The sequence below is a fragment of the Zingiber officinale genome, chromosome 1B (assembly GCF_018446385.1).
Source record: "Zingiber officinale cultivar Zhangliang chromosome 1B, Zo_v1.1, whole genome shotgun sequence".
NCBI lineage: Eukaryota > Viridiplantae > Streptophyta > Magnoliopsida > Zingiberales > Zingiberaceae > Zingiber > Zingiber officinale.
In genome coordinates this window covers 133,813,561-133,957,739 of record NC_055986.1, presented here as the reverse complement: position 1 = coordinate 133,957,739, position 144,179 = coordinate 133,813,561, and the positions used below count along the sequence as shown (strand labels likewise).

Here is a 144,179-nt window from a genome sequence, read left to right as displayed (position 1 = left end):
TCCGAGCGTAAGACCGTCGAGCTCCGACGTTAAAAATCGAGAGTCGAGCCGGCGACTATAAACCCTCCGAGCGGAAGACCGTCGAGCTCCGACGTTAAAAATCGAGAGTCGAGCCGGCGACTATAAACCCTCCGAGCGGAAGACCGTCGAGCTCCGACGTTAAAAATCGAGAGTCGAGCCGGCGACTATAAACCCTCCGAGCGGAAGACCGTCGAGCTCCGACGTTAAAAATCGAGAGTCGAGCCGGCGACTATAAACCCTCCGAGCGGAAGACCATCGAGGTCCGATGTTAAAAATCGAGAGTCGAGCCGGCGACTATAAACCCTCCGAGCGGAAGACCGTCGAGCTCCGACGTTAAAAATCGAGAGTCGAGCCGGCGACTATAAACCGTCCGAGCGGAAGACCGTCGAGCTCCGACGTTAAAAATCGAGAGTCGAGCCGGCGACTATAAACCCTTCGAGCGGAACACCGTCGAGCTCCGACGTTAAAAATCGAGAGTCGAGTCGGCGACTATAAACCCCCCAGCCGGAAGAAGATAATAAAGGAGGACTTTGATATATTCGGTCGAGCGGACTAGCTATACAAAATACTTCGTGAGAAATCCCTTGCAAAACGCAAGAGAGGTGGGATGAGAGGCGATTAACGAGGAGAAGCGGAGGATGGTTTCTTGGATGCGCCGCTCGGCACTATGGGCGTCTAGTCAGTCGGACTATGCGCCTCCTTCGACTAGAGTTGAAGGGGAGGCATGTGATCTGGTGATAAGGACGGGGGACCCTCATGGGCGGAGGGTCGAAGACACGTGGAGTTCAACCCCAAGTTCGCGCCGGACGAAGGAGGCCGGGCCAAACGGAAGCATGCCGGACCGAACGGAAGCATGCCGGGCCGAACGGAAGGATGACGGGCCAAACGGAAGGATGACGGACCAAACGGAAGGATGCCGGGCCGATCTGACATTCGGCCAGGAGCTTCCCGGGCCGGACAGAAGACAACCCGACCATAGTCGGGGTTCCGACGCTCATGGTGAACAAGGTCGCTAGGACGAGCAGGTGGCCCGCTCGCCTGAGACAGAAAGCAGCAATCTGAAGGAATAGTCTCAGCCGAGCACACGACCAGGAATATCCCGAGCGGACCAGTAACTGCGTCCGGACGGACGTGAGGGGACTGTCGAGCGGCTGGACGCTCGGCGTGGGGAGAGAAGAGACAAAAGGACAAAGGAACATTCTCTGACAACAGACATGTTCAACAACCAGGCCATACGCAGAATCGTACAATGGAAGGCTCTTCTGTCCCATCAAGGAGGTGCTCAGACTGTAGCAGCATGGCGTTAGGCATGTTCTTCTGACAAACTCATACTGAGGTATGGTGCAGAACACGTGTCCACCTCGATATGTGTGCATCAGCCTCCTCACAGCTCTATATAAGGGTTCTCATACTTCGCCGAAGGTACACACGACACAATCTTCGATCCTTGGAGCCACCTTCTTGTTTTCCCCTTTTCCTGACTTGAGCGTCGGAGGGTCGTCGCCGGGAACCCCTTCCCGGCTCGACTTCTTTGCAGGTTCACCGGAGCTCCATACGGTTAGTCAGAGAGTCACGTCATCGGTTGGGAGAGTGTCACGTGCCCAGCGTCCGTTGATTCAGCGTTCGGACAGGATCAATTTTACGCACGACACAATCTTTGATCCTTGGAGCCACCTTCTTGTTTTCCCCTTTTCCTGACTTGAGCGTCGGAGGGTCGTCGCCAGGAACCCCTTCCCGGCTCGACTTCTTTGCAGGTTCGCCGGAGCTCCATAGGGTTAGTCAGAGAACCACGTCATCGGTTGGAAGAGTGTCACGTGCCCAGCGTCCGTTGATTCAGCATTCGGACAGGATCATATATATATATATATATATAGTATCAAGTAGGATATGAGTAGAATTTTACTATATTTACTTTCATACCTAAATTTGAAAATACTCATACTTAAAACCCTAATTATAATTAGGTATAAAAATTTTCTCCGTATCCTTTTTCATTTGGATCAGATTCAGAGAAAATTATTATACCTAAGGGTAAACCCGTCCGTGAATGATGTAGCTGCTATAGATTCTTTAAGTACATAATTAGACTTTACTTATCTCCATATAAGTTGGCATTAAAAGATTGTTTAAATTAGTAGATCTATTTTTTTTAAAAAAATAGTTAATTAGACATTTAAGAGTCAATATCAGTTGCAGTGTATTTAAAAAAATAATCCTAAGGTTGCTGCCTGTTTAGATAAATTTTTGTAAGTATTTTTTAATTTATTTTGATATGAAAAATTAGAATGGACGTCTAAAATTAATTGAAAAATTAAATACATGGATTACTTAAAAAGAGGAATGACACGTAATCAATGATAAAGTTATTATGATGCCATCGGAAGTAATCGACCCTGATATCAGAGAAACAATCCACTTGAATGAATTGTCGGACAAGAAATCTACATGTGGCGTCAAATCTATGTGTTTACAAATGCATGAAACATATGACATGCAAAGACTCCACTTAAATAAAAATAAAAAAACAATTCCAAATTAAGACCCAATCATCAATGATGTGGTGATAACGAAGGATCTCATCTTATTATCATGATAGAGATCAAAGAAGTTCAAAATTAAGATGGTCAATAGATGGGTCGGTGTTGGCCAGTCGAGAGAATCATACTCCGACCAGGGATTAAGCACCGACCCATCGTCTTCGAAACAAGAAGTAATCAAACCGACGCTTAAGGGACACGCAGAAGCCGAGCCGAGCGGTTCCTCCGCTTGGCCGAGTAGTAGACTCAACATCAGCCGAGTAGCAGACTCAACATTAGCCGAGCATGCGGACAATGGACTTTCGACCGAACGACTATCCCATTCAATCCAACAATAGATCACGAGGACAGTGGACTTCCAGCCGAGCGGCTATCCCGCTTGGCCCGGTGACGAACAGCATGTAGACAACAGAATTTCGGCCGAGTAGCTACTCCGCTCGGCCAAGCAACAGACACAGCAAGATTGTTGGAGCAATATGGTTACTCTAGGTTTTGATGTTTGGGCAAATGTTTAACTTAGGTTTATTGTTGTATTTGATATGCATTGTGAGTGTGTAGGATACAGGTACAACAAGGAAAGTCCAAGGGTAATCTTGGCAAAGGAGAAAAGTCCAAGGATGAGTCTTGGCGCTGTAAGTCCAAGCATGTAGTCTTGGCAACGTAAGTCCAAGTGTGACTTGAAAATAGATGAAGTCCCGGAGGCGCGACCTCTTGGCAAAGGAAGACCCGACAACAATGACAAGGTTGATGAAAGCTCTAGAAGGTAAGACGTGAAGGATGGGGAGACATCCGAGGGACACAAGGTTGATGGAGGAGGCTAGAAGGCTAGGTCTAGGTTGGTTGGGCGAGGACGAGTGCTGAATGAATGTACTCGGGGGGTTAAATCCTAAGATTAGGGGGGTTACTGTAGCGTTACTGTAGCAATCGTCGAGTGTTTTCATTAGTTGACTGGTGCTGTCGACCGGGCAGTCGACTGGGAGCGAACAGAATGCTTCTATTCGTTCGGTTAGTATGGAACAGTCGACTGATGGAAGTATCAGTCGATTGGTATCGAGCCGTTGGGTTGTAACGGTCAAATCTCCACAGAGGGAAGTCGACTGGTAGGCGGGGTTTTCCTACTCGTGGCCTATATAACCAAGCATTGGAAGCTTAGTTAAGGTTGACAAAAATAGAGGTGGTTAATCCCTATTAGAGTCTCCAAGCTCTTCTTAAGTGATCAAGAGTTTATGCGAGTTTGTGGCAAGGTTTCTCCACCCACAAGAAGCTACTCGAGCTAGCCGGAAGTTTTTTGGGAAGTCATCCACTAACGAATCGGGATCGTCTACCTTACAGATAGCCATGGAGTAAGAGTAAGTGATCTCCGAACCTCGTTACATAAACGTGTTAGAGGTTTGATTATCTTGGTTATTGCCTCTAGGTTTAGCTTTCTATTTGTTAGATTTGTTTTGTATTTCCGTTGTGCACTAACAAGCGTAGGAAGCGACGATTTGGGTGAGACGCTATTCAACCCCCCCCCCTCCCTCTAGCGGACGTCAAGGTCCCAACAAGGATATCTTTTGATATCCTTTTGGGAGCTAGTGCCGCTGACAGGCGACATGGTCAGATAAAAGATCATACGATGGAAGCTTCCACTATCACATCGGAGATATGATCGGCCCGTTAAGATACTGTGTCAGGGACACTTTACTAACACGTCTTTTCAGAGAAAGCTTTGAGATGCGTGCTCACCTTAGAAAACGTGTATGCGCGCTTCCGGAGCTCTATATAAAGGGGATCCAAGCATCGACGGAGGTATGCATTACATGCGATATTTACTGTTGCACTACAATTCTCGTTGCTCCTTCCTCTTCTTGTTTTACCAGACACTGACTTGAGCATCGGAGGGCCATCGACGAGGACCCCTTCCTTGGCTCAGCACTGCCGCTGCTTGTGTTGCAGGTCGGAGCGACGTCCACTGAAGGTCAATCGGAGCGTCACATCCCCAGCATCCATCTCCCCGACTTTCGGACAAGATCATATTTGGCGTCGTTTGTAGGAACGTCACCTACATTCGAGCCGAGAAGATGGAAGACGATGGACGACTAACCACCATGATGCTTACTCAGGAGGAGCTGGAGATGCTCGTGCAAGTACGAGCAGCGAAAATGATCGAGCACAAACAACAACAAGCACTAGTCGATCGGCTAGTGCCATAGCCTGCAACATTGGTGGCCGACGGACGAGTAGGGCAAGAAGATCGAGCGGAGCATCTCTCTGTATGGGGGCAAAACCGAAGGCCTACCGGCACCTAGGGGGAAGCGCCGCCCGCGCCGATCCCCTTCCATCGAGCTCTGTTCCAAACCCCCTCGGAGATAGCCCAAGCGCATTAGGAACGAGGATCATCTTCAGACGATGCTTCCGTTCGGGACGCACGGAAAGGCAAAGCGCCCCGAAGCAACACGTCTCCCGAATGGATCAACAGACAGTTCTTAGAAGAGATCTTACAAGCCCCTTTACCCCGACACTACACCCCCTTGGCAATCGGGGCGTACAACAGGTCGACCGACCCAGATGATCATCTAGATCAGTTCGATAACAAAGTCACGCTGCACTAATACACGGACGGAGTGAAGTGTCGTGTCTTCCTCACGACTCTCTCCGGGTTGGCGCAGCGATGGTTCAAAAGGCTGTCGGACGACTCGATACTAAGCTTCAAAGATTTTCGAGCTGCGTTCCAGCACCACTTCACCAGCAGCCGACGCTACCAGAAGACAAGCATCAGCCTCTTCGCCCTAAAGCAAGGGCACAAGGAAGCGCTCCGAGCATACATTCAGCGCTTTAATCAAGTGGCTATGGACATCCCCTTGGTCTCGTCTGAGACCATGATGAACGCCTTCACCCAGGGGCTCGCCGAGGGAGATTTCTTCCGGTCACTCATCAGGAAATCACCCAAGGACTTCGACTACATGCTCAAGAAGGGAAACAAATACATCAACGTGAAAGAAGCCCAGGTGGCCAGGAGAAAGGAGGCGTCGATCGAGCATTCGGCGCCAATCGAGTGTTGACCGTCAAGCAGCCATCAACCACCCAAAGGGTCAAGAGCTGAAGGAACACGGTCGCACCAAGACACTAGGGCACACGCCATGCAGCATGTGGCATCCAGACGGCCTAAGGCATCGAAAGGCAAGGTATAGGCGCCTATGTTTTGTTCATTCCACCATTCGGTGATGCACAACATGCAGGACTACCAAGAACTCACACCGATCGTCAGTCGAACGACCCCAAGAGGATACCATCGTCGATCTCCCTCTCCCAATCGACAACAAAGGCATCGATTGACCGGTCGACAAGAGGAAGAAAGAAGGGAGCCCGGGCACTATCACCATCAACGAAGGGAGGAAACCGATCCCTCAAGGATCCCAACCGAGTGAAATAGGCATCCGCTCAGGAATAAGAAAATAGGAACAATGCTTCCGGGGGAGAGATAGGCATGATCGCTAGAGGGTCGACCGAAGGGGACTCCAACCAAGCCCGAAAGTCCTATGCTCGGTGGTTAGAGATCCACGCCATGGGATGCAGCAAGGAGAAGGCTGACGACCCCCGGATCAACTTCGGCCCTAGCGATTTGGAGGGTGTAGAGATCCCATATGATGATGCTTTGATCATCCGAGAAGTGATCGTCAACTACACCATTCACCGGACCTTCATTGACACGGGGAGTTCAGTGAACATCATTTTCAAGAAAGCGTTCGATCAGCTGCAGATTGATTGAAGCGAGCTGCTGCCCATGGCAACTCCACTTTACGGATTCATAGGCAATGAAGTTTTGCCGATCGGCCAAGCAAGGTTGGTCATCTCATTGGGAGAAGAGTCGTTGAGGAGGACCCGGACCACCAACTTCATAGTGGTGGACGCACCATCGGCCTCCAACATCATTTTGGGCCGACCGACCCTCAACGAGTTCCGGGCGATAGTGTCAACTTACTACCAGAAAATAAAGTTCTCAGTGGATGACCATGTGGGCGAGGTCAAGGGCGACCAACTGGTCGCTTAGCGTTACTATGTGGAGATGGTCAAGACCGAGGCAAAGGCCGCTCGGAAGACTCCACGGCTAGAGGTAAATGTTATCACTAAGAAGCCTCCTACTCTGGTATATGAGGAAAAGGAGGAGGTCCAGATCCACCTAAGCCGGTAGGATGCCACGACCTTCATCGCCGTTGATCTAGAGGAGAAGAAGAAGGTAGAGCTGATCACTTGCCTCAAATAGAATCACGATGTGTTGCCTGGTCGACACATGAGCTGCCCGACATCTCCCCGAGCGTGGCTTAGCATGAGCTTCACGTCCGACCGAACGCTCGGCCGGTAAAACAAAGGAAAAGGGATTTTAGCGCAGAGTAGAATGTAATCATCCGGGCGGAGATAGAGAAGCTACTGGAGGCCGGCTATATCAGGGAAGTCCAATTCCCGAGCTAGCTAGCTAATGTTGTGCTAGTCTCCAAGCCGAGCAACAAATGGTGGGTCTGCATCGACTTTCGCGATCTTAACAAGGCTTGCCCAACGAACTTCTATCCCCTACCCAGGATAGATTAGATGGTGGACTCGACGGTGGGTTGCGAGCTCATCTGCATGCTCGACGCATATCAGGGCTACCACCAAGTGTCGCTCGCCCGAGAAGATCAAGAGAACATCAGCTTCATTACAGTCGATGGGACATATTGCTACAATATCATATCGTTCGAACTCAAGAACGTTGGAGTCACCTACCAAAGACTGACAAACAAGGTGTTCCGACGGTAGATCGACCGTAATATGGAGGTATATATCCACGATATATTGATTAAATCCCTTCAAGCTGCTGACCTATGCGCAAATATCAACGAGACTTGCCGGACGCTGAGGACATATGGAATAAAGTTGAACCCAAGCAAGCGTTTGTTCGGCGCAAAGAGTGGTTGCTTCCTGGGCTACATAGTCATCGAGCGGGGCATCCAAACGAATCCGAACCTGGTCCAAGTTTTACAAGACATGTCTCCGCCTCGGAACTTGAAGGAAGCTCAAAGGCTGACCGGTCAGATCACTGCGCTATCGAAGTTCATATCCAAGTCGTCCGATTGGAGACTATCATTCTTCAAGATACTGTGCCGAGCTACAAAAGTCCAATGGGACGCCGAGTGCAACTGAGCGCTGGAGGAGCTGAAGGAGTATCTGAACTCACTGTCTGTGTTAGCCAAGCCGATTGTGGGTGACTCGCTTTAGATCTACTTGTCATCCAATGAGCATGCGTTCGGGTCAGCTCTAGTTAGGTAGAATGGCTAAGAGCAGCAGCCTGTGTATTTTTTTGACCCATATATTTAAAGATGTCGAGTCCCGCTACACTGGTCTCGAAAAGTTGGCTTATACTTTAGTACTCACCGCGCGGAGACTTCACCCGTACTTCCTGGCGCACTCAATAATTGTGATGACTAACGGCGCTTTGGAAAGAGTCCTCCTCAATTCGGAGGCATCCAGAAGGCTGATTAAGTGGATGACGAAACTTAGTGAGTTTGACATTCAATATCAACCCCGAGCGACGATCAAGGCTCAAGCCTTGGCAGATTTCAACATAGAGTCTAGAGTGACAAGACATCAGCAACATGGAAGATATATGTGGGCGACTCATCCACTCAGCAAGGTAGCGGGATTGGCATATTGCTTATCTCACTACGGGAGGACCGGATGCAGCTATCCATTCAGCTGGACTACCAAGCCACTAATAACGAAGCAGAGTGTGAGGCGCTGATAGCTGACCTACAAGCAGCTCGGTACGTGGGAGCGATTAAAGTCTTCATCCACTCGGACTCCCAGCTCTCCACCCAGCAACTATCTGGGACCTTCGAGATAAGCAACACATGGCTAAGGCTCTATGTAGAGGCTTTCAAGAAGCTGAAAACCAACTTCCAGGAGGTTGTTATCAGAAGATCCCCCGATCGGAGAACCATGCGGTGGATGAGTTAGCGAAACTAGCCAGTTCATTAATGTCGATCGTCATAGGTTAGCCGATCGAGCAAGTCTCACTTGTGGTGTACATTGATTGAATGAAGGGAATAATATTCCTACATGACTGGAGGACGGTCCTAACGGAGTTATTGTAGTCGAGGGCTGCACCTATCGATCCGTAAGAAGCTCGCTTGCTGAAGAAGATGGTCGGACGGTTCACCTTGATGGTCGATCAACTCTACAAGAGAGCCTTCTCCAGACCCCTCCTCAAGTGCGTCGGATCGGAAGATATCGAGTACATCTTGAAGGAGGTGCACCAAGGCTCTTACAGAGGTCACCCGGGCGGCCGAGCGCTAGCCCGCAAGATAATCCTGGCTGGGTATTTCTGGCCGACCCTTCAGGAGGATGCTACTCGGATGGTGGCCACCTGCCTGTCCTGCCAAAAGTATCACAACATACCGCACCGACCGACCAAGGAAATGAAAGCATCCACGGTATCATGCTCATTCGACCAATGGGGCATGGACATCGTCGGGCCTTTCCCTATGGGGACTGGTCAGCGTAAATTTCTGCTCGTTACGGTGGACTACTTCTCAAAATGGATAGAAGCTGAGCTGCTTTCAAGAATCACCGAGTAGATGGTAACCAAATTTATTTGGCAAAATATTATTTGCCGGTTCAGAATCCCATGCCGACTCGTGTCCGACAATAGAAGACAGTTCGCCGGACCAAAGCTTAGAGAATGGTGTGAAGGTTATGACATCCAACAAGCATTCACCTCGGTGGCCTACCCTTAGGGCAATGGGCAAGCCGAAGTTGCCAATTGGGAGATTCTCAAAGTCTTACGTGCTCGGCTTAACCACATGGGAGGCAGCTGGGTCGACGAGCTCCTCAGTGTGTTATGGGCTCTCTGCACGACATCCGAGTGAGGCGACCGACGTAACCCTATTCTAGTTGGTATACGGTAGCGAAGCAGTTGTCCCCGTGGAGATCGGAATGGAATTCGATCGGGTGTAGCTCTACGATGAAGGGAACATCGAACGGAGGTTGATGGAGCTGGACTTGGTGGATGAGACGCTAGCAAAAGCAGCAGTTCAGCTAGTGGTGTACCGGTAGCGAATGAAACAAAACTACAACCGGTGAGTGATCCCGAGGTCCTTTTAGGTCGGCGATCTTGTCTGGAAGAAAGTAAAACCGGTCGACGACGTTGCTAAGCTCGAGGCACCATGGGCAGGATCGTTCAAGGTCGTACAGAAGCTCTGTTCGGGCACCTACTATCTAGAGGATGAAGAGGAAGGCAGCTCGAGAGGCCATAGAGCGCGAACAATCTTCAACCCTACATGGCTGGATGAGAGGTGCGCGAGTGAATATTATGTACTGTATTTCTTGTATGTCTCTCGAGTGTAGGGCAAAATTTGAATAACAAAGAAGAAGCCTCTTGAAGTACATCTTTCTCAACGGTCGAGTGACGACCTTAAACTCGAGTATGCATCAAATCGTCGAGCGGCGACGTTAAACCCTCATCTCCACCGATAGTCAAGCGGCGACCTTAAACCCTTGTCTCCATCGACGGTCGAATGATGACCTTAAACGCATGTCTACGATTGATGTCAACATCAAATCATCGAGCGGCGATGTTAAACTCTTGTCTCCACCAACGGTCGAGCAGCGACCTTAAATCCGGGATCATATCAATCCGTCAAGCGGCGACGTTAAACGCGAGTCTCCATCAAATTGTCGAGCGGCGACGTTAAACTCTTGTCTCCATCAGCGGTCGAGCGGCGACCTTAAACGCATGTCTTCATTAGCGGTTGAGCGGTGACCTTAAAATCGAGTCTACATCTAATCATCAAGCGGTGACATTAAATGTGGGTCTACATCAAATCGTCGAGCGGCGACGTTAAACGCAGGTCTACGTCAAATCGTTGAGCGGCGACATTAAACGTGGGTCTACATCAACGGTTGAGCGACGACCTTAAATTCAAGTCTTCGCGAATTCTTCAACAGGGATCGAGCGGCGACCTTAAATCCAAGTCTTCATCAACAGCCGAGTGGCGACTATAAACCCTTGAGTCAGAGACTCCCATGTCGATCAGTCGACTTGAGTCGTAATTGAGCCACGGACTCAGCATTAGAAACTCTCGAGCTGACCAGTCAAGGTCAAACGGTATTGGTCCCAGACCAGTATATCGGGCCTTCTATCTCCCCCGTTCAGGATCGAGTGGAGTGATCTTCACTGGTCTCGAACCAGCTAGAGGATTTCCTTATCTCGCTCGTTCGGGGTTGAACGGTCTTCATGGCTACTCAAAAGCTAAAGTATGCGGAATATACCGACCGTTTGGTGCTATTCTTTAAAACACTCCCAAGGTCGAGTGGGAGATCATGAAATCATGGGCTCTGAGTACTAAAGGGGTCGATCAGCTGATAGAATAATTATAAATAAGGCCAAAAGCTCTGGTAAATGATCAAAAGGACTCGAAAAAATATGCAAGGAGGTAAAGCTCGTCCGAACGAACAAGCATGTATTTCAACTTCAAAATTTTTTACAGGACCGCTCAGACTCACTCAGGAATGCTCGGCCTCACTCGAGATAATCCAGGGCATTGTCGGGCAGCACGGCTGTAAGCTTGTCCCGATTGATGACGTTGTTGGTCAGAGCAGCTGGTAAGTGGCCTCCTTCTTGGAGCTGGCTAATCGTCCCATCAATCTCCAGGTCAAATAGCTGAAGGGCCCGTTCGGCGACTTTGTCGTAGAATGTGTTCGAGCGGATGTAGGCTTGCTTCCTGGTTTCAAACCTACTCGACTCGGCGTCCTAGTAAATCTTCAGAGCCACTCGGGAGCCCTCCAGTTCATCCTTACCAGTGGCCAGCTCCTTGTCTTTATCGACGAGTTGGCCCCGAAGAGCAGCTTCTTTGGCAGATCGACTGCTCCACTCGACCACCAAGAAGTCTTCGGCCTCCTTCAGTTTCTGGGTGAGAGCTCGAGCTTCTTTATTCTTCTCGTAAGGTCAGCAATGCCCCGGTTCTTTCGCACGTTCGCTGACACGATATTATTATCGAAGGTGGTAACTTATTTATTGAGTCGCTCCAGCATGGTAGCCTACCCGATGCTCTTGGCCCGTTCGACCTCAAGCAATTTGTCGCTCTTCTCCAGAGCGGCTTGAAGTCTAGCCACCTTGCCGGTCATTTGTTCCTGAGCGATGGAGGGTTGGCCACTTGACGCCTTCAGCTGCTTCACCTCCTCTTCTAAAAATATGAGCCTGTATCATATGGCCAGACTCTCCACCCAGTACCACAGACAACAAAAAAACATAAGTTCCAATTGGGAATGAAGTATGAAGATGTAGATGAAGCGTACCCCAGTGGACATCTGGGTGTGACTGTTGGTGAGAGCACCCAGAGGCATCATCGCTGCGCGGGCTCGAGCGTCCTCCCAGATTTTGGCGAGCGGCCCCTGTATGATAATCTGGTGCTCGGGGCCTCGAGATCTGGCGCTCAGCTCGCTGTACTCTTCGGTGGCTAGGTGGAGGATCGCTGTGATATGGCACTGGCCGCTCGAAGTCGATTGTGCTGAAGTCGCCCAGCCGGATGGTCAGTAGACGGATGCTGGACGGATGTCAGACTTTTTTTACCTTCGATGGCTTCGAAGGCGGTGGCATGAAAGCCACTGGCAGTGCGGCAAGAGTCCCTTACGGCAGCTCGGCTAAAGAAGGTGTCCGATCAGACGATGTAGCCACCGCAGTCTCTGGGAGGGGAGTAGGGGTCGAGGTCTTGACTCGCTCGACAGACCGAGCCCCCGAAGTGGCAGAGCGTGGTGAGGGCTTTGCTCGGTGCCTCTTGTGCATGTTCAATGGCATGTCAGAGGAGGGCGAGCCCCGATGGCTCAATTGGGATGATCGGGCGTCGCTCGGATGGAGGCTGAGATCCCGTGGCTGCTTCTCTGCTCGGCGCACAGCTGTCCTTGCCTCTGATCACCAAGATGGGAGTCGCGTCGCTCTCATCCTGGGGCTCTTCATGTGGGCCGACTGGCTGCAGGTCGCGGCTCACTAGTTCTTCAACAGCTACCGCATTGATCATGGCATCCTTGAGCTTCGCCTTGCTGGCCATACGTGCTCGCATCATGACTTCGACTACAAAAGAGAAGGAAAAATCAGTTAGCATCAAAGGAGGAATTAAAGAAGCTTCATACCTAGGCTGGTCGATAGCCGAGTGCGAATCAGACTCAGGCCGAAGATATACAAGACGCCCTCCAGCAACAACTTATGGATATCGTATTTATGACCAGCTAGCATGGAGGCTGCGTTCAAGTAGTCCGATCGGCTCTTGTAGCTCTTCAGGGGAGGCTGAGACACCACTTCAAGTTGCCAGCTGGTCGGGAAGTCTGGTCACTCGAGAAAACGCATAAAGAAAAAAAAAACTCTTTCTAGTGCTTCTTGGAGGTCGGCATTTTGTAGAAGAATACCAAACCGACTCGAGACTGGAAGAGGAAGGTCCCCGGATCGGACAGTTTAGGGTAATAAAAATAATGAAAGATCTGGGGGTAAGAGAAATGTCGTGCAGACGGAATAGGATGATGACTCCCCACAATAGCTGAAAGGAGTTCGACACAGGTTGAGGAAAGGAATGTGAAAATATTTACAAACTACTGAAATAAAAGGATGAAGGGGAAATCGTAGACCGGCGATAAATTGGTCTCGGAAGAAACAAAGGCAGCCGACCGACGGGGAATTGGGCCGATCGAACGAAGAAGGCGGAATGATCTGATGATTAGAAGGAATTTCAAAAGCATCGCGCATGCTCTCAGCGTCACCCCCATCAAACTTAGACTCCATGGATGTGTACCAGAGTTCAGGGACAGGAGCAAGCGGCTGAGAAGAGCTTGCCATCGCAAAAATAGACGAAAAGGGGAAGAAATGCGATTGAAAAGGAAGAAAAATGTCGCTGGAATGTTGCCGAAACAAAAGGAAATGCCGAAAAAAGATCGGAGGCAGACGCGATGGGGAGAAGGATTACGGGAGAAAGGTTATCGGAAAAGCCGAGAGTGCCGGAGAAGAAGCACGGAAGATCGCCGGAGAACGAAGGAAACAGGAACTCGAACTCCGGGGAACTCGCACGCTAAGTGTGCGAAGGAAGCGACGCGGCGGGATTATAAGGCTCGGGCTTGGCCGACCGGAGCCGTCCGATCTAGGCGGCGGAAACCCAGGCCAAGGTCTCACTGTTGAATTCAAACCGTCAAACGTCACATCACATCTGTCACGTCAAGCGTGTAGCGACAGCGGCCATGACACGTGGCGCACCACCATGGGTCGACAATTAATGAAGGCGTGGGAGCGTGCTCAACCTTAATGAGAGAGGATTTACACGATTCCAAAGAAATCTAGGTGACGTCAGCCTAGCTCGCGCTCGCCCGAGACAACTCAAGGAGAATTTTTACAAGTGCAAACCTTCGTCATGTCGATCAGATCGAGGGAGCGTACTTATAGCCGAGCGACAAACTTCAACAGGCTGATCAGCGAGAATCGGGCCTATCCCGATCGTAGGCCACATAGTGACGAAGGCCGGTCTGGAGGGAATCTGCTCACACAATTGTCCGGTCAGTCGGACTACAGTCTCCTTCTAGTAGACTTGAAGGGGAGGCTTGTGATGCAGTGATGATGAGGAGCCCCACTCCGCTGCCACGGTGGAGGTCAAAGTCAAGACTATCAACGGGTGGGTCGGTGTTGGCCGGTCGAGTGAATCATACTCCGACTGGGGATTAAGTATCGACCCACCGTCTTCGACACAAGGAGTAATCAAACCGACACTTAAGGGATGTGCAGAAGCCGAGCCGAGCGGCTCCTCCGCTCGGCTGAGCAGTAAACTCAACATCAGCCGAGCAGCAGACTCAACATCAGCTGAGCAGCACACTCAACATCAGCCGAGCATGCAGACAGTGGACTTCCGGCCGAGCGCCATTCCGTTCGGCCCAATAATAAATCACGAGAATAGTGGACTTCCGACCGAGCGGCTATCCCGCTCGGCTCGACGACGGACAACACGTAGACAGCAGAACTCCGACCGAGCGGCTATTCCGCTTGACTAAGCAACAGACACAGCAGGATATCTTTTGACATCCTTTTGGAAGCTAGTGTCACTGACATGCGGCATGGTCAGACAAAAAATTGTACGTCGGAAGCTTCCACTGTCATTTCAGAGATATGCTCGACCCGTTAAGGTACTGTGTCAGGGACACTTTACTGACACGTCTTTTCAAGGAATGCTTTGAGATGCGTGCTCACCTTGGGAAGCATGCACGTGCGCTTCCGGAGCTCTATATAAAGGGGGTCCAAGTATCGACGGAGGTATGCGTTACATGCAATATTTACTGTTGCGCTACATTTCTCATTGCTCTTTTTTCTTCTCGCTTCGCTGGAGACTGACTTGAGCGTCGGAGGGCGATCACCAGGGACTTCTTCCCTGGCTCAATACTAGCGATGCTTGTGTTGCAGGTCGGAGCGATGTCCATCGGAGATCAATCAGAGCGTCACATCCTAACATCTATCTCCTCGATTTTTGGACAGATCAATCAATTAAAAAGATTAATTAAAATTTTGAATTACAGTAGGAATGAATATTACTTTTCAATAAGTATAAATTGTGCTTCGAATATATAAAAACAAAATTAAGCATTTGTATTGTGTGGCAATCCTCCTTGAGCAAATATAGTGGACATTTTCCTCTATATTTATTAGGGCTGGCCCTTGGGTAGGCCACCACTGCCTTCTAATTTAACTTGCCCATAAAGTTGACGTAAATAGAATAGAAATTATTCGATTCATATTTCTATGGTTGTTGGTCTTATGTGGATCTTCATTATCACTCATTAATCACCCTTCAAGTCCATCACAAATATATATTGAAGTAGCAATTAGATCGATATTTATTCGCACTTTTTATTTTTCAAGAAAAGGTACGATGAATGAGGATGAATGAATGAATGCCTCAGCCACATGGTTGCATTGATTTGTTCATTTGACCTAGATGCAATTTCGTCTTCCATTTGTTTCCTTGCAATAATGCAATGTCGCTTTCGTATTAATTTCGCCAAATTATTTTGAATCACTTGCATACGCATATATGAAAGCATGGTTGAATGACACAGAGAGATGAACATGCTAGGGAAGCATATATGTATGTGGTTTAAAAAGCTCTATTCTAGAGGTCGACTTCTAAAGGTACATAAATTATGCTACAAATACACACTGTAGTCTACCTCCAAAATTAATTGGACAAAGTCTAGATGTCGCCAAATAAATAAATAGATTGAAATGTTGTTCGATTCTTCGAGTTAACCAATTGAACCTTAAAGTGTGGGTATATATATTAAGCATCACAAAGCTAAGGAAAGAACTTTTAGATTCCCTACAATAAAAAAGAGCATATATATGCAACTCAAATGATTAGTGGCTGTTGACCTAAGCCAACTTTACACTTTAATTACTTCATCTTTTCCCTTGCTTCTTTTAGTAAACTAATTAAACTAATCAGCGCCGTTAATTAGTTGTTTCTAACAAATTAATTAACTCTTAAGGCTCGAACTAATCAACAATTGATTGGACAAAAAGAAAATCATTAGGAGGTAAAAGTATTGGAAATTAAGATAAGAGCAGCAAGACTTATAAGTCTTGCTGAATAATTAATTTATTGATTGCTGAGAGTAGGAAGCACGAAAGAGAAAAGGGATGTTTGTTAGTCTTCTATTTGTGGAGTTAACTTGACAGAGAAGCAAATGAGAAGTGTGGTTACCAGAAGAAGTGACAAAACCAAATAGTAGTATCAGTTGTTGCCCCGAAAAATAAAATATATTGAATTAGGTTCATTTAGAATTCCATAAACCAATAGTATATGCATAAACGATAGGCATAAGTTTGAGGATTAAGCTGAGTTTAGGTACTAGATTTCTTTCGTGTTAGATTTAACTCGATTGCAAAGCAAAAGCAATAAGAGGTTGCCGGGTTTGGCGGACCTAAAATTTCAGTTAACTTGTACTCTTGTTTGATGCATATAAAAGCATTTTAATTTTATCTAGTCCAAGTCAAGTATTGCATTGACATACCTTTCAGTCATTGAATGTTCTATCAAATGACACACTTAAAATTGTGGAATTCTTAAATGTGCCTGATGCGGCAATAGGAGGAGGTTCATCTGACATGAGGTCAACTATCAGGGTGAAGATCAAAATTAAGATGGTCAACGTCCAACTGTCAAAGGGTTGAACGGAGGATGTAACGGCCGCTCGGGATAGGTAGGTCTCAATCGGCGGGAGATAGGTTCGAGCGGACAATCCTTCCGACTCGGGAGGATACCATAGGCAGGAGCTCAAGTCATTATCAAGACGCTGAGGGAGGTCGGATATGTGGTCCGAACAGAGGAAGGAAGGTTACTACATAGACTTCACAGAAGGGCAACTAGAGTTAGCAAAGCGGAGTCCTCTAGACCAAGCGGCTACCCGCTCAGCCAAGCAGCGGGATTTGACCATGGACAGAGAGTAGTCCTGGCTGAGCAGCTGATTCGCTCGGCCAAGCAGCAGGATTGTGGTCCTCGCAACATCCTTTCATAGGACATAGTGGAGGACATGACCCCAAACATGTTGGAGAATGTGACCACGATCGTGTTGGAGAATGTGGCCACGAATATATTGGAGAACGTGCCCACTCCTCGAGAAACGTGTATGCCGCTCACCAGGGCTCTATATAAAGAGGGATCCATCACTGCGGAGGTACGTGTGATTTACTGTTTGTGCATAATTTTACTATTGTTCCACTTCTTCTCCACATTTCGATGACTGACTTGAGCGTCGGAGGGCTAACGCCGAGGACCCTTTCCTCGGCTCGGCACTAACGTAGTTTGTTTTGCAGTGAAGCGGAATCCACCTCTGGTCAGCGAAACCACCACCTTCCTAGCTTTCCACTCACTCACTTTCGGACAGGATCATTTTGGCGTCGTCTGTGGGAACGTAGCCTGCATCCGAAACGAGGAGATGGAAGATGCTAGACAACCCCACACGGTGACGCTGACGCTGACGCAAGAAGAGCTCGACGTGCTGATACAAGCCCGAGCAGCTAAGATAGTGGAGCAACAACAAAAACAAGCGCTGGTCAAGCGCCAAGCACCAGAGCCTGCGACCTCAGCTGTAGGCCGATCGGCCAAACGAGTAGAGCAAGCGGGCCAAATAGCCTCTCGGGAGCAAACCAAGAAGCCAACCGGCACCTATGGGGAAGCCCCTCATGCGTCGATCTCATTCCATCGAGCACTATTCCAGACTCCATTAGAAGAGGGGTTGGGTGGATAGAGATCGGGGATCTTCTTCAGATGAGGCGCCCGTTCAGAATGCACGAAAAAGTAAAGCGCCAAAGGAAGATGATTCACCCGAGCGGATCAATCAACAGTTCTCGCAGGGGATTCTGAACGACCCTCTGTCGAAGCATTACACCCCACTGACGATTAGGGAATATAATGGAGCAACCGACCCGGATTATCATTTGGCCAAGTTTGATAATGCTGCCATGCTTCATCAATACACGGATGGAGTGAAGTGTCGGGTCTTTCTCATCACGCTATTTGGATTGACTCAATGTTGGTTCAAGCGATTGTCGAATGGCTCGATCCACAACTTCAAGGACTTCAGAGTGGCCTTCCTGCATCACTTCTCCAACAGTCGCCGCCACCATAAGATGAGTGTCAACTTGTTTGCCCTTAAGCAAGGGCCCCGGGAAGCGTTGAGGTCCTACATCCAGTGCTTCAATCAAGTAGCGATGGACATCCCGACGGTCTCCTCGGACGTGTTGGTGAACGCCTTCACCCAAGGACTCATTGAAGGGGAGTTCTTCAGATCACTCATTCGGAGGCTACCACGAGATTTTGAGCATCTTCAGAAGAAGGTCACGGAGTAAATCAACGTGGAAGAAGCCCAAGCGGCAAGAAAAAGGGAAATGCCCGCCGAACCAGCAATCACATCAGAACGGAGATCGCCGAGCAGCCATCAACCCCCGAAGGGGCCTTGATCGGGTGGAGCCCAATCCCACTAGGACCCAAAGACACATGTCGTACAACATATGGCGGCTGGTCATCCGAGGGTTGTAAAAGGTAAGGTATGGATGCCACTCTTCTACTCCTTCCACTAGTCGACGATTAACGCTGAGCAAAATATAGATTATTCTGGGACGTGAAGTTACAGAGGGATTAAGAAGAAACAAGAGAGAAATAACGAAATAAGAAGTAGCTCAAGATAGGTTTTAAAAAAATAACTTCTTGAGAAAATAAGAGCGGAAAATAAAAAATAAAAGAGATGTAGTCGTAACGTGGCTTAAGCGAAACCAATTGATTCAATATCAAAATAACTTATTCCCAAACATCATCTAAGCATAGGTTTATATAGCTCTCAAAATCCTCAAAACAATTTAAATAGAAAAATAACCAACTAGACTTATTTCCTAAGATTTAGGATAAATTAACTATCAAGGTTCGGTTCCTAAGATTTAGGACAAAATTAAATATAAAAAAGAAACTAAACTTAATTAATGGATAATTACTTAAAAAAAATCCAATTTTGGATTCTCTCCTGCATCAGCCACCTGGAGTTGAAGGGAACTTGTCCTCGAGTTTAGGGTGGGTGTATCCGGCTCCAGAGCACAATGACTTAGGTGTTTTACATTAAAAATATCAGAAGTTTTTAAATGGCTAGGAAGTCGCAATCTGAAGGCATTATCATTAATCTTTTCTAGCATCTCACAAGGTCCAATCTTTTGATCTTTGAGCTTGTTGTATTCACCAATAGGGAAACAGTCATGAGTTAATACAGCTCAAACCATATCACCAATGTCAAAAAGAACTTGACGTCGATGCCGATCTACTATGATTTTGTATTCGATGTTGCTTTCTTGAATAGCTTGCTTAACCTACTCATGAATAACTCAAAGAGGCTCGGTCATCTTCTCAGCCTTGGGGTTAGTTTGTCCAGGACGCGGAATAGGGACTAAATCCAGTACCCCAGATGGATTTCGTCCATAAACAACTTTGAAAGGACTCAAACCAGTGGTCCTGTTCTTTGATCTATTGTATGCAAATTCTGCTTGAGGTAAAACTAGATCACATTGCTTTGGTTTGATTCCTATGAGACATCTCAGAAGATTTCCTAAGCTCCGATTCACTACCTCGGTCTGACCATCTATCTAAGGGTGATAGGTATTGCTGAAGTTTAGCTTTGCCCCTAGCTTTTCCCACAAAGTCTTCCAAAATTGACTGACAAATTTAGTATCACGATCCGAAGTAATAGTTTGAGGAATATCGTGTAAACACACAATCTCTTTGAAGAAGATGGTGGCAATCTGAACAGCATCTATGATTTTTTTTGCATGCCACAAAGTGAGCCATCTTGGAGAATCGGTCCACCACTACTAGAATAGAGTCTGCGGTTCATTGGGTGCGGGGTAAACCCAATACGAAATCCATTCTAACCTCATACCGAGGGGCTTCGGGAATTTGTAAGGGAGTATACAAACCAGCATTGGTGAGGGTTCCCTTAGATTATTGACAAATAAAGCAACGATCCACGAAATGAGCTATGTCACTAGTTAGCTTGGGCCAGTAGAAGTCGGAAGTGTCCTTCGTTATACAATTCACTGATAATGTGTTGTCTTAAGGAACAATCTAGAATGCATAATCATAGTCCACAAAATAGATAACTATTGTGTAAAATAAAGTCCTTGTGAAGTCCATTAGTTACCTCCTGAAATATCTTGCCAAAGGAGGGATCATCAACATACATATCTGAGAATGATCCAAAGCCAGTAACCATAATACTCATGGTAGTAAGTAGGGAAGAGAGATGACTTAGAGCATCTGCAACACGATTGAGACTCCCGGATTGATGCTTCAGCGTGAAGGTGAACTCCTACAAGTAGTTTACCCACTTGGCATATCGACTACTCAGCTTGTGTTGGCCAAAGGAAGGTAGGTTACTACACAGACCTCACGGAAGGGAAACTAGAGTTAGTAGAGCATGTTGGTGCGGGAAGCATCCGACGATCGAACTCGTGTTTTGATAACGGCAAAGAATTCAAAGTTAAGATGTTTGTTAGTCTAACAAGTCTACTTGAGGATTTCAGGAAAGTCCTAGCTGCGGTTAGGCAAAGGGAAAACCCTAGGGGGCGGTAACCCTAGGTCATAGGGGGTGGTAACCCTATGCGGAAAGTCTTGGCAGGTCGAGGGCTTCAGGCAAAAGTCCTAGGGGGTGGTAACCCTAGGTGAAAAGTCCTGGTGTCGCGAACCAGGTGAAAGACTGGACTAGCTGGGGAAGCGGATGTCCAGCAGAAAGTCCGGAAGCATCGGATGTTGAGCAAAAGTCCAGTCGATCTGGAGGATCGGCTGGCAACAGGTAAATCTCCTGAGTGGAGTGGGTGAGGACGCGTTCCCCGCAGAGGGAACAGTAGGCGTCGGGTCGACCTAGGGTTTCCGGCTGGAAATCCAAAGTCAGACTCGGACAGTCCGAAGACTGTCGTTTATTCCTTACTATGTTTTATCATATTCTAACACTGTCTTGCAGGGTATTTTGCTCGGACTAACCTTTGTTTGCAGGTGAGGAACCTGCTGGAAAAAGAGTGTCCGGACCAAGTTTTATCTCTGCGCGACTTCGCCACGTGGAGCATCCTGGTTGGTTGGCCACGTCACACTCCAGGCGCCTGGAAGGGATCCAGGCGCCCGGAACCACATATAAAAGGAGGGTTGAGGTGCAGCTTCAAGTATAACTTTTAAAAGCGATCTTCTGCAACGTGCTGCGAATACGACCATCCTGAAGTGCTGCAAGTACACCCCGACGACCCGGAGCTCAGTCTTTTCGATTCTACATTGTTGTTGGTATATTTTATTAGTTATTGTACTTGCAATCTGTAACTATTTAACGGATTTATAGTTGTTGCCTGTTATGCTCAGCAAGTGTACGGAAATGTCGCAAGTAATATAAAAGATTATCGTATCCACAGGGACTGGAATAAGCACTAGAAATGTCTCAATGCGAATTAGCTAAACAACTATCCAATCGTTTCAAAAGCAAAGTAAAGGTAAACAAATCTAATATTAGAGATCAACAAACAAGAGTTTAGTGTTTTGAGTTATGATAAAGGGAGATTCTAGGAGTTTCGGTTTCTTTGTAAGATTTCTTGAAAGTAAATGGTTCACCAATTCTTATTCCTCAATTTCCAAACATGTAGAAAGTTGCCGGTTCCCTCTTGCAATAGACAACCGACTAAGGACTGAGAAATGTATCTAAATAGGATTAATTAGTCATGAACCTACGTTGTCCTTACACAGAAGCGCACCTATTACTATGCCTTCCTCGGATATCAACATAGAAGCCCACAACTTATTAATCTATAAAGATACAAGAAGCTAATCATAGAATCCATCCTACTCTCTTGAATATTCCTATTTCCTCTTCAAGATTATCTCTCAAACGTCCTTACACGGGCTTGAACCTGTCACGTGGATCCCTCGGATGATCGAGTGAGAGTTTATCCTTACCAAGTCCATAAGAAATCCAAACAATCAATCAAGAATGAGAATTAAGCATAAACCACCATCAATCATTCAAGATCTAATTGATACAAGCAAGATAATGTCATTGAAGCAAGAAGATGGCAAATCCATAAGAGATTACATCAATCCATCATACAAATACTCCCTTAATCCTAGAATACAAGATCTACTCCATGAATCGAGGAAGAAAACCCGAAAGAATAGAGATTACAAGCATTCCTTGAATCCCCAATCCAAGAAAACAAGACGAGGGGAAAAGAGAAAACTTATCTACAAAGAAGCTTCGTCTTTGGATCCAATCCACGCTCCGGAGTCGAAATCGTCGAGATCTCCCTTAGAATTGCCCAGAAATCCTCCCAAGGATGGGAGGAAACCACCAAATCTTGCTTTCTCCCAAAGGGGGAGAGATCTCCTTTCAATTCATGAAGAAGGGTTTAAATAGATGAGGGAATCGGGCGCCACACGGCCCCGTGACACGGCCGTGTGAGATTCACACGGCCATGTCCAGTTCCCTCTCTGCGTGACTCCACACGGCCAGAACCCTTCTGCTCTCTGAAATGATACACGGCCGGGTGGTGCACACGGCCACAGCCTGCTTGGTCTCTGGAAATCTCACACGACCGTGTAGATCCACACGGCCATGTAAGGCTTCTGCTCTGGTTGGCTTCAAATCTTGACACGGCCGTGCGAGGTTCACACGGCCATGTCATCTTCCTCTTCTGTTGGTGCCAAACTCCACACGGCCCGAGCTCCATACCAGTGCAGGGCCGTGTGAGGTACACGGCCCGGTGCTTTCTCCCTTTGCTTCCTCCAATGCATGCCCAAAGATGTAGATTCTTCACCAAATCGACTCCTGTGTACAGAAAATGCACAAAAAGCAGATCTCCGAACCAAAAGAGTAAATATGCTAAAAGGAAAGCTGGAAGTATAAAAATGCATAGATCAAGCATGCTCAAAGTATGTAAATGTGCGTAAAAACATGCATAAAAGAGTATATAATCTACGCACATCACAGACAAACTATACTTGTCTTGCAGTCTAAATTCATATGTTCTACAACACATTCATAAAACCCAGTGCACTTTCCTAATTCTATCAAAAAGCTTCATTAACAAGCATGATCATGGAAACAAGTAAAGTATGGTTCAAGCATAAGAATCTTGTGCGCAGTGTAAAAGTAACTCAACACCCTTCAAGTTTCAATCCATGTCCTAGTCAAGTCGTCATCAAATTTGAATTCCTAATGTTTCCAGTGAAAGACAAGTAACCAGTGATAGGCACTTACTTACCATTCACTTGGTTCATATTTCTCAACTAACCCAAGGTTTCAAAGGTGTGCTCAATCTCAAGAGAAGCTAAACATCTAACTCGGTCTCAAAGGGGTGACTTGCTAGATTCCACTCATGACAACTATTTTTTATATCCCTTATTGTGTTTTTTTTTTTTTTTTTATAAGTGTTTGCATTGTGCAAAACTTATTCACAAATGTACTTTTAGCATACATGTTGGGATATTTTGATTTTTCCAAATGAGCTTTAATGATTTGAGCCTCATCCAGTAACCAAAATGAAAGTTGAGAAATCACCATGGAAACCAAGTACTAAGCAAACAAGATGAATAATGACTATTTCAATGACATCAACTATTCAAGCATCAAGCACAAGTGTAGTGAAGATAAAATCCTTAAGGTTGAACCAAAACTAAAACTCATCACCATAAGATTCTTAGCTTGTTTCATGCTACCCAAGATAGAAAAAAGAACTACACAAAGTTTACTAGTAGCATCATGCGAACATCATGAATCGAGACAATAATCGTGCTAACATTTCGCTTGAATCCAAGAAAGCATATAAGTGAAGATTTGATGTTCTCAAAAATTTTTTTGCCATGATTATTTCAAAAACAAGCAATGAAAATAAGAACCAACCTGAAAAACTAATCAAAAACTAAAAAAAAAACTGAAAACCAAACTAAACAATACATGACACCCCCCCAGACTTAAACTTTTCATCGTCCCGATGAAATCAGTATGGTGGAGGAGGTGGAGGTGGACGAGGGAAAGGAGGTCTACGACGTGGTTGGCCAATAGGAAAACTAGGAAAACCTGGAATCTCACCCAAAGATCTATGATACTCATATAAAGCATAAACTTGTTGGCTAGTAAGCGTCATACTCTGCATAAAATCTCTCATCCTAGCCTGATCAGTATCATAATCCTGCACAAACTCAGCCACTTGACCTTGAAAATTCCTCGTAAACTGAAAATGATTTTGTACCTCCCTAAACTGATCATCAGATAAAGAGAAGCGCCCCTCCAACATTTTTCGTTGGGAATCTTGCTTCTCATGAAGTGATTCTAGATACGTACGAAAATCTGAAAAATCAAACCTAGAAGATCCCGTGCCATATGCAAAAGAATGCCTAGCAGGCTCCATAAAACTAGAAGGCTGCGTATGTCCAGACGACAAGGGTTCATTATGTGGCTCAGTGTCTCCAGGTATAAAAGGGTTATCCTCAAAATCTAACTCAGAAATTACCCAATTAGCCCGGTTACGAATAGTAGTTCGTTCAGGAAAAGGAAGGGGTAAAGGATAACCACTCCTCCTAGGAAACGCGAAACCATTCTCATCCCGAACGATCATTTTCATAGCAAGACATGTATCAATGTCAATCATGTCATTACCATGAATTATTTCCAACCCATCAACATCAAGATTTAAATTACAAGCTATTCGGGTAATCAAACCACCAAAAACAATTGATCCCGATGATGCCCTAGCTGATCTCAATAAGGTTTGAACAAAATGAAAACCAGAGTCAAATTCAACCTTATAAAGCATAGCCCATAAAGCATAAAGCTCTATCTTCTTAACCACCCCATCACTCTCTCCCCTACCAAAAATAGTTTTACTCATGACTCTATGTAGATACCTAAAGATGGGGTTTTGCATATGGGAGGCCTTAGCTCTTGAAGGCTCATAAGGTTGATCTAACCCAGTTATTGCATTCCAAAAATGATTCCAATTAAACCTTGGATCAAACCTACGAGGGCTACCGGTGGTTATTCCAAAACAAGAATTAAAGTCACTAAATGCCCATAGAAATTCTTGATTCATTAATCTAAAAGAGATTTTTCCATAATAATCATCTTCATTAGTAAAATGGACATCCAATGAACTTAAAAATTCCAAAACAAGACGAGGATATGTAGGCAAGTGTGTGTACATAATATCACTCCAATCCAAAAACCCAATCATCAAATCTACATCTTCCCTAATTCCAAGCATATCAAGAACAGTTGGGTCCATATATCTAGTACACACTATCCTTCTATTGACAAGAATTGCAAATCTAGTTACTTGATCATCATTTCTGAACACAATATTGAATTCATTGTCATTACCTTCGTCGCGTGAAGTCCTTTTGCCTTTGCCCTTCACTGGTTGTTTTCCTTTGTCTCTTGATGGCTCCTTCTCTTTGTCTCCACTAGATCCACCACCTCCTTTGCGAAATCTCTTCAAAATATTGGACATCTTGATGAGTTTAGATAGGGGAAGAATTATCTAGAGTTGTGGAACTCAAAGAACGAAACTTCAAAGAACAAAAGATCTTAGGTTAAGAGAACAAAAGTCCAAGTCTTAGAGAGGAGGAGAATCGGATCTAAAAGATCTTGAGAGATTAGAGAGGAGTTTTTAAGAAATTGGGAGAGAAAGATATGTTTTAGAGAGTTGGGGGTGTGCGGAACACGGCCAAGATCTGGCCGTGTGAGGTAGGAGGTAGACTTTAGTAGTTCTCCTACACGGGCCGTGTAGATCTACACGGGCCGTGTAGATCTACACGGCCTCCCCATCTTTCCTCTCGGGATTCTTTGCACGGGCCGTGTAGATCCACACGGCCTCCCCCTCTTCCTTCTCTGGATTCCTCGCACGGCCGTGTCTGGGACACGGCCTCTCCATGACACGGCCTATTCCTTTTTCCTCTCGGGAGATCCCACACGGCCGTGTCTGGATGACACGGCCCAAACACTTCCCTTCTCTGCAACCTTTGCCTGGCCGTGTATAGCACACGGCCCGACTCTGTTTTGCACCTAACCTGAAAACAGAATCAAAAGAATGCATCAAACTAAAAGAAATTACAATACAAATCAAAACTAACTAAAAGAACCCTTGGGTTGCCTCCCAAGAAGCGCTTGTTTAAGGTCTTTAGCTCGACCAAACTTAATCATTCGCTCCTTTTCCTCGCCCTTGGAGGACAGATATACTTTTCGTTTCTGTTGGGAGATCTTCTCCCAACATCTTCCACCACATTGTCTCCTTCATTTGGTGGCCTTCCATGAGGATGGAAATTCCATTCCTCAAGTTTATAAATGCTTGTCCTGCTACAAGCATTTAAAAGAGACGAGACATGGTTAGAGATATTAGATAAATCATATTCCAACTTTTCCTTACCAATTACCAAAGAAAGCTTATGATTTTTGACATCAATTATAGCTCCAGCTGTAGAAAGGAAAGGTCTTCCTAATATGATAGGAATCCTAGGGTCCTCTTCCATGTCCAACACGACAAAATCTGTGGGAATAACATTCCCATCCACCTCTACCGGCACATCCTCTATAATACCCAAAGGGTACCTGCAGGAATGATCGGCAAGTTGAAGTGCCATAGTAGTAAGTTTAATGTTTTTGAGACCTAATTTATTACAAATTGAATAGGGAACGAGGCTAACACTCGCCCCCAAATCACAAAAAGCTTTTTCAAAAAATTCTTTTCCTATGTTGCAAGTAATATAAAAGCTCCCTGGGTCCTTCAGTTTTGGAGAAGTGTTCTTCTCAAAAATAGCACTACATTCCTCACTAAGCGCAATGGTCTCGACCTCTCCTCTTCTTCTCTTATTTGACATGAGATCCTTCAGAAATTTGGCAAATCTAGGCATTTGTAGAATAGCATCAATAAGAGGTACCTCAACACAAATTTCCTTAACCTTTTCTAGAAACTTGCCAAATTCTTCATCCTTCTTGAGCATTATAAGTCTCTGAGGAAAAGGGACAGCTTTGCCCTGATGGTTCAGTGGAAGAGTCTCTTCAACCTCAATGGTACTCTCCTCATTAGCTTGAATCTGATTCGGTATAGGAGGAGGGAGCTCTTCTTCTTTTTGTATCCCTTTTGAAACAGTCACTTGGGAGTCTCCCAAGGTCCGTCCACTCCTAAGCTCAATCCTATTGCAATGCTCCATAGGATTCACATCAGTTTTTCCTGGAAGTTGTCCTGGTGCTCTGGATGATGAGGAAGCTAGTTGGGCAATTTGACTATCCTGAATCTTTTGATGCTTTTCAGAATTATCCATTCTCTGGATGAGCTTTGCTATATCTTGCTTCATTTCATTCTGAGTTGAGATAATTTCTTCTAGCATCTTTTCAACATTTGACTTTGGTAAGCCTTGAGAAGATAGATGTTGAAAATTTTGTTGCCCAGCTTGAAAATTTGATCTTGCCCCCATAGATGGTCCTTGATCTTGATTATTTCTGTAAGAAAAATTTGGATGACTCTTCCATCCAGGGTTATAAGTATTTGAGTATGGGTTGTTCTGCCTTTGATTGTAACTCATGATTGCATCACATTGTTCAAGTTGATTGATTTGTGCAGTGATAGCTCCCAATGGACATGAGTCATTTGAATGCTCTGAACTCCCACATACTTCACAAGATGTACTAATAGCATTGACCATATTAGCACTAGTCCCCATATTCTCAAATTTCTTTGTAAGAGCGTCCAATTTTGCAGACAAAAGAGTGACTGCATCTACATCAAACTTCCCTGATGCTTTAATTGTTGGGTTTACGGAGGAATAGCCACCACTTCTTTCATTTGCCCATTGATGATGATTTTGTGCTACACTTTCAATGATTTCTTCGGCTTCATCTAAGCTTTTGTTCATAAGTGCCCCTCCAGCAGCTGAATCAAGGGACACTTTGGTATGATAATTGATACCATTGTAAAAAGTGTGCAACACTAACCATCTTTCCAACCCATGATGTGGGCATTGTCTGAGCATACTATTATATCTATCCCAAGCTTCAAAAAGAGATTCTGAGTCAGTTTGCTTGAAGCTTGCAATTAAATTCCTCATATGAGCTGTTTTGCTTGGTGGATAGAACTTATCAAGAAACTGTTGCTCACACTGCTCCCAAGTGGTGATGCTATTAGGGGCCAAAGAATTCAGCCATTGCTTTACCCTATCTCTTAGAGAAACCCCAAATAATAATAATCTAACTGCATCTGAGGGAACTCCATTCATTTTCATGGTACCACATATTTCATAAAAGACCTCTAAGTGTTGATTAGGGTCCTCATGAGGTCCTCCACCAAATTGGTTCTGCTGCACCATAGATATGATTGCGGGTTTGATCTCAAAGTTATTAGCTTCCACTGAAGGTCTTGAAATACTAGATCGAAAACCTCTCGCATAGGGTGCTGCATAATCCTTAAGTGGTCTATTTGCCATATTCAAATGTTCCTGTTCTTCAATTTGCCTTTGCGGAATTCTTCTTTTATGGAAAGTTCTATCAATCTCAGGGTCAAAAGGAAAGAATTCCCCTACAAAGTTAGATCTTCGCATACACAAGAACAAGATAGCAGATAGCAATTCGACACAAAAAGGAAAATAGAAGAATAAAAAATGCAGAATTGAGTTTGTACAAAAAGAATTAACAAGAAGTGAAAGTTATACAAGAAAGTAAAAAAAATAGAAATCTAATGATTAGTTACAACTATGCAATATGAAAGGAAAACAAATGTTATGTTTAGTCTAACTCAATTGATAATTCCTAATGTTATAGCGCAGTCCCCGGCAACGGCGCCAAAAACTTGTTACGCTCCGCAAGTGTACGGAAATGTCGCAAGTAATATAAAAGATTATCGTATCCACAGGGACTGGAATAAGCACTAGAAATGTCTCAATGTGAATTAGATAAACAATTATCCAATCGTTTCAAAAGCAAAGTAAAGGTAAACAAATCTAATATTAGAGATCAACAAACAAGAGTTTAGTGTTTTGGGTTATGATAAAGGGAGATTCTAGGAGTTTCGGTTTCTTTGTAAGATTTCTTGAATGTAAATGGTTCACCAATTCTTATTCCTCAATTTCCAAACATGTAGAAAGTTGCCGGTTCCCTCTTGCAATAGACAACCGGCTAAGGACTGAGAAATGTATCTAAATAGGATTAATTAGTCATGAACCTACGTTGTCCTTACACAGAAGCGCACCTATTACTATGCCTTCCTCGGATATCAACATAGAAGCCCACAACTTATTAATCTATAAAGATACAAGAAGCTAATCATAGAATCCATCCTACTCTCTTGAATATTCCTATTTCCTCTTCAAGATTATCTCTCAAACGTCCTTACACGGGCTTGCACCTGTCACGTGGATCCCTCGGATGATCGAGTGAGAGTTTATCCTTACCAAGTCCATAAGAAATCCAAACAATCAATCAAGAATGAGAATTAAGCATAAACCACCATCAATCATTCAAGATCTAATTGATACAAGCAAGATAATGTCATTGAAGCAAGAAGATGGCAAATCCATAAGAGATTGCATCAATCCATCATACAAATACTCCCTTAATCCTAGAATACAAGATCTACTCCATGAATCGAGGAAGAAAACTCGAAAGAATAGAGATTACAAGCATTCCTTGAATCCCCAATCCAAGAAAACAAGAAGAGGGGAAAAGAGAAAACTTATCTACAAAGAAGCTTCGTCTTCGGATCCAATCCACGCTCCGGAGTTGAAATCGTCGAGATCTCCCTTAGAATTGCCCAGAAATCCTCCCAAGGATGGGAGGAAACCACCAAATCTTGCTTTCTCCCAAAGGGGGAGAGATCTCCTTTCAATTCATGAAGAAGGGTTTAAATAGATGAGGGAATCGGGCGCCACACGGCCCCGTGACACGGCCGTGTGAGATTCACACGGCCATGTCCAGTTCCCTCTCTGCCAAACCTGCACGGCCGTGTGACTCCACACGGCCAGAACCCTTCTGCTCTCTGGAAATGATACACGGCCGTGTGGTGCACACGGCCACAGCCTGCTTGGTCTCTGGAAATGATACACGGCCGTGTGGTGCACACGGCCACAACCTGCTTGGTCTCTGGAAGTCTCACACGGCCGTGTAGATCCACACGGCCATGTAAGGCTTTTGCTCTGGTTGGCTTCAAATCTTGACACGGTCGTGCGAGGTTCACACGGCCATGTCATCTTCCTCTTCTGTTGGTGCCAAACTCCACACGGCCCGAGCTCCATCCCAGTGCATGGCCGTGTGAGGTACACGCCCCGGTGCTTTCTCCCTTCGTTTCCTCCAATGCATGCCCAAAGATGTAGATTCTTCACCAAATCGACTCCTGTGTACAGAAAATGCACAAAAAGCAGATCTCCGAACCAAAAGAGTAAATATGCTAAAAGGAAAGCTGGAAGTATAAAAATGCATAGATCAAGCATGCTCAAAGTATGTAAATGTGCGTAAAAACATGCATAAAAGAGTATATAATCTACGCACATCGATCTTCTGCAACGTGCTGCGAATACGACCATCCTGAAGTGCTGCAAGTACACCCCGACGACCCGGAGCTCAGTCTTTTCGATTCTACATTGTTGTTGGTATATTTTATTAGTTATTGTACTTGCAATCTGTAACTATTTAACGGATTTATAGTTATTGCCCACCGAAAGCGATCAAGGATCGCGGGCCTTCGAGTAGGAGTCGCCTTAGGCTCCGAACGAAGTAACTCCTTCGTGTCTGTGTCTCTTAACTTAATTTCCGCTGCATTAACTCTTACGTTTTACGATTCCGATAATCGAACGATTTTAGCCACGAGCGCTATTCACCCCCCCCTCTAGCGCGGTCTCGATCCAACAATTGGTATCAGAGCGGGGTCGTTTTGAATTGGTGCAACCACCTTTCAAAACAAATTTTTTCCGTGGTATTTTTTTTTAAAAAAAAAAGGGGTCAATTAACATTTAGCTTTATAGCTATATTTTAATTCTTTTATCGAATCGTTTTTTGCTCAAAGTTGGTCAATACCACTTGAGCTCGTTTTTCTGCTTCCAGCACTACTAATCCAAGACTCAGTCTTGGAATAGATCTTCATGTTTTTGTACTTTTTCAGATCAAAATGTCTCAACAAGAGGGGTTCAGTACTGTTCGTCCCCCACTATTCTCCGGAGATGATTTCGGTTACTGGAAGGGAAGAATGGAGACGTATCAAGATGATATAAACATGGATGATCATTAAGACATCACTTTACCATGATGAAGACATGAATCCAAGAGCAGATCCCACTGGGATGCCTCTAATCAAAAGGTGGGGCAAGCAACCTATGCACCCTCCAGTGCGGCCTTACCAAGGAAGAGCTCAGCAGGGTCGGCCCATTCACCTCCGCAAAGGAGCTCGGGAAAAGCTAATCGAACTCCACGAAGGCACTGACGACACCAAGGTAAGTAAAAGAGATCTTCTACTTAATAAGTTATATAATCTAAAGATGCAGGAAGGCGAGACGGCGAGTTCTGTACATGCGAGAATCCAAGACATCCTCAACTCTCTTCACGGAATCGGGCAGAAGATAGAGAATCGGGACGTCATAAGGTATGCTTTAAACTCATTTCCAAGGAATACATTGTGGGCATCAATGGTAGATGCCTACAAAGTCTCTAAGGATTTGTCCTCCTTAAAATTAGACGAATTATTTAGTGAGTTTGAACTCCATGAACAAACTAATGCACAGCCATCCGAGAAAGGGATTGCTTTGGTTGCAGGAACGAGTCGAACACGGGAATCAAGAGGACGGCGAAAAGTTAAATCGGAATCAGAAGACGAACCCGATTCAGAAGATTCAGAAGATGAACTGGCCAGCGAATTTGTGAATCTTGTAAAGAAACTCTACAAGAAGAAGAAGGGCTTCAACAAGAAAGATCTAAAGAAGGCAGTTCAATCCAAGGAGGCTCAACAGAACTCAAAGACAAAGTTCGAAGTCACTTGCTACGGGTGCAACCAAAAGGGGCATATAAAAGCCAACTGCCCCAATCAAAAGGAAGCCAAGAAGCAAAGAAGAAGGAAAGTCCTAAAGGCAACCTGGGACGAATCTTCTTCGGAGGACGAAGACGACGAACTCAACCAAACGAGTTTACTTGCATTGATGGCCCGGGACCAGATCAGCGAATCCGAGAGCGAGTCAGAAGCAGACTACGAACAAAGCCACGGATCCGCATCCGTTTCCGAAGGGCCAGACTCCGCTGTAAGTATTCCTAGGCTTAATAATTTAGTCAATTATTTACTTCGCAAATTAGCCAAGTCAAATTTGAAAATTAAGTCACTTTTAAAAGAGGTAACCATTCTTAAAGAAGTAACTAAATCAAAACCTTTAACTGAAGATTCAACTCAAGTACAACAACTTGAGAAAGAAAATTTAAATCTGAAAAATCAGTTAAAAGATTTAAAAATTACTTTAGAAAAATTCTCTCTAGGCTCCAAGAATTTGGATCTAATTCTTGGGACACAAAGAGCCATCTACAATAGAACTGGGATAGGATATAAAAAAAAATATAAATCCTATTTATCCTTAATAAACAAACAAAGTAGTAAATCAGTCCAAGCATGGGTCCCCAAGTCCAAATTGATCAATCAAATTGGACTTGGCCAATACTGGGTTCCGAAGGATCAAATATACTACCTCGACAGACCATATCGAGGCCGTGATCCAGGGAAAGCTAAAATGAAAACGATCTTAATTTAAAAATTCAAAATTAAATTAAAAAAAAAATATTTAAAAATCCAAAATTTAAAAATCCAAAATTAAAAATCAAATTCAAAATTCAAAATTCGAAATTAAATTAAAAATCTAAAATTAAAAATCAAATTCAAAATTCAAAATTCAAAATTCGAAATTAAATTAAAAATCTAAAATTAAAAATCAAATTCAAAATTCAAAATTCGAAATTAAAATTCAAAATTCAAAATTCGAAATTAAATTAAAAATCTAAAATTAAAAATCAAATTCAAAATTCAAAATTCGAAATTAAATCAAAAACCAAATTCAAAATTCAAAGTTCGAAATTAAATCCAAAATTCAAAATTCGAAATTAAATTCAAAATTAAAAAACAAATTCAAAATTCAACAAATCGAAATTGTGAAAAGTAGATAGAGGATCCAAACTAGCTGGCACCTCCAACTGAACTACCCGACAGGGTAACTGAACCTAATTTACCCGGAATGGGTAAAACAAGAGTAGACTACCCGGTAGGGTAATTAAGGATAGATTAAAAAGGGTTAGATTTAACTTGAAAGATAGTACTGGTGAAATTTTTGGATGATAGTACGTTAGGGAAACTTGGGCATCGCATGTCTAGGAAGATATGGCTTCGACCTGGTGCATTTGGCCAAGTGGAACTGACCGAAACTACCTTTAAATGGATCCTAACTAGTTACACCAAGGGTTAGTATTAAGTTCAGTGGGTAGGACTATTTGGGAAACCTCGAAGGCATGGTTACTTTAATGAGTTCCTTGTGACTCACCATAGCCCAGAAGTTTATCCAAAGAATGCCTACTTGTTAAACCCAAAGCTAAACCTGAATCTAACACAAAGTTAAACTAAACCTGTAAATTGAACCTCAATTCATCTCACATCAATTATAGGATTCCCTGATTGACAATGTAAATCGGGTGAGATGACTAAGGAATAAAATTGTCTTTTCAAATAAAATTCAAAATTATTTAAAAATCTTTTCAAAAATCAATTTCAAAATTATTTAAAAATCATTTCAAAATTATTTAAAAATATTTTTAAAAATCATTTCAAAATTGTTTAAAAATCATTTCAAAATTATTTAAAAATCTTTTCAAAAATCAATTTCAAAATTATTTAAAAATCATTTCAAAATTATTTAAAAATCTTTTCAAAAATCATTTCAAAATTATTTAAAAATCTTTTCAAAATGAATTTCAAAATTACTTAAAAATCTTTTCAAAATGAATTATTTAAAAAATCTTTTCAAAAATCATTTCAAAATTACTTAAAAATCCTTTCAAAATTATTAATCTTTTCAAAATGAATTTCAAAATTACTTAAAAATCTTTTCAAAATGAATTTCAAAATTACTTAAAAATCTTTTCAAAATTAATTTCAAAATTATTAATCTTTTCAAAATAAATTTCAAAATTATTTAAAAATATTTTCAAAATTAATTTCAAAATTACTTAAAAATATTTTCAAAATGAATTTCAAAATTACTTAAAAATCTTTTCAAAATTAATTTCAAAATTACTTAAAAATCTTTTCAAAATTAATTTCAAAGTTAAAAATGTTTTCAAAATTTTTTAAATCTTTTCAAAATGAATTTCAAAATTATTTTAAACCCAAATTCCAAATTATTTCAAACTCAATTTCAAAATTTGAATTAATTCTCAATTAAAGATGGTTAAGAATCAAGTTGATTTAAGCATCTTTAATCATACTTGCATTAAGATTAAATTAAAAATTAAAGCATTAATAATAATAATATATACCACGGTCAAAAACCGGGGGCAGACGCCCCCGGTAATCAGACCCCGGGCGCCCGCAACAATCCCGGGCGCCCGGACTCCCTTATATATTGGGGGCAGCAGGCGCCCCCTACCCTCACCCAAGTCTTCCTTAAGCCTCTTCTTGGCTTCCCTACGAAGACTTTCAAAATTAAAATTTTCTTTCCGAGGTTGATACGAAGTCGTGACTCAACCGAGGTCGTCAGTTCTAAAGTTTCTAACAATGGCTCCTCGGTAAAATTTCTATCCCCTCCTAAAATTTATTTTTATAATTTTTCTTTCTTCTTTAGTATAATACTAGTTTCAAATTTAGGAAGCGTACTAATTCTGGTGCTGGGCCCTCTACCCCTAGCATTGACCCTAGGTTTCCCACGGACGAACTTAGGATTAAGTTTATGTCAACAAATTACATGGCCATTAGAACCAAATGTATAGACAGATCGTTCTTTTTACGCTCTTGTATTCCAGTCTCCGAGATTATAAACCACTATAGGCTGCGAAACCTAGTTGAGTGCGCCAGCGCAGTAAACATAAGTTTATGTGCCGAATTTTACAACAACCTAGTGAAAGTAGACGACTACTCCTATACCACTAGGGTAGCTGGCACGGATATCACATTATCTCCCACCACCATTCGTGAGTTTCTAGGGTTACGAGAGTCACCATGCACCTTTTTATGCTACCCTCCTAGGGAGCTACCTTTTGGAGATCCCTACTCACATATTACCCTTGATACTATCTATTCCTCCTTCTTTGAGGACCAGCGTGATCCCACTGAGACCCAGTTTAGGTCACTTAACCTTAGAATTCAGGACTACGCCCTTTATAGGGTTATAGTACTTTGTATTCTACCGCTTACCACTCACGACATTGCAGTGATGCGTCCATTTCACTCCTTCCTGCTCTATGCCCTGTGTCAGAGGTTAGATATAGACATCAGTCTTCACATCTTTTCAACTATCATTTATGCAGCTGGATTCGTGACCAGCAGACGAGTACATATGCCTTATTGTCATATTCTGACAGCTTACATGTCCTCATTACACATTGACGTCACCAGAGGTGACATTCGCTACATGACCGAGTTTGACATCATAGGAGCTAGGAACTTTTGTTGGAGCAATCCCAATGGTCCGCGGGACCATGTGTTTTGGTGTTTGGGCAAAGGGTTTAAGTTAGGTTCACCCTTGTATTTGATATGTGTATTTGAGTTGTGCAGGTTTGCAGGATACACATGTGACTCAGGTTGATGGCTTCGGGTCCGGTGAAGGATGGAGCATCCGAGGGACCGTAGACAAGGCAGCGAGGACAAGGGCCGAGGGAAGCGACTTCGAGGCATACGCGAAGGATGGCATTGGGTACGAGCCGCGGGCTTGAATGCATCCGAGGGACGAGAGCCAAAGGAAGTAGGCTTGAAGGCAAAAGGTCAAAGCTGCAAAGGAAGAATCAAGTGAGTCATAAGGGTGAGGGTACGAGTGCACGAGAGATTGTACTCGGAGTAAAATCCTAGTTTTTAGGGTTTTACTGTAGCAGTACTGTAGCGCCAATGTAGCAGTACTGTAGCAGTCGAGTGCATGTTTTAGCAGTCGATTGGTGCAGTCGACTGGGGCAGTCGACTGACAGCGAACAGAATGCGTGGAATCGACGAATTTCCACAGAGGGCAGTCGACTGGTAGGCGGGGTTTTCCAACCCGTGGCCTATAAAACCAAAGCTTGGGAGCTTGGTTTGAGTTGACGAAATAGAGGTGGTTAATCTCTATTAGTAGTCTACTTGTGCCCTAGCGTCAAAAGAGCTCTTGTGAGGGTTGTGGTGAGGTTTCTCCACCCACAAGGAGGTTTGAGCTAGCCGGAAGTTTTCCGGGGAGTAATCCACCGAAGGATCGGGATCGTCCACCTTACGGACAGCCGTGGAGTAGGAGCAAGTTATCTCCGAACCACGTAAACGAACGTGTTAGCTTGGTTTGCATTTCTTATTCTTGTCTTAAGCTTTCTTTGTATTCATATTTGTAGTTAGTATTAGATTTCCGCTGCGTATACTAACAATAGTGTAGAAAGCGAGTATTTGGGGGTGCCGTCTATCCAACCCCCCCTTCCGATCCCCAACAAGTGGTATCAGAGCGAGGACGCTCTCCGTTGGACTAACCGCCAAGGAAGCACAAGATGACCGGCTTGATAGAACCGCCAAAGTTTGAAGGAGGAAGCCTTGGGGACATCACATTTTGGATGATGAAGATGGAAGTCTTCTTCGACACGGATTGGGATACAATGATGGTGATCAAGTACCCGTTCGAAGTCCCAAGAGACAAGAAGGGAAAGAAGCTCCGAACACGACATTGGACGGAGGAGCAAACCTCACGGTCGGAGGCAAACTCAAAGGTAATAGCAATTTTAATTGATTTATTGCCTCCTAATGTGATAAGTGGTGTAGGTAAATATGAGAACGCCCATGAATTGTGGAGTAAAGTGAAGAAATTTCCATGGGAGGAATTTTTGCCTACACAAGAAGAAGAAGAAAAATCCGAAGAAAGTGATGAAGTGGTCCAAGAGGAGAAGAAGGACCAATCGGATGTGGAGCCCAAGGAGTTGGGTTTAGTAGCTCAAGAAGAGGAGGTGGAGCAAACGGAAGTTGAGTCACACTCAATATCCGAGGAGGAGAAGGAAGATGAGGTATCATCTACATCCTCAAGAATTGAAGAAAATTCCAAGACAAGTGAAGAAGATGAAGTCTTGGAAGTAAACATAGCAAGCACCTCCATCGAAGTGAAGTCAAAGAACAACATAATTTGCTTCGGATGTAATGAGAAGGGACACTACAAGAGTAGGTGTCCAATGAGTAAGAAGAAGGTATCTCCTAAACTCAATTCAATTCCTTTAGAAACTAACAAGGGTTGTAGGAATAAAGAAACCCAAGGAAAAAGGATGCGTATCATATGCTTCACGTGTGGAGAGAAGGGTCACTACCACACCAAATGCCCCAAAAAGGGAGAGTTCAAGAAGTTGGAGCATCTAAAGAAATGGGAGAAGAAGAAGAGGAGCTCAAGTCAAGGGGGAGCTTCAAGGGTAAGGGAGGTATACCCTAATTTGAAGTGTAATTCAAATTCAAATTCTTATCTTCCCATGCATTCTAGGAGAAATAATGATTATCATTATGTAGCAATGAAAATTTTTGGATTTAGATATCATGATAGGAATAGGGTAATTGTAGATCATAACCCTAGGAGACCAATTCATGATAAACCTAGAAATGGTAGACCTAAGGAGACCCAAGGCATTAATCCCAAGAAGGGGAGACATATGCCTAGAAAGGGTAGGTCTAGGAATGTCCAAGGTGGACATGTTGACTCTAGGTTTAGGAACCTAGAAAGGGAGAACCAAGCTTTGAAGGCAAAGCTTGATGGTTTGGAACAATTCCTTAAGAGATTCACTATTGGATCTAAGGGATTAAACATGGTGTTGGGTAGTCAAAAACCCAACAATGATAGATCGGGTTTGGGATACCAATCTAGTCCCTCCAAGGTCAAAAGGAGACCATGTGCTAGGGTGGCACATGATAAGTGCAAGGGAGTGTCGTCCAAGGCCAATGAAAAGAAATATGCTAGGGTTGCATATGATTATGGCAAGGATGATGTGTCTAAGGTCAAGAAGATAAGGAGATCTTCTAAGGGACATCATTGTGGTTTAGCCACAATAGATGAGTCACCTAAGGAGGTGGCTAAGGTTAAGAGCTCTAGGGGGAGCTCCAAGAGTCAATTTGGGACCCATGGCCAATGGATCTCAGGTGGGTTCTACTTGGGGGTCTAGAGGAGCCATGGAGTGTGCCAAGTGGTTTAGAGACGGACTTGAGTCTCAAACCTAGGGAATTGGCACACATGGTTTATGTTTCATGCAAGAAATATGACAATTGGGGTCATATTGCATGATAATTGGTTTTGGAAGTATAGATGCCATATAAACCAATGCTAGGGATGCATTGTGGGTTGGTATGGGCAAATACATCAAGAGGAAGCCAAAACTAGGACTTTAGGTCAAGGTTCAATTGAACTTTTTAGCTAGTTTTGTGTTTTGTGTCAATCTTGGGATTGGTGATAGATATATTTTTATATATATTTTTCCCAAGTAGATATTGATATAATAGACCTCTCCACAAAATTTGGGAATTTTTGGAGGTCTGTGGAATTTCTGGCGTTTTTTTCATGAATAGTGTACCAGTCGACTGATACAGTTACCATCGACTGGTAACACTGTTCACGAGCACAGAATGTCTCTGTAAGCTCATTTTCATGGGGCAGTCGACTGGTACTTCTTGCGGTCGACTGATACCATCTGAAAGTGTTTTCAGCACTAGATTTTGACCGGGTCAGCTCATATAGATGTATGGGATCCATGGGTGATACATACATGAGTTTAGGGTCATTTGGATGACAAGTTTTCAATAATTGAGATATTGTTGGAGAACTTTTTGGATGTTAGGCAAAGGGGAGAAGTAAGGTTTAGTTAGGAAAACCTGAAGTACCTTTGTGTAGGGGGAGCCTTGGGATAGGTTCTTAAAAAGCCTGTTGAAAAATCCTAGCTCAATGGAGAGCTTAGGTGTAGGGGGAGCCTTGGGATAGGTTCTTAAAAACCCTGTGGATTCCTAGCTCATGTGTAGCCTAGGTGTAGAGCCTTGGGTAGGTTCCAATGCATGTGCATTGTTTCGGCGTTGTAAGTCCAAGTGTGTAGCCTTGGCAACGTAAGTCCATTCGGCGTTGTAAGTCCAAGTGTGTAGCCTTGGCATCGTAAGTCCATTCGGGTGTAAGTCCAAGTGTGTAGGCTTGGCAGCGTAAGTCCATTTGTTTTAGCATGTTTATTTGCTATATGTTTTCCCTAACTTAAGCGTATTGCCAAACACCAAAAAGGGGAGATTGTTGGAGCAATCCCAATGGTCCGTGCGACCATGTGTTTTGGTGTTTGGGCAAAAGGTTTAAGTTAGGTTCACCCTTGTATTTGATATGTGTATTTGAGTTGTGCAGGTTTACAGGATACACATGTGACTCAGGTTGATGGCTTCGGGTCCGGTGAAGGATGGAGCATCTGAGGGACCGTGGACAAGGCAGCGAGGACAAGGGCCGAGGGAAGCGACTTGAGGCATACGCGAAGGATGGCATTGGGTACGAGCCGCGGGCTTGAATGCATCCGAGGGATGAGAGCCAAAGGAAGTAGGCTTGAAGGCAAGAGGTCAAAGCTGCAAGTGAGTCGTAAGAGTGAAGGTCTGAGTACTGAGAGATTGTACTCAGGTACCAGTCGACTAGTGATTTCATTAGTCGACTAGTTCAGCCGACTGGGTAGTCGGCGATCGCATGTTTTGGCGATCGGCCGATCGGTGGCGAGCAGAATGTGTGGAATCGAGCCGTTGGGATGTAAGGTCGAATTTCCACAGAGGGCATGTCGACTGGTAGGCGGGGTTTTCTAACCCGTGGCCTATAAAACCAAAGCTTGGGAGCTTGGTTTGAGTTGACGAAATAGAGGTGGTTAATCTCTATTAGTAGTCTACTTGTGCCCTAGCGTCAAAAGAGCTCTTGTGAGGGTTGTGGTGAGGTTTCTCCACCCACAAGGAGGTTTGAGCTAGCCGGAAGTTTTCCGGGGAGTAATCCACCGAAGGATCGGGATCGTCCACCTTACGGACAGCCGTGGAGTAGGAGCAAGTTATCTCCGAACCACGTAAACGAACGTGTTAGCTTGGTTTGCATTTCTTATTCTTGTCTTAAGCTTTCTTTGTATTCATATTTGTAGTTAGTATTAGATTTCCGCTGCGTATACTAACAATAGTGTAGAAAGCGAGTATTTGGGGGTGCCGTCTATCCAACCCCCCCTTCAAGCCGGCCGTCCGATCCCCAACAACTTTTCCCTAGCGAATATCCATATAGACGATGAGGGTACCATGTCCTGGCGTAGGGGGGCACAGCACCAGCAGGCGGAGGAGGCAGAGCATGATGAGTTCATGTTGGCACTATTTCCTGAGGAGGCTGCTCCTGCCCCACCACCTCCTCGAGCACCACACCCAGCTCCCCGCACTCTCGCTGATCGAGTCTCCGGACTAGAGAGGACTATGTCGAGTCTCCGGCACGAGAACTCCGAGTTTCATCAGTCCATGCGACGAGAGGTCTCTGATCTTCGACGAGAGGTTCGACAGGAGGTCTCCGACTTACGACGAGACGTACGACAGGAGCTCTCCAACTTGCGCCGAGATCTACGAGAGGACGACCGAGCTCGTCACACTGAGATCCTGACACTACTCCGGTCGCTGGGTTCCGGACCACCTCCCTCATCATCTCAGTAGCTCCTACTGTTGCTCTATTATGACTCTAGTACAGCTTGTAGCAGCTCTATTATGACTCTTGTTTCTATATCGACTTTTTAGTCTAATGGACAGTTTCACTTCAGGCTTGATTAACTATACCTTAATCTAATAAATTAGTTTTTTAGTCACATTTTTTTATAAATTCTAGGAAAAACAGTTTTCAAAACTCCAATTTTACTAGACTTTCAAAAGTTGGGTTTAGTCTAGGATTTCCCCCTAGATATCATGTTCCCCTAGAATTAAGCCAGAGCATCTCACAAAACACCTAGGTTTACCTTGATTGTGATTGAAAAACATAGAATGGTGTGAGATGCATAGGGTATAGCCTGGACTCAAGAATGCTTATATCTGTGCATCAATATGAGTCTGGGCGTTAAATATGCAATAAACATTAATCAAGTTAAAGTTCTCCAGCTCTAGTCAAGTCTATCTGGACCTAAATAACTTAACTTGACTAACCTAGTAAAAGCTATTGTCCTATAGACAATCAGCAAGTAACTAAAGGTTAGACAGTTGGCAAAAGATACTCAATTTCTTTTTCAAGAATGTTTTGTTCTCTATGGCTCTGATACCTAATATATAAACATGACTTGTGCTTGGACTTAAGGACCAACTGAACTTAAATGAATAATCTGGTCCTAAAAACTTAAATTCCAATTGACCTTAACTTCCAAACTCTGTTGAATATTGCTAACTTTAATCATGTACAACCCCTTACACATTGCCCATTTTTTGAGTTATGGCAAAGGGGGAGAGTAGCAAAAATATAGTAAATATAAAATTCAAGTTAAAAATATAAAATTCAAGTTAAAAATTAAGGGGGAGCAAAAGTTAAGGGAGAGCCAAAACTTAAGGGGGAGTATATAGGGAAAAATTTACTTTAGTTACCTTGTTCATCTATACTTAGCAAATTTTGCCTATGTTTAAAATGACTATCTATTCGCTTGTTTACTTAACTTTGAATTTGTATTGCCATAATCAAAAAGGGGGGGATTGTTGGTGCGGGAAGCATCCGACGATCGAACTCGTGTTTTGATAACGGCAAAGAATTCAAAGTTAAGATGTTTGTTAGTCTAACAAGTCTACTTGAGGATTTCAGGAAAGTCCTAGCTGCGGTTAGGCAAAGGGAAAACCCTAGGGGGCGGTAACCCTAGGTCATAGGGGGTGGTAACCCTATGCGGAAAGTCTTGGCAGGTCGAGGGCTTCAGGCAAAAGTCCTAGGGGGTGGTAACCCTAGGTGAAAAGTCCTGGTGTCGCGAACCAGGTGAAAGACTGGACTAGCCGGGAAGCGGATGTCCAGGGGAAGAATCGGATCTTGAGCAAAAGTCCGGTCGATCCGGAGGATCGGCTGGCAACAGTAAATCTCCGAGTGGAGTAGGTGAGGACGCGTTCCCAGAGGAACAGGAGGCGTCGGGTCGACCTAGGGTTTTATCGAAATCCAAAATTAGACCAGGACAGTCTGTCGTTTATTCCTTACTATGTTTTATCATATTCTAACACTGTCTTGCGGGTATTTTCTCGGACTAACCTTTGTTTGCGGTGAGGAACTGCTGGAAAAAGTGTCCAGGCGCAGAATGGATCAGGCGCCGGGCTGAGTCCGGGCGCCCGGGACCAAAGTTTATCCCCTGCGCGACTTTGCCACGTGGAGCATCCTGGTTGGTTGGCCACGTCACACTCCAGGCGCCTGGAAGGGATCCAGGCGCCTGAAACCACATATAAAAGGAGGGTTGAGGTGCAGCTTCAAGTATAACTTTTAAAAGCGATATTCTGCAACGTGCTGCGAATACGACCATCCTGAAGTGCTGCAAGTACACCCCGACGACTCGGAGCTTAGTCTTTTCGATTCTACATTGTTGTTGGTATATTTTATTAGTTATTGTACTTGCAATCTGTAACTATTTAACGGATTTATAGTTGTTGCCCACCGAAAGCGATCAAGGATCGCGGGCCTTCGAGTAGGAGTCGCCTTAGGCTCCGAACGAAGTAACTCCTTCGTGTCTGTGTCTCTTAACTTAATTTCCGCTGCATTAACTCTTACGTTTTACGATTCCGATAATCGAACGATTTTAGCCACGAGCGCTATTCACCCCCCCTCTAGCGCGGTCTCGATCCAACAGAGCAAAGTCCTCCAGGCCGAGCGGCTACCTGCTCAACCAAACAGTGGGACCTAACCGTGGACAGAGTGCAACCCTGGCTGAGCAGTTGATCCGCTCGGCCAAGCAATAGGACTGTGGTCCTCGCAACATCCTTTCATAGGACATAGTGGAGGGCATGACCCCAAACATGTTGGAGAATGTGACCACGATCATGTTGGAGAGCGTGGCCATGAACATATTGGAGAATGTACCCACTCCTCGAGGAGCATGTATGTCGCTCACCAGGGCTCTATATAAAGGGGAATCCATCACCGGTGGAGGTACGCGTGATTTACTGTTTGGCATAATTTTACTACTGTTCCACTTCTTTTCCTCATTTCGATAACTGACTTGAGCGTCGGAGGGCCAATGCCGAGGACCCCTTCCTCGGCTCGAAACTAACGTCGTTTATTTTGTAGTGAAGAGGAATCCACCTCTGGTCAGCGAAACCTCCACCTACCTAGCTTTCCACTGACTCACTTTCAGACAGGATCATTTTGGCGTCGCCTGTGGGAACATAGCTTGCATCCGAAATAAGGAGATGGAAGACGCTGGAAGACCCCACATGGTGACACTGATGCAAGAAGAGCTTGAAGTGCTGATACAAGCCCGATCAACTAAGATAGTGAAGCAACAACAACAACAACAACAAGCATTGGTGAAGCGCCAAGCACCAGAGCCTGCAGCCTCAGTTGCAGGCCGATCGGTCGAATGAGTAGAGCAAGTGGGCACCTATGGGGAAGCCCCTCATGCGCTGATCCCATTCCATTAAGCACTATTCCGAACTCTATAAGAAGAGAGGGGTCGGGCGGATAGAGATCGGGGATCTTTTTAGATGAGGCACCCATTCGAAATGCATGAAAAAGTAAAGCGCAAAAAGAAGACGATTCGCCCGAGCGGATCAATCAACAATTCTTGCAGGGGATTCTGAATGACCCTTTGTCAAAGTATTACACCCCACTGATGATCAGAGAATATAATGGAGCAACCGACCCGGACGATCATTTGGTCAAGTTTGATAATACTACCACACTTCATCAATACACGGATAGAGTGAAGTGTTGGGTCTTTTTCACCACACTATCTGGATCGACATAATGTTGGTTCAAGTGATTGCCGAACGACTCGATCCACAACTTCAAGGACTTCAGAGCGGCCTTCCTGCATCACTTCGCTAGCAATCGCTGCCATAAAAAAACGACCGTCAACTTGTTCGCCCTTATTCAAGGGCCCCGGGAAGCACTGAGATCCTACATCCAGCGCTTCAATCAAGTAGCGATGGACATCCCGGCGGTCTCCTCGGACGTGTTGGTGAACGCCTTCACCCAGGGACTCACTGAAGGGGAGTTCTTCAGATCACTCATTCAGAGGCCACCAGGAGATTTCGAGCGTCTTCAAAAGAAGGCCACAGAGTATATCAACTTGGAAGAAGCCCAAGCGGCAAGAAAAAGGGAAACGCCTGCCGAGCCAGCAATCGTATCAGAATAGAGACCGCTAAACAACCATCAACCCCCAAAGGGGCCTCGATCGGGTGGAGGTCAATCCCACTAGGAGCCAAACACACATGTCATGCATCATGTGGCGGCTGGTCACCCGAGGGTCGTAAAAGGTAAGGTATGGACGCCACTCTTATGCTCCTTTCACTAGTCGGCGACACAACACGCGAGACTGCTACGATCTGAAGTCGATAGCTAGCAGACCGGCCCCGTGGGGATACCATCATCGATCACCATCTCCTGATCGACGACATCGGGGGCGACCTACAAGGTGAAGGGAAGAGGAGAGGAGGACGGCTGAGCCACGCCATCATCAATCCCTACGAAGGATTGCCTAGGCTTCTACAGAGAGGATCAGACCGTCAAAACGGGATGAGGTGAACCGGAGCAACGCTGCTCGGGGAAAAATAGGAATGATCATCAGTGGGCTAAATAGCAGTGATTCTAACCGAGCCAGGAAGTCACACGCTAAGCGACTCGAGATCCATGCTGTTGGTTGTAGCAAGGAGAGGGCTGAAGGACCTGAGATTAGCTTCGGTCTGAGAGATTTGGAAGGAGTGGAAATCCCTCACGATGATGCACTGATCATCCCAGCGGTAATTGTCAATTATACAATTCATCGGACTTTTGTAGATACAGGGAGCTCAGTGAACATTATATTTCGGAAGGCGTTCGATCAGTTGCAAATCGACCAGAGCGAGCTGCTGTCGATGATAACCATGCTCTATGGTTTCACGGGTAATGAAGTGTTGCCGATCGGCTAGACCAAGCTAGCCATCTCACTCGGAGAGGAGGCCCCTAAAGAGGACAAGGAGCACAAACTTCATTGTGGTAGACGCACCATCGGCTTACAACGTCATATTAGGACGATCGGCCCTCAACAAGTTCTGAGCGGTAGTATCCACCGTCTACCAGAAGATTAAGTTCCCAGTGGACGACAAGGTGGGAGAAGTCAAAGGCGACCAATTGGCCACTCGGTGATGCTACATCGAGATGGTCAGAGCAGAAGCAAAGGTCGCTCGGAAAAATCTGCGCTTAGAAGTGAACGCTATCACGGAGAAACCTCTTGCGCTGGTGTACGAAGATAAGGAGGAGGTATAGATCCACCCGAGACAATCAGAAGCAACCACCTTCATTGCCTCCGATCTAAAGAGCAGACTGGCGAGAGGCCGGTCGAACAAGAAGACAGGCCGAGCAACCAGAGAGGTCGGTCGGACGAAGCAGAAATGCAACCCAAGCGAGAAGTGTTGGTCGATCAAGCTGAGTCAGTCAGGCAAAGTTGCCGAGGGGGCGAGAGGAGAGGTTGACTAGGTAAGGGATCGATCGCGAGAAGTAGACAACCCGAGCGATTGAAGGAGCAGAGGAGCCCGAGCGGGAGAAAATGACCGAGGCCTACAGATAGGTCGAGCGATTGAACATGGTCACGACGAACTGAGTGACACCCGACAGACACTGTCGAACAAGAGTTGCACGACAGAGAATGAAGGAATGAAGGTGAAGAGCAGTGAAACACCCACCGTTTCACTCATTATCACTTGATCGTTTTGATTATGCATTAATGCATCAATGTTGATTGATCATACCTGCACATGAGTTAACATGATTCAGTGCAATCTGAGCCCTGAATTTTCACCCCTGCACACCCATACATGAGAAAAAGTCTCTCCCCATATATTTGTTCACATCCTTAATGCATGTGAATCAATATAAACCAACCAACATGTCATGAAACTCTCAATGTAGGACTAAAATTTCATTTACAATGGAACTTTTATCCTCTTCCACCTCTTCTCCATTCCCACATATTCAACGTCAACGTGCATGGATTACGTAACTAATATGGACAATCAGTGAATGAATTTCTTGGAATAAATGGGCGGAACTAATAGGGGCGATGATGGCGAGCGAGCGGCAGAGCATGCTGAAGCTGGCGCAGAGGATGATCGAAGCCTTCTGCGCTGGCATTTGTGAGTCTCCGGTGCATGAATGGACCAAACTGGAATTGCACAGCATCAGGTTCGACGTGCACGTGATGACGAGGAAGAGCGTGGGTGATCCGGGCGAACAAGTCGGTGTGGTTCTCAACACCGCCACCTCTGTTCCCTTGCCCCTGATCTCGTCTAAGCGCCTCTTCGACTTCCTCTAGGAGGCGGGCCTCCGAAGCAAGTGGGGCATCCTCTCCAACGGCGGCCCCATGTACGAGATGGCTCATGATACGTATATGACTTAATGGCAGGAAAGGAATTATGAGAGGGAGGAGGGGCAATTTTGTCATTGCACTATTTGGGGCTTTATTAAGGGGGAACATTGTAGCATGCAGGGGTGGCGGCTATTTTGGTTTCTTCCTTCTTCTTCATGCTTTCGGCCGAGCCGCCGCCCTCTTGCTCCTTCGCACCCTCCTCGTCGACGCCGGCCTCCGGCCGCTGGCTGCCACCTCTTTACCTCCCTCCTCCTTCTCCTCGCGACGCCATCACCGGACCGATTCGCCACCGCCAGCGTCACTGGTGCCGCTAACTCCCCTCCTCTCTCGCCGCCGTCAGCCAGTCATCACTCTCCCTACTCCTTTGCTCTCTCCTCTCCTCCTCCTTCCTAGCGGCCATCGCGTTCACCGTAGCCACGTTCTCCGATGCCTCCCTCAACTCCTCGCGCACACTGCGCCTCCAGGCCGATGCCGTCGTAGAGCACTGTTGTAGCCCAAAGAGGCCTTCAGCGTCACCGGCAGCGGCCTCCTCCTCCTGAGCTCGCCGGCACGCCAACAGCCTACTGCCCTCATTGTCGTTCATCCGACTGCCTCTGCGGCGGACCGCCTCCTCTCTCCCTTGTAGCTCGCCGGCAGCTCTAGCGAGCAGCCCCGCGCCAGCAGCCCTTTCTCCCCCTCCGCGTCGACGCTGTAGTGTCGCATCTCTCTAGCGTTACAGCCCCTACACCGACCCCCCTCCCTTCCGGTTGCCATCTCCAGTGGTAGCCCTCGACGGGCCCACTATCTTGGTTGACCTGTTATCCCAGCTGACCCACGATCTTCGCCGGCCCACGACCTGGGCCGACCATACAGCGTTACTGTCACTGTCGGCAGTCCACGTGTCGATTTTGTCCTTGTTGCAGCTTTGTGTTGTGGTTGTGTTCCGATCTTCGAGCTGTTGTTATATTCCGGTCTTTGTATCATCCGACCTGTGTGCCCATATTTTACTCCGGCCTGCGTGCCGATCTCGTCTTCCGGTCTACGTACTGGTATCTTATCCTGGTCTGCGTACCGCTATCTTATCCCGGTTTACGTACCGATGTCTTATCCCGGCCTGTGTGCCGGTGTCTTAGCCCGGCCTGCGTGCCGCTATTATCTCCCAACCTGCAGCTCTTCTTCCGGCTCCGTGTCGCATCCTGCTTCGCGTCGTCAGATCCCTCTCTCCAGCCTGATCAGAGTCATCTGCTCTTCCGGGTCACGACAACTTGACTAGCGTCCCATCCGAGGGCGCCCCCTGGGCCAAGGTATGTTATCTGTTCATATTCTATGCATATTTCATTATTTTATGGCTTAGTCTTGTACTCATATATTCGTTGGATTTGCTTTGAGTATCGGGTACCGGGGGTCGGGTCAACCAGGTCGCTGGCTGCAGGTAGCGTTGACTAGAGGACTTTTGAAGACTTGGTCAACACAGAAGCTATCTCAGCACACCCCCCCCTCTGGGACACCTCGACTCGGTCAACATTCCGCCCACCTCGCTTGGCGGTCTGTCTGACTCAGATTCTGGACGGGATCAATTTGGCGTCGTCTGTGGGAATCTCCTTCACTTGTTCTGGAACGTGAAAATGGACGACGTTGGGAGGTTCTCTGCCATTATCAAAGTCTCGGAGGATCCTGACGAACGTATTATCTTCTACACTCACTCCACGGGTATTCGGGAGTCGAGGAATTGAGTTGGAGCATCTGCTGGCCGACAGGTTAGTTTTTCCATTATATTTTTTCCCTGACTCCACGGGTATTTGGGAGTCAAGGGATCGAGACCAACCCTCAACCGGTTGGCGCGACTCCTCGATTAGGTACGCTACAGGCTCTACTCTCTTTCTACGGTTATAGGATCTGCTATACTGCCCTGATAAGAGAGTAAGATCCTAGTTCCTTGATCAAAGACTAGGGTTTTCAATTTTTGATCGGACACTAGGGGCCCAGCTCCCCGCTCTTACACTGGGGACACATCTCCCCGATCATTGACTCGCTGTACGACTTCCCGATCAGGATCTAGGGCCTCGCTCTTTGAGTACAGGCTAGGGGCCTTACTCTCCAATCAGGGACCAGGGGCCCAACTCCCCGATCAGGTGTGCTACAGGCTCTGCACCCTTCACCAGGAGGCTCTGCACCCTTCACCAGGAGGCTCTGCATCCTCTTATTGCTACAGGCTCTGCACCCTTCACCATGAGGGTCTGCATCCTCTTACTACTACATGCTCTGCATCCTTCACCGTGGGGTTTTGCATTCTTTTACTGCTATAAGCACCTCACTCTATTATTACTATATGCTCTGTATTCTCCACTTCTTTTGCGTGCTTTTTACGTCTATAGGCTCTGCTCCCTTATATGGTTATGGGCTTCACTCCCTTTGATGGTCAGGGCTCAGATTATTCTTCTCCCTGACTCCGCGGACATTTGGGAGTCAAGGGATCGACACTATTTCTCTTACTGGCTGTACGGGCATTTGGGATTCGAGCCAGCCGGTTGACATCACTTCGCCATCAGGTATGATAAAGGCTCTGTCCCTTCATATTACTATGGGCTCCGCTTCTATGGGCTTCAAAGCTTATCCCCCCCCGGTCGGGGTCGAGTTATCGCCACTGGTCTCGGACCAGAGTATCACCACCGATCTCAGATCGGAATATCGCTAACGATCTTTCGGTTGAGTTTCCAGACCAATTCTCGGTCGGGCTTCCAGACCAATGCTCGGTCGAGCTTCCAGACCAATTCCTGGTCAGGTCTCCAGATCAAGTCCTGGTCAGACCTCCTGAACATTTCTTGGTTAGGCCTCCAGAGCATTTCTTGGTTAGGCCTCCAGAGCATTTCTTGGTCAGGCTTCCAGATATTTTCTTGGTCAGACCTCCAGATCAACTCCTGGTCAGACCTCCAGATCAACTCCTAGTCAGGCCTCCAGAGCATTTCCTGGTCAGGCCTCCAGAACATTTCCTGGTCAGGCCTCCAGAACACCTCCCGGTCGGGATTCCAGACTCTTGCCTCAGTGCGAGTTATAAGTGAGCATGCTCTCACGCCTCCAGACTCTCGCCTCAGTGCGAGTTATAAGTGAGCATGCTCTCACGCCCAATGACCGGTAGGTCGGGCCCAGACTCTCGCACCAGTGCGAGTTATAAGTGAGCATGCTCTCACGTCTCCAGACTCTCGCCCCAGTGCGAGTTATAAGTGAGCGTGCTCTCACGCCTCCACACTCTTGCCCCAGTGCGAGTTATAAGTGAGCACTGCTCTCACACTCAACGACCTTCTCGGTCGGGTCCCAGACTCTCGCCCCAGTGCGAGTTATAAGTGAGCACTACTCTCACGCCCAACAACCTTCCCGGTCGGGTCCCAGACTCTCACCCTAGTGCGAGTTATAGGTGAGCACTGCTCTCACACCACCAAACTCTCGCCCCAGTGCGAGTTATAAGTGAGCACTGCTCTCACGCCCAACGTCCTTCTTGGTCGAGTCCCAGACTCTCACCCTAGTGTGAGTTATAAGTGCGCACTGCTCTCACGCCCAACAACCTTCCCAGTCGGGTCCCAGACTCTCACCCCAGTGTTAGTTATAAGTGAGCACTGCTCTCACGCCTCCAGACTCTCGCCCCAGTGCGAGTTATAAGTGAGCACTGCTCTCACGCCCAATGACCTTCTCGGTCGGGTCCCAGACTCTCGCCCCAGTGCGAGTTATAAGTGAGCACTGCTCTCACGCCCAACGACCTTCTCGGTCGGGTCCCAGACTCTCGCCCCAGTGCGAGTTATAAGTGAGCACTGCTCTCACGTCCAACGACCTTCTTGGTCGGGTCCCAGACTCTCGCCCCAGTGCGAGTTATAAGTGAGCACTGCTCTCACGACAAACGACCTCCCGATCGGGATTCCAGACTCTCGCCCCAGTGCGAGTTATAAGTGAGCATGCTCTCACGCCCAACGACCTCTCGGTCGACACTCATCACTCACTCGCTGCTCTGTCCATCACTTATCACACTCGCCCCACTTGCTGCTCTGCCCGACACTCATCACATTCGCTTCACGCACTGCGCAGCCCGACACTCATCATCTGCGTTTCGCTCACCACTGTAGCTCGGTCGGCACTCACCGCTCAGTCGTCGCTCTGCTCGACACTCATCGTTCGCATTTCGCTCACCGCTGTAACTCGGTCGGCACTCACTGACTCACTCGTTGCTCTGCCCGACACGCATCACACTTGATTCACTTGCCGTTCTGCTCGGCACTCTCAGCTCACATTTTCGCTCACTGCTGTAACTTGGTCGGCACTCACTGACTCACTCGCCGCTTTGCCCGGCACGCATCACACTTGATTCACTTGTCGTTCTGCTCTGCACTCTCAGCTCACGTTTTCGCTCACTGCTGTTGCTCGGTCGGCACTGACTCACTCTTCGCTCTGCCCGGCATGCATCACACTTGATTCACTTGCCGCTCTGCCCGACACTCTCAGCTCATGTTTTCGCTCACTGCTGTTGCTCGATCCCTCACTGGTACCACTCGGCTACTCGCTTTACGCCGATCGGCCTATCGCTTAAGGGCTTTCTCGGTTGTGCACTAGACATCTCCCACCGGTTCTTATTCTGCTTGATAGGCATTCTCTCTATTTCCGGATTCTCATTTTTCGATTGCCCCGGTCACGATTTATTGTCGCTCGGTCACGCTCATAACTTAGCTCGCACATTATTCTCTTTATTGCCAGGTCGCGATTTACTATTGCTCGGTCGACACCTCCCCGGTCACGCTCACGGCTTCGCTCGTCGATCCGTCTCTCTATTTCCCGGTCGCGATTTATCGTCGCTTAGTCGGTATTTTTTCGGTCACGCTCACGGCTTCACTCGTCGATCCGTCTCTTTATTTCCTAGTCTCTATTTATCGTCGCTTAGTCGGTATTTTTTCGGTCGCGCTCACGGCTTCGCTCGTCGATCCGTCTCTCTATTTCCCGGTTGTGATTTATCGTCGCTCAGTCGGTATTTTTTCGGTCGGCTCACGGCTTAACTCGTCGATCCGTCTCTCTATTTCCCTGTCACTATTTATCGTCGTTCAGTCGATATTTTTTCGGTCGCGCTCACGGCCTGGCTCGTCTATCACTCTCTCTATTTGCCCGGTCATGATTTCTCGTCGCTCGCTCGATTCTATTTGAGTCACTTGCTCGACATTGCCACAGCTACTTGTTCGACGTAATAAGACGAGCTCAGTGATATGATTCCATGTTCGGTAGCGATTCTGTTTAAGGCTTGGTCTAGTCAGTCGGACTTGCGCCTCCTTCGACTAGACTTGAAGGGGAGGTTTGTGATATGTATATGACTTAATGGAAGGAAAGGAATTATGAGAGGGAGGAGGGGCAATTTTGTCATTGCACTATTTAGGGCTTTATTAAGGAGGAACACTGTAGCATGCAGGGGGCGGCGGCGATTTTGGTTTCTTCCTTCTTCTTCGTGTGTTCGGCCGAGCCGCCGCCCTCTTGCTCCTTCGCACCCTCCTCATTGACGCCGGCCTCTGGCCGCTGGCTGCCACCTCTTTACCTCCCTCCTCCTTCTCCTCGCGACCCCATCACCGGACCGATTCGCCACCGCCAGCGTCATTGGTGCCGCTAACTCCCCTCCTCTCTCGCCGCCGTCGACCAGTCATCACTCTCCCTACTCCTTTGCTCTCTCCTCTCCTCCTCCTTCCAAGCGGCCATCGCGTTCAGCGTAGCCCCGTTCTCCGACGCCTCCCTCGACTCCTCGCGCACACTGTGCCTCCAGGCCGATGCCGTCGTAGAGCACTGCTGCAACCCAAAGAGGCCTTCGACGTCACCGGCAGTGGCCTCCTCCTCCTGAGCTTGCTGGCACGCCGACAGCCTACTGCTCTCATCGTCGTTCATCCGACCGCCTCTGCGGCGGACCACCTCCTCTCTCCCTCGTAGCTCGTCGGCAGCTCCAGCGAGCAGCCTCGTGCCGGCAGCCCTTTCTCCCCCTCCGCGTCAACACTGTACTGTCGGCTCTCTCTAGCGTCCTAACCCCTACACCAACCCCCCTCCCTTCCGGTTGCCATCTCCAGTGGCAGCCCTCGACGGGCCCACTATCACTACAAAAAAAAACAATAATTTAGGGATGAAAGTTTGGGACGAAAAATTTTCGTCCCAAAATCGCAACAATTTTGGCGAGAAACACAAAATTTGATCCAAATTAGAAACGAAATCTGCAACAAAATATTTTCGTTGCAAAATTCATCCCAGATTCTGGGACGAATCCAGGATTCGTCCCAAATTCTGGAACGAATCCAGGATTCGTCCCAAATTCTAAAATCGATATTTTTTTTAAGAAAAAGAAAAAATAATCGGGCCAAAATCTGGGATGAATCCAGGATTCGTCCCAGATTTTGGGATGAATCCGGAATTTGTCCCAAATTTAAGAAAAATAAAAAATAAAAGACAAATCATTTGGAAGGCCTAAATATGGACCTAACGATCTCGGAATTTCATGAAACAAGTTTCTATGGGTTCCTAATTTTCTCATGATCTTAAAAATATCCTCATCTATAATTTTAACCTCATATATTTAGTGTGGTGATTTTTTAACCCGAATTTGACCTAATTCGTAATAAAAAATTCACCGCATTTAATATAGTATGTTAAAATTACGGATGAAGATATTTTTAAGATCACGAGAAAATTAGAAACCCATAGAAACTTATTTCATGAAATTCCGAGATCGTTAGGTCCATATTTAGGCCTTACAAATAATTTTTCTTTAATTTTTTATTTTTTATTTTTCTTAAATTTGGAACGAATCCTGGATTCGTCCCAGATTTTGGGAATTTAGAAGGCCTAAATATGGACCTAACGATATCAGAATTTCATGAAACAAGTTTCTATGGGTTTATAATTTTCTCATGATCTTAAAAATATCCTAAATCTAAATTTTAACCTAATATATTGAGTGTGGTGATTTTTTAACATGAATATGACCTAATTTGTAATAAAATATTTACCGCACTCAATATAATATGTTAAAATTATGGATGAAGATATTTTTAAGATCATGAGAAAATTAGGAACTCATAGAAATTTGTTTCATGAAATTCTGAGATCGTTAGGTCAATATTTAGTGAAACATAGATAATTTAGTATTAATTAAGTATGTTAGCGTTTAACGCATGTTTGAATATGTGTTTAAAACTTAAAATATAGAACTAGATGTCAGAATTTCATGAAACAAGAGTCTATGAGCTTCTAATTTTCCCTTAATCATAAATATATCCTCATCCTTAATTTTAAAATAATATATTGAGTTTCATGTTTTTTTACCTGAATTAGGTTAAATTTGGGTTAAAAAACCACCACACTAAATATATGAGGTTAAAATTATGGAAGGGGATATTTTTAAGATCATGAGAAAATTAGAAACCCATAGAAACTTGTTTCATGAAATTTCGAGATCGTTAGGTCCATATTTATGCCTTCCAAATGATTTTTTTATTTTTTATTTTTCTTAAATTTGGGACGAATCCAGGATTCGTCCCAAATTTAAGAAAAATAAAAAATAAAAAAATCATTTGGAAGACATAAATATGGACCTAACGATCTCGAAATTTCATGAAACAAGTTTCTATGGGTTTCTAATTTTCTCATGATCTTAAAAATATCCCCTTCCATAAAAATATCCCCTTCCATGATTTTAAAAAGAAAATCATTCGAAAGACCTAAATATAGACATGACGATCTCAGAATTTCATGAAACAAGTTTTTATGGATTCCTAATTTTCTCATAATCTTAAAAATATCCTCATCCATAATTTTAATCTCATATATTTAGTGTGGCGATTTTTTAACCCGAATTTGACATAATTCATACTAAAAAATTCACTGCACTTAATAATATGTTAAAATTATTGATGAAGATATTTTTAAGATCACAAGAAAATTAGGAACCCATAAAAACTTGCTTCATGAAATTTCGAGATCGTTAGATCCATATTTAGGCCTTCCGAATGATTTTTCTTTTATTTTTTATTTTTCTTAAATTTGGGACGAATCCTAGATTTGTCCCAAAATCTGGGACGAATCTAGGATTCGTCCCAAATTTAAGAAAAATAAAAAATAAAAGAAAAATCATTCGGAAGGTCTAAATATGGACCTAACGATTTCGGAATTTCATGAAACAAGTTTCTATGGGTTCCTAATTTTCTCATGATCTTAAAAATATCCTCATCCATAATTTTAAACTCATATATTTAGTGTGGTGATTTTTTAACCCGAATTTAACCTAATTCATAATAAAAAATTCACCACATTTAATATATTATGTTAAAATTATGGATGAAGATATATTCAAGATTACAAAAAAATTAGGAACCCATAAAAACTTGTTTCATAAAATTCCGAGATCGTTAGGTCCATATTTAGGCCTTCCAAATGATTTTTATTTTCTTTTTTATTTTTCTTAAATTTGGGACAAATCCTGGATTCGTCCCAAATTTAAGAAAAATAAAAAAATAAAAGAAAAATCATTTGGAAGGCCTAAATATGGACCTAATGATTTCAGAATTTCATGAAACAAGTTTCTATGAGTTCCTAATTTTCTCATGGTCTTAAAAATATCCTCATCCATAATTTTAAACTCATATATTTAGTGTGGTGATTTTTTAACCCGAATTTAACCTAATTCATAATAAAAAATTCACCACATTTAATATATTATGTTAAAATTATGGATGAAGATATTTAAGATCACAAGAAAATTAGAAACCCATAGAAACTTGTTTCATGAAATTCTGAGATCGTTAGGTTCATATTTAGGACTTCCAAATGATTTTTCTTTTATTTTTTATTTTTCTTAAATTTGGGACGAATCCTGGATTCGTCCCAAATTCTGGGATGAATCTAGGAATTTGTCCCAAATTTTGGGACGAATCCAGGGTTCGTCCCAGATTTTGGGACGAATCTAGGATTCGTCCCAAATTTAAGAAAAATAAAAAAATAAAAGAAAAATCATTTGGAAGGCCTAAATATAGACCTAACGATTTCAGAATTTCATGAAACAAGTTTCTATGGGTTCCTAATTTTCTCGTGATCTTAAAAATATCCTAAATCTAAATTTTAACCTAATATATTGAGTGTGGTAATTTTTTAACATGAATATGACCTAATTCATAAGAAAAAATTTACCGCACTCAATATAATATGTTAAAATTATGGATGAAGATATTTTTAAGATCATGAGAAAATTAGGAACTTATAGAAACTTGTTTCATGAAATTCCGAGATCGTTAGGTCCATATTTAGTGAAACATAGATAGTTTAGTATTAATTAAGTATGGTAGCGTTTAACGCATGTTTGAATATGTGTTTAAAATTTAAAATATAGATTACAAATTTAAATATTGACCTAGAATTATCGGAATTTCATGAAATAAGTTTTCATGTGTTCGTATCGTTCTCTTAATCATAAAAACATCATTATCGATAATTTTAACATAATGCATAGAGTGTTGTGATTTTTTAACCCGAATTTGGTCAAATTTCATTTAAAAATTCCTAAATATCAATAAATTAGGTCAAAAATATTTTTGAGGTCATTATAACGATCAGGAGAACGATACGAACACATAGAAACTTGTTTTATCAAATTCTGATATTTGTAGGTCCATATTTAATCCTTCTGAATTTTTCCTCTTTTTTTAAAAAAATTCAATTCTGGGACGAATCCTGGATTCGTCCCAGATTTTGGGATGAATCCTGGATTCGTCCCAGATTTTGGGATGAATCCAGGATTCGTCCTAGAATTGGGGGCGAATCTAAAATTTCGTTCCAAATTTAGGACAAAATTGGCAACAAAAAAATTTTAATGCTAAAACCCCTAGATCCAGATTAAATTCAACTCCTCACGCCTCTTTCTTCCCCCATTGCTTTCCTCTCTCCCTCGTTCCCCCTTCCAACCAGCGATTTCCAGGAGGATTTTGGACACATCTCCGACGACGGTGTGATCTCCGGCGATGGAAGCTTTCCGATTGGTAAATCCATCTCCTCTCTACGCTGCTCTCCCATCTCCCTCTCTCGGCGACTGGGCTTTGGCCAAGGGGACGCTGCCAGCCGGCGGTGGTCGTTGTCAGGCGCCAGCCGCCACTTCCAGGCACCGATGGCTGCGGTTGGCCATGGCCTAGCCGAGACTGGTGCATCCAGGCGGGAGTGGTCGCGGCTAGCAGTGGCTTGGCGCAGTCTAGCCACTGCCAGGTGCTGGCTGACCGACTCTGGCCGCCGGCGCAGGCCTAGCGATGTCTGGCCGCCGTCGTGTGTATGGCCAACTCTGGCCCATGTCGCGTTGCTGGCCCGCGTCGCGTCGCTGGCCCGCGTCGCGTCGCTGGCAGTGCCTGGCTTAAGCTGGCAGCATGAGGTTGATACAGCAATGAAATTCTGTTTGTTACACTGTTGGTCAGACTGCTGTAGTTAATTCAACTTGTTTGTATTTATCATTGAAATGCTATTGATTTGCTGATAGGCTGACACCCCTATGATGATGAAATGCAAATACAAAAGATTTATTTCTGAACTTAATCTTCAGGTTGTTCTACTCATGGATTAGATATTATGATGCTCTTGTTATACAGATGATGTATTTTAATTTTCTGAAAAGTAGAATTTGTCCATTGTCTATGCATGATTACATTAACACATTAGCTTATTATTAGCACACAACTATTCTTTAGAATATCAGAAAAATATTTTCATAGCCTTGGATCTCTGATTGACAGATTGAGTTTACCTCATTTGTAGATTTGTTCCCTAAGAATGCCTTTGTTCACTTAACAGGTGGAATACCTTCCTGTTGTCTTTCCAGATGAGAGCAAACAACAAAACATAGTAAAATTTTCAGATAGGGTAAGCATGTCCAATGAATTTTAATTTGTAATATATTTTATATATATATATATATATATATATATATATTAGATTAGATATGTGTATATCTGTGAAGATTTGTATAGATTTGATTGATTTAGTTGTCATCTTTGGTTGATCTCATTCCTTGGTAATAGTTGTCTAAATTAGAAGTTTTATTAGTGCTTAACTAGGTTTGCTAGATATCAAAACAATTGTATATAATCTTATTATTGTGATCAATAATATTTAGGCTAAATAACTTTAAGCCCCCTGTGTTTTCTATGAAGTAGCAGTTTGCCCACTTATTTAAAAAATAACACTTAACCCCTTTTGACCTGAAGTGTTTCATTTTTTATTTAAAATTCGGAAGTTACTGTCTAAATTCATAATGTTGTTTGTGCAGGTCTCAATTTGCCGTGAACTCAATGTAGTTGAAGACAGCCGTATTTGTTCACCTCTTTTCGATATTCCTAAGTTCATTAATATACATTTACTGATCTGTATATAAAGTTAGTTTTAATAATTATGTTATAGTTGATTAATTGTGTTCCTTCATTTTGATAAGGTGCTCTTTGTTGTTTTGTCTTCAATGATAAGATTTATTTATTGTAACTTTTCTAATTTTTATTTTAATTAATATTGATAATTTATTTTTAACAGGGTTGGTGAGGCAAAATATATGTCAGAGAAAAAAGTAAGTATTAAGTAATATGTTAAACTTTTAATTTTATTTATTTATTTTTCTAATTGCATTTTAAAAGTTAAATAAGAGTATCATTCTTTTTATAAATTTATTGAAATTTGCTACTACTGCATTATTAGTTCAAATTCCAAATTATGATTAGAGTTTGTCTAGCAACCAAGTAACCATGAGTACTAAAAGACTAGTATCATCTAATTGATCTTAACTAGTTTGTGTTTTCTTCATTTGAGCTATTTTCATATGTTAGGAATTTTAAGAATGCATTTCATGCTCTCCATGTCAGATGGAAATAGAATATTTGTAGCTATTGTTTCATATGGTGAAATAGGTTGTATCATAACAATTTGATGTGCTAATTAAAATAGGTTGTATCATATTTACGATACTTGTACTTAGCTTCAAGATACTTCTTATAATTTTATTTGTCGTTGCTATGACATGGATGGTTCATATCGTTGGTAAATAGGGCATTTATTTGAATGTTTAAGGAATTTCAGAGTTATGTGTTGTTTCCTATACCAATCTTTCTTGTTACAAATGATCTGGTTTATTTGTTTGTTGTTATGTAGGAAAAGAAGATTTGAGGGGGAAGAAAGCTTTTGTGGCATAAGAAGATGACTTGATGTATCTTAGTTTGTTTAACTTCTTGGATTGATGGACTTGTTTAAGTTTTGGGGTGTTGAACTTGTATAATATTTTCGAGTAGCTTGAAGAAGACAGATCTTGTATAACTTGTTGAGACCTTTATATTTGTTGAATTATGAGTTGAATTCAATTATTAATAGATGTATGTGAAATTAGGATGTGTTGAATGCATATAACGTGCTATTTGAATTTGTTTTTTATGTATGTATGGATTGAATTGCATAAATAAATTGTATCTGGAATTTTTTTTTATATTAGGGACGAATTTGGCGACGAAAATGATTTGTCGCCATTATATCGTACTTAATTTTCGTGACAAAATCATTTTCGTTCCAAATTTCGTCCTAAATTTTGGGACAAATCTGTGAATTGGATTCGTCCCAGAATCTGGGACAAAATTTGGGACGGAAATTTATTTATTGTAAAGTAAATTAGTATTTTTGTTGCCAAATTCGTTGCAAATGTTCATGAAAATTAGCTACGAATTTGGCAACGAAAATATAATTTGTTACCAAATTTTGTTGCCAAATTTGTTGCCAATTTTGCAACAAATTTATTATTCGTTGCAAAATTAGGGACAAACTTGGCAACAAAAAATAATTCGTCACCGAATTCGTTCCCAAATTCGTTGCAAAATTAGGAACAAACTTGGCAACAAAAAAGTAATTCGTCACCGAATTCGTCCCCAAATTCGTTGCAAAATTAGGAACAAACTTGGCAACAAAAAAATAATTCGTCATCGAATTTGTCCCCAAATTCGTTGCAGAATTAGGGACAAACTAGAGTCTGTTGTTGCAAATTTGGCGACGAATTTGGGGACGAAAATTTTATTCATCGCCAATTTCGTCCCCAAATTCGTTGCCAAATTTGCAACAACAAAAAATCGTTCCAAAAGTTGGCATCAAACGGTTTGGGACGAAAATTTTTTCGTCCTTGAATTCGTCCCAAAAAATTTTGCAACGAATTTTTTTTATAAATTCGTTCCCAAATTCGTCCCAGAAAGCACTAACTTTTGTAGTGTATCTTGGCCGACCTGCTGTCCCAGCTGACCCACGGTCTTCACCGGCCCACGACCTGGGCCGACCGTACAGCGTTACTATAACTGTCGACAGTCCACGTGTCGATTTCGTCCTTGTTGCAGCTATGTGTTGTGGTTGTGTTCCGGCCTTCGAGCCGTGGCTATATTCCGGTCTTTGTATCGTCCGACCTGTGTGCCCATATTTTACTCAGGCCTGTGTGTCGATCTCGTCTCCCGGTCTGCGTACCGGCATCTTATCCAGGTCTGCGTACCGCTATCTTATCTCGGTCTGCGTACCAATGTCTTATCCCGGCCTGTGTGTCGGTGTCTTAGCTCGGCCTGCGTGCCTCTATTATCTCCCGACCTGCAGCTCGTCTTCCGGCTCCGTGTCGCATCCTGCTTCGCGTCGTCAGATCCCTCTCTCCAGCCTGATCAGAGTCATCTGCTCTTCCGGGTCACGACAACTCGCGCAACCAGCGTCCCATCCGAGGACGCCCCCTGGGCCAAAGTATGTTATCCGTTCATATTCTATGCATATTTCATTATTTTATGGCTTAGTCTTGTACTCATATATTCGTTGGATCTGCCTCGAGTATCGGGGTACCGAGGGCCGAGTCAACCCGGTCGCTGGCTGCAGGTAGCGTTGATTAGAGGACTTTTGAAGACTTGGTCAACACAGAAGCCATCTCAGCACACCCCCCTCTGGGACACCACGACTCGGTCAACATTCCGCCCACCTTACCCGACGGTCCGTCTGACTCATATTCTGGACAGGATCAGCTCACATCGCCAAAGGACAGGCCGCCGGCGACGCCGTCTCCCTCCTCCGTGCCAGCGTACGCATTCCGTTAATTAATCAAATCACAAGGAAACAACAATTAAATTCGAAATCAAAAATCCCATTTTGTAACATGCAGGCGGTGAGCTCGAACCAACCAAGCATGCTGATATTGCAAGAGACGTGCGCCGACGCGTCGGGCGCGATGGTGGTATACGCGCCGGTGGACCTGCAGGTGATGCATCTGGTCATGAACGGCGGCGACTCGGCCTACGTGGCGCTGCTGCGACGGCGAAGCTGACGGTGGAGTTGGTGGAGACCGTCAACAGCCTCATCTCCTGCACGGTTCAAAAAATCAAAGCCGCAGTGTTCCACTACGGGAACTAATTACAAAGCACCCATCGATGTATCGATCGTATATATAGAAAAGCACGAATCATGGAGATAGATCATCGATCGAATTAAATAGAACAGTAAAAATTACAATGAATGGAGAGATGGATTCAAGAACGAACCGCGCGTACGTGTGGCCTATGGTGGTGGTTCGTGTATTGACTCGGTTTCATGAATGTTATGATATTGTTTCCTTTCTGACCACCAATCGACTCCTGCACGAGGTGAGAGTACTTGAGCGAGCTAGGGAGGGGCATTTGTTTGATCTTGTTGTTCGATTGTGATGGGCTCATATGTGCAATGATCGATCGGATGCAATGAGTAACTGCTGTACGTTTCTTTCGATCTCGATTCAATATGAAGTCGAAGACGAAGAAGTATTTTTTATTGGACATGGATTAATGGTGTGTTTGTTGGGTTGTCCTGATGTATGTATGAATGGACGACGTCTCGCCTCTCTGCCATAGTGCTATGCATAAACGTAGGCAGGCCAGTGCCAGCGGAGCGCATTAATGCCGTCGTCTGCAACTCTGCTCATAAATTAATGCTGCGACCTCGCCTATAGAGATCGATTGATGCTGGGAGATCGATTGCCTGTTTCCTTCGTCTTATCAACCTGGGAGTCCAACCCACCTTTTGCATAACTAGTTGATAATCAGATTTATTTTTCCACTTCCTATCAGAGTTAGAAAGTCTCGTAGATATGTCCCCAGGGCGTAGTACAGCGGGGGGTGCATGGTTTCGTGGCCGAAAGGTCCAGGGTTCGATCCTCGGGGTGTCATTGTCTGGGGTTAACGTCCCGACTATGCGCTTTCAGCTATGTACCTGCATTTACCTCCCTCCATAACTGTGGGATCGGCTCTAGGGGGCCGTTGATATGACGGTTCCACATTTTTTTTAGAAAGTCTCGTAGATATATATATTTATAATTGAATCTTAATTTCGTTGATGATCTAAAATATTTTTAGAACTAAAATGCACAACTAAAAATACAAATAAATTTAATCTATCCGATTTAACGTCAGGAGATGGACTCACTATGTATCCGCATCCGAGCTCTTTCGAAAGGTCGGTTGTCTGTCAAATCAGTTATGCTTGGGTTGATTTATGTTAGGTTGGCTCTTATCAAGTAGTCAAGTCTTATCCGATCAAACGATTGGAAGGTATTGCAATTGTCGGGTCAATAGTTTATCGGGTCAACAGTTGTCAAATCTAGGGTCTATCGAGTTGGTAGTGTTGTCGGACCGAGCAATGCAAGGATAGAGTTATAAACGAGCCAAGCCAAGTAAAGTTTTAGATCTAATGTTCAAACTTACTTGCTAAGGTAACCGAACCGAGTTAAGCCAAACTTAAAATGAATCAAGTCGTTGAAATGATTATTCAAGCTTTACTGAGTTTATTTTTTATAAACTTAGTTTTGTTCAAGCTTGGCTTGAGCTTAATTCATTAGATGTTATCTAGCTCTTGATTCATGTTTGTTGATTATATTGTTTGAACTAGATGGTGTCTCTTTTTTCTTGCTCGGGCTCCTCCTCTCTAGAAAACTAGGTCGCCTTCCCAAATCGTGAGATCTAATAGTGAGGAAATCAAATTCGATCATCGTTAGCTACCTCTCCATTCATTAATCGCTGCGTACTTGTTGGAAGGAAATTTGGGGACCATATTTGACATCACTTCAAGCTTTTCCATTCAGATGATAACACATATCCATTAGTAGGCGAGCATGGGACCAGATCTGACATATACCAATCAGAATTAGTTGGATCATGCTCTGGATGAGAAGTTTCAATGATTAACAAGTCTTTAAATTTAGGTTAATACGTTGGATCTAGCTTGTATTACAAGTTTACAGTATAAGAGAAGTCCAAGAAGGTCGAATACCAGATTCTTGGCAAGAAGGAGTTCTTACAGGTCGAAAGACTGGATGCAAGGTAAGAGAAGTCCAAGAAGATCAAGGGTTGGATTCTTTGCAAGAAGAAGTCCTTGTAAGTCGGAATACTGGAGTCCTTGCAGGTCGGAAGACTGAAGGCAAGGCAAGAAAAGTCTAAGAAGATTGAGGACCTGATTCTTAACAAAAGCTGGGAACCTGAGTAGATCGCGAGATTAGATGCTAGGGTAGATGAAGACCCGGAGATGAAGAAGTTCCAGACACAAAGTCCAATAAATAGGAGATTCATCTGACATAAGATAATTGGATGTGCTTAGTAATGTGCTTGAGGGTTTAGGATTGAAAAAAAATATATCCTATTTTAGGTGTATCAATCGATTGACATAAATTGCTAATCGATTGGTAATCAAACTCAAGCACACAAAATCATTCTAAATCGATCAACTAATTGATTAGGAATTTCCTAATCGATTGGTGTAATCTATAAGGATCTTTCTGTAAGTACCCCAGGTTAGTTTTGATGTGATCATTTGAGTTAAGTTAGGTTCTGTATTATTTTGATATCTTATGTCAAAGTGTGTAGGAACTTAAGAATACACGAAATCCAATGGAAGACATGGCGAGTGAAAAGGATGTCATAGGAAACGAGTCAATGGCTCAGTGCATCCGAGGGATGAAAAGTTATGAAAGAGTACATTGGTAGACCAGAAGGATGCTCGTTGGAGCATATGAGAGATGAGTGTTAGTGCATGAAGCACCAGACGATCGATCCTAAGTTTTGATTATGGCAAAGGGTCCAAAGTTAAGGTTGTTATCTAATAAGGTTGAATAAGTTTGTAAGAAAGTCCTAAGTGTTCTTAAACAAAAGTTTTAGTGGATTCTAGGCAGGTGGAAAGTCCTAGGGGGAGGTAATCCTAGGTCCTAACTACAGTTAGGCAAGATGAAGTCTTGGCGGGTCAAGCACTTTGGGCGAAATCCTAGAGTCGGGGACTCTAGATGAAAATCCTGGTGGTCGCGGAACAGGTGGAAATCTAGACGGGTCGTGGAGCGGATGTTCAGCATAAAAACCTAAAGTCTCGGACGTTGAGTAAAAGTCCAGACGGTCTGGAGGACCGGTCTGGCAAAAAGGTAAACTCTCCTTAAAGGAGTAGGTGAGGACGCGTTCTCTCGAGGAGGGAACAGTAGCCGTCAGTTCGACCTAAAGTTTCAGCGAAACTCAAAGTCAGAACCGAACAGTTAGAAGCTGTCAAATTTATATTTTACATATATTTTATACTGTCTGGACTAACTTTATTTTGTAGAAAAATAAGTTGTTGAAAAAAGTTGATCCAAGCACTCGAAAGGGGTCTGGGCGCCCAGAATGCCAAGACTTAGCTCGTCGCCAGGTTGGAGCGCGCTGATTAGATGGGATGACGGCACGGTCTAGGCGTCCGGAAGGGATCCAAGCGCCCGAAACAGCATATATAAGCAACATTCAACCAAGAGCCAAAACACAACTTACATTTGCGATTGTTTTCTTGCGCACTGCTCTGAAGACGTTCCTACGACTTCACAACGTGACTCCAACGATCGAGTGATGTTATTCCAACGATCGAGCAACATAACTCCGACGACAGAGTGACGCAACTCCAACAACTGAAGCACAACCTTCCAGATCCCCAGAAGTTGTTGGTATACTTTTAATTACTGCACTTAAATTATAAATCCATTGTATTTGTCTTTGTAAAGATTTGCCGAATTGATAGTGAATTGTCCAATGAAAGCAGTTAACGATCGCGGACCTTGGAGTAGGAGTCATCACAGACTTCGAACCAAGTATAAACAAACTGTGTTAGCTGTGCTTGTTTTTCCTTCTGTCTTTCTTTCCGCTGCATTGTCTCTGATTGTGTTTTTAGAAACGAATTAGCCATGAGCGCTATTCACCCCCTCTAACGCAATGATCCTACAATTGGTATCAGAGCAAAGTACATATCAATGGGAGAATGTGTATGATCAATTATTATGGATGATGCACACTTTAAAAGATTATCAATTAGATTATAAAAATTTCAATTGATAACATAAGCTCCATCAACTTAACTAAAAATCCAATCCACCACTCAAGGACTAAACACATAGAAGTAAAACATCATTTTGTAAGAGATCATGTAACTAAGGGTGGCATTGTACTTGACTATATTGAGTTTAAGTCAAACCTAGTAGATATTTTTACAAAACCCTTACCTAAACTTGAGTTCAGTGCACTTAGAAGATAATTAGGTATGTACTTAGTAGAATAGATTTTAATACTTGCCTTTACACTTTGCTCTTTCAAAAGTTATGATTTTTTTTTTCAAAATCAGCTTAGTTTTAAAATTCTAGGAAAAATATTTTCAAAATTCTAACTTTATTAGCATTTTCAAAGGATTGGACTTAGTATAGGTATCTACCCCCTAGAAAGCATGTACCCCTAAGTTTCAGCCAGACCATTTCACAAGCACACTAGGAATACATTACTTGTGTATGACAAACACTTAGAACAGTGTGAGATGCATAGGATACTGCTTGGACTTCAAAATACTTATGTCTGTGCAATAAATATCAAGTTAAGTTATCTATTTTAGTCAAACTAACTGGAACTCTTGCTTAACTTGACTAACCAAGTGAAAGCTACTATCTCATGGTAAACAGTTAGTAGCTAAAGATTAGACATTTGTTTAAAGAAAAGTAGATGTTTGTTTTTGAAGATTTTGTTACTTTAAATACTCATGCTTAGACTATTAAGACCCTAAACTTAGAACACTTAATTTTGGCATTAACCAAGGGGGAGTGACAAGTGCTAAGACATTAAGTTAAATAGTTTCTCAAAGTTAAAAGTTTTTTTTCTACTTTTCAAAATCTCAAATATCCTTTAATTTTTTTTTAAAAAAAATCTTGCAAAAGCTAAGTGTTTGGTTAAATTTTTCAAAAAAAAATCTTGTAAAAGATAAGTGTTTAGTTAATTGTTTTTTTTTTTTTTTGCAAAAGCTAAATGTTTAGTTAAATTTTTTTTTTTTAAAATCTCTCAAAAGTTAAGTGTTTAATGTTTAACTATCTTTGAAAAGCAACTTTAAATGGTTTTCATTAAGTTTTGAAAAAGTATTTAAAGTTTTTTTAATATCTTAAAGAAGTTTTTTCTATAAGTCAAGTCAAGTATTTAGTATTTTTTTTTTTAAAGAAAATCTTTAGAAATTTTCCTAAAGCTAAGTATTTAAATTTTCTTAAGAAATCTTTCATATTTTTAAGTTTTTTTTAAAGACTTAACTAAGTGTTTTAAATTCCTTTCAAAACTAAAATTATTTATTTAAGGGGGAGCTTATTGCCATAAAAGAGATTAAATTTTTTTGTAACTAAATTTTTTTCTCTCACTTAGTATTTTTTGATGTATGTCAAAGGGGGAAAGAAAGGTTAAAGTTAAGTTAAACATATAACCTTGGATTAAGAGAGAGCATAAGGGAATCATATAACTTTTGATTAAGGGGGAGCATAAGAGAATTTTTTTGTCAAATTATTTTACTTATGCATAAGTTTTTTTTTTTTTGCTTAAGTTTTATACTTTATTGTTATATTTTACTTAACTTTGAATCAGGTTATGATAATAAAAAAAGGGGAGATTATTGGTGCAGGGAGTACTATACGATCGAACCTAAGTTTTGATTATGGCAAAGAGACCAAAGTTAAGGTTATTTGTTATCTAATAAGGTTGAATGAGTTTACAGGAAAGTCCTTAGTGTTCTTAGGTAAAAGTCCTAGTGGATTCTAGGCAAGTGGAAAGTCCTAGGGGAGGTAACCCTAGATCCTAACTACGGTTAGGTAAGGCGAAGTCTTGGCAGGTCGAGCACTTTGCGCAAAATCCTAGAGTCGGGGACTCTAGGTGAAAATCGTGATGGTCGCGTACCAGATGGAAGTCTGGACGGGCTGTGGAGCGGATGTTCAGCATGAAGACCTGAAGTCTCGGATGCTAAGCAAAAGTCCAGATGGTCTGGAGGACCGATCTGGTAAAAAGGTAAACTCTCCTGAGAGGAGTATGTGAGGACGCGTTCCCCCGAGGAGGGAACAATAGGCGTTAGTTCGACCTAGAGTTTTAGCAAAACTCAAAGTCAGAACCAGACAGTCAAAGGCTGTCAAATTCATATTTTACATATATTTTATACTGTCTGGACTAGCTTTATTTTTCAAGAAAATAATTAACTGAAAAAGTCGGTCCGGGCGCCCGGAATGCCCAGACTTATCTCGTCGCCAGGTTGGAGCATGTTGCTTGGACGGGTTGACGTCACGGTCTAGGCACCCGGAAGGGATCCAGGTGCCCGAAATAGCCTATATAAGCAGCATTCAACCAAGAGCCAAAACATAACTTGCATTTGCGATTGCTTTCTTGCGCACTACTCCAAAGACATTCCTGCGACTTCACGATGTGACTCCGAAGATCGAGTGGCACTGCTCCGACGACCGAGCAACACAACTCCAACGATAGAGTGATGTGATTCCAACAACTGAAAGCATAACCTTCCAGATCCCTAGAAGTTGTTGGTATACTTTTAATTACTACACTTAAATTATAAATCCATTGTATTCATCTTTGTAAAGATTTGTCGATCTGACAGTGAATTGTCCAACGAAAGTGGTCAATGATTGCGGGCCTTGGAGTATGAGTCATCACAGACTTTGAACCAAGTAAAAACAAATTGTGTTAGCTGTGTTTGTTTTTCCTTCCATTTTTCTTTCCGTTGCATTACCTTTGATCATGTTTTTTGAAAAAAATTAGCCACGAGCGCTATTCAGCCCCCCCTCTAGTGCAACGACCCTACAATGAGAAGCTGGAAGAAAGCTTCTCCAAGAGAATGTAAGAATTGAATTTGGGTGAGCTCAACTCTGGATGACCAGAGCATCACCCATGTGGAGTTGGGTTTGGACAAGTCAACTTTGAAGCTGACTTTGGATCTGCCAGCTGTCGGGATGGAGGCACCTCCAAGGAGCTAGAGGCACCCTCATGCCTCATGGAGGAGGCGCCCTGCTAGAGCTGGAGGCGCCCTTGCGACTCATTAAGGAGGTGCCCTACTAGAGCATTAAGGAGCTCTCGCTCCTCCCTTGGAGATTGCCCTAGATCAACCGAGGTGCCTACCAATGATCAAAGTCGTTGGTTGATTGTTGGAGTTTGGATAAAGTTGTATCCACACTAGAGGCACCTCCAGCTAATCTGAGGCACCTCCAGGCCATATCAGCATAACAGTAACAACTTCCAAGATGCTATAAAAAGCCCTTGGAACTAGGAATTAGACATCAACTCTTGTATTTGTTTCCTAGCTAATTTCTTGAGCTATCAATGTCTGTAAGAGGCTATTCTGTCTTCCACGAAAGAGTTTTTTAGTGAGCTTTTCATTATCTTATATTAACAACTACTTAGGTTGTAACCAAGTAACTCTTTGAGCCTTCTTATCTTTTTAGTTATTTCTTTTATATTAGTTATTTGTTTTTGCTAATATTGTGTCGTTGCTTAGTTTAAATAACAAGAGATTTTTTTAACTTATTTTTAGGGCTATTCACCCCCTTTAGCCAACATTACTTGGGCCTACAAGTGGTGTCAGAGTCAAACCGCTCTAGAAGGACTAATTGCCTGCTAAAGCAATGACACAATGGCAGGACCAAGCATCTACCCAACAAAGTTCGAGGGAGAGTTCATACTCTAGAAACAATGGATTAAAGTATTTTTTTTAAACTGATTTTCTTTTAATAATAAAATATGATTTTTTAGTATCTAAAGATCAACATAGAGAAGAAAAGAAAGAGCATATGTGGAACAAGAAGAAGCAAAATAATTTCATGGTAAATGACAGAGCTGAATTCCACTTGCTGAGTGTTCTTCCACCATAAGAAGTCAATCGGATCAACAACTACGACTCAGTGAAAGAACTCTAGGAGAAGTTTCCAGAGTTGCACCAAGGAAACTTGGAGGCCAATCTCGTAAGACAGGACATGTTTGGGAATCAATTGACGAACCTCTGGCTGAAAGAAGGAGAGTTGGTCACTCAATTGTACATCAAACTGAAGGAGCTCATCATTGGACTCATAAATCTTGTAGAAATAGTCACTATAAGAAAAACCCTCATAGACATCGGTTTTCCACCGCTGTCTATTACAAAATCGACCGATATCTATGAAGGCGATGTAAAAGGTCTGCCATTTTAGACATCGAGTTATAACCGATGTAATATCACTTAACGACACCGGTTTTCGAATCGGTTATGAGCCGGTGTAGTATCACTTAACGACACCGTTTCAGCAACAATAGAAAACCGATGTAATATTAGTATTGTTTAACGACACTAATTCAATTTCCGAAACAGTGAAAAACCAATATTATACAACATTTTAATAGTATAAAATTTAATTAATATTATTATGCATTGGTGTATCTAAACACACCAAGGCAATATTCATGTAACCAACACATAAATATTATTCTTACAACATAAAAAGATAATAGATATTGTATACATCAAATATGTATCCACAAATTACACAAATATTCTTCTTACAACATCAAAAGGTAATAAATATTGTACACATCAAGTCAGTATCCATAAAATACACAAATATTCTTTTTACAACTTCAAAAGGTAATAGATATTGTACACATCAAGGTAGCATCCGTAATTTACATTCCATGCAAATGCATGCATCATCCAAAGTTTTCAAAAATCAAATACTTTTCCTACTCAAATGTAATCTAGCATGCATTCAGCCCACTCGAACCACACTTCATCAATTTCAACTCTGGAGTACTTGAGATTTGTAAATTGTAACAACACATAAAAACAGATATTGCAGCACTTTCATTTTGTGAATTTTAAAAAAAATAAAAGAGACATCATTGAGAAAAATTAAAAAGTAAAAGGTGTTGATTACAAAGAAACTTACTGAGACTTGTAAAATATCTTCACAAGCTAATGCAACATCCAGTAGAAGAAGGCATACACAGAGAGCTATTTGCTGCTCTTCAATTGGCTCGATATTCTGGAACAGCTTTTTGAGAACAGATAATGACTGTGCATACTCATGGATATGGTAGAGAATGATTGCCAGTGAAGAACCAAATTAACAAAAATACTAAACAGAGAGCAATTTATTAACTCATTCACTAATTATGGAAAGAAAAATTTTGACAAAATGCGTTGAACTACATACAATATTCAGCATTGTTATTGAAACATCAAACTCTTGGGCATGGACAACTCTACTGCTATTTATAGCATCACATTGATGAATTGAAGCACTATTAGCTTTAGACCCTAAAACCATATAGCCTAGGCAGCTATTCTCAGAGTCAATCTGATCCATAGAAGTATGCGCAAGCTCTTCACTCTGCTCCTATAACCAATATAGTTATAAATCAAAGAGTGCATGTAAAATATCTTTTCAGTTGCAAGAACAATGCTAGTTTAAGAAATTATAGAATATTGACTGAATGGATAAACATGGATTAAATTATTTTCCAACTTTGAAAAAAAGATAGAGAAAATGGTGAAATTACATGAAATAGATAATAAAATATTAGCAATATTCAAAATGTCATAATTTGGAGAAGACATGATTCCCAAGGAACAGCAGACTTTTCTGCTATAGAAGAATGGATGATTCTAAAGATCATGTTTAACCTTATCATACATGTTAAGTATAATCATGTCATATAATATCATATGTTTAATATGATTATAGCTTTAATGTTTAATAATTTGTTTCCTCAAGAATGTCAGTATGAAGATGAGAAATTATCTTCATAAATTAATTCAAAAAATCAATTACCTGTGATTCAGTCAACTTACTTTAACCTTGTTTAATGCATCAAGGAGATTCCTAGGATCAGTGCAACCATCTCAAAAGTATTCTGCAACAACAATGTTATGAAAAACCTAAAATAAATAGAAAATGATTAAGGTTCACACAAACAAGAACTACACATAGTAAATAAATTTCTCTTCTTTTGTATGCAAGTCAACAACAAATCATCATGTACTTTAAAAATGAGTAAGATATTAGTTAAAATAGAAATAATTAGAGGAAAAAATAGACATGTTTCATATAGATGTCAATTAATACATTTTGACATGGAGAAACAACATCAAACCCTGAGTTGCAACTATTAGAGAGACCTAAAGACAAACAGTGTAAAAACCTTCGCACAAAAAGTAGAAGTGTGGATACCAAACCAGGGGGAAGGTATTCTTCTTCCTCAGAGGAACTAGCTTGCTGTTTGTATTGCATGAAGAAATGGTATGTAAGCATATTCCTTGTTACAACAATCGATGATTTCTAAATGGCTTACTCTTTTTGTCTTCGACACCTTGTGGCAATGCACAGCACAGCTTATGTTGCTTATAAAATTGGATCCTAGACATCCTACCTTTTTTTGTTTAGACATTAATATTTGTTCATGGAAGTGTGTAGATTGTGAAGCTTGGAAACAGGAAATAAAATTAAATGCCTTTTTTAAAAAAGAATAGTTTATCTTTGTTTACAAAAAAAAAAACTATATATTCTTCAGAAAGAAGGCACATGAATGACACAAATTTGCGGAGAATGTCCATACAATATAACCAAGACTGTAACACACCTCATGACAGATTTCACAGGTTGTATCACCCTTCTCATTGCACCAACGTTGGATACATGCCCTATGAGCATACTGCAGCACATTGCAAAATTGTAACTGACTAGGCCAACTAAACAGCAGCAAAGTAAAGAAATACTATAACTGCAGAAAGAATTCATCATGCCATATTATCTATCTCATTAATGTCTCTTCAAGTTAAGACTGAAGAGACAGCTAATCAAATCAGACTGTTGGAAATTTGTTTGCACCAGTTGCTTTAAAAATACAGATAACAAGATATTGATTTTAAAACTCAGGAGATGCAGAAGTTTCAGTGAACAAATGTTAAAAAAATTGGAGCTAGTTTAATAAAATATCAAAGAAACAAGCATTTTTACTATTCACTTTGAAGTTGTACAAACTTGAATCTCCTGAGATGAAAAATCAAGGTGCAAAAGTTAGAAAATAAATACAGACTCCATTCCAATATCCCAAAATAAAATAAAATAAAATAGAAGCAAGGAAACTGCGTTGTCCCTTAAGTAGACTGGCAAAAGCCATTCTATATTATGTTATTGTTTTGATCATCTCACTTAGAAGAATTCTACATCTACCATCGGAGAATCTAAACCTAAAATCTGCTACTGCTTAATTGTGTTCACATGCCCTCCACTCAGAAGCATTGTAATCCATACAATAACAAGGGTGTATACATACTGGAAAACATATATGAGCCTACAAGAATTGAATCACTGCTAAAGTAATGTATCAAGCCTAGACATCATGCCCCATTCTACTAAAGCAAATAATCCAGATTGCAGAGTACAACAACAAATCCATGAGTCCAACTATTCAAGAAACTACATGGATCTTGTCCCACTGTTTAACTCATCATAAGTAACAAGAGCATATCAGGAATCTTGAGCAACAGATCCATGCAATTCATAAGCATATAAATTTTTTAGTAGATCAGAAGGTAATCTATAACTTTATACATTGGAATCCATGCAGTAATGCATGTCTATCAACTCTATCAGGAATCTGACCAATAGAGATGCATGAGCTAGCAGACATTGGAAGTCAACAACACATCATTTGTTTTTCGATGATCAGAAAACAGCATATAATTGGAAAGGCAACACATAAAGCTACCAGTTCACAACGACCCAATAGCCAAGTACTAAACCAGGTCAAGCTTTATCAGAATGTTAATAGACCTCCAGGCTACCAAAAAGGGGGAAAGAGAAAGAGACCTTCAGACTGCCATTGCAAGCGCAAGGGACCTCCAAGTTCTCCACGTGATCCTCCTCTTGGCATATACGGCAGTCCACCGACTGAATCAGTGGCTCCTCTTCATCACCAATCAAGTTTTCCCCTTCCCCGCCCGACCCACTCACTAGGGCGGAAGAAAAGTTAGGGGCAGAATCCTCTCCCCCTCTGACCGTGTAAACCTTTCGAGGCTTCCTCAGCAGATCAAGGCTCAATACTACCTTTCGAGGCTTCCTCACTAGGCGGAGGCGAGCTCCTTGGCGAAAGGCTTGCTGCCACAGCACCGTAGCACATGAGCCTCCGTCCACGAAAAAGACGTGTAAATTTTCGCTAAGTATTGATGGGAAAATTAAATTATTTTATTTTGGTTTATTAACATCACTTTTAACAACGGATTTTTACTATCCGATTTCGTAGATAGAACAAGGAAGCTATCGTAGACACTAGATTTTAAAAATTGCTGTTAAAATCGACGTCTATTAATGAAAAAAAACGCTCATAGGCATCGGCTAAAAAAACCAATGTCTATGAGCGAAAAATCTGTGCTCATAGACATCGGTTTTTGGAAAAACTGGTGTAAAATACTCAAAGACATCGGAATTTGCTTAAAACCTCTGTTGTTCCACCGATGTCTATGAGGATTTTTCTTGTAGTGAGTAACGAACAGAGACAACATAAGGTATGCTCTTAATGTTTTCCCAAGGATCTCGGATTGGACATCAATAATCGACTCCTACTACATCTTTAAGGATCTAGAGGTAAGTACGTTAGAAAACTCATTTTCTACATTAGAACTTCATGAATCTAGATGTGCAGGACTAAGAAAAAGCCAAGTCAGAATATCGGCCTAAACTTAAAAAGGGACGAACCAGACTCTAAAACTTTTCTTGACGAAATTGAAGAAGCTTTTCTGGTAAGAAAGTTTTCAAAATTTTTAAAATCTAACAATTTTGACAAGAAACAAGCAACAAAATCATTTCGAAGTAAAAGGAATGTTCAATACTACAACTGCCAAGACATGTCAAAAATAGTCTTGGCAAAAATAACTATTCGAAGCTAAAAATTAAAGGAATGGACAAAGAGCCAAGCAAATCCAAGCACAAGAACTTAAAAGCAACGTGGAACGAGTTCTCATTTGAGTCCGAGCTAGAAGAATATGCTAGGCTAGCACTAATGGTGGATCACCAAGAAGAAATGAAAGCTCGTCCAAAATGAGCATTGATAAATGAAGAGATACATCGAAAGAAAGCAACGATAAAGAGGAAACACCAGACTATGAGAACAACAAGGTAAGTGAGGTACGTTCCTTATCTCTCAAAAAATTATACGAGTTCATCAAAATTTTCATTGATTCATGACATATTAATTATTATGAATTTATTGCCAAAAATTATATTTTGATAATTAAAAATTATTGAAAAATTATTTTTAAAAAATTTATTTTTTCTGTGGTTGATCATTATATTTCAAATACTCAAAACAAAAATTAATATGATTTTTCGAAGTGTAAAAATATTTTTAACATTAAATTTTCAAAAATATACATTTCTGTCTCTAAATATTTATTTTGATAATAGAAGAGAACAATTTGTTCATGAAACTTTTTATATTAATCTGAAAATTTATCTTTGACTCTGACAATAATTTTTAATGTTTTTCAAAAAAGTTAAAATTATTTTTAAATCATTTTTGAAAAATCTTAGATGTAATTTTTAAAAATTAATTTCTTAGTGTACGATCCCTAGAAATATTTTAAATATTTTTTCTACCTCTGCTTATTTTTCCCCCTTTTTTTTTATTGTAATCAAAGGGGGAGAAAATATTAAATTTAGGGGAGGCTTTAATATCATATTTATTTTGATTAAATCTTTTTAAATGCCATATTTAAATTTTAATTGCATGTCATTGGTTTGTTTAACCCCAATCTTAACTCGAATTGATGCACATCAAAAAGGAGGAGATTGTAAGTAGCCCAGGTTAGTTTTGATGATATCAACTGAGTTAAGTTAAGTCCTGTATTATTTTGATGTCTTGTATCTAAATATGAAATAACTTAGGAACATAAAAAGTCGAGCAGAAGATACGACAAGTGAGAAGGATGTCACAGGAAGCGAGTTGACGGCTCAGTGTATCCTAGGGATGAAAAGATGCAGAAGAGTACACTGGCAAATGAGAAGGACGGGCACCGAAGTGTTGGAGGGATGAGAAGCTTGAAGGAAGCTTGCTCGAGGAAAAGATCAGAGTAGGTTTAGATGAGCTCAACTCTGGATGACCTGAACATCACCCATGCGGAGTTGGGTTCAAGCAAGTCAACTCTGAAGCTAACTTTAGATCTGCCAGCTACCAGGATGGAGTTGCCTCCAAGGAGCTGGAGGTTCCCTGGAGGAGCTGGAGGCGCCCTCATGCCTCATGGAGGAGGCACCCTGTTGTAGCATGGAGGCACCCTCGCACCTCCCTTGGAGGCACCCTGGATGATCTAGGCACCTCCCAACGACCAGAGTCATTGGCTGACTATTGGAGTTTGGATAGAGTTTTATTCATGCTGGATGTGCCTCCAGACCGCATCAGCACAATGGTAACAGCTTCCAAGAGGCTATAAAAAGCCCCCAGAGCTAGGAATTAGATATCAACTCTTGTATTCATTTCCTAGCTAATTTCTTGAGTCGTCAACGTCTATAAGAGTCTACTCCACCTTCCATGAAGCAGATTTTTAGTAAGTATTTTATTATCTTGGATTAACAACCACCTATATTGTAACCAAGTAACTCTTTGAGCCTTTTTACCTTTTTAGTTATTTCTTTTATGTTAGTTATTTGTTTTTGCTAATATTATGTCCTTGCTTAGTTCAAATAACAAGAAATTTTCCTAATTTATTTTTAGGGCTATTTACCCCCCTTTAGCCAGCATTACCTAGAACTACACTTTCTTCATGAATATAGAAGCATTCCAAATCGATCAACTTAATGACTAGGAATTGCCTAATCAATTGGTGCAATCAATTAAGAGTTTTCTTCATGAACACAGAAGCATTCCAAATTGATCAACTTATCGACTAAGAATTGCATAATCGATTGGTGCAATCAATTAGGAGTTTTCTTTGCGAACACAGAAGCATTCCAAATCGATCAACCAATCAATTAAGCAAGTCTTAATTGATTGGTACAATCAATTAAGGGCTTTATTCAAGAACATAGAAGCATTTCAAATCAATTCATTGATCGATTAGTGTAATTGATTGGAAGGTGTTCTTTTAGAGCACAGAAAGCTTCCAAATCGATTGGCTAATCGATTGGATCAATCAATTAGTAGAAGTTTCGTGAGGATATAGAAGGTTGTCAAATAGATTGGTTAATCGATTAAGATGTCTAATCGATTAGTTGGAACTACCAATCGATTAGAGTTTTAAAATGGGATAATCTCAGCCGTTGATCTGGAGTTAGTGATCATTCAACGAATAGTCAAACAATCAATAATCGATTGAGGGTTTTTCCAATTGATTAGTGGCAACAAAAAATCAAAGAAACGACCTGATTTTGAAGTGTTTAAAAAGAGAATTAGGGAACGAGAAGAGACAACTGTTCCATTACTATTCTTCAACTCATCTCAGTGCTAAACTTCCATCTGCAAGATCTTCAAGCAACCAAGAGAAGGAGAGCTAAGCTAAAAACTTGTAATCTTTCTTTTCTTCTCTACTGTTGCTATTTAATTTGAGGAGCTTTGTAATCTCGCTGTAAAAAGGTTTCTCTACCTTTGGTTTTAGTCCGAGAAGGAGGAGCGATAGTCAAAGTAGATAGCTCAAAGTGACCCTTGGATTAGTGGCCTTAAGGAAGTAGATACCAAGTAAAATTGGAGGTGTTGGCGTTGTGTTTTGCTTCAAGTTTTTTGCTGTCAATCAACTTTGAAGAAGAAAAGCTAGCTATTTGCTCCCCCCTCTCCTCTCCCCTAAAGGTCCTAATATTGAATTTAATATCCCTTAAGGTGGGGTCACATGTGATTTAAGAGACTTGCGACACTGAAATCCGTTAAGTGATCTAATTTAAGGATATTGAGTTTTTGGTCATTAGATGTGGGTTTAATGTATATAACCCTTTAGCTCAATCCGTTATTATTTATGGGATGATAAGAAATTGGATTCCTATATAAAGGGGAGGTCCCCAAGGGTTTAGGGTAATTTTGACAGAGCTTTTGATTCCATATTGACCTAGAGCTTTTTGATGCAGCCATCCTCTAAGCCCCTTGGAAGTCCTTCCTTTACACTGCATCTTCTTCCACAAGGATCAAGTTGACGACGCTAAAGATAAGGACACGACTCTTTAACCAAGTTCCTTGTCTATTATGCTTTCTTATGTGTTGTCATGTTTACGACATAACTAGATCTTGATTAGGTTATTGTTTATCTCTTTGGATTTTTTTATTTGTTTTTATAAATCATGAGGTTAAGGAAAACAATTAACTCCATCAATTAGTATCAGAGTCAAGATTCTATTTCATCATTTTCATGGTAGTAAAGGTTGAGTTTTGCGTCGATCTTTATTTTTGTATGCTAGATCAAGTTTTCCTAGTATAACATAATTTTTTTGATCGTCGGAAAATATGTAAGAAAGAACTAGGATAGGGTTGTTTTTCGGATTTCTCGTATTTATGTGAAGAAGACGAAGAGTGGTGGAAGAACTGCTAAACTTAAAATAATTTTTAGGTCAAATTGCGATGGCTTAATCGACCAATCGATTACCAGACCTAAAATTGCGAACAGAATTATTTGGAATCGATCCGTCAATAGATTAAAGCTTCCTTGATTGATTGAGAATTTTTTCCAATCAATTAAAAGCATTGAGTCTGATAAAATCTTGTTGTTAATTAATTAAGAATTTTTTCTAATAGATTAATATGCTGATTGAAATCATGATAGACTCGATTAAAATCGATCAACTAATTGATTGAAATTTAAGATTGAAGTCTAATCGATTAGTAATTTTAAATTTATGACATGTCAATTTTAATTGATTGAGTTGATATTTTAATCGAATTGAAATAGTTTTTTAATTGATTAAGTTTACTTTTAATCAATCGAGATTGCTTTTAATTGATTAGGTTTTCTTTGAATTGATTAAAACTTTTTCTCCGTGAAACAGTACGTACCGTTTCATGCATGAAACAATAAAAAAATAATAATAATTAATATTGCTTCACCATAAAATGGGGAAAGAGGGAAAACTGTTATAAAATTATATAAATAACTACATATGAAAAGAAAATATTATTAATTTTTTTTCTCTTTTTTCTCTCTTATTCTTCATAAAATGAACATATACATATGTATTTATAGGTATACAATCATATTAAACTCCTCATGAATTTATATAATTTAGGAGTTTAAAAGAAAATAGGTTATGTAGATGAGGGAGTTTATGAAGTCATTGGGGGTTATGGACATCCACATACATTATTTTACAACACTCCCCCTTGGATGTCCATAATTAAGGAATCCACCTCATTAAAACCTTACTAGGAAAAACTCAATGGGAAAAAACCTAGTAAGGAAAAAGAGTATGTCATTCCGCAACTGTATCACTATAAATTTACCAGACAACATAATATGGTATAGTGAAAATTTACTCCCCTTATTTGAAATTTCATTTGAGATCTCTGTACTGCCGCATTCCGATACCATGTACTAATTTCTTAAATGTTGTTGTAGGTAATGCTTTAGTAAATAAATCTGCCAAATTATTGCTAGAGCGAATCTGTTGAACTTTAATATCACCATTCTTTTGTAGATCATAAGTGAAGAAGAATTTTGGTGAAATATGTTTAATTCTATCCCCTTTGATGTACCCTTCCTTTAATTGAGCTATACATGCCGCATTGTCTTCCTATAATATTGTTGGAATTTTCTTATTAGTAGTTAAACCACATTTTTCCTTGATATGTTGAATCATTAATCTCAACCAAACACATTCCCGACTGGCTTCATGTATTGCAAGTATTTCAGAATGATTCGATGATGTAGCGGCTATGGTTTGTTTGATAGATCTCCAAGATATGGCTGTTCCACCATATGTAAATAAATAACCAGTCTGAGATCGACCTTTATATGGATCAGATAAATATCCTGCATCCGCATAACCAATTAACTCTGAAGTAGACATATTAGAATAAAATAAGCACAAATCGACGGTACCTTGAAGTGTAACGCCCGAAAATTCTCAAACTTGCATTAGAATTATTCTATGATTTTTCTGGAATTTTTAGATATTTTTTCGGAATTTTTCCGAGTAGCGGAAGTAGCAAAAATAATTAGAACCGCAAAATAGCTTAGGCGGGAATCGAACACGAGACCTATGGTGTAAGGGATAATGCTAGTAACCAGTTGAACCCAGCAGGGCCGTGCTGAAAGAAGAGGGAATCAATTATATTTATAATTGATTTTTGGATGAATTAATTAGTAAATATAAATAAGGATTTAAGTGAGAAGTTTTAGATTATTTCTCACCGTAGTTTTTCCTCACCCGAAACCTAAAACCGCCGCACCTCTCTTCTTCTCCTCTTCCTCACGCACGGCACACCAAGCCAAGGGGCAAGGGAACATCTTCCAGCGATGACTCCAACACGAAAAAGGTTCTTCTCCGTGAGAGGAACGCGAGGAAGTAAGCGGTTCGTCGAACGGAGCAGTTTTCCGGAAAACCTAGTGGATAGAATCGTAAGAAAACCTTGCGATTGAGGTAAGAAACCCCTCACCTGCAGTATAATTGCTCTCGCTTGTTAGTTTCGGCGTTAGTTCAGTAGTTTTATAGTTTTCAGTTATAAGGTGTGCTCTCAGTGCACACCAAGCATTCGGTAGAATGCCCAGTTCAGAAGGATGCACCAGTAGGCGTCCTAACAGCATGTAAAATGTAATAGAAACATTTTATTCAGTTTATTATCAGTTATTACAGCTATATGGATCAGATATCCATTGGGTGGGCTCCCACAGTAGCCTCTAGGTTCAGATAACCTAGAACAGGTTAAAATAAACTATTCAGTATTTTACTTTTATTCAGTTGGCAATGTATTTGGATCAGATATCCATGGGCTGGACTCCCACAGTCGTCCCTAGGTTCAGATAACCTAGTAACCCTGCTGGATTTGGAACTTGCAATCCTGGGTCTCGTAGGGATGCGCACACAGTAAGTACAATTGCCAGGGCCCCAACAACATGTTTAGTATTTTCATCTATTATATGTATAGTTTTCAAATTTGAAACCAGTGATGAGAACACTAATTTAGCTTTCAGTTCAGTTCAGGTCAGGTTCAGTTTACATGATTTGAGTTCATGTACAGATTTAGATATATGCATGACTAATTCAGTTTCATGCTCAGTTTATAAGTATGCCATGTTCAGTTTAAAGCATGTTTAATTTATATGATATGCCATGTTTCAGTTCCAGTTTATGCTTTTATATGCCATGCCATGTTGTCATGCTCAGCTCGGTTTTCAAATAGCATGTTTTAAAAGTCATGAAATGCATCGTTGCATGTTTTTGTGAGGTAGATGGTTTCTTACTAAGCTTAAAGCTTACAGATACTATTTTCCTTATACTGCAGATACAGGAAAAAGGAAAATGGATTAGCAGTGGAGGCTGGAGGTCAATGCAGATGAGGATGTGTGTGGAAGGAACTGGAATAAAAGACCCTCTGGGGATTTAGCATTCACTTTAGCACTTTTCAGTTTATTAGTTTAGTTTCATGTTTTAAGCAATTAGAACTTTTAGAAATTCATACCTTCATGCACTTTAAGTTGTTAAAATGCCATGAACTAGTAAACCTTGCTGTAGCTTAAGTTTAGAATTGTTACTACATGTTGCTAGAATGTTTATTATGCATTAGATAGTGGTAGTGAGAGGTTTTGGCACGAATCGGTCGGAAATCAGAAATTCGATTTCGTTTGATTATCGAGACACTGGATCGGTCGTGACCGATCGATTATCCATCCTTCTCTGGATCGGTCGGTGGACCGATCCGAGATGAATCTGATAGCCTCATGTCTCCACGGATCGATCGAGGCCGATCCGACATCAGCGAAGGTAATCCGGTCTCCGGTGCACGGATCGGTGCGCCGATCCAGACACACTGAATCGATGGCCGGCCGATCCGACCTCTGCTGGATCGGTCCGACCGATCTAGCGAGAACGCAGCGAGCAAGTTTGATCGATCCGTGGATCGAGCAGACTAGCTGGGAAGTTAGATTCGAGTTCTAGCTCAGATGGGAGGTCAAGTATCCTCCTTAGCACATATACCCCAACCGGAAAGGTCTTGAACCCTTCCTTATAACAGCATGGGTGTACCAGTTGTCAGTTTAATAGAGTCAACTAGTGAAATTTTATTTTACCCAGTTTCCGCACAGTAGCATCAGTAGTTAATGTAGTGATCCGGCTCACAGCTTAGTACCTAGGAGTTGGGTCGTTACAGAGTGGTATCAGAGCCAAGTTCCATACTTCCTACACACACATCAGCATTGTGCCTACAGCTTCCAAGTAAGAACATCTCTCACCCAGTTTTGTTTTCAGCTTTCATATCAGTTATATGTGCTTTCATGTTTGCTCTCATGTTGGTAGTTAGTTAATTCATGTTTATAGTGATAGTAGTTAACTATAACATGATAGCCTAGTTATATATATGTGTTCTCTGCTATTTAGAAAATGGTACGATGACGTCCAGCTAAGAAAGCATCAGCGGCTGAGCCCCAGCATGAGGCAGGTAGTTCAGTGCCTCCCCCAGACCTTACAGCACTAGTGGCTCAGCTACAGCAGCAGTTAGCTGAACAGCAGCGGGAGATAGCCTCCTTAAAGGCTAACCAGCAGACTACTCCCCCAGTCACTCCAGTATTGAACCTCACGACTCCAGTAATCACAGAGGTTGTACCAGCTCAGCCTGCAGTACCAGTCCCAGTAGCCCCAGTAGCAGGGGCTAAGAGAGAAGCTTACCTTATCTAGTGGCAGAGAATTAAGCCCGAGAACTTCTCAGGCACCAGCGAACCATGGAATGCTCAGGCATGGTTTAAAACACTGGAAAGCACGATGGAGCTTCTAGACTGGCGAGCAGAAAGGTGAAGTGTGCCTCCTTACATTTAACAGAGGCACGCGCATATGGTGGGGCGGATTAAATCAAAGTGGCGATAAACCGGATGACATGGGCCAACTTGAGAAAGAATTCTTGAGAATTCTTTCACATGCAAATCACGAACCTACACTATAGCGAGTTTGAAATTTCGTCGGGCAACCTATCGATTCGAAGCCGTGAAGAAATTCAACAGTTGGTGTGTCGAGAACTAGTCGGCCGAGAGAAGGCAGTACGGTTGATCTTGAAGATGCTCGGACGGAGATCGCATGATGAATGTGGTGGTGGCGTTCGGCCACAAACCACGGAGGAGCTAGTGGTAGTGCTCGATCACGAGCACTATCAACCGACATCACCCGTGACGAGTTTCCACGAGCCCAAGGACAAGTGGCTCGGATACTCGCAGAAACAACGGGACATAGCTCCATGGAAGGAAGCAAGGCAGCGGTGACCCAAAGGAGGACCGGTGGAAAACATTCCGAGACATCCCAAGTGTGCTACTTGTGGGAAACATCATCCGGGAGTTTGCCGCAAGTGCAGCGAGTTGTTTCGAATGTGGGGGAAGGGCACATGGCTAGCGGTGCCGAACAAAACGATCTTCCTCGGCCTCGGCCGATTATGGAGCTCGGCCGGTAGCACTACACCATATGTCTTGCCTTAGATGGTCCAGGATCGGTCGAGGCGATTAGAAGCCCCCGGCTATCACGAATGCGAGATTTTCTCACCGGAGAGGGCGTAGCAAATGCCTCGGCGGTTGTCACAGTCGATCGATTTCTGACATAATGTAGCTGTCTTATTCGATCTTGGGGCCCACTCTTATGTATCCGGGGCATTTGCGAGAAATTAGTAACACCTCGGAGGTACTCAATAGTCGGTTTCGACAACACTACCCTCGGGAGACATTATGGCATCTACACACTGGCTCTGAGTCGTTATAGCAGACAGAGAACTTTTGGTGATCCGATAGTGCTAGAAATGATGACTACGATGTCATCTTTGGAATGGATTTTCGATCGATACGGCGCTTCTATAGAGTGCCGTAAAGAAGATCATATTCCAACCTGAAGCAGAAGGAAGTTTCTCTCAGCACTGAAAGCACAGCAGCTAATGGATTCAGGATGCATGGGATTTTTAGTAAATGTAGTCAACACTAGCCAGGACAAGAACCAACAGCTATCGAGGTTCGAGTCGTTTGTGACTACCAGCAGTCTTCCTGAAGAGTTACCACCAGACAAGGAGATTGAATTTGAGATAAAACTCATTCCGGCACAAATCCATTTCAAGGCACCGTCTGCATGGATCCAGCTGAAGGAACTTGGGAGCAATTACAAGACTTCTTGACAAGGGTTTCATCGCCCTAGTCACTCACCATAGGGAGCACACTGTGTTGTTCGTGAAGAAGAAGGATGGAAGCATGCGCTATGCATAGACTACCGTGCCTTGAACCAGGTCACAATTAAAAGGTACCCTCTCCCGGGATAGATGACCTGTTTGACCAGCTAAAGGAGCCACGGTGTTCTCTAAAATTGACCTCGGATCAGGATATCACCAGTTAGAGTCAAGAAAGGTGATATACCTAAAACAGCTTTCAGGACCAGATACGGACATTATGAGTTCATAGTCATGCCTTTCGGCGTGACAAATGCTCCAGCTACTTTCATGGACCTCATGAACAGAGTATTCAGAGAATACTTAGACAAGTTTGTCATCGTGTTCATCGATGACATTCTTATCTATTCGGGCACTCAGGAGGACCATGCAGAGCATCTGAAGACAGTTTTGCAGATCCTTCAGCAGAACCAGCTGTACGCCAAATTCACGAAATGTGAATTTTGGCTAGACCAGGTAGCCTTTCTAGGTCACATCATCTCCAAGGATGGTGTTATGGTAGATCCCAGCAAGATAGAAGCAGTAAGTAACTGGAAGAGACCCAGGAACGCTAGTGAAATCAGAAGCTTCCTGGGATTAGCAGGCTACTACAGGAAATTTGTGACTTCTCCGGAATAGCCTCCCCACTGACAGCTCTCACCAGGAAGAACAAGAAATTTCAGTGGACAGAGGACTGCGAGAACAGCTTCAGTGAACTAAAACGGAGATTGACCAGTGCTCCTATTTTAGCTATACCAGAAAACACAGACAGCTTCGACATCTACAGTGACGCCTCTAAATTGGGATTAGGAGCAGTACTGATGCAGCAGGGCAAGGTGATCGCCTATGCCTCCAGACAACTCAAGGATTATGAGAGGAACTATCCTACTCACGACCTTGAGCTTGCAGCAGTGGTGTTCGCTCTCAAGATTTGGAGACATTATTTGTACGGAGCTCAGTGCAGAGTGTATACAGATCATCAAAGTCTGAAGTATTTCTTTACTCAGAAGGATCTGAATATGCGACAGCGCAGATGGTTAGAGCTGGTCAAGGATTATGACATAGATATCCTCTACCATCCAGGGAAAGCTAATAAGGTAGCAGACGCACTCAGCAGGAAGTCCAGTGCTACCTTATTATCTTTAGCAGCTATGTCACCACCCCTAAGGAAGGAGATTACAGCTTTTAGTCTCGAGCTTATAGTCGGGCAGCTTTCCGCTATGTCCTTAGCATCTACCTTGCTTGATGATATCCAGACAGCTCAGGAGCAGGATCCTGAAATCCAGAAAATCAAGCAAGGGTTAGCAGAATCAGAAAGTGGAGAGTTCAGAGTGTCCGCCAGTGGGGTAGTGTACTGTGGTGACAGACTTTGTGTTCCAAATCAAGAGGAACTACGAAAACAGATTCTAGACGAGGCTCACAGGACTCCCTATGCGATGCATCCTGGTTCCACCAAAATGTATCAGGATCTAAAGAAACGATTTTGGTGGCCTGGGATGAAGTGAGATATCGCCAGATACGTCAGCATCTGTCTAACCTTTCAGAGGGTTAAGGCAGAACATCAGCGACCAGGAGGAGTTCTGCAGCCGATCCAGATTCCAGAATGGAAGTGGGAGGATATCTCTATGGACTTCATAGTGGGATTACCCAGAACCACGAATGGTTTCAATGCCATCTGGGTAATAGTCGACAGGTTGACTAAATCAGCCCACTTCTTAGCTATCAGAATATCCTATTCCATGGAGCAGCTAGCTCAATTGTATCTCAAGGAGATTGTCAGGCTGCATGGAGTCCCACGAACCATTATATCAGACAGAGACAGCAGATTTACATCACACTTCTAGAAGTGTGTACAGACAGTTATGGGCACCCAGTTAAAATTCAGCACAACCTTCCATCCTCAGACAGATGGTCAGACGGAGCGAGTAAATAAGGTACTCGAAGATATGCTCCGGGCTTGTGCCCTAGATTTCAAGGGAAGTTGGTGCAAATATCTGAGTCTAGCAGAATTTGTATACAACAACAGTTATCAGGCCACTATCGGCATGACACCTTATGAGGCACTCTATGGGCGGAGGTGCAGATCACCAATCTACTGGTATGAGAGTGGTGAACAGAAGGAACTAGAGCTTCAGACAGATCTAGTAGCAGATACCACAGCAGCCATACAGCAGATTCGCCAGAGGATAGAGACAGCACAGAGCCGTCAGAAGAGCTATGCCGATACACGACGCAGACCCCTAGAGTTTTCAGTTGGGGATACAGTTTTCCTCAAGGTATCTCCCATGAAGGGAGTCATGCGTTTTGGGAAGAAAGGCAAGCTGGCTCCCAGATATGTGGGACCATACCTTATCACGAAGAGAGTGGGCAAGGTAGCATATGAGCTAGAGCTACCTCAGGAGATGTCAGCTGTCCATAACGTATTTCATGTCTCCATGCTGAAGAAGCATATTCTAGACGCCACCCAGGTGATTGAGCCCCAGTTGGTACAGGTCCGTGATGATCTCAGCTATGACAGTCGGCCTATTCAGATAATAGACCGAGCAGTAAAGAAATTACGGAACAAGGAAGTACCATTAGTCAAAGTCAGCTGGCAAAATCACACAGCAGCAGAGGCGACTTGGGAGACAGAGGCCAGCATGAGACAGAAGTACCCAGAATTATTTTAACTTCGGGGACGAACTTAAAATAAGGTATGGGGGATTGTAACGCTCGAAAATTCTCAAACTTGCATTAGAATTATTCTATGATTTTTCTGGAATTTTTAGATATTTTTCCGAAATTTTTCCGAGTAGCGGAAGTAGCAAAAATAATTAGAACCGCAAAATAGCTTAGGCGGGAATCGAACCCGAGACCTATGGTGTAAGGGATAATGCTAGTAACCAGTTGAACCCAGCAGGGCCGTGCTGAAAGAAGAGGAAATCAATTATATTTATAATTGATTTTTGGATGAATTAATTAGTAAATATAAATAAGGATTTAAGTGAGAAGTTTTAGATTATTTCTCACCGTAGTTTTTCCTCACCCGAAACCTAAAACCGCCGCACCTCTCTTCTTCTCCTCTTCCTCACACACGGCACACCAAGCCAAGGGGCAAGGGAACATCTTCCAGCGACGACTCCAACACGAAAAAGGTTCTTCTCCGTGAGAGGAACGCGAGGACGTAAGCGGTTCGTTGAACGGAGCAATTTTCCGGAAAACCTAGCGGATAGAATCGTAAGAAAACCTTGCGATTGAGGTAAGAAACCCCTCACCTGCAGTATAATTGCTCTCGCTTGTTAGTTTCGGCGTTAGTTTAGTAGTTTTACAGTTTTCAGTTATAAGGTGTGCTCTCAGTGCACACCAAGCATTCGGTAGAATGCCCAGTTCAGAAGGATGCACCAGTAGGCGTCCTAACAGCATGTAAAATATAATAGAAACATTTTATTCAGTTTATTATCAGTTATTACAGCTATATGGATCAGATATCCATTGGGTGGGCTCCCACAGTAGCCTCTAGGTTCAGATAACCTAGAACAACGAAGTAAAATAAACAATTATTAGTATTTTACTTTTATTCAGTTGGCAATGTATTTGGATCAGATATCCATGGAATTTGGACTCCACGATCGTCCCTAGGTTCGAGATAACCTAGTAACCTATTTGGTTGGAACTTGCAATCCGGGTCTCGTAGGGATCTTGTGATGATAAAATCTGATTGCGGGGCCCCAACAACATGTTTAGTATTTTCATCTATTATATGTATAGTTTTCAAATTTGAAACCAGTGATGAGAACACTAATTTAGCTTTTAGTTCAGTTCAGGTTCAGTTTACATGATTTGAGTTCATGTACAGATTTAGATATATGCATGACTAATTCAGTTTCATGCTCAGTTTATAAGTATGCCATGTTCAGTTTAAAGCATGTTTAATTTATATGCTATGCCATGTTTCAGTTCCAGTTTACGCTTTTATATGCCATGCCATGTTGTCATGCTCAGCTCGGTTTTCAAATAGCATGTTTTAAAAGTCATGAAATGCATCGTTGCATGTTTTTGTGAGGTAGATGGTTTCTTACTAAGCTTAAAGCTTACAGATACTATTTTCCTTATACTGCAGATACAGGAAAAAGGAAAATGGATTAGCAGTGGAGGCTGGAGGTCAATGCAGATGAGGATGTGTGTGGAAGGAACTGGAATAAAAGACCCTCTGGGGATTTAGCATTCACTTTAGCATTTTTCAGTTTATTAGTTTAGTTTCATGTTTTAAGCAATTAGAACTTTTAGAAATTCGTACCTTCATGCACTTTAAGTTGTTAAAATGCCATGAACTAGTAAACCTTGCTGTAGTTTAAGTTTAGAATTATTACTACATGTTGCTAGAATGTTTATTATGCATTAGATAGTGGTAGTGAGAGGTTTTGGCACGAATCAGTGCTGGAAATCAGAAATTCTGATTTCGTTTCAGACTATCAGAACCTGGATCGGTCAGCAGACCGATCCAGTGCCATTCCTTCTCCTGGATCGGTCAGCCGACCGATCCAGATGGATACAGTAGCCTACTGTATCTCCCTGGATCGGTCAGCCGACCGATCCAGCATCGAACAGAAGGTATCCCAGCGTCTCCAGGTGCCTGGATCGGTCTGCAGACCGATCCAGACACACCTGGATCGGTCTGGCCGACCGATCCAGCCTCTGCTGGATCGGTCCGCAGACCGATCCAGCAGGGCACAGAAGCAGGGCAAGTTTGATCGATCCGTGGATCGAACAGCAGCTAGCTGGGAAGTTAGATTCGAGTTCTAGCTCAGATGGGAGGTCAAGTATCCTCCTTAGCACATATACCCCAACCGGAAAGGTCTTGAACCCTTCCTTATAACAGCATGGGTGTACCAGTTGTCAGTTTAATAGAGTCAACTAGTGAAATTTTATTTTACCTAGTTTCCGCACAGTAGCATCAGTAGTTAATGTAGTGATCCGGCTCACAGCTTAGTACCTAGGAGTTGGGTCGTTACATGAAGATACCTAAATATTTGTTTAATTCTATTCTAATATCTACGTGTTGGAGAAGAACTATATCTTGCTAATAAGTTTACAGCAAATGCTATATCTGGTCTTGTATTATTAGCAAGATACATTAATGCACCAATTGCACTTAAATATGGTACTTCAGGGCCAAACAGTTCTTCACCATTTTCACTAGGTCGAAAAGGATCTTTGTTCACATCAAGCGATCGAACAACCATTGGGAACTTAATGGATGAGCTTTATCCATATAAAATCGTTTTAGAACCTTTAGTGTATAAGCTGATTGATGGATAAAAATTCCATCCGCAAAATGTTCAATTTGTATTCTAATACAAAATTTTATTTTTCCTAGATCTTTCATCTCGAATTCTCTTTTTAAGATATCAACTATATGTATAACTTCCTCAGGACTTCCAATGATATTCAAATCATCAACATATACAGAAATAATGATAAATTTTAGTCCATCCTTTTTTATAAAAACACATGGACATATTGGATCATTTTGATATTTATGTTGCACCAAATAATCACTTAGACGTTTATACCACATACGTCCAGATTGCTTCAATCCATACAAAGATCTTTGTAATTTAATGGAATAAATATTTTTAAAATTTGAACTTGATGCTTCTGGCATTGTGAGCCCTTCAGGAATTTTCATATAAATTGTTGGTGAGGGAAGCATCCGACGATCGAACCTGAGTTTTGATAATGGCAAAGGATTCAAAGTTAAGGTGTGTTATGATCTAACAAGTCTGCTGAGTGTTTCAAGAAAAGACCTAACTATGGTTAGGCAAGGTAAAAACCCTAGGGGGTGGTAACCCTAGGTCATAGGGGGTGGTAACCCTATGCGGAAAGTCTTGGTGGGTCGAGTGCTTCAGGCAAAAGTCCTAGGGGGGGGGTAACACTAGGTGGAAAGTCCTGGTGTCGCGAACCAGGTGAAAGACTGGACCAGCCGGGAAGCGGAAGTCCAGCAGAAAGTCCGGAAGCATCGAGCACCGAGCAAAAGTCCAGTCGATCTGGAGGATCGCACTAGCATCAGGTAAATCTCCTGAGTGGAGTAGGTGAGGATGCGTTCTCTGTAGAGGGAACAGTAGGCGTTGGGTCGACCTAGGGTTTCCGGTTGGAAATCCGAAGTCAGACCCGGACAGTCCGGAGACTGTCATTATATTCTGTTATCATATTTACTGTTGTTTTGTGCTAACTTTGATTTGCAGGGTATGTGTTTGGGACTAACACTCTTGCAGGACCAAAGGAGCACAAGTTAACCTCGGATGAACAGTGTCCGAGGCGCCTCCATGGGGCTTGGAGGCGCCTCGGGTGCGAGCCGAAGCTAGCTGTCCAGAATGGTTGGAGGCGCCTTGAAGGAAGCTCAAGGCGCCTTGAACAAGTGTTTTAAGGTGCCTTGGACAGTGATGAAGGCGCCTTGAGATGGATAAAGGGCAGCGGTCAAAGCTTCATTGCAGAATAATTTCCGGAATAAAACTTAGGGATTCAAGGCGCCTTGGAGCTTGATAAGGCGCCTTGAACACCCTTTATAAGGGGTTTTCGACTAGCAGCTCAACATAACTCACTCCAAGCAATCCTTCTGCGACTAGCTACTAACGACACGATCCCGAAGTGCTGCAACAATCCCCCGACGACCCGGAGCTCCGAATCTTCAGTTATTGATATTGTCGTTGGTATAATTTAATTATTTCTTATTAATTATTATACTTCACTTGTAATTCTATTCGAGCTTATAGTTGTTGCCCACGGAAAGCGATCAAGGATTGCGGGCCTTCGAGTAGGAGTCGATCTAGGCTCTGAACGAAGTAAATTCCCCTGTGTCTCTGTGTTTGTGTTTCTTTATTCCGCTGCGTGTTTTTAACTCCGATAGTTTTACGAATCGAATGAAATAGCCGCGAGCGCTATTCACCGCCCCCTCTAGCGCTGTTCGATCCAACATAAATATCATTATCAAGTTTTCCATACAAATAAGCTGCTACTACATCCATCAAACGCATTTCAAGCTTTTCTTGTGTTGTCATACAAAGAAGATATCGAAATGTGATTGCATCCACTATAGGGGAAAATGTTTCTTCATAATCATACCAGGTTTTTGAGAAAAACCTTGTGCCACTAAATGAGCTTTTATATCTTATGATTTCATTTTTCTCATTTCGCTTTCGTACAAAAACCCATTTGTACCCTACAGGGGTTACACCTTTTGGTGTTTGGACTACATGTCCCAAAACCTCACGTTTTGCGAGTGAGTTTAATTCCTCTTGAATTGCATCTTTCCATTTTGGCCAATCATGCATACTATGACATTGTTCAATAGATTTAGGTTCTTGATCATCATTTTCATAAATAATTTCTAGCGCTACATTGTATGCAAATTTATTGTCGATAACTAATCTTGATCAATTCAATTTCTTCCCTGTCCTGACATAATTTATTGAGATTTCTTCATTATTTTCAAGTATTTGGACCTCTTCTGGAGTTTTATCAAAAGTTATGTCAGTTGTCTCTGTAGGAGACTTAGGCGCTTCAAAATGAACATCTTGATTAGTTGCTCCTTTCCTTTTTCGAGGATTTTTATCTTTAGAACTGATTGGTCTACCATGCTTCAGGCGAGTTGTAATCTCATTAATTGATTGTCCAATTGGTACATCAATATGAGTCGGAGCATTAATAGCTGGTATATGTGACTTAGTCACTCCAAGTCAGTGAATGCATCAGGCAATTGATTTGCAATATTTTGCAAATGTATTATTCTTTGAACTTCAAGTTCACATTGATTTGTACGAGGATTAAATTGCGATAATGATGCATTCCAAGTGACTTCTTTGGGAAACTCTTTATTTTCTCCCCTAGCTTTGGAAAAATTATTTCATTAAAGTGACAGTCAGCAAATTGCGCCGTAAAAACATCTCCTCTCATTGGTTCCAAATATCTTATAATTGAAGGAGAATCATATCCAACATATATTTCCAATTTCCTTTGGGGTCCCATTTTAGTGCATTGTAGTGGGTTAATTGGCACATATACTGCACATCCAAATATTCTCAAATGGGATATATTAAGCTCTTGACCAAAAGTCAATTGTAAAGGGGAGAATATATGATAACTGGTTGGCCTGATAAGTATAAGTGTTGCTGCATGAAAAATAGCATGACCCCAAATAGTTGTAGGAAGCTTAGTTCTCATAATCAATGGTCTAACTATTAATTGGAGGCGTTTAATAAATGATTCAGCTAAACCATTTTGTGTATGAACATAAGGAACAGGATGTTCAACAGTTATTCCAATAGACATACAATAGTCGTTAAATATTTGGGATGTAAATTCACCGGCATTATCAAGACGTATTTTCTTGATAGAATATTCTGGAAATTGAGCTCTCAATCGAATTATTTGGGTGAGCAATCTCGCAAACGCCAGGTTGCGAGTTGATAATAAACATAGATGTGACCATCTTGTAGAGGCATCAATTAGCACCATAAAATATTTAAATGGTCCACATGGTGGGTGAATAGTGTAACGACCCGCCTTCTACTGACTAGGCTGTGAGGCCAATCGCTACATTATGCTGTGCTAAATTTACTATTGCGGAAATCTGGATTACTTAAAATTTTACTAAACTGATTACTGAAAAATCTGAACTTAATATTCTAGGTGTACCTAGGAGTTGTACACATGCTAGGAAAGAGAACCTATGCCTCTCGGATGACCTGCTAGCTGTAATCATGCATTTCAATCGATCCATGGATCGATTGGCCTGTCGGATCGATCCAGTGATCGATTCAGCCTGATACTAGCACGGAAACAACCCTCTGGATCGGTCGGCTGACCGATCCATAAGCTATTGCTTCTCGGTAGACCAATCCAGTGGCTCACTGATCGGTCGGCTGACCGATCAGTGAGCTTCTGTACTCTCTATTCGCATCTGGATCGGCCGGCTGACCGATCCATAACAGACGCTAACTCTCTGTTCGCAACTGGATCGGTCAGCTGACCGATCCAGTGGCACAACCCAACTCTGATCGATCTGTAGATCGATCTGGGTTTCTGATTTCGAACCAGAACCCCTGATTTCAGCACTATTTCGTGCCTCAATCACATTACATGTTCTAAGATGGCTGGGAAACACTCTAACAACCACAACTAACATTCTAACATCATAAAGAACAATGTTCTAAGCATAATAGAGTGCATGGTTAACTAATTCATAGCGATCAACATACTAAAGTGCAAATTGCTAAAACACTAAAAAGTACTAATGTTTAAACAAAGCTTGCTAGAGTTCCCTAAGATCTTCTTTCCAAGTTCCTGCCCACACACATCCTCGTAGCATTGTCCTCCAGCCTCCGCTAGTCCATCTTTCCTTTACCTTTATCTGCAGTATAAGGAAAAGAAAGTATCTATAAGCTTTCACTTAGTAAGAAACCATCTACCTCACTAAAACATGCATTCGATGCAATATGCTTTTAAAACAAATGCTATTTAAAAACATGCACTGAATTTGTTAAAGCATGACATACTGAAGTTACATGGCATAAATACTGAAACATGGCATGCATAATAAAATCTAAGCATGGAGCTATTTCATGGTATCAACTAGGAGAACTAAACTGAAACTTAAACTAAAACTGAGCTAACACTATATTCACATAACTAGATTACGAGTTTGAAAGCTATTATCATAATAAGTGAAAATAGTAATCATACTGCTGTTTGGGCCCGACAACTGTACTTGCTGTGCGCGCATCCCTAGCTATACTCGGGTTTGCAAGTCCAGCATTTAGTAGGGTTTACTAGGTTATCTAAACCTAGGGACCGACTATGGGAGCCCAACCCAATGAATATCTAATCCTGTACAGTGCCCCTATTGAAAATAAAATACTGAATCATAGCTAATTAATTTATCTTGCTTTTACTAGGTTATCTGAACCTAGAGGCGACTGTGGGTGCCCACCCATTGGACCGTAGCCCCATATAAGTTGTAGCAAGATTAACTAAACTATTTAAATGCTTCTATTGCATTTACTGAGCTATTAGAAATGTCTACTGTAGCATTTTACTGAGCTAAGCATTTTATCGAACACTTGGTGTGCTCCAACTCTCCTCTCTATTAGGGAGACCACCTCTAGGCACCCGACAACGTTTAGAATCTCTTACTGAAAGGAGAAAACGTGTCTGGCCTGTTGGTGCAATCTTAGGTCAAGGTTGACCTGGTTGACCTGACTCGAGTTGTGTTTTGATGTTTGACGATGTTTGACGAAAAGAGAGTTGTATTCTTGATGTTTGACAAGAATAGGTGTTTGGGAGATTGTAGGTGCAACCTTAGGTCAAGGTTGACCTGGTTGACCTGATTGGGGAAAAGTCCAAGCAGGTAGCTTGGCACGCGGAAAGTCCAAGCAGGGAGCTTGGCACGAGGGAAAGTCCTGGTGAGTGAAGCCAGGCAGTGGGAAAGTCCTAACTGGGATGTTAAGCAGTGTGGAAAGTCCTGGTGAGTGAAGCCAGGCAGTGGGAAAGTCCTAACTGGGATGTTAGGCAGTGTGGAAAGTCCTGGTGAGTGAAGCCAGGCAGTGGGAAAGTCCTAACTGGGATGTTAGGCAGTTGGAAAGTCCTGGTAAGTGAAGCTAGGCAGTGGGAAAGTCCTAACTGGGATGTTAGGCAGTTGGAAAGTCCTGGTGAGTGAAGCCAGGCAGTGAGAAAGTCCTAACTGGGATGTTAGGCAGTGTGAAAACCCTAGTGAGTGAAGCTAGGTGAAAGTCCTGGTGAGTGAACCCAGGCAAGGGAAAATCCAGATGGATCAGGGATGATCGGACTTCTGGTGTTGGAAAGTCCAAGTAGGTCAAGGGAGTGATCGGATACTTGGCACGAAGAGGAAAATCCAGATGGATCAGGGATGATCGGACATCTGGTGTGGAAAAGTCTAAGTGGGTCAAAGGGATTGACCGGACACTTAGCGGGGAGTGCTAGCAGGTCAAGGGAGTGACCAGATGCTAGGCATGATGTACCAACAGGTCAAGGTTGACCGGATGTTGGTGTGGAAGCCTTAGGTTTAGGGTTGAGAAGTTTGGATCGGCCGACCGATCCAATGATAGCTCATCGATCGGTGCGGTGACCGATCGGTGACCGATCGATATGCTGCGATGGTTATCGATCGATGCGGAGACCGATCGGAAGAGATCGATGGCAAACTAGCGAGAAGAAGCTGATCGGTCTACGGACCGATCGAAGGTTCTGATCGATGCGTGGACCGATCGGGGCGAAAAGCGAAGGCTTCTTCACGATCGATGCGGACCGATCGAGATGTTACTGATCGGTCCACGCCGATCGAGTTCTAGCGTTGTGACACAACGGCTAGTTTCTTCATTGTTTCTTCTTCGCAGGTATAAGGAGACGAGGCATCTTACGTGCGTAACTCTCTTTCTTTTCCTCCTTAGAACTTACGGCTTCTGCTTCAACTGAGCTTTGTTGAGCTCACTTCCGAAGCCCCGCGTGAGCTTCTTTCGGCTGAGCTGCTTGTTGGCATTCGTCCGTGAAGTTGTTGCTTCCAGGACTTCAGTCGACGACAAGAAGGCAAGCTTGTATTGTTACATTCATTGTATTTACTTCTTGTATTCCTTGTATTCTATCTTGCTGTTGCGAGTTATTGTGGCGAGGTTTCTCCACCCACAAGGAGTATCTATTAGCCGGGTTTCCGGGGACTCATCCACCGACGGATTGGTAGGCTTCGTCCACCTTACGGACACGCCGAGGAGTAGGAGTTCATCTCCGAACCTCGTTATATGGTTTGTCTTTCTTCTCCTGTTTTCTTTCTACGTTGTATTTCCGCTGCACTAACCTAATCGTAGGAAGAAACGCGAAAGATTGGGGTCGACTATTCACACCCCCCTCTCTAGCCGAGTACGAACGATCCCAACAAGTGGTATCAGAGCAAGGTCGCTCTTCATCGGATCAACACCCGTGAGAGCAAAGCTAGAGAATGGATCTCTATGGAGAAGACATCACCATTCCACCCTTCTACGAATGCGACGACTTCGCGTATTGGAAGGTAAGGATGAAGTACTTTCTTATGACTAACATAATGAATTGGTTTTGTGTACAAGAAGGTTTTACTCCTCCGGTGGATAAGGAAGGAAAACCACTTGAGAAGAAGGAGTGGACAAGAGAACAAATTCACAAATCCGAAATCAACGAAGAGGTAACGAGAATAATTGAATTTTCATTGCCTACTAACATCTTGTGTAAGATAGGTTACAACAATGCCAAGGAATTATGGGATAACTTGGCCAAGTTCCATGAGGGAAGCTCAAATTCAAGCCATGAAGATGAGCTAAGTGAGCCAGGTAGCTCACATCATGGAGGAGAAGATTTAGAAGTTGAGGGCCACTCAACATCTAAAGAAGAAGAGGAGGAGAGTTCCTCTTCAAGGTCGGGGCAAGAAGAAGAAGTTTCTACCTCCGGAAGGGATGAAGATGAGAGCGTTCATCCATCCTCAACCCTAGGTAACTCAAGCATTTTAATTTCTAGCAAATTACACATAATGTGCTTCGAGTGTAGGGAGTTTGGGCACTACAAGAGCAAGTGTCCAAAGAGGGTTAGAAAGACTCCACCGGCACCAAAGGTCAAGGAAGCCGGCGTCCCAACACGCAAAGGCAAGAAGCACGTGGTGTGCTTTCAATGCAAGCAACGGGGACACTATATGAGCCAATGTCCGAAGGGGAGGAAACCTCACAAGGACAAGGGATGCACATCGATAGGGGGAGCTAAGGCAAACCCTAAGGTATCTTTTAAGGCTCATTCGTGCAATTCTAGTAGGATACATGCTAGTAATTTTATTGCATTAGTCAATAATGATAAGCATGTTAACACTAGAAATCAATACATGTGCTTAGGTGCTAAACATGTCAACCTAGATAGGGATACTACTAGGAATGCTAACCCTAGGATTAACACTTCTAAGGTTAAGGAAAACCTAGGTAGAAACCCTAAATCAACTAGACACATGCCTAGGAACACCTCAAGAAAGAATGACAAATCAAAACTTGAGGTAATAGAAAAGGAGAATCAAGTCTTGAGGTCAAGGCTTGATACCTTAGAAAAGGCCCTTAAAAATTTAGAGAAGTCAACTCTAGGGCCTAAGGGTCAAAAGTCCCAGGACAAGAAAGGTTTGGGTCACAAATCTAAGTCCCAAGTGGTCAAGCCCACTTACCACAATGTTCCATTCGATTATGGAACAAAACCTAGGGCTAGGAAGACCACCACCAAGGTCACAAGGGGAGTCACCCCTAGAGTTGATCTTGATGAGTCCCAAATGACCAAGGCTTCAAAGCCTAAGAGGGTCATTAGGAGGGTTGCTAGGGAAGTCATCCCTAGTGAATATTTAGTGAACCCAATGAGCTCAAATAGGTATTGGGTTCCTAGGAGCATCTTCTCTACCCCATAGATGGGTTAGAGAGTGTCAACTCCGATTAGAAGGGTAGTTAACCCAACTTTGAGGAAATTGACACTCAAGGAGCATTTTCAAGGTTTTGAGAACTTTTGAAAATGAAATGGAATTATCATTTACTCCTTTGAAGAGTTAAATGTGCCTAAAGATTGGAAATTTCATTTTTAATCTCAATTGGCACAATTTGGGAAAATCTAGAGAACTCTCGAGGAAAAATGAAACATGCCAAGTTTTGAGGATAAATTTGATCTTTAAGTGGCATGAATTAATCTAGAGTTCAAGAAGTGTCAAAATTAGGATTTTGGCATTTTGGGGCAATCTAGGATTAAATGTGAAGTTAGCCAAGTGGTTAAGGATACTTAGATAGGTAATCTAGGTATATTTATTTATGCTAAATCTTGCCATGATTGTTTGCCTTCACATGTCATGACATCATGTTTAGTTTTATTATCATTTGAAATGTCATAATAATGCTTAGGCTAGTTTTTATGTCATGTTTATTTAAGTTTCAAACTTTATGCCATGACATCATGACATTGGCACATGTTTTCATTTATGATACCATTTTATGCCATGTCATCATCTCTTGCATTAATAATCAATTGAATTGATTTAAGGATGAAAAACACATTTTGATATTGAGATCAAATTTGTGTTTAGAAAATGCATGAGACCTTAGTCTAAGATACCTAAACCCATATCTCACATCAAAATTGCCATGGATGTGTTTGATACACTTTAGATGTGTGTGAGATATTAGGATCATGAATTAGGATCAAGGTGCATAGTTCTTGTACCTAGATGAGCCTAATTCAAGAAATGGAGGATCATAGGGAAAGCTTGTGTACAAGTCATGTACATTTAGCCCTAAGATTATGGTCCTAAATTAAAAGGTTTAAAATCATTTTGAAATTGATTTGGAAAACCTTGATGAAGCCATCTTAGTGATTGCATTCATCATTGAACATTGTGATACAAAGTTGAGTTAAACTTGAACTATTTCAAAGTTTTTGAACTTTGTATCAAGATTGAAAAATGGAAGTTATTTTCATAGAAAACTATTTTTCCATGATAGTATATGTTATGAGGAATGTATCCTCAAAATTTCACAATTTTTCGAATTTTCTGGAATTTTCTAGGAGTTTCTGAATTTCGGAAGGAAATTCAGAAACTCTGATATCAGAATTGTGGACCGATCCGGAGGTTGCCTGATCGGTCCAGGGGTGCCTGGATCGGTCACCGTGACCGATCCAGGGAATCCCTGATCGGTCTGGTGATCGGTCTGGTGACCGATCAGTGACGATCCAATGCGATCAATGAAGCATGGATCGGTCTGGGGACCGATCCATGGGGCTTTTTGATCGGTCTGAGGACCGATCAGTGCGTGCCAGTTTCTGATTTTCAGCATGTGTCTGAAATTTCAGTTTTTGGGAGTTGAGTTTCGAGTTTCTAAAGGTTTGAAACTCTCCAAGAAATTGTTGGTGCAATGGTCAAGGGGGAGTTGACCTTTAGGGGGAGTTTTTACCTAATTGTCAAGGGGAGTTGACTCTTAGGGGAGTTTTTACTCCTTAAGACTTTTGAGGATTAGTGACATGGGATTGTCACTAAATTGAGTGTTGAGTTTAGTTTCAAGGGGGAAATTAAGGGTTTCAATGAAAGGTATGGGACCTTAATTAGGAAGAAACTCTTGACCTTGATTCCCTCTTTTTGATGTGTGTCAAAAAGGGGGAGAGATGTCCCAAGGGGGAGAGTGTAGGTTTTGGAAGAATGTTCAAGGAAGAACATTGGAAAACCTAAGTTAGGTTATCAGGTTAACCTAACTTGATTTTGGATTTTGTCAAACATCAAAAAGGGGGAGATTGTTGGTGCAATCTTAGGTCAAGGTTGACCTGGTTGACCTGACTCGAGTTGTGTTTTGATGTTTGACGATGTTTGACGAGAAGAGAGTTGTATTCTTGATGTTTGACAAGAATAGGTGTTTGGGAGATTGTAGGTGCAACCTTAGGTCAAGGTTGACCTGGTTGACCTGATTGGGGAAAAGTCCAAGCAGGTAGCTTGGCACGCGGAAAGTCCAAGCAGGGAGCTTGGCACGAGGGAAAGTCCTGGTGAGTGAAGCCAGGCAGTGGGAAAGTCCTAACTGGGATATTAGGCAGTGTGTGAGTGAAGCCAGGCAGTGGGAAAGTGCGAAGTGGGATGTTAGGCGGTGTGGAAAGTCCCGTGAGTGAAGCCGAGCGGTGGGAAAGTCCTAATGGGATGTAGGCAGTTGGAAAGTCACAGTGAGTGAAGCCGGGCAATGGGAAAGTCCTAACTGGGATGTTAGGCGGTTGGAAAGTCCTAAGTGAAGCTAGGCGGTGGGAAAGTCCTAACTGGGATGTTAGGCGGTTGGAAAGTCTGGTGAGTGAAGCAGGCGGTGAGAAAGTCCTAGCTGGGATGTTAGGCGGTGTGAAAACCCTAGTGAGTGAAGCTAGGTGAAAGTCCCGGTGAGTGAACCCGTGCAAGGAAAATCCAGATGGATCGGGGATGATCGGACTTCGGTGTTGGAAAGTCCAAGTAGGTCAAGGGTGATCGGATACTTGGCACGAAGAGGAAAATCCAGATGGATCGGGGATGATCGGACATCCGGTGTGGAAAAGTCTAAGTGGGTCAAAGGTTGACCGGACACTTAGCGGGAAGTGCTAGCAGGTCAAGGGTGACCGATGCTAGGCATGATGTACCAACAGTCAAGGTTGACCGGATGTTGGTGTGGAAGCCTTAGGTTTAGGGTGAGAAGTTTGGATCGGGTGCAGCCGATCCAATGATATAGCTCATCGATCGGTCCGGTGACCGATCGGTGACCGATCGATATGCTCGATGGTTATCGATCGATGCGGAGACCGATCGAAGGAGATCGATGGCAAACTAGCGAGAAGAAGCCTGATCGGTCTGGACCGATCGGAAGGTTCTGATCGATGCGTGGACCGATCGGGGCGGAAAAGCGAAGCTTCTTCCACGATCGGTCTGCCCGATCGAGGATGTTGCTGATCGGTCCGCGCCGATCGGGTTCTAGCGTTGTGACACAACGGCTGGTTTCTTCTGTTTCTTCTTCGCAGGTATAAGGAGGCGAGGGCATCTTCTGCGAACTCTTTCTCTTTTCCTCCTTAGAACTTCGTTCTGCTGCTGAAGTTTCAGCTTCGATGAGCTTTGTTGAGCTCACTTCCGAAGCCCTGCGTCGACTGAGCTGCTTGTTGGCATTCGTCCGTGAAGTTGTTGCTTCCAGGACTTCAGTCGACGACAAGAAGGCAAGCTTGTATTGTTACATTCATTGTATTTACTTCTTGTATTCCTTGTATTCTATCTTGCTGTTGCGAGTTATTGTGGCGAGGTTTCTCCACCCACAAGGAGTATCTATTAGCCGGGTTTCCGGGGACTCATCCACCGACGGATTGGTAGGCTTCGTCCACCTTACGGACACGCCGAGGAGTAGGAGTTCATCTCCGAACCTCGTTATATGGTTTGTCTTTCTTCTCCTGTTTTCTTTCTACGTTGTATTTCCGCTGCACTAACCTAATCGTAGGAAGAAACGCGAAAGATTGGGGTCGACTATTCACACCCCCTCTCTAGCCGAGTACGAACGATCCCAACATGGCCCATCTAGAGGTGCTCAACTAGATCCCTAAACCTGAAAAGGAGGGTTAAATACACCCTATGCTTCGAAAAGCCTACATATAGCTAATTTAAAAACATTCAATCGTACGAAAAGCTACTTATACTGCAGGTGAGGGGTTTCTTACCTCCTATTCGAAGTTTCTTACGATTCTAATCGCTGGAATTCCGGAGGAGACGATCCTTTCGACGATCTTCTCGCGTCATACGTTCCTCTCGCGGAGGGGAGCGTCCTCGTGTCGAAGTCGTCGCCGGAAAGTGTCCTTGGGCCGAACCTCAGCCTTCCTTGTGGTTGGCGCCGAGAGAGGGAGAGGAGAAGTGGGCGGCGAAATTAGGTTGGGGTGGAGAAAGCTACGATCCAAGAAAATAACCCTTCACCTAATTATTTCCTATTTATATTAAGTGATAATTTCGGCCCGACTCCAACTTAAATAAAATTGTTTCCCTTTCCTTTCAGCACGACCCTGTTGGGTTCAACTGATTACTAACATTATCCGTAAACCGTAGGTCTTGGGTTCAATTCCCACTTAGGCCATTTTCGTTTTCTATTTGTTTTTGCTACTTCCGTTACTCTAAAAATTCTGTAAAAATATCCTAAAATTCCAGAAAAATCATATAATATTTCTAAAATAAGTTTGAGAATTTTTCTGGCGTTACAAATAGGCCCACATATATCACCTTGTATACGTTCCAGAAATGCAGGGGATTCAATTCCAACTTTAGATGGTGAAGGCTGCATAATAAGTTTTCCTTGAGAACAAGCAGAACATGAGAATTCATTAAATTGGAGAATCTTCTGGTTCTTTAATGGGTGTCCATGTGAATTCTTGATAATTTTTTTAAACATTGTAGAACCAGGATGTCCCAATCTGTCATGCCAAAGTATAAAATCATTTGAATCAGTAAACTTCGGATTTACTATTGCATTTGTTTCTACTGTATATATTATTGTGTAATACAAACCAGATATGAAAGCGGGTAATCTTTCATATACATGTTTCTTACCCAACACTAATTTTGTAATATAGAGATATTTAATATTCTCATCATATGTATCAATGTGATATCCATTTCGGCGAATATCTTTAAAACTTAGCAAATTTCTTTGAGACCTAGGAGAGAACAATGCATTGTCAATAACAAATTTTATTCCTCCAAATAATGATATATTAGCTCTTCCAGAACCTTCAATAATATTTGTAGTATCAGATATTGTATTAACATTACTTTCACCCATTTCTAAATAAGAAAAATATTTTTTCTTTCTAAATATAGAATGTGTCATTGCACTATCAACAAGACATAAATCTCTATTATTTAATCCAAAAGCCATGATATTCTTCGTTAAAACAAAAGAGATATATAATGAGAAACAACTAAAAGATTAATAAAAGAAAACATAATAGCAAATGAACTAATTTATTTTAAAATATTTGATTAATTTAGACATTTCCATAAATATCTTCATTTCCAGTCAAGTTGTCTATCCCTCCATCAGGATCTGCAAAGAAATCATAAACATCCAAATGTGTTGTCATAGAAGGACCAACAATTATGTTATTGTCTTGAAAGACAACATTGGTCTCTATATCTTTTGCCTTGCCCTTTAAAGAGGCTTGGTAGAGATCAATAAAGTATTTTGGCGTACGACAAGTACGTGACCAATGCCCTTTCATGCCACATCTATAACATGAATTTTCTGATTTCTTTTCGTCATTATCTTGTCCACTTTGAACCCTTTTACCATTGTCATTTGTCCACTTTTGATGAACATTATTGTTAACCTACTTCTGGTGAGTTGTTGTGTTTCTTTTATTATAACCATCATGATTTTCTTGAGATTGATCATTTCCGTATCTACGACCATGACCACTGCCACGACCACGACCATGATGAAATTTTTGTCTGTGCTATCGTTTATCATTTTTACCAGTTATCTCATTCACTTCAGGGATTGGACTAGCCCTAGTTGGACGGATCTCATGATTTTTCTTCAAAAACTCGTTATTTTGCTTAGCCACCAGAAGACATGTAATCAACTCAGAATATTTCTTAAAACCTTTCTCTCTATATTGCTGTTGCAGGAGCATGTTAGATGCATGAAAGGTAGAATATGTTTTTTCCAACATATCTTCATCAGTAATTTTTTCACCACATAATTTTAATTTTGAGTCAATTCTAAACATTGCTGAGTTATATTCACTTACAGATTTAAAATCTTGTAAACGCAAATGAATCCATTCATAACGAGCATTTGAAAGAATCACAGTTTTATAATGGTTATACCTTTCCTTCAAATTATTCCATAACTCAAGTGGATCTTTAATTGTCAAATATTCAATTTTCAATGCTTCATGAAGATGGTGACGAATGAATATCATTGCTTTTGCACAATTTTGTAAATATTCCTTATTTCCATCTTTTATGGTGTCTCCAAGACCCATAGCATCCAAATGAATCTCCGCATCCAAAATCCACGATAGATAATTTTTTCCCGAAATGTCAAGAGCCACAAACTCTAACTTTGAAAGATTAGACATAGTAAGAATCTATTACAAAGAAAACTAAATTATTAATAATAATTATCGTGCATCATATATATTTATTAATAAATGATAAAACATGATATAATCAAAAGATGATTTGGTAATACTTAACTGTAAAATATTGTAAAATTTTTAAAACGTTGCAAATCATACAAATAAGTAACTAACTAATAGTTAATCGGATAATAGCTAATAAATGATAAAGGAACTATAAATTTAACTTCTTGGCATGTGAATAATTTTGATTGAGAATATATATATATATATATATATATATATATAAAATATATCTATACATTTTTTTTGATATTACCTATAACTGATTTAAAAGAAAAAGTAGAGCTCTTCGTGCTGATAACGTGTTATAAAATTATATAAACAACTGCATATGAAAAGGAAATATTATTAACCTTTTCTCTTTTTTCTCTCTTTTTCTTTCTTCATAAAATGAACATATACATATGTATTTATAGGTATACAATCATATTAAACTCCTCATGAATTTATATAACTTAGGAGTTTAAAAGAAGATAGGTTATGTAGATGAGGGGGTTTATGAAGTCATTGGGGGTTATGGACATCCACATACTTTATTTTACAACAAAAACAACATTTTTCAACGTGAAACAGTGAAAAAATAAATAAATAAATAAACTTTCTAATGCAATGACTAAGCAATTAAATAGTATTGAATAATATTATTCAATTATAGAATTTAAAGGAAATTTTAGCTTTTTTTTACATAGAGTTATATATATATAATTATATAATTGTATATGTAGATTTTTAGATTGATTGGAATGATCGATTAGATTATATCAATTAATTACTATAAGGTATTAATCAATTAATAAATCTAATTATGTGTTGTTAAGGTTGATTAAATTATTTCTGTTTAAATAAAGTTCCTAGGATTTTTTTAGATCTATCTACATAACGTGTTATTAAGTTGAACTAATATGTCAACGCAAAGGAAGACACCTTAGATAGGTTTAGTACATTTTATGTTGATAGAAGTATATTTATGCTAAGAGTAATCTTCCCAAAGGAATGCTACTTTTATGTCAAATATATGCTCAAGGAATCTTACAACTATAGAACAAAATTTTATTTTGTTCATGTATAAAATATGTCGATCCAAAAGAATACATATTTTGTGGCTGATTAAGGTTATTGTGAGCTATGAACTAAATATAACTCATATAAAATATCATATTATGCGCACAATGGGTCAACCTAAAGGAAGACACATTGTGTAACCGATTAAAATTTGAGTTATATATCAGAGAGTATTGTTAACAAATTATATTTTAGTCTATAGAGTAAAATGCAATGTTGTATTTGGTATTTCATAAAAAGCCCATATTATACATGTTCCTGACTTTAGTTAAATCATGAGCTTAAATAAATTTCTCTCTTTGTTTTCAATGCAATTTATGACTGTCAGTATTAATAACATCCCAATATTAACTGGTTCAAATTTTACTGAATGGAAAGAATACGTGATCGTAGTCTTAGATTGCATGGACTTAAATTATGCATTAAGAAATAATCTCCCCGCACCTCTGACTAGTGTTAGCACTATGGAGCAAAGGGCTAAATTTCAACTGGGGAGAAATCAAATTGCATGTATCAGAGTATCATGAGACTTTCCATACCGACATCAATAAAGGACTCAATAACAGAGGGAGAATATGCTAGGAGTTTTCTGGACTAATTGGTAGACCGATTCACTTTAAATGAAAATGTCGAGACTATCACACTTCTTACGAAGTTGGTAACCATGCGGTATTATGATAAAGGAAACATAAGGGAGTACATTATGGAAATGTCCAATGTAGCTACAAGTCTAAAAGCACTAAAACTTGATATGTCTGAGGGCATGTTAGTGCATTTCATCTTGATATCTCTGCTCACACTGTTCACTCCTTTTAAGATATCGTATAATACTCAAAAGGAAAAGTGGACATTGAATGAGCTCATTGCTCAATACGTGCAAGAGGAGGGAAGACTAAAGATCGAGACATCTGAGAGTGCTCACTTAGCATCTAATTCTCAAAGTGAGAGCAAGAAGAGAAAGAGGATCAATAATAAAGGAAAAGTAAAATAAATTATAGATTCTAGAGGCAATGGTAATAAGGAGCACAAGAAGCAGGATAAGAAATTCACTTATTTCTTTTGTAAGAAGAAAGATCATATAAAGAAAGACTGTTTCATGTACGTTAACTAACGTGTAAAGAAGGGTAAATTTCTCAACTTTGTTAGTTTAGAAGTTAATTTAGCGATTGTACCCACTGACACTTCTTGTGCTACTACTCATATAAGTGTCACTATGCAGGATTATCTCAAGAGCTGACTTCCGCTTGATGGTGAAAGATACATCTATACAGGGAATGGAAAGAAAACTAAAGTCGAGTTAATTGGTGTTTTTAGGCTTTTTTAAAAAACCAATGTCTTTTTGAATTTAGAAAATACATTTATTGTGTCATCTTTTCAACAAATTTTAATTTCAATTTCTTGTTTGGACAAATCAGATTATTCTTGTTCATTTAGAAATAGAATTTTTAATATTTTCTTTAATTCAGTGTTAGTTGGCAATCGTTCCTTGGTTGATAAGTTTTATAAATTGAACACCTTTACTCCTATGATTGACAACGTAATAATGCATAGTGTAGGTACAAAATGTAAATTTATTGACAAGAATTCTTCCATGTTGTGGCATAGACATTTATGACATATATCTAAACAACACCAAGAAAGGTTAATGTTACATAGAATTTTTTAATCCCTTGACATGCCAGACTTTAATGTGTGCATAGAGTGTGTTAAGGGGGAGACCCTTAACAAAAGGAATAAGGGGGTTAGCAATTGTAGTGATGTTTCGGAACTAATACATATAGACATTTGTGGACCCTTTCCTAAAGTATTTTTGAGTAGACACACATATTTTATTAGCTTCATAGATGTCTATTTCAGATTTCACTATCTATATCTTATTCATGAGAATTTGTAATATTTGGATATGTTCAAAATTTCCAAAGCCAAAGTTAAACTTCAATTAGATAAGAAAATTAAAGTCGTCTGATCCGATCATGAAGGTGAATATTATGATCGATATGATAGAACAGGTAAATAACATCCAAAACCTTTTATGAATTACCTTGCTAAGTGTGAGATTGTGCCTCAGTATACCATGTATGGTACTTCTAGTTAGAATGGTGTGACTGAATATCGCAATCGTACCCTAAAAGATATGGTAAGAAATATAATGGCTTTTACTTCTTTACTGGAGTCTTTGTGGGGTGAAGCATTCAAGACTATAGTTTACTTATTCAATAGAGTACCTAGTAAAACAGTAACTAAAACTTCATTCGAGATGTGGACTAGTAGGAAGCCTAACATTAGGCATTTATACGTCTAGGATTGTCCAGCTGAAGCTAGGCTTTATAAGTTTAATGAAAAGAAACTGGACTCAAGAACAGTTAGTTGTAATTTTATAGATTACTCTGAAAAGTTAAGAGTGTATAAATTTTATAAACCATTTAATAAATCCTTCTTCAAAATGGGAAACGCCAAATTCATTGAGGATAGTGAGAGTGATAACGTCAGGGAAGTATCTTTCTAAGAATGTGTTGGTGATTTTCTTGTGGTCACTACTAGTGCGAACAATAGTTGTGTGGTTACCATACCGTACATTATGGGTATCATACATCCAGTAACTATAGTGAACCAAGATATTCCCATGACATCTCTATTACAATTAGAGGAGCTTGCCGCGGAAATTGAGATATTGCCTCCTATTGATGAGTAAGTTTTGGTGCAATCGGCCTCCAAGATTTTAATGTCCGACAAATATGTTTAAGTATGTTTAATAGAGCTTGATCATGGGAAGTCCTAGTCATATCTAGGTAAGGGAAATCTAGGTATATCGTGGAAGCCAGGTGGATTCAATAGATCTAGAGGACCTAATCCCTAGGTAGCCGAATACTGAGACAAGGGAAATCTCCGTAGATCGTGGAAGCCAGGTGGATCGACAGGTCTGGAGGACCTGATCCCTAGGTAGCCGAATACTGAGTCCTAGTTGTAGGCTAGGGAAGGAAAATCTCGGTAGATCGTGGAAGCCAGGTGGATAGGATCTGATCCCTGGGTAGCCGAATACTGAGTCTTAGTGAATGAAGCTAGGTGGAGAAAATCCTAAGGGGAGATAACCTTAGGTAGCGAGAAGTCTTGGAGGAGTGAACTCCAAGCAAGGTTGACCGGATGGTTTCCGGTCGACTGCGCTTGGTCGACCGGACCAGCGGATCTTGGTGATTCCAAGTTTAGTTTTACCATAGCATTCTGTATTACTATTATTATTGTTGGCTAATGTAGTATTGCAGGAAAGGCCTTAGTGGATCAGGTGATCAGACACTGAGCAGAGAAAATCCAAACAAGTTTAGATGACCAATGCTTGGTAGGTAAGTTGAGGTAAGCAACTAGAGAAGCGACAGTGAGGTTGTGTTCCTGAAGGGAACAACTTAAAGTTGCTGATCCAACTGAAGAAACCAGGAAGGTTTCCATGTTGAGATCAAGACAGTTAAACTGTCTATTATTACTACTCATGTATTTTATATAACTGTGCTAACATCTGTTTTGCAGGATTATATTGTCTAACACTGTTTTGCAGGTTATGTCCTGATCGGTCGACCGAACGCAGGGATCGGTCGATCGAACCAAGTTGACTCAGCAACGATCAGAAGTAGAAGGAGACTACACTGATCGGTCGACCTACTGATCAAAGATTAAAGGCACAGTAAATGCGAATCTCGGTAAATCTCGACGAACAGGGAAGGAGCCCGTTCGGTCGACTGAACAAAGGGATCGGTCGATCGAACCCTTAATGGTCATTGATTGTTGAAGATCGAGTTAGCATCGGATCTTAGCCAGGAAGGAAGGGAGCTGGTTCGGTCGACCAAACCCAGGGATCGGTCGACCGAACATCGAGGATTCTTATAAAAGAGAGCTCAAGGTCCGAGGCTGGGGGCAACGCTGTTGTGCTTCAAAAATCATCTCTGTGCAAGCTTCTACTACTGCTCTACGACTCGCAAGCTGCTCCATCCAGAAGTGCCGACCAAGCTTCATCGTAAATTATTGTCAGTATATTTTGTTTTAGAAAAGCTTGCATTGTACTTAAAATCTTACAAGATAGTAGGGTGTTACTATCTTGCATATTGTACGCACTGCTTCTTTTCAAGGTTTTCGGAAAGAAGAGTATTAGTGGATTGCCCATCGGTGCGGTCAAGGATCGCGGGCCTTGGAGTAGGAGTCGACCTAGATTTCGAACCAAGTAACTGAACTGTTCTTTATTTTTCCACTGCACGACTTTATTTTTAACGAGTAAAAGAAAAGTTTTAAAAGCGTCATATTCACCCCCCCTCTATCATACTCATTCGATCCAACAATTGGTATCAGAACCTCGTAGCTCTGAAAATACTTAACCGTTTTTCAAAGCACTTTTAAAACTTTTCCTTTTCTTTTTAGAATTCTCTCTCTTATTATTTTTTCAGCACTACTTGTAACGACCCGCCTCCTACTAACTAGGCTGCGAGGCCGGACCGTCACATTATGCTGTACTAACTATAAGGTGCGGAAATCTGCGCTATTAAAAATCAATCTTACTCTGCTACTGACTATTACAGCCTGTAAGATTAGGTTCAAAGACCTTTCCTTTGACATACATACACTAGGGAAGGAACCCAACTTTCTATTTGCTCAAAAGACTGAAATGAGACCCTTCCAGCTGAAATCAGAAACTCCAATCGATCAGCTGATCGATTAGAGTCATCTGATCGATCCCCTGATCGATTCAGCGTGCTACTGTGCACGGAAGAATTTATGGATCGATCGGCTGATCGATCCAGCTATACCAATCGATCCAGTGATCGATTCAGCGTGCTACTATGCACGGAAGAATTTATGGATCGATCGGCTGATCGATCCAGCTATACCAATCGATCCAGTGATCAATTTAGAAGCTCTCTGTTCGCGAGGCTAATTCCTCGATCGATCCAGTGATCGATTCCAGAGCTTACTGTTCGCGGAAATCAGCTCTCAATCGATCAACCGATCGATTGAGGTCCCTCCAATCGATCGGTCAATCGATTGGAGTTTCTGATTTCGCTGCAGAACTCTGATTTCAGAGCTCGATCATACACAACTCACTATAATAAACCTAAAATGCCTAGAGAACATTGTAATAGGTCTTCACTAACATTATGCATGATTTACTACTCATCAATAAGCTAACTAGTGTCCTAGGCATGGCATAAGCATGGTTTTACAATTCAGAATTCTTAAACATTCTAGAGGTGCATAAACATTAAAAGAACAAAAGGTTCTAATTCTTTAAATTTGCTAGTTCCCAAGGGTCTTTATTCCAAGTTCCTGCCCACACACATCTTCCTTGCATTGTCCTCCAGCCTCCGCTAGTCCATCCTTCCTTTACCTTTATCTGCAGTATAAGGAAAAGAAGTATCTGTAAGCTCAAGAGCTTAGTAAGAAATCATCTACCTCACAAAACATGCATACGATGCAATTTATGCTTTTAAAACATGCTATTTGAAATATATGCTGACATTGCTAAACATGGATTCTAAAACATGGCATAATCACATACGATACATGGAAATCATAGCTGAGCATAAAACCATCATGTGGATCCATAAGAACTAAACTGAAATAAAAACTAAGCTACACTACTGCTAACTGATGCTAAGCTGCTCTATATTCACATAAACTATATTGTGAAGTTTTTGAAAGCTATTTATCATAAATAGATGAAAATACATAATCATGCTGCTGATGGGCTCGGCAACTGTACTTGCTGTGCGCGCATCCCTAACTAAACCCGGGGTTACAAATTCTGAATCTAGTAGGGTTTACTAGGTTATTTAAACCTAGGGACGACTATGGGAGCCCAACCCAATGGACATCTAGTCCAGTACAGTGCCACTGCTAAAAATAAAATACTGGTTATAGCTGAATTATCTTATCTTGCTATTTCTAGGTTATCTGAACCTAGAGGCGACTGTGGGAGCCCACCCATTGGACCGTAGTCCCATAAAAACTGTAGCAAGACTAAATGTGCTATAAAATGCTTCTTTTGCATTTATCTAAACTATGGAAATGCCTATAGTGGCATTTTACTGAACTAAGCATTAAAGCAAACACTTGGTGTGCGCTAATTCACACCCTATATACTGAAAATTCTGCATATGCCCAAACTAATGCATAAAACGTATGAAGAGCTACTTATACTGCAGGTGAGGGGTTTCTTACCTCTTGCGCTAGTTTTCTTACGATTCTAATCGCTAGTTTTCCGGTGAAGAAGATCTTTTCGACGATCTCCTTGCGTCTACGTGTTCTTCTCGCGGAGAAGAGCGTCCTCGTGTCGGAGTTGTTGCCGAAAGGAGCCCTTATGACCCTAGAGATGAAACCCTAGCCTTTCCTTGGCTTAATGTGCCGAGAGGGTGAGGAAGAGAGAAGTGGCGTCGACGATGAGGGTTTGAGGGAAAAGAAAAGTTGCGTTCCCAAATCCCTCCTCACTTAATTGATTCCTATTTATATTAAGTGGTTTATTTGGCCAACTCAAACATAAATATAATTGATCCTCTCTTCTTTCAGCACACCCCTGTTGGGCCACATGGTTACTTAATCTATCTAAAAGTCATAAGGTCCGATAGGTCTCGGGTTCGATTCCCGCTTAAGCTGTTTTTGTTTCTTATTTATTTTTGCTACCTCCGCTACTTTAAAAATTCCATAAAAATATCCTAAAATTCCAGGAAAATAATAGAATACTTCTACTAATTTATTTGGAAATTTTCGCCCGTTACACTACTAATCCTAAGACAAAAGTCTTGGAAATATATTTTAATTCTTTGATTGCAAGAATGTCGACATCCTATCAAGAAGGGAGAAGCATCCATGAACCTCCACCGTATAATCAAGTCTACTTCAATTCATGGAGGCAAATGATGGAATGCTTCGTAGGAAGCAATAATTTTGACAACTGGATCGCACTGAGACAATTTCTCAAAACTCACAAGCAAAGACAAAGATAATAGATATATTAATTAGTGTTTTGCCTAACAAAATTTTGTGTCAATTAGAAGATTACAAGAATGCATTCGAGATGTGGACCAAATTGATCAAGCTTCATGAGATTCCATCAAGGCTAGAAGATCAAGGCAAAAGTGAGCTTGAATCTGAGTACGAATCCGGAGAACTATCCTTAGAGCTAGGCCTAGAAGAACAAGACCAAATCAACTTCATCGCACTAGTGGCTGAGGAGGAGGTTGATGGATCCGAACTCGAGTCAAAACAAGTGTCCAACCCCGAACCTAAGCCCGACCAAATGATCATCCTTACTAGCAGTCAAGCAGCTATCTAGGGAAGAGACTATGAGATTACATCTAAATCAATTTGATGCTTACGGTTCACCCTTATAACTTGTTTATACCACATTGAACCTACTTCTTGGGATCTCCAATCAGATAGGTTGGGTTGCCACTATAAATGAAACCAGGATAGGCCTCAGTCTCATTCCTTTACTGGATCTCTTGATTTTCTCCGAATCAAGTCCTTTAGTGAGTGGATCAGTAATATTATCTTTTGAACTTACAAAGTCCAATGACACCACTCCAAGAGACACTAACTCACGAATAAACTTTAATCTTATTCGTACATGTCTCTTCTATTTCTGGTTATACATGAAGTTTCTAATCTGAGCTATTATTGTTTGATTATCACAGTGTACTGAAATAGAAGGTATTGGCTTCATCATCAAGGGAATTTCAGAAAAAAGACCCTTAAGCCAATCAATTTCAGTTACTGTTGTATCCAAAGCACACAATTCTGCCTCAGATGTAGAACAGGTTATAATCTTCTATTTAACAGACCTCCAAGCAACTGCACCGCCTCCAAGTGTAAAGACATAACTAGTAACGTCTTTACACTCAGCGGTGTCAACTATCCAATTAGCATCACTATATCCCTACAGAACTGCAGGGAATCTCTCATACCACAAGCCCAAGGATATAGTGCCTTTTAGGTATCTGAGTACTCTGTCTAATGCATCCCAATGCGTTCTATCCGGACAGCTGGTAAACCTGCTCAATTTTGTTATAGCAAAAGAAATATCAGGTCTATAACAATTTGCTAAATACATTAGACTACCTATTATTTGTGAGTATCTTAATTGAGACACTGCCACACCACTCTTATTCTTGTGGAGAGTTTTTGAAGAATCATAGGGTGTGACGACAGATTTAACTTGGTTATAGTCATATTTCTCTAATACTCTCTCAACATAGAGTGATTGAGAAATTGCTATTCCTTCAGTTGAACGAGTCAATTTCAGCCCTAAAATCATGTCAGCACAACCCATATCCTTCATATCAAACTTATCACTCAAGAGGACCTTAGTCACATTAATAATAGAAAGGTTAGAACAAAAAAGTAGAATATCATCTACATATAAACATAAGATAATACAATTATCACCTTTCATTTTAGCATACACACATTTATCAGAGTCATTCATTTCAAAGCCAAACGATAGCATAGCTCTATCAAATTTTTCGTGCCACTGCTTTGGGGCTTGCTTCAAACCATAAAGAGATTTGACTAACCTACAGACTTTATTCTCATTTTCAGAAACTACATGTCCCTTAGGCTGATCCATATATATCTCTTCTTCAAGATCTCCATTAAGGAATGTCGTTTTGACATCCATTTGATGGGCCTCAAGATTATATATGGATGTCAATGCTATTAACACTCGGATTGTAGTAATTATGGTAATAGGAGAATAAGTGTCAAAATAGTCAATCCCTTCTTTCTGTTTGAATCTCTTAGCAACTAGGCGGGCTTTGAATTTATCTACTGACCCATCAGGTTTTAGTTTTCTCTTAAACACCCATTTACATCCTATAGTGGTACACCCAGGAGGTAAATCTACCAACTCCCAAGTGGCATTAGAGATAATAGAGTCCATTTCACTTTTAATGGCCTCTTTCTAGTGCTTAGCTTTAGGAGAAGTCATAGCATCTCTATATGTCACAGGGTCACCTTCTATATTATAGGTGATAAAATCCTGGCCTAAATTCATAGACACACGTTGCCTCTTGCTCCTCCTCGGTTCTGTATACTCACTAGATTCATCTAGTCTAGAGTGACTTGAGGAAGGTGTACCTACTACGGATAATGGGACCTCTACGGCAGCAGGATTATCTCTAGTTGGAATACTAGATATAGACTGAGGTGTTCTCGTCTTCATAGGAAATATATCCTTAAAAAAATGTAGCATTGCGAAGTTCTACAATAGTATTTGCATCTATTCCAGGAATTTCAGATTTAATAATCAGAAACCTATATGCAATACTATTTTGAGCATAACCCAAGAAGATACCATCTACGGTCTTTGGATCAAGTTTTTTTCCTTCTATGTTCAGGTACTAGTATCTTTGCAAGGCACCCCCACACTTTAAGGTATTTCAAACTTGTCCTCCGGCCTTTCCAAAGCTCATATGGGCTTTTATCCCTAGACTTCATGGGGACTCTATTTAACACATGGCATGCAGTATATAGAGCCTCCCCCCACATGAAGTTGGGTAACCCAGAACTGCCTAACATGGAGTTAATCATATCTTCAAGGGTTCAATTTTTTCGTTCTGCTATACCGTTGGATTGAGGACTATATGGAGTAATTACCTCGTGAATTATACCTGTATCTTGACAAAATTTTTGAAACAGGTTCGAGGTAAACTCTCCACCCCTATCAAACCTTAACCTCTTAATAGATTTATTTGTTTGATTCTCAGCTTCAGATTTAAAAATCATAAATTTATCTAAAGCTTCATCCTTAGTTTTCAGCAAATAAACATAACAATAACGAGAGTGATCATCAATGAAGGTAATGAAATACCGTTTATGGTCTCTCGTTATTACACCATTAAACTCACAACAGTCAGTATGAAGTAATTCTAAAATATCAGAATTTCTATCAACTGATTTGAAAGGTTTATAGGGTTGTTTATATTGCACACAAACTTCATATTTTTTTTCTTATCATTTATAGCATGCTTAAGAATCATGTCTACATTCATCATCCTTTTTACGGTATTAAAATTGACATATCCTAATCTGTCATGCCATATATCATAAGACTTGATGTTATATGAACAACCAATATCAGTAGATTTATTTAAGGTAGTATTTTTTACATTGAGTTTAAATAAACCTTCATTAAGGTAACCTTTTCCAATAAATGTTCCTAAATGTAATATTACAACTTTATTACATTTAAAATTCAGCTCATAACTAGCGCGGACTAACTTTGACCCGCTAATCAAATTCCGACGGACCGCTGGAACATGATGCACCTCATGCAGTGACAGAACTTTTCCAGAGATGAACCTCAGGTAAACTTGTCCTATCCCAAACACCCTGGCTGCATAATGGTTCCCGATGGTCACGGAAGTGCCTTCAATTACCTGATAAGTAAGGAAGGCAGAGCGATCAACACAACAGTGCACATTAGCACCTGTATCAACTAACCATTCATTGGGTTGATAGATTAAGTTTAGTTCGGGTTTGAAGGTAACAAACCTATTGCTGGTGCCGTCACTAGCAGTCACAACATTTGCTTGTGCCTTGGTGTTGGATATATTGCTCTAGTTTTTCTTCTTGTCCTTTTGCTTAGGGCAGAATTTGGCATAATGTCCAACTTGTCCACATGCCCAGCACGATTTGATTCCATTTCTTTTTTTAAACCTTTGGTTTGGGTTTCATCTTGTTCTTCATTTTCTGATTTTTGAATTTTTTTCTTATCAGATGAGACTACTACGTTTGCCTTTGGAATAAAATCCATAGACATTCATTTATCATCATCTTTATGTTGCTTCCGATGTTCTTCTTCGATATTTAAGGCAATCATCAAATCTTCTAGAGAGATTTTACCTCTCATATGTTTAAGAGTTATGCCAAAATCTTCCCAACTCGGAGGTAATTTTTCGATGATAGACAAGACCTGAAATTTTTCGGATAATGGCATATCTCCTTCAGCAAGACCATGAATTTGAACTTGGAATTCATGTGTCTGCTCAACCACAAATTTGCCTTCAACTATTTTGAAGTTTAGGAATTTTTCCACAGTATACTTTTCTAAACCAGAATCTTCGGAGTTATATTTTTTATCCAAAGATGTCCACAGCTATTTAGCCGAAGCCGTTGAGTAGTATACATCAAATAGTGCGTCTGATAGGGCAGACAGGATCCTCTCATGGCAGAGATAATCCCTTTGCTTAAACCTCTGTAAGACAGCACTATAGGCAGGTTCCTCTTCATCAGGTGAAGGAGGATATGTTTCTATAACAGAGAATAACCCTAGCGTAGTAAGCTAAAATTTCATCCGTTGTTGCCAACGTCTGAAGTTTTGCCCGAAAAATCTCTCGGGTCTGGCGCTAGCCTCATCAGACCCCGTTACCCTGTCATTCATCGTGTCTATTGATGCTGGTAATAAATTCTCTAAAATTGTTGTTGAAGGAGAGCACTAATACAGTAATATGTTTGCACCAAAAAAGTAAGCATGCAATAAACTTGTAAATAAAAGAGTAAGGTCGAGAAATTGTTATCTCTGGTTGAAGCGTCAGCGTGCCGACTGTCTTTAGAGAATTTAGTGTCATCCCCGGTGCAGAGGCTCTCCGGTAAATTTCTCCCAAGATCCGACAACCACTCGCGTCGTCCGTAGGTGCACTCAACGTCGCACTCGGACTCAACCTCAGATCGCGGAACCAAGCCTCAGGACAAAAGCGTACGTACACAGAGAGGGAAGAAGGAGAAGAGCAGACTGTTCGAGAGATACTGAACGAGGAACAGAGGCGCAACATTTATTCACTTCGAAGCAGTAAGCACTGCTTTGCCAGCGAACAAAAGCGTCGATTCCCTCACACGAGAGATACTGCTTCGCCAGCGAACCAAAGCGTTGGTTTGAAGTGCGTCGGTTCCTCACGCGCGGGACAGAACCAAACCTCGCCAGGTGCGTCGGTTCCCTCACACGCGGGACAGAACCAAACCAAAGACTGGCAAAAACAAATCAGGCCGCCTGAGGCCCACGAGCTGGGGATTTGCACCCCCCCTGTGCGCGATGATCGAGTGCGTCGCGCCCGGTTTTTAGATTTCCGGCTCGAACCCCCCGAAACCACATGATTTGAGCTCGGCCCGCGCATGCGTGTAGGTCCCCTTAACTTTGCTAAGCAAGGATGGAAGGGATCCATATATAAGGTCTTCCAACCTTCTTAACTTAGCAATGTGGGACTAAATGCATACACATATGCATTACCATAACAACTAAAAACAAGAAAAATACTTTGAATTAAAAATACAAAGCTCAACACAACCGACTACTGGACCGGCTAATTTTATTTTGAGAGCCATAGCACTGAGTGAAGAGTTGAATCTTGATGAGAATAAAAAGGGTAGCCCAGCGCATGAAGATTCCACCATACGGGGTCCCGGAGAAGGATCCATTATATACAGTCTTATCCTATTTTTTGTAAGAAGTTGTTTCCAAAATTCGAACCTATGACTTTTTGATCATATGACAATAATTTTATCATTATACCAAAACTCTCCTTTTAAATCTCGATGAGAATAATCTATTTAAATACATCTATTTTGACTTAACTTTAATCACCATCTTATTTTGTCTTTGAAAATCACATCGGCCTCCTTAGAACGTACCATATCATTTATTAAACTAAATTTTTAGGGCACAAGAAAATATGATATCTTTACTTAGGGTATTTAAAAATTTGTGATGGTCAAATTTAATGATTTTAAAGGTGCAAACGTATGGACAAATATTTAACGAAAACAAAAATAGATACAAAATATTTCAAATTTACTATTATTTACATATACACAATTTATTAGCTTACTGACATAAGTTATGAAAATTCAAATTCCCACGGATACCTAATTAGAGAATGATAAATTATTATAATTAGATTATAATAAGGTAGGAATTAATTTTTAATGGGTGCATATTTTCAAATAAAAAATTTTCTTCCATCCTCTAATTACTTGGTACTCAATTATAAATTAATTTCATGATTTATCTTCTATCACATAATCTGAAGATGAACTATAAAAAGTCCCTGAGATAAGCGTAATCATCTTTTTCTATAATTTGATAAAAATTCAAGTACATACGAGTTAACATAATTTATTCTTATATTGTAGGTTTTGAGATTAATTTATAACGAATACGAAATATCTCATTAGGTATCTGACTTTTTTCATACAAATAACTATTGTATAAAACAAATGCCTCCTAATTTACTTCATTTAAAGACTACATGATTATTCTAGAGGGACCGTTAAGATAAAAGCTCCACCTTTGCCCTAATTTGATGAAAATTCAAAACTATCCCTATTTTTATTAATTTATTGATTTGCATCTTCAAAATTAACAATTATAATAATTATAAAAAAATCACCCCATAAATAGAACATTAATAATTTAGTTTATTCAAAAAGCTATTTTAATAAAAAATTGATGAATCAAACCGTTTTATTAAGTCAATTTTAAAATGTACCTTGATTTATAAATAGATTTGCACCTCCACAAATAATCGTAAACAAAATCTTAACATTTTATTACAAAAAAATAATTTATCTCAAAAAAAACAAATCTAATTAAATTAAGCTTCGGTGCTAGAATAAAGTGAACGCCAAGCTTCTTAAGTGATGCCTCAATGGGGCAGGATTAATTTCCGGCCAACATATATATTTGGGGAAAAGCTTTTCTAATTTTTTAGTCATTTAACGATTATAAATTGGATTTACATTTTTTTCACCGAAACTGGGGAGTTAATCGAAGAAGCAGAACATTAGAAATTAAAGCACAGAAATGAATCCCCAGTTAAAACGGTTAGACACTGAATGACGCTGCTACCAAGAAACAATAAATGAGTAACAATGTGCTTCACATGAGACACAGTAGAGACTGCACGAAGCAATAAATAAGCTCCGCAGCCCAACGGAAACTCAACGAAGAGCTCCGTGTAGAAATTAAAAAAATTAAAAATACTAGTCATATTAAAATTAAAATTAAAAATTAAAAATATAGAGTATTAGATTTTTATATAATTTAATTAAAAAATTCTAAACTCTAAATATAAAAAGAAAAAAAATTAAATTATCCTAGAAGGTATAAATAAATAAATATATAATTTAACATCCCCTCAAACTTATAATGTTATAGCTAGAAGCATTGAGAGTATATCATGTAAAAAATATAAGCGTGAAACAGAATATGACTTGGTAAATATATCAGCAATCTATACCTTTGAAAGAACAAAAGACAATGTGATGGTGCCATTTTGAAGATGATGACGAGTAACGTGATAATCAATTTCAATATGTTTCGTCCGCTCATGAAAAAATGAATTACATGTAATTTGAATAGCACTCTGATTATCACAATATAACGTAGTAGGTTGATGAAGAGACATATCATATCCACAAGCCACCAACGCAACCAAACTATCTCACAAGTAGTTGAGGCCGGCACGATACTCACCTTCTGTGGAAGATCTAGAAATAACATCTTACTTCTTACTCTTCCAAAAAAAGAATGAGGGAATCATCAAGAAAAATGCAGAAGCCAATGGTAGATTTACGATTCGTCGGATCACTAGTCCAATCCACATCAGAGTATGTACACAGTTCAAGAGATGAAGTAGAAGGAAATAAAAGGTTTTGAAGTTGAGTGTCTCGAAGATACCTGAGAATACGAAGAACAGCAACCCAATGAGCTGTAGTTGGTGCAACAACAAATTGACTAACCATATGAACAGCATACGCAATATCTGGACAAGTCATAGTGAGATAAACCAAGATTCCAACAATAGTTCTGTACAAATTAGGATCCGACAAAGGTGAGCCATCAGATGGAGAATATCGAGCATTAGTCTCAATAAGAGTATCAACGACTCTATTATCAGTAAGACGAGCAAGCTCAAACAGATCAGATATATACTTTGACTGAGATAAAAGATAATCTTTCGGGGAATAAGCAACCTCAATGCCCAGAAAGTAATGTAGTATACCCAAGTATTTCATAACAAAATGACGAGCTAACTTAGACTTCAGGGAAACAATTCCATCAGAATCATCATCAATAATAATCATATCATCAATATATAATGATAAAAGAATACGACCTGCACTCGTATATCTAATAAATAATGCTGAATCATAATTACTAGGATGAAAACCAAGCGAAATAATTACTGTAGAGAACTTCTCAAACCAAGCATGAGGTGCTTGTTTGAGACCATAAAGCGTTTTATGAAGCCTGCAAACTTTACCAGATTGGTGTGAAATATCAGGAGGAGGTGTCATATAAACTTCTTCATAAAGATCATCATTTAGAAATACATTCTTGACATTCATCTGAGATATTCTCCATCGACGTACATAAGCAACAACAATCAGAGTACGAACCGTCATTTTTGTAACAAGAGCAAATGTTTCCTCATAATCAATGTCATACTCCTGAAAATAACCTTTAGCAACAAGACGAGCTTTGTATCGCTCGATAGATCCATCAGATTTAGTTTTGATATTATATATCCAACGAGAACCAATAGTGTGTTTTCCTAATGGAAATGGAACCAAATCCCATGTATAAATCTGATGCAAACTAGTTAGTTCCTCAACCATAGCACTCTGCCAAAGGGGACTACAAACAGCTTCTCTATAGGATATATGCTCAAAAAGACAATGAATAGATGTAACAAATGAAGCAAAAGAATGAGAATAACAAGAGTAACCAAAATCTGACAGTTTAGTAGACTTACGAACATGAGTGGATTAATGACAGTGGAGAAAAGGATCATCCGCAACCTCAGGAGATGATTGGATAATGGCAGAAGGAGGAGCATGTGGAGAGGATATCTTAGAAATCAAAGTACCAGATTCAGTTGAGCTACCAGTAGGAGCTGTGGGTGAAACTGTTGGTGCGGTTAGCACTAATGGTCTAACTCAATTTTTGATGAATGATAAAGTAGGTTAAGTTAGTTTCATTGTGATCTAACGCTGTGATCAAGTGTGCAGGAGAAGCCTAGACAGGTCGACGGGCTGACCAGATGTCTGGCACGAAGCCCAGTTAGGTCGACGGGCCGACCGGATAGCTGGCACGAAATTCAGATGGGTCGAAGGGCTGATCGGACGTCTGGCACGAAGTCTAGACGGGTCGAAGGGCTGACCGGACTTCTGGCACGAAGTCTAGACGGGTCGAAGGGCTGACTGGACGTCTGCAGGTAAGTTAAGATAAGTTACTGGAGGGGAGTGATTGTGAGGACGCATTCCCGGAAAAGGAATTTAGACGCCGATCCAACTTAGAGTTATTTCAGAACTCTAAGTTGAGATCTTGACTAGATACCGGTCTCGATGAGACGGAATCTAATTACTACTTATTTCTTATATAACTGTACTAACAATTTGTTTTGCAGGGTAGTATAATGTGCATTTTGCCTCGGACTAACGTTTTCTTGTAGGTAGCTGGAAAATAGAGGTTCGGGCGCCCGGAATGCAAAATCTATCCCGAAACGACATCGCAACGTGGAGCGATCTGGTTGGTTAGGCTACGTCACAGTCCAAGCGCCCAGAGCTTCCTATATAAGGAGGCATTCTCCAAAGCTTCAAACAATAATGATATCTGCTCTACCGCGCTGTGCTCCAACGATGCTGCGACGCTACTTCGACAACGTACTGCTAAAGAGTTTTTCTTTCCTTTATTTTATTGTCGATATTGTTCTTAATAGTTCCTATACTCAAAATTGTAATCCGATTTTACTAACTATTAGTGATTGCCCAACGAAAGTACTCGACGAGTGCAGATTTTGGAGTAGGAGTCGACCAAGGCTCCGAACCAAGTAAATTGATTTGTGTTAGCGTTGTTTTTTTTCTCTTCCGCTGCTTATTCTTGACACGAACGTTTTAAATCGCTATTCACCCCCCCCTCCTCTAGCGAATTTCTCGATCCAACAAGTGGTTTCAGAGCAGGTACCGCTCTGGGGGTGAAATTCTTTTTCATTTTTTTTTGGTTTTCAGTTTTACGTTTTAATCCAAACTTGTATCGTTACCTTTTTTGAAATTTTCTCGTATCAATTAATCTGAATTAGTGCAATACTAATTCAATCTTAGATATTTTTTTAAATACCGCACTACTAATCCAAGACCAAGTCTTGGGATTTCTTGTTTTTTTTTGTGTGCAACATAAAAATGTCTCAAGTCGAAGGCTTCAGCACAGTTCGTCCTCCTCTATTCAACAAGGATGACTTCCCCTACTAGAAGAAGCGAATGGAGGTCTACTTTAAAACCGACTTCGACCAATGGTTCAGCGTCACCAGAGGCTACAAGGTGTCGCTCGACAACTCTGGAAATCCACTGGACTCGGAACAGTGGACTCCGGATATGAAAAAGAAATCCTCAACAGACTTCAAAGCTCTCAACACGCTACAATGCAGGCTGACGAGGGAAGAGCTGAACCGAGTAGGACCGCACCAAAATGCGAAGGAATTATGGGACAAGCTGGTCGAACTACACGAAGCAACGAGCGATGCCAAGGTAACTAAGCGTGATCTCCTTCTAAATAAATTATTTAATATTAAAATCTAGGAAGGAGAAACAACAAGTCAACTTCATGTGAGGATCAAAGATATCCTCAACGGACTTCACGTGATAGGCCACCAAATGGAGAATCAGGACTTAATCAGGTACGCCTTAAACGCCTTTCCTCAAAATATATTATGGGCATCCATCGTGGATGCCTACAAGATTTCGAAGAATCTCTCTAAATGGAAATTAGATGAGTTATTTTGCGAACTAGAGTTACACGAGCAGACTAATGCTAGAACCGAGAAATGTATCACTTTGTTTGCAAGTTCCTCCAAGGAAAGGACAAAAATCAAGTCTAAACCTGAAGATGAGTCCGACCAAGATTCTGAAGATGAAAAGTACCTAGTGAACCTGATAAGAAAGATGTTCACCAGAAGGAAGAAGAACTTCAGCAAAAGGGACCTGCAGAAGATCAACTCCCCGACTGAACCAAGGAGCGTGACTTGCTTCGGGTGCAACAAGAAAGGCCACTACAAGAACGAGTGTCTGATATTGAAAAGCGACAAGTCGAAGACATCAAAGAAGAAGGCTCTCAAAGTGACCTGGGACGACTCATCCTCAAAAGAATCGAAGGCTGAAGATCAGAAGCATCAAAGCCACCTCGCGTTGATGGCTCGTGAAGAAGAATCGGAGGATGAATCGGAAGACGGGTCCAAACCCGAGTCGAGCCACGAGTCCGTACTCGTTTCCGAAGGTCCTGAAGAGGTATATTTTAATTTAAATAACATTTGTTTAAAAAATTATTGCTTGTTTAGATAAGAAATTAACTGCAACTGAAAATGAAAATAAATTGCTCCTTGAGGAAAACCAGAACCTCAACGAACAAATCACAAATTCTAATCCAACTCAAGACCTAACACTTGAGGAGGAAAATTCAACATTAAAAACAAAAAATAATAAATTAAAAGGACTTTTAGAAAAATTTACAACGAGATCTAAAAATTTAGATCTTATTTTAAATAGTCAAAAAGTTATCTACAATAAAACCATATTTGGATACAATTCAAGTTTAAATAAAATGTTTAAATCACTAATAACCCAACACAAACAACAAACTAAAGCTTGGGTTCCAAAAGCGTGCTTAACCACGCAAGTAGAAATTAACCAATAATACATACCCAAAGATAAAATATACTATATAAAATCTGATAAACCAAATCAAAACTCAAAACACAAACCTAGACTAACTAAATCAAAATCGAAATATTTTAAAACCCATAAAAAATTAGACTATCATCAAGTTAAATATAATTATAAAAGTAACTTACATAAACCTAGAACTAAAACTTGAAAATACAGGCCAATAATTCAGGGGGAGGCTCCAGAATAGCTGGCACCTCTAAAACTAACATACCCGGCAGAGTAATTAGGACTAGTTTAAAGGGATAATAGTTTAACTTGATCAATGGTACTGGTAAAGTTTTGGATGATAATACATTAAGTAAACTTTGTCTATGCATGTCTAGGAAGATATGGCTTCAACCTGGTGCATTTGGCTTAGTGGGACTAACCGAAGCTACCCTTTACGGATCCTAACCAGTTAGACCAAGGTTTTGTATTAAGTTCAATGCATAAGACTATTTGGAAAATCTCGAAGGCATGGTTACTTTAATGATGTCCAAGTGACTCACCATAGCCTAGAAGTTTATCCAAAAAATGTCTGTTTGTTGAGCCCAAAGCTAAACCTGAATCTAACACAAAGTTAAACCAAACCCTAAAATTGAACTTAACTTTATCTCACAAAAATTATAGGTTTCCCTGATTAAAAACATAGATCGGGTGAGATGACTAAGGACTTCAAACCAAATCGAATCGAATCGAATCAAACCAAATCTAATCGAATCAAATTGAATCGAATCGAACTAAATCGAAATGAATCAAATCGAATTAATCGAATCAAATCAAATTAAATCAAATCTAATTAATTTAATTAAAAAAAATGAATTATTTTATTAATTTAACTAAAAAAATTAATTTAACGTAAAAATTATTTTAAAAATTAATTTAACTTAAAAGTTATTTTTAAAATTATTTTAAAAATTAATTTATCTTGAAAATTATTTAAAATTTAATTTATCTTAAAAATTATTTTAAAAATTATTTTATCTTAAAAATTATTTTAACTTAAAAATTACTTTAAAAATTATTTTAAAAATTAGTTTATCTTAAAAATTATTTTAAAATTATTTTATCTTAAAAATTATTTTAAAAATCAATTTAACTTAAAAATTATCATAAAATTATTTTAAAAACTAATTTTAAAATTATTTTAAAAATTATTTTATCTTAAAAATTATTTTAAAAATTAATTTAACTTAAAAATTAATTTAAAAAAATTAATTTAAAAACTATTTTATCTTAAAATTATTTTAAAAATTAATTTAACTTAAAAATTATTTTATCTTGAAATTATTTTAAAAATTATTTTATCTTAAAAAATATTTTAAAAATTAATTTAACTTAAAAATAATTTTAAAAATTACTTTAACTTAAAATTATTTTAAAATCATTTTAAAAATCTTTTTAACTCAAAAAAAAATTCCTAAGAAATTAAAAATTATCCTTAAGAATCATATTAAGTAAAACTCAGACTAACCCTAACTCCTACCCATTATACGAAATCAAGTAGATCTTAGACAATGGTTACTCCAAACATATGATTGGGGATCATACCAAATTCATCCAACTTACCTATAAATGCTTAGGAACAGTTGCCTTTGGAAACAACGGCAAACTCAAGGTAATTGCATAGGTAACATTGAACTTAAAATTAAATTTATTATTACAAATGCATTACTTCTTGAAAATTTCAAGTATAATCTTCTCAGTATTAGTCAACTCTATGACACTAGATATAAGGTTAGGTTTTTATCTTCCGAATGCTTAATCAGACACTTAGATAACCCTTCGATAAATCTAAAAAGGTTTAGAAAAGACAACATCTATGCAATTAACTTAACCACTTCTTCAATTAAGTGTTATTTAACACAAAAAGAAGAAACTTGGTTATGACATAGAAGAATGTCACACACAAATTTCAGAAATATAAACAAATTAAAAGGACTAGTTAGAGGATTACCAAAATTACCTAACTTAGACTCAACAATATATAATGCATGTCAGCAAGGAAAACAAACAAAATCTACTCACAAACCAACTAATCAATCTCAAACCAACTCAATACAGGAACTTCTACACTTAGACTTATTTGAATCCCATGGGGTCAAATCAATAAATGGAAATCTATATTGTTTAGTAATAATAGACGATTATTCTAGGTTCACCTGGGTAAAATTTTTAAAAAATAAGGATGAAACTTTTGAAATCTTTACAAACTTTTGCAAGAAGTTGAAAATAAAAAAGACCTTAAAATTAAAATGATCAGAAGCGACAATAGGGGAGAATTTAAAAATCATAACTTTAATAAATTTTGTCTTGAAAATGAATACCATCACGAATCTTCGTGTCCTAAAACACCTCAACAAAATGGAATTGTAAAAAAAAATAAAACTCTACTTGAAGCCTCTAGGACAATGCTAAATGAATATAATCTACCTAAGTACTTTTGGGCAGAAGCTGTTAGTATAGCATGTTATGTGGAAAATATAACAACACTAAATAAAACACATAACAAAACCTTCTTCGAAATATATTATAATAAACACCCCAATATAAAATACTTTAAAGTATTTGGGTGTCCTGCCTTAATACTAAACACAAGAGAACACTTAGGAAAATTTACGTCTAAAATAGAAAATGTAATTTTTGTAGGATATTCACTAAATAGTAGGGGCTACAGAATATACAATAAGGTTACACTAAGAATTGAAGAAACCGCCAATGTAAAGTTTGAGGAATTCAAACAAAACCTAGAACAAACCCAACTTCAGCCAATTGAGTTTATTCAAGGCAACAACAATCAAGAAGGAGCCAATCAATATTTAAATCACGAAGAGGAAGAAGAACCTCAAGAAAATCAACCTCCTAGAACCATCAGAATCAACCTAAATCATCCAATTGACCAAATAATTGATGATCCGGACCTAAGGGTTCAGACTAAGTCATTCTTTAGAAACCTGAGTCAAATATTTCTGATATCAAAGATCGAACCCAAAACCATAGATGAATCTTTACTTACCCCAGGCTGGTTCATAGCTATGCAAGAGGAACTAGCTCAATTTGAAAGAAATGAAGTTTGGGACTTAGTACCACCACCCAAAAATAAGAAGATAATACACAACAAAATGGATATTTAGAAATAAATTAAGCGAAACTGAAGAAATTACTAGAAACAAAACTAGGCTAGTTGCTAAGGGATTTAGTCAACTAGAGGGGCTTGACTATGATGAAACTTATGACCCAGTTACTAGATTAGAGTTCATTAGAATATTACTCAGTTATACAACCCATAAAGGGTTCAGGCTGTATCAAATAGATGTCAAATCCGCCTTTCTAAATGGACTAATAAAAGAAGAAGTCTATGTAGGACAACCACCTGGATTTGAAAGTCTATACCACCCTGACTATGTTTTTAAGCTAAAGAAAGCCTTATATGGACTTAAGCAAGTACCTAGGGCATGGTATGAAAGGTTGACCTCTTTCCTAACATCAAAAGGGTTTAACCAAGGTCAAATCGACCTAACCCTATTTGTTAAAACAATAAAAGAGGATATTTTTATAACCCAAATCTATATAGATGACATAATCTTTGGTTCAACCAACTCAGAATTCCTAGAAGAATTTACAAATATAATGGAATAAGAATTTGAAATGAGTCTAGTAGAAAAATTAACTTACTTTCTAGGACTATAAATTAAACAAACAAATGAGGGTAATTACATTTATCAATAAAAAATACACCAAAGAGTTACTAAAAAGATTTGGAATGGAAAATACTAAAGAAATAAAGACACCTATGGCAGTTAAAACAATCCTAGATGACGACCCCAATGGAAAATCAATTGACTTAAAATACTATAAGAGTGTCATAGGTAGCCTACTGTACTTAATTACAAGTCGACCCGATATTTTATTTGTAGTTAGTATGTGTGCTAGATACCAAACTTGTGCTAAAGAATCTCATTTGACTCAAGTCAAAAGAATCTTTAGATACCTTAAAGGAACGTCAAATGTAGAAATTTGGTATCCTAGAACTAACAATTTTGAGTTAATAGGCTATTTTAACTCAGATTACACTAGGTGTAAATTAGACCACAAAAACAAAAGTGGTGGATGTCAATTACTAGGTTCATCACCTGTCAGCTGGTTTAGTAGAAAGCAACATTGTGTTGCTCTGTCCACAACTGAGTCAGAGTATATAGCTATAGGAGAGTGTATCGCACAACTACTATGGATGATGCACACCTAAAAATTTTTTAATTTAAACCTCATAAATGTAAAAGTATTAATTGATAATATTAGCTTAATTAATTTAACAAAAAAATCCTATGCATCATTCAAGAACAAAACACATTGAAATTAGACACCACTTTATCAGGGATCATGTCACTAAAGGAGATATTGAACTCAAATACATTGAGTCCAAGTCTAATTTAACTGACATATTTACCAAAACCCTCCCGGAAAGTGAGTTTAGCAATCTATGACGGAAGTTAGGAATGTGTTCAATAGACTAGGATTCTTAAATTACAGAAATTATTTTTTTAAAAAATGTTTTTCTTTTAAATTCTAGGATAAAACTTTTATGTTTTCAAAATTTCCCATTTTTAGAATTTTTGAAAATCAGCTTTAGCCTTAGAATAGATCAATCCCTTAGAAAACATGTTCCTATAGGGCTAGGACTTGAGCATTTCACCAACACATTAGGGCTAACTTGTTTGTGCATTTCTAAACTTAGAAAGAGGTGAGATGCATAGACAGATTGTCTAGACTTAAGATGCTTATTTCAGTGCATCAACACAAGTCTAGGCATTAAATACAAAACACATATCAATCAGGTTAAATTATCCAGTTTAGTCAAACACTAATTGATTACAATTGACTTAACTTGGCTAGTCAAGTGAAAGTTGCTATCCTCTAATAGTCAGTAAGTAACTAATTGGTTAGACAGTTTTTTATGTCAGGTTTAGGGGGAGAATTAATTCAAATTTCTTTTATTTAGTTTTCCTTTATTAAAAATATTTTGTAAAATTAGTTTTGAAAAATATTTTTTTTCCATCCACTTTTGAAAAGTACTAACTTTTATAAATTAAGTTTTTGAAAATTGAATTTTACAAACTCAGTTTTGAAAATTAGATTTTGTTGACTTTGAAAATTAGAGTTTGTAAACTTACCTTTTATAATCTAAAGATGATTTTTTTTAAAATTTATATAAATTTATTTTAGAAAAACTAACTCTTTCAGAACTTAATACTTGAAAATTATCAAAAAAAAAAATTAACTTTTTGGATGTTACAAACTTAGCTTTAAAATTAGCTTTGTTTATTTTACTTTTTGAAAATTAGTCTTTATACAACTTATGTTTGAATATTGTCTTCTATTTGCAAGTTTATTTTAAAAGTTAAATTGATTCTTCAAAACTTAGTTATTTTGAAAAACTTAAAAGAAAAATTTTAAAGCAAAATTTTTTACTTTAAACTCCCCCAAGTCAATCTGATTTTAGTTAGAATTCTCTATTGCATTATTTTTCTTATTCACTTATTTTTATCTATCCTGTGTTCTTTTTTGATGAATGTCAAAAGGGGAGGGTTAGGTGGTTTAAGTTAGTTAGCAACGAAATTACCAAAAATAAAACAAGACTAACTTAAAATCATTGCTTGCAAGTGCTTGTAAGTATTTATTTATTGCATATTTTTTTCACTAACTTAACCAGATTGTCATTGCATCAAAAAAGGGGAGATTATTGGTGCGGTTAGCACTAATGGTCTAACTCAGGTTTTGATGAATGACAAAGTAGGTTAAGTTAGTTTCATTGTGATCTAACGTTGTGATCAAGTATGCAGGAGAAGCCCAGACAGGTCGATAGACTGACTGGATGTCTAGCACGAAGCCCAGCTAAGTCGACGGGCCAACTGGATAGCTAGCACGAAGTCTAGACGGGTCGAAGGGCTAATCGGACTTCTGGCATTAAGTCCAGACGGGTCGAAGAGTTGACCGGATGTCTGATAGATAAGTTAAGGTAAGTCACTGGAGAGGAGTGACTATGAGGACGCGTTCCTGGGAAGGGAACTTAGGCACCGATCTAACTTAGAGTCATTTTAGAACTCTAAGTTGAGATCTTGACTAGATACCGGTCTCAGTGAGACGGAATCTAATTACTACTCATTCCTTATATAACTGTGCTAACAATTTATTTTGCAGGGTAGTATAATTTGCATTTTATCTTGTACTAATGTTTTCTTGCAGGTAACTAGAAAATAGAGGTTCGGGCGCCGAGAAGGGATCTGGGCACTCGGAATGCAAAATCTATCCTGAAACCACGTCGCAACATGGAGTGCTCTGGCTGGTCGGGCTACGTCACAGTCCAAGCGCCCGGAAGGGTTCCGGGCACCCGGAGCTTCTATATAAGGAGGCCTTCTCCAGAGCTTCAAATAACAATGATATCTGTTCTACTGCGTTGTGCTTCGATGATGCTGCGACGCTACTCCGACAACATACTGCTAAAGAGTTTTTCTTTCCTTTATTTTGTTGTCGATATTGTTCTTAATAGTTCCTGTACTCAAAATTGTAATCCAATTTTATGAATTATTAGTGATTGCCTAACGAAAGCACTCGACGAGTGCGAGCCTTGGAGTAGGAGTCGACCAAGGCTCGTAACCAAGTAAATTGGTTTGTGTTAGCGTTATTTTTTTTTCTCTTCCGCTGCTTACTCTCGACACGAACGTTTTAAATCATTATTCACCCCCCCCCCCCCTTTAGCAAATTTCTCGATCCAACAGAAACTTCCTCAATGTCAGTATTGAAAGGATCAATACAAAGCAGATCTAACTTTGTCCATTATGCAAACTAATTGGAATAGAAAAGAATGGAATATGCTCGAGCAACATAACATGACGAGAGACATACAATTTTTTACTAATGAGATTAAAGTAACGATATCCTTTTTTAGTAACACCATAACCCAAAAAGACACAAAGAGCAAACCGAGAGGCTAATTTATTATGCTCGATATGTGGACGAAGGACAAAGCAAGTACAACCAAAAACACATAAAGGGGAATAGAGAGGAGTATACCCATACAATTTTTCAAAAGGTGACAAGCCTAAATTGTGTGAGGTTGGAATTCTAAAATCACGTGAGAAGTGGTAAGAATTGCTTCCCCCTAAAAGATACTAAGAACACTAGCTGACAATAAAAATGAACGGGCTGTTTCAACAAGATGCCTATGTTTTCATTCAACCACATCATTCTATTCAAGAGTATCTGTACACTTTGACACTAGAATGTTGAGTTTTCACAAGAGCTCTAAAGTTATTGAAAATGATAAGATAATCAGATCTGTGTTTCATAAGATAAACCCAAGTAAAACGAGTGCAATTATTAATAAACGAAACATAATAGCTTGACCCCCCCTTTGTAGGAATAGGAAAGGATCTTCACACATCAGAATGGATAAAATCAAATGAAGCAGAAGAAAAAAAAAAGACTTTTAGAAAATGGTAAAGCAGAAAATTTGGTCAGTTTACAACCATTACAATCAGAAATATCAAAACTTTTTAAATGTCCTAATACTCCTGTAGAAGCTAAAAACTACAAACGAGATACTGAAACATGACCTAAACAAGAGTGCCGCAAATAAAAAATCAGAAGATGAAAGATTCAGATGAAAAAATGATAAATCCACACTCGAAGCTACAACTTTTGGTACTCTGAGTTAATCTAAAACATAGAGTCCTCCTTGCCTACAACCTGTCTCAATCAACTTTTGAGATTGCGGGTCCTGAGCATAACAATTGGATAAAGAAAAAGAGACTAGCTATCCAGACTCATATAATTGACTAACAGAAATAAGATTTAAATTAAGACTCGGAATATAATAAACATTAATAAGAGATAAACAAGATGTAACAATTGAACCGACAATGACATAGGAGTACCATTAGCAGTCACAATAGATATAAATGAACGGGGAGAAAAAGAAATAAAAGATAATAAATTAGATGACATATGATGGGAGGCATCAGAGTCCAAAATTCATAAGGATGAAGATATACCTGAAAAATCAGACGATGATAAACCTATATGAGAGGAAACTGACATGGCAGAGGACTGTGAAGTAAGGAACTGTTGAAACTGCTCTAACATATACGGATCAGATTTCCATGAAGCATTTGTACGACCAGGCATGTTGGGAGAACGAATAATGTTCAGAATAACCAAACTGTATGGATGCGTATCTGTACGATTCATAAAAACTGGTGTCAGGATGACCCATGGTCTTACAGAGAATTTGAGGCAAAAAAGGATGTCAAACGTAGAAATCGGCAGCACAGGGCGTCAGTGTCGAAATTAGTAGAAAAAAACGTCAATACCAAAATCAGTAACACATGGCATCGACATCGAAATCGACAGAAAATAATATCGACGTTGAAATTAGCAGCATAGGACGTCGTCACCGAAATCAGTAGAAAAGAGTGTCGGCGTCGAAATCGGTAGGGCAGGTTGTCGGCGTTGAAATCGGCAAGACAGGGCGTCGACGTTGAAATCGGCAGCAGCAGGAGACGACAGCGGCAACAGTAAGCAATAACAAGTGGCGGTAGAAAAAATTAGGTCAGAAAAAAGAGAACCCTGTTCTGATACCAAGTAGAAATTAAGAAAAGAAAAGACTAACCATATTATTGAATCCAAAATTAATGATTGAAAATACAGAGTATAAAGTCTTTATATAGTTTAGTTATGAAACCCTAAATTCTAAATATAAAAGGAAAAAAGATTAAATTACCTCAGAAATTATAAACAAATAAATATATATAATCTAAGTGGATTGAGTTTGTCAATCCTATATACTTAGATTTTACTGAAGAAATTTTAAACAAAGAATCATCTTCCCTTTGTGGCGACATAGACTGAAACATACTTTGGCACAGACTTGAAAATTAACCATACATTGACCAAAGAGAGGTCAAACAAAATGAAAAGATTCTACAACTTCTTAAAATCAAAATGCCCATTGTCAACCCTTGACACTTTGCTTCAGCTTCACAAAAGATCCTCACCAGTTATAGATCGCATCGATGAAAAGAGTCAGAGCTCAATAGAATTCGGGGGAAAAAATCATTTAACTTTGTTTCTGCAGATACAGAGTAAAGAGTAAACAACCAATTGTGTTTGAACAATTGAAGAACCTTTCAGTTTCAGTTCGAGCAACTACAGTATGTTCTGAGCATCAAAATTACAACAATTGAAGCGATGAGACTAAACAACAAATGAATAAAGAATTAATGTATCTGTAAGAATGGTATAAAAGAATCTGTAAGAACTGTGAAAAACTCATGCAGAAGCCAGCAGCAGATTTGATTGAGAAGTAGAGGAACTGCCTGCGACTTTTGAAGGAACCCAAGCTGAGACAGTGTAGAGAGCCTGATCCAACCACTTGAGAGTGAGTGCTTCACCTTCCCCTTGTTTCTCCAACTTGTAGTTCTCACTACAACTGTACATCTTCAGTATCATGTGAATTTGAAGCATGTCTCTTTGTCTGAATCCCAGGTTTCTGAAACCACCGTCCTCCATTAGCCTCTTCCAGCCCTGGAAATTTTCGTGCCTTTCGACGCGATCATCACCTTCACAAGCAATTATGTTCCTGATCTCTTTGGCAAACATCTCTTCGACTTTGATCCTGGCAAGGCTGTCCTTGGGCATAGCGTGATCCAAGGCATCAAAGATGGCCGTGTAGTACTTCAATGATCTGGCCATCCTTCTCCCCCAATTGGCTTCGTTGTGCTTCACTTCTTGTTCTGCCATCACCACAATTGCTGGGTTCGTGCTCCTGACGAGCTCAAGAAGGTCGGAGAAAGCCTTCCCGGTCTCGTCATGGAGCGCCCGGTGAAGCATTAGAACGCAGTTGATGGCCACGCACTCCTCCCTCTTGACATGGAGCATCCAGAGCCTCACGTCCTCCACCCTGTCCACGACCGCGTGGAACTCGAAGGCGAGGCCCATCGATTCCGCTAGACGAGATAGCCTGAGCCCTGTGTCGGCGAGCTCCTGCCTGGACTCCCCGATTCCGGTGATGCGCACGTGTGTGGGCGGGTGACGCCTGGAAGCCAAGCTCTGGAGCAAGCTTGGCCACTGAACACCTTGCTTGATGTCGAAATCGATGATATGCACTCTGTCTTGCCCTTCGAATGCCTTCGACAGCATCTCGTTGACGGTGAAGTGGAGGAACTTTGGGATGGGAGTGGTGCAGTCGAGGATCCGCAAGGCCACGTGGTTATCGTCGTCCGAAGGGTGAACAAGGCTCCGCGGCGGAGCGATGGAGAAGATGCGAGGGAACAACTTAACGGCTCGGAGCGCGAAAGCTTCTGTGAAGTAGGCGGAGACTCGGTGGATGGGGGAGGCGCCGGTCGTGGTGGCCGTCTCGCCGAGTCGAGCTAAGAAAAAGTTGATGGCTAGGCAGTTCGCCGAGGCGATGGACTCGGCGCAGGACGTGAGAAAGCTCACGACTTCAAACCCCTGCTGCTCCGTCGGGTTGCCTATTGCACCGGCAACATAACGATTAGGTTCATTGCGCTTCCCTGGCGATGAACTGTAGTCTCTGCACCAAGAGCTGGAGCCGGGAGACGAATCCTCGATTGTGTATTTTTCATCTTCTTCGCCGGTGCTCGAGTCATCCTCGAGCTCGCCAGTCCTCGTCCTCTTGGTTTGATCGCTGTCGTCGAGGGTTTCGAGTTCGATGGATCTTTTCCGGCTCCTCCGGCGCTCCCAGTGCCTGCCGACGCCACCAGCTTCCGCCACGTCAATGGCTCCACCGCGCCACGCGGATGCTTGGGGCACTATGGAAGACGAGGAAAAGGAATGCGTTACTGGGTTCTGCGGCCTAATAAAGGGGCAAGAAGCAACTCGGCTCGCCGGCGGCAGCTTCTTCTTCTCCTTGCAAGAGGAGGAAGAGATGCTGCAGGGCAGGTCGAGCCGGCGGGTGCTCATCTGCTGCGTCGGAGGAGGTGGAATGCGAGAATGACTAAGAACGTTATTCTCACCACTCTCACTCACTTTGTGCCCCGCCGACAGCAGCCTCGACGAGCACCCAGCCAACATCCTCTGCCTCTCGTCCCAATTGCTTCTTATTATGCAGATCAACAAAATGAAATATTATGTCAAGAAGATAAAAATTCCCTGTTCCTTTTCGTTCCAAGGAAAGAAAGACCGACTACCGTCGGAAAGAATGAATGATTTGATACCTCAATTGAAACGAGTGGAGTACGAACGATCAAAGAATGGAAAAATAGAACGCAAGTTATCTTTTACTTCCTTGTTTATAGATTCTTCTAACGCATTGAACAAACTAGAACTGTGTGAAAGAAAATACTGATTCGAAAACATTACCGAGATGATCTGAGCACGTCGATACTCCACATCGAAGCATGTCGTTTGATCATTGCAGAGGTCTCCTTCAGCTCCATGATCTTCCTCGCAATCACCTGATTAAAGAAAACGAAAAAGGAGAGAGTTTAGCTTTCCAGTGACATCCCCCAATCCAAAACTTCCACTAGTTTGATTTCCTCAAGTGCGAAGATTAGAGAAGAAGAGATTCGAGAAGGGAAAACTAGGGTGTTTTGGTGTGTTTTTCTTCCTCCTCCTTGGGCACTGCTTCCATTTCCTGCTCTGTCTTCCTCCTCCTTGGCCTCTCTCTGCTACTGCAACGGGGGTTGAATGTGAGTCGCCACGGACGGCACCAGGCGAGGAGGGCAAAAAGAACTCCACGGCCCGTAGGGAATCGGGATTCCTGAGACGATTCTGTTCGCGATGTCCTCCCGTTGGATTCGCATCGGACGGACAGGTTTGGCACTGATTTTGACCGTTGGTAATAATAATAATACGCTTTTGCCAATTCGACCGTTGGGGGAATCAGATTCAGGGCTGGTCGGTGACCGTACCGCGACCGGAAACTTCTTGGTTCGACCAACCCCGCGTGGGTGTGCGTGGATGGGGTGGGGCGACGCTGACACCGGACATCTGAAGGCCGGAACGTCCTGCCGCTAAAATGTTGACGCGTGTAGCCTGACGTGCTATGAGGAGGCCAAGTACAGTTGATGGGAGCTCCGAGAATTTCGGAGCTGAGCCACGTCGCGAGCAAGACAAACACAGCGTGTTTTTCTTTTTCTTTTTGTATAATTTTTTAAAAATTCGAGTGCATTTTAGATTTAACGATAAAAATAACGACAATTTATCAAAAACAAGAGTACGTAGAAAAAGAAAATTATTAAAACGATTATGTATTTATTAAAGGGTACAATAAAATGATATAGAATTTTTATTTTAATCCTCCCGACAATCCCGTCTCATTAGTAATCATTTTTCATACATCCAAATTATAATTTAAATCTTTTTTATTTTTAAAAATAGTGATGGTGATAAAGTCATCATTTTTCTCCCCCCCCCTCTCTCTCAATTCGTACATGTCTCATCGCTCTTCGTATCTCTCTGATTGTAGCGTTATTTTAGTGGCGAAATCATTTTTCAGACATCCGAATTATAATTTAAATCTTTTTTATTTTTAAAAATAGTGATGGTGATGAAGTCATCATTTTTCTCCCTCTCTCTCTCTCAATTCGTGCATGTCTCATCGCTCTTCGTATCTCTCTGATTGTAGCACTATTTTAGTGGCGAAATCGTCCTCTCTCTCTCTCTCTCTCTCTCCCCTCGCCCCCCTTCCCAAAACTCAAACCTACCTAAGTATCTTTGTGTGCCCCTTAGGTGGCATCAAGCATTTTCACCTATAAATCCATATTGATCGATCATGACTCTACAGTGAAAGGTTTTAGGATTTCCGACAATTATCTCATTTCATATTAGCACAAAGAAGTGGATCGGATGTATCATCTCTACACTTAAATTATCTACAAAGATATCACCTTAGATACTCTCTGATTTTGATAAGCTCAAAGAGTTTGATTAAAAAAAATTTAATTTTTTAAATTGTAGTGTTCAGTTGATGTTGGGCAGAAACTGCATTGTAACAATGTCTTATGTCACTTTAAAAGTTTTTTTCAAGCATCCACAAAAAAAAGGAACGCCATGGAGCTGTTATTTACATGATCGATACATAGTGATAATCAAACAGTTACCCTTTAGTATTTTCTTGGACATACAAGAAATGCATCATATCCGTTGTTTATTGACTAATATATTTCAAAATTGGGATTCAAATTATCAAACCTTTAGATTCTTAGGTACAACTTTTAATTGTCAATTTTAATCATGAAGTAGTTGTATAGTAAAATAAAATAATTTGAAAAGGTTAATATTTTATATAGCTAATGGACCTGAGAGTGTGATATTATGGCAAACGAGGGCCTAATATGATCTCATATCAGGGCCAACGTGGGTCTGATACGATCCCAAATTAGGCCTAAGGTGGACCTGATACAATCCTATATTAGGCCCAATGTGGGCCTGATATGTGATCATATTAGGCCCACCGTGGGTCTGATATGTATTTATCTGTTTGTAGAAGTCAACTAATCATTTAAGTTATTCAGGTGTTCTAGTTGCCTTCACAAGAAGAGACGTTTCTTTGTTGCTTGGTATTCCAAACTGAGTTGTTTCGGTTTCGATCAATTCAACTAAAGTATCGGGTGACCTCTTTCTAACTTACTTCTCAAATAAAAAAGTAGCTACCAGATCAAGAATTGAAAAGTTGCTTAAATTTTATGTCAATCGCGTCGAAGAAGAAGAGGATGTTTTATTATTTTGTAAATTCTACATTTTGTATATATTTATTTGTCTTATTTTCTTCTAGTACATATAAGGTCCCTTTATGTTGTATAGATATAGAAGATGATTTTGAGAATCTTGTTAAATTCAAATGGGCTGAAGTCATCCATGAATTTATGACTCCACAATTACCTAAGATTGGGGACATATTTTCATCAACTCAGACAATACATTCCAACACCAACCTTGATGGCATTGATGACATTTCATGTCCAATAGAGACAACACAAATTGAAGGAAATTAAACGAAGCAGGAAGCCAAAGTAATAAGGAATATTATAACTACATTATTCAAGCAAACCGAATTAAAGAGCAAACAATGGAGAACATGCATTTTAATGATAGGGTGAAAGAATCACTTGAAATTATAGAAAATAAAGGCATGCAATCTCAGTCAAGCAATCATGTAGACGACCCTCAATGTGCACCAGTAGCTTTTGGAACAAGAAGTAGTAGGAGAGGACGTGACAAAAGTCGCTATGATTACAGGGATACTTCAATTGATAGTCCATTGTGGCTCCAGATTTTACCTAAGAGGCAGCAGAGAAATATATAAATATGCGAGCCTATGGAGAATGTCGCAACAGAAGTAGAGGGTAAAAATTTGTAAAAGAATATGATGTTGTGGAAAAGGGGAAAGGAAAATTTTATGTGGATGATATGGAAGAAGAAAGAGGCATCGTCACATTAATGGAAGGCAATTCTGAAGAAGAGACAGAGAAGGATGCAGCTAGGATTGCCCAATTTAACAAAATGAGGAAATAAGTCTTTGCTATAAGTCTTTATTTGCTTATAAAATAGGATTTTGTTCGATTTAATTCATTAATTAAATGTGTTTTATGTTTATGGGCATAGTTTGTGAAGAAAAAATTTAAGACTTCGAAGAAGAAAAACAGAACGAAGATGTGGCCTACTTGTTAAAATAGTTGTAGAACCTAAAGTATGTGAAATACATAGTTGATTTAATTAAGTGATAAGTTAAGATAATTATATGCTTCTCTAATCTAGATAATTATATGGTTCTCTAATTTAATATTGTAATTTATAGTCATTGATTTACTTTGTAGGTCTACAAATGAAATAGTTTGGGAGGAACCACCTTTTGTGTTAAATGTGTATTCCTTCTTATCCGGTGTGAGTGGAGAAATGTTTACAAAAGGGGAGGTAATTGACTCGTATTGTAAAATTCTATTTAAGGGGGCATCCTCGTCTGGTAGGACATACAATAAGTCTATATATTGTTCAACCTTCTTCACAGTAAGGAAGCTAAATGATTTGAGAGTATATAATATTTGATTACATTTTATTATGTGGTTAAGAACGTATGACTTTGCATATTTGTAGTCTTCAATAAAATCCTTAAGCTAATTTGCCTTGCAACAAGTGATAAAGACAGATACAGAAGATGAAGAGTTTAGGTATATTTTTATACCTTTGTGCAGTGATAATGTACACTTTCACTTATTGTTGGTGGACACCACATCAATGACGTTCAATCATTACAATTCTCTAGCAAGTAGAAGTAAATCGAAATATGAATTTGAAGCAGTGGTGAGCATCCAATATTCATGTGTATATTTGTAATGTAGTATAAATGCTAGTTGATGTAAAATTTTAATTTTCTGTTAAATTTTACAGGTATCAGATGTAAAACAATATAGTCATGAGCACCTTGCTACGATTAATCCAAAATTTGAAAGGCATCATCTCTTTTACCAATGGGTGTCTCGCACAATGCAATGTCCACAACAAGAAGCCAGGTTAGTCGAGCAACGAGTGTGAATAGCAAATATTGATATAAAATATTGAATATTAAATTGTTGACTGTGGCTTCTTTGTGACGCAATACATTCGATGTCTTCTATACGATTTAAAGATGGACTTTAAACAAGGAGACATGAAAAAAATTAGAATTGATGTAATTGTATCAATTTTGAGGGATAAGTTATGTAAAACATTGGATTAAATATCCATAGTGTTGTAAGCAAAAAAGTTAGGTAGTGAATATATAGGTATAATTACATAATGGCGTCAGTTTTATATAATTGTATGTAGTATTTGTTGTTCAATACAGTGGTAATTATGATATGAGAACTGTATTCTAAATTGTAACAAGAATAACAAGACTATTGCATACTGAACTAAAATTCACAATATCCAAATTGCCATGTTGGTGTTGATCAGTGAAAAGAGACAAAACTTATATAAGTTATACTTCACACCATATCTCTCTTTTTAAAACTAAAAACTTGATAACGGTTGGGATTTTTTAGAAATCCAAATAGGCTAGTTCCAAATAGGTCTGCTTGGAAATATGAATTAGGCATGTAATTTGGGAACTTAAAAGTAACTAAATTATGAGTAAAAATTGGTTATTATCCCCTTAAAATTCATAAGCTTGACATGTTTCGTGCCAACTGACACGGAACAAGAGCTTCATTTGTATTAGTTAAAACTAAGTTTTGACACCATATATAACTTCTACTAGCTCGAACCTTCATAGGGAAGGTGAAATTTAAGTATCGTAGGGACATTAGTGGATTTTGACCAAAACCCACTGATGGACCTAGACATCTCTAATTGCGGTCATTTCAAGTCTTGTGATTTCTAATATGCCAAGGACTTTAATGGTGTTATTCATTAATGAATTAAAGATCCCTAGAGGTGATCGAACGTTACAAAACATCTCAGCCTTATTATGGGCCTGATATGCTAACATATCAAGCTCACGTTGGGCTTAATATGCTATAATATCATGTCCAATATTGGGCTGATAGGTTGGGACCTTGGCCGCTTGTTCAGCCAATGACTTCCAAGTTTTTGCTCCTTAAATCTAAACTTAACACCATCTCTCCATTCTATAAACTATAAACTTGCTATAGATTGTGTAAAAGGTATAGGAATTCCAGTAGGCTAGGTCTAACAATGGGATTTTAAGCCTACAACATGTGATTGAAAATATCTAATAGTATTTTAATATAGCTTTCATCTCTAACTAGGTTGTGACTCAAAAATAAATTGGTGGTGCTTACTGTTGTTGTAAATTTAATGATGTTTATTTAAATAAATCCATAAGCTTGACATGTTCCGTGCTAACTAGCACGGAGCAAGAGCTTCATTTGTATTGGTTAAAACTAAGTTTTGACACCATATATAGCTTCAACTAGCTCAAACCTTCATAGGGAAGGTGATTTTAGAGAAATCCAAGTACCGTAGGGCTACCAGTGGATTTTGACCAAAATCTACTGATGAACCTAGACATCTCTGATTGTTGTCATTTCAAGTATTGTGAGTTTCTAGTATGCCAAGGACTCCAACAGTGCTATCCATTAATGAATTAAAGCTCCTTAGAGGTGATCGAACGTTATGAAACATCTTAGCCTTACTGTAGGCCTCATATGCTAACATAACAAGCCCTCGTTGGGCCTAATATGCTATAATATCAGGCCCAACGTTGGGCTGATAGGTTGGAACTTTGGCCGCTTTGTTCAGCCGATCACTTTCAAATTTTTGCTCCCCAAATCTAAAACTTGACACAATCTCTCCCTTTTATAAACTATAAACTCGCTTTGGATTGTGTAAAAAGTATAGAAATTCCAGTAGGCTAAATCCAATAGTGGGCTTTAAGCCTACATCGTGTGATTGGAAATATCTAATAGTATTTTAATATAGCTTTAATTTCTAACTAAGTTGTGACTCAAAAATAAATCGGTGGTGCTTATTGTTATTGTAAATTTAATGATGTTCATTAAAAGAAAGTTTAATAAAATAAAATTAAAAATAAAATAAAAAAATAATAAAATAGGGGAAAAAATTAGATTAGATACAATTTTTTAATATTAAAAAAGGAGTAATAAATAGAATAAAATAAATAGATAAAATATTAAATTAATTAATTAAAAATAAAAAAACAAATTAAATACAAATACAAATATATAATTATTTATATTAAAAAAATTAAAGATAAATAAAATATAAAAAAAATAGAGTATATAGATTTTAAAAAAAATCATATAATGAAATAAAATATATCTATAAAATATAAAATACTATTTTATAATATTTAAAAGGAGTCATATATAAAATAAAATAAATAGATAAAATATTAAATAATTAAATTCAAAGGTTAAAAAATAATAAAATACAAATAAAATAAAATTATATATATAAATAAAAATAAAAAATAAAAAAACTATTAAAATAGGGAAAAGGTATAGTATATAGATTAATAAAAAAATCATATAATAAAAAATATATCTATAAAATATTAAATATAATTTTTTTAATATTAAAAAAGGAGTAATAAAGAGAGTAAAATAAATAGATAAAATTTTAAATAAATAAAATAAAATAAGAAATAAAATACAAATACAAATATATAAATATTTATATAAAAAAATAATAGATAAATAAAATATGAAAAAATTAGAGTATAAAGATTAACCAAAAAAATCATATAATGAAATGGCATAGATCTATAAAATAAAATATATATATATAATTTTATAATTTTAAAATAAGGGATCACTATAGAGAATAATTTGAAGAGATTAAAAAGAAAATAAAAAACTGTAAAAGTTAACATATAACAAAAATTAAAAAAAATGGTATTTTCTGACGTTGGGCCTGATATTGGGGGATATCAGGCCAACGTTTGCATCACAGCACAAGCTCATACTCTCCTACTTCGGTTGTCGTCATCTTTTCGAAGGCAACCTACGTAGCTCCAATCGAGGCGTGCCTTTAGCACCATCGGCATTAAACCATTGGTTTTGTACGTAGTTTCGTTGCTTATTTAGTGGTTATTTCTATAATAGTTCACCTAGGGTTTGTGTTTATGTTAAGAGCATAGTCGTTATTACGGAATATAAAAGTTTTTTTCTAAGTGTGATTGTTGATTTATGGTTGCTCAGTTTGGAATGGCTACAAAAGGAGCGTCGACAAGTGGAACTACTACTTGACCTAGATTATCCAAGTTATGACAACAGAGGAAGAACTAAAAGAATAAACTAGAAAAGTACCATTTGCCATTTCAGAAAATTTATTTCTTCTGTTAAATCGACTGTAGAACAAGAATAGAAGATTCGAGGCACAATTTTTTCGTGAATCCTCGACCTCCCAATTACTTCATTTGTAAGAGCTCAAGTCTAGAATATGTTTGATAATGGGATCAAAAGGAACAAAACTTCATCTTCCATGGGAAAAAATTGAAATTTACAAAGGTAGATATTGCACTGATTCTAGGCTTACCTGACAATGAAGAGATAGTTCATCTCGATTTAAATGAGGCCTCCAGGCCACTGTATATGGAGTTTTTCCAAGATTTTGATTGTCCTGCCAAACATTTAGAGAAACTAATAAAGACATCAAGATCAAATGACAAGTTGTATTGTCAGTTGTATATCTTGTATTTTTTTACAACTGTCCTGTTTTGTGGTAGTAGCATCGTTCTTAGAATACCTGTGCTATCCCAAATTGACTGTGTAGATGGTTTTGACAACCTAGCTACGTTTAACTAGTGCAATGTGGTATACAGTTTCATGGCTTCTCAATTAGAAGTCATTGGCTTGGAGCTTACATTGAGACCAAAATCACTTGTTGCTGATTCACCGACCAAGGCCCCCTTTGTAACGACCCGCCGTCTAGGTACTAAGCTGTAAGGCCGATCGCTACAGTTATGCTGTGCTAACTGTGCGGAAAACTGATCTAATTTAAATTTTAGTTGCTAATTGATAACTGTTCCTGGTTCTACATGTACTGAAGGATGTAATCTAAAGTATACCTAACATATACTACATCCCCTATGGTCAAGGAGCTGAAATAAAACGTTCTCGGCTGTTATCAGACCTCCCAATCGATCCGTTGATCGATTGGGACGTCGGATCGATCCAGGAATCGATTCAGCCGGCTACTGTACGCGGGACATAAATTGGATCGATCCAGTGATCGATCCAGCACGCTACTGTGCTCGGGACGATATTCTGGATCGATCGGCCGATCGATCCAGACTGACCGATCGATCCAGGGATCGATCCCCGAACCTTCTGTTCGCGACAGAAATTGCTGGATCGATCGGATGATCGATCCAGAAACCTACTGTTCGCGGAGCAAGTTGCCCGATCGATCAGCTGATCGATTGGGACCCCCCAATCGATCCACCGATCGATTGGGGTGTCTGATTTCGCACTGAAACTCTGATTTCAGCACTGGTTCGTGCCAAAACCTCACACTACCACTAGCTAATGCATAGTAAACACTCTAATAACATATGACTAGCAATCTAACTTGTTATATAGGGCATGGTTCTTTAATTTCTAGCATTGAACAACTTAAAATGCATAAAAAGCAAAATACTGAAGTTCATAATTCCAAGCTAGAATGTTTAAGTCCCCTAAAGATCTTTGGTTCCAGTTCCTGCCACACACACCATCTTTGCATTGCCCTCCAGCTTCCTCTGTTAGTCCATCTTTCCTTTACCCTTATCTGCAGTATAAGGAAAAGTAGAATCTGTAAGCTTAAAGCTTAGTAAGAAACCATCTACCTCACAAAAACATGCATTCGGTGCAATATGGTTTTTAAAGCATGCTATTTGAAATTATGCACTGAACTTGCTAAGTCATGGTATATTGAAATCATAAAGCACAACACATGAGCATGGCATAAGCACTGATCATATCGTAGCAAGCAATAAAAGCACTGAACTGAACATAAGCTAAACTAACTAAAACTAAATCTGTCACTAGAAACAAACTCAACTAGCATAATTGATTTTGAGTTTTGAAATCTAATACATAATAGGTGAAAATACTAAACATGCTGTTGGGCCCGGCAACTGTACTTGCTGTGCGCGCATCCCTACTAGACCCGGGGTTGCAAGTCCCGAATTTAGCAGGGTTGTCTAGGCTATCTGAACCTAGGGACGACTGTGGGAGTCCAACCCAATGGATATCTAATCCAGTACAGTGCCACTGAAAATAAAATATTGATATCTATAGCTAACTGATATAACATGCTGTTTCTAGGTTATCTGAACCTAGAGCTAGGTTATCTGAACCTAGAGGCGATTGCGGGAGCCCACCCATTGGACCGTAGTCCCATAAAACTGAACTAAACTAATGTGCTGGTTTAAATGCCTCTAATGCATCTAACTGAGCTATTAAACATAACTGAGGTGGTATTTAGCTACACTAACATTTTACCGAACACTTGGTGTGCTCCAACTCTCTCCTCTAATGGGGAGATCACCTCTAGGCACCCGACAACGTCTAGAATCTCCAACTAAAGGGGAACAACGTGTCCGGCCCGTCTAGAGGTGTTCAACTAGATCCCTAAATCTTCGAGGAGGGTTAAAACACACCCTATGTGCCGAAAAACCTGCATATAGCTAAATCTAAGCAAAGACAATCAAGCGAAGCTATTATCTGCAGGTGAGGGTTTCTTACCTCTT

The 144,179-nt window shown here is 40.6% G+C and overlaps 3 protein-coding genes across 9 annotated transcripts; 1 reads left to right on the top strand and 2 right to left on the bottom strand.

Moving 5' to 3' along the window:
* Positions 1-56,696: 56,696 nt before the first annotated feature.
* LOC121980178 lies at positions 56,697-59,194 on the top strand. Of its 7 annotated transcripts, none has more exons than XR_006111451.1 (5): positions 56,697-56,839; positions 57,636-57,704; positions 58,111-58,150; positions 58,368-58,401; positions 58,980-59,194. XR_006111451.1 is itself a non-coding variant. In XM_042532138.1 (5 exons), exons 1-5 carry the CDS (start codon positions 56,965-56,967, stop codon positions 59,026-59,028), a joined length of 447 nt encoding a protein of 148 aa, XP_042388072.1. In that variant the 5' UTR covers positions 56,847-56,964; the 3' UTR covers positions 59,029-59,194. The 7 variants fall into 7 exon arrangements, 3 of the variants coding, with proteins under 3 accessions (XP_042388072.1, XP_042388076.1, XP_042388080.1); XM_042532138.1 differs by lacking the exon at positions 56,697-56,839 and adding an exon at positions 56,847-57,219; XM_042532142.1 differs by lacking the exon at positions 56,697-56,839 and adding an exon at positions 56,847-57,219 and having other exon boundaries at positions 58,111-58,181.
* An 11,128-nt stretch (positions 59,195-70,322) lies between these two features.
* LOC122042384 lies at positions 70,323-119,668 on the bottom strand. The gene is made up of 6 exons (XM_042602486.1): positions 119,527-119,668; positions 118,941-119,025; positions 72,994-73,339; positions 71,762-71,833; positions 70,954-71,035; positions 70,323-70,518 (listed from the first exon to the last, which is right to left on the bottom strand). The coding sequence occupies exons 1-5, from the start codon at positions 119,666-119,668 to the stop codon at positions 70,985-70,987; spliced, it is 696 nt and encodes a 231-aa protein (XP_042458420.1). The 3' UTR covers positions 70,323-70,518; positions 70,954-70,984.
* Positions 119,669-132,050: 12,382 nt separating this feature from the next.
* LOC121980167 (protein DWARF AND LOW-TILLERING-like) lies at positions 132,051-134,717 on the bottom strand. Its single transcript, XM_042532132.1, has 2 exons — positions 134,342-134,717; positions 132,051-133,791 (listed from the first exon to the last, which is right to left on the bottom strand). Exons 1-2 carry the CDS (start codon positions 134,379-134,381, stop codon positions 132,290-132,292), a joined length of 1,542 nt encoding a protein of 513 aa, XP_042388066.1. The 5' UTR covers positions 134,382-134,717; the 3' UTR covers positions 132,051-132,289.
* Positions 134,718-144,179: the final 9,462 nt, after the last annotated feature.

Excerpts from the sequence above, each read along its gene's own strand:
- LOC121980167 (XM_042532132.1), bottom strand. The coding sequence starts at position 134,381 with ATGCTTCGATGTGGAGTATCGACGTGCTCAGATCATCTCG. Across the intron at positions 133,792-134,341 it reads GACGTGCTCAGATCATCTCG|TGCCCCAAGCATCCGCGTGG; the intron begins GTAATGTTTTCG and ends CGTCTTCCATAG.
- LOC121980178 (XM_042532138.1), top strand. The coding sequence starts at position 56,965 with ATGGCTGCGGTTGGCCATGGCCTAGCCGAGACTGGTGCATCCAGGCGG. Across the intron at positions 57,705-58,110 it reads TAGTAAAATTTTCAGATAGG|GTCTCAATTTGCCGTGAACT; the intron begins GTAAGCATGTCC and ends TTGTTTGTGCAG. Across the intron at positions 58,151-58,367 it reads CAATGTAGTTGAAGACAGCC|GGTTGGTGAGGCAAAATATA; the intron begins GTATTTGTTCAC and ends TATTTTTAACAG.
- LOC122042384 (XM_042602486.1), bottom strand. The coding sequence starts at position 119,668 with ATGACGGTTCGTACTCTGATTGTTGTTGCTTATGTACGTCGATGGAGA. Across the intron at positions 119,026-119,526 it reads TGATATTTCACACCAATCTG|ATATTGCGTATGCTGTTCAT; the intron begins GTAAAGTTTGCA and ends TGACTTGTCCAG. Across the intron at positions 71,834-72,993 it reads CTTGCAATGGCAGTCTGAAG|TATGCTCATAGGGCATGTAT; the intron begins GTCTCTTTCTCT and ends AATGTGCTGCAG.